The sequence below is a fragment of the Macaca fascicularis genome, chromosome 12, assembly GCF_037993035.2.
Source record: "Macaca fascicularis isolate 582-1 chromosome 12, T2T-MFA8v1.1".
In the NCBI taxonomy this organism is placed as follows: domain Eukaryota; kingdom Metazoa; phylum Chordata; class Mammalia; order Primates; family Cercopithecidae; genus Macaca; species Macaca fascicularis.
In genome coordinates this window covers 13,775,150-13,878,080 of record NC_088386.1, presented here as the reverse complement: position 1 = coordinate 13,878,080, position 102,931 = coordinate 13,775,150, and the positions used below count along the sequence as shown (strand labels likewise).

Sequence of the window (102,931 nt, the reverse complement as noted above, 5' to 3'; positions counted from 1 at the left end):
CTTTCTCCTTTGTGGAACAGCCCTCTCTACCTCTTTTATTCACCTTACTTAGCTTATCTTCCCCAGGCTCTTACGCTTCCCCAACAGGATAGTGTATGCCAATTTGTGAGAAGATGAGGATCCCTGAAGTTTTGCTTTAAAAAAAAGATGTTCAGTGCAAACCATACCTACTGCATCAGGCTCTCAAAGAAGAGGTCTGGTAATCCATCTCTTCAGTTGTCTAGATGACTTTCTTATCATCAGTGAGAGATACTTCTGGATATTCAGGTTGCTCTTTAGGCCAACTAAATTGGTATTTCTGGGAAGTGAAACCCCAGGCAACAGTGTTTTTTAAAGCTTGCCAGGTAATTCATTTCTAGACTCAGAATCATTCTTATGGTGGACACATACCTGCATATGACACCGAGATAGGAAAAATGATGCCTATTGTAGGATTCAAAACCAACAACCCCTCACCCCCACCCAAAACTGCCATAGTGACTCATGGCCTTCCAGAAAATGTTAAATGTGGCCCAGATGTATAGGAATCCAAGGCATGGACTACATCATCTTGGTCCCAGTTTACCTCATTTTGGAGGCAGAATAGCTGCCTATTGATTAGGCTTTTTAATTTGTACAAAGGATCTGCTCCACCAGTGGTTCATTTCATATCTGAGTTATACAGGTATTCTTCACCCTTACGCTAAATCGTACCAGTATTTTAAGGTTTATTAGAGAATACAGGTCCATAGTTCCTTTTCCAAAGTCTTTGGGACCAGATGTGTTTCAGAATCCAGAATTATTTTTTTGGGTTTTAGAAAGGCATATATAGTATATAAACATTTATGGTATAGTCCATACATTAGAAAACACCCCCGACTGGGTCTAGGACAGCAGCATGTAATCAATAATTGAGTATTTCTGCAGTAAGATGTATGAATATATACATTGTGAGAAAAGGACTAGAAATAGCCTCATATTAGTGCAGGTCATTTGAGTCAGATCAGTTGTGTTGTAAAATGAGTTACAAACACTTGTTTTCTCAACAATTTGTATTTTTGCAATTGTGGATCGTGCACCAGTATAACCTCAAGCCATATACAGTTCCAGTTCTCATAGGTACCAACCCTGTTAAATGAGGGAATTCTGAAGAGTCTGGGAAGAATACATGGTCCAACCATTCCATTGTTGCTAGAGACTGGGCATCAGGAAGGTAATTAGTGTGGTACCCTGGACAGCCTTCTTGGAGTTGTGTTTTGGAATTCTGTTCTTTTTCATTGGAAGATACAGGAAATATTCTTATAAAACTCATCAGTGCATTTCATATAAGGATGCAGTTAATCATCCTATTACATTCTTTGTGAAGTCATGTTTTCTTTTCATGACAATGAGGATTATTAATTGACTGTGTTTCCATTTTCATTTTGATGAAGAAGAAGCACAGAACCAAATTGTTGGCTTAACTCTGGAATTTATATAAAACCCAGTAGCCTACTTATTTGTGTATAATGTTTCCAGCCAGTCTATAATTCCAATTTTAGATTTCCCTATCCTAGTGTTTTATGTTCAGTTTATAGTTTACTGTTGTTCTGCTTGTTTCCTACAAGCCACCTCATATCTCGTGAATTAAGGCAGGGAAGAAATTAATAAGCAGGTGACTGACAACCTGGAGGAGGTGGAACAGGTATGTAGTTACCAAATGATACACTCAGTCATCCATCATTGTTGTCTTTTAAGAGTCAGAGCTCAATCTTGGGTCTACTGAGAATCTTCCCTCATTGACTGAAGGATAATAGGGGGTATTAATAATCTCCCCATCTCTCCCTTCATAAAATGCACATTCGGGAATAAATTTTAAAAGTACTGTTTATTGAGCACCCATCATGCATAGCTGTTGTACTGGGTTTTAAATACAAATGATCACTCACTCCTCCATTCACTCTATAAGGTAAATATAGTCCTCACTAACTATATTCTAAAAGGGTGAGTAGCTTGCCCATGGTCACAGAGTGAATACATAGCAGACAGGTATTTGGACTCAAGTCTGCTTGTTTCCAAACATGAGAAAGATGAAAGGAACCTAACAGAAACCTGACTAGACTCCATGTTTCAACTGTGGCTTGCATTTTGCAGCATGAGATCCACATGAGCGTTTGCAGACTACACCTAGTGAATCCTCTTGCATTATTCTAGTTGGATTCCAGGAATAAGGTTTCAAGGAGAGTCTGGGTGTGGTTGGGTAGGCACCTGTAGAATTTTTTGGTTTACTCTTGCTATTGGATAGTGTGCGTTTATTGTTTATTTGGCAGGGGCTTTGACTTAACGTACTCTCATTATGGAAGCATCCCGGGCAGAAGGAATCACATTTATGTTTAGATTTCCTTAACAGAAAACTATTTGCTTGCCAATTTGGTGGCAACTTCTGCTGGACATTTTAGACTTCAAACTTTTCTTCAGTTAGTAAACCTTCTTCAACTGCTCACAATAATTATAAAATGTTGAATTCCTGAAACGGATTAGTTGATGATTGACTTTATGCAATCATCATAAACTGACTTATGATGACTTATGATTGACTTATGATTCCTTTTAATTCAGAGTATATGAAATGGAATTCTAGTGACAAAAACACATCTGATTTCCAATTAACATTCTAGGAACATCCTTGGTAAGTGTAATGTCTCTGTTCTCCCTCCATCCCCTTTGCCTATAGAACATAACTAAGATGGAGTTGGGAGGCTGTTAGAGGAATTCATCTCCCCCCTGTGTGGATTTATTTTCTTTCTTTCCTTTATTTATTTATTTATTTATTTATTTGAAACGGAGTCTCGCTCTGTCGCCCAGGCTGCAGTGCAGTGGTGCGATCTGGGCTCACTGCAAGCTCCGCCTCCTGGGTTCACGCCATTCTCCTGCCTCAGCCTCCCCATTAGCTGGGACTACAGGCACCCGCCTCCATGCCCGGCTAATTTTTTTTTGTTTTTAGTAGAGGCAGCGTTTACACCGTGTTTGCCAGGATGGTCCTGATCTCCTGACCTCGTGATCCGCCCTCCTCGCCCTCCCAAAGTGCTGAGATTACAGGTTTGAGCCACTGCGCCCGGCCATGTGTGGATTTATTTTCTAAGTTATCACTAAGGTGTCACAATTTAATTGCACAAAGTTCCAGGTCTGTAGGATGGATGTGGCTAATGGAAGAGCTTTATTAATTTGGTCATCTATAACACATGAAGTATGCTACTTTTCTCCCTTTGAATATGGCCTCCATGTTTCTTCAGGCATATCTGAGGGATTTTTTTTTTTTTTTTTTAACTTTTTTGGTGTAGAAACAGGATCTTCCTATGTTGCCCAGGCTGGTCTTGAACTCCTGGCCTCAAGCAGTCCTCACACTTTGGCTTCCCAAAGTGCTGGGATTATAGGCATGAGCTACCGTGCCTGGCCTTGTCTGAGCAAACTTGGATTCTTACAATGGCTGTGCTCTGTGAGCATCTATTCCACATGTAGGTCCCATTCCCAGAAGGCTGCTCTTCTGGCCCCTCATCTGAGTGGTGTGGAGAGGTATCTTTTCAACTCCAGGTCACAACCTATCATAAAACCAGTTTGGGGTTTGCTCAATCAGCTGCATTCTCAATAGTCGTGTGCAATTACTATGAAGTCTCGGTGGTACACAGCAAATCTTTATTTCTTGCTTATATGCCTGAGTTGGCTGGGATTTCACTGATCTAAGGCAGGGCTCTTCTGGGCTTGGTTTCAAGCTGCAGGTTGTGTCTAGGCCTGCTCTATTTGTCCTTCATCCTGTCCTTGGGCCAACAGGGTACTTCTCAAGAGAGCAGGGCAAGAAGGTAAACCCATCTGTGCAAGCATACTTTCAAAACTTGTATCAAGTCAGCTAACAACCCATAGGACAAGCAAAAGCCCAAAGTCAAGGGGAAGTACATTTCACCTGCCATAAAATGGCATCTGCTACGACGGGATGATGGAAAGCAGCACTTCAATGCTCAGCATTTTCAAAACAGGAAAAAAAAAATCAGAGTGTTGTATTAAAAGGGGAAGTATTATCTCATAAAACTTTCATTTTAGTTATATTTAAATCTGGAGTATGCCCTGTATGCCCTGCCCTCCCCATAGTCAACACAGCCTCCAGAGGGATCCTTTTTTTTTTTTTTTTTTTTTTTTTTGACAGTCTTACTCTGTCGCCCAGGCCGGAGTGTAGTGGCGTGATCATGCCTCTCTGCAGCCTTGACTTCCCAGGCTCAACCCATCCTCCCACCTCTACCTCCTGAGTAGCTTGGACTACAGTTGTGCTCCACCACGCCTGGCTAATTTTTTGTATTTTTAGTAAAGATGGGGTTTTGCCATATTGCCCAGGCTAGTCTTGAACTCCTGGGCTCAAGCGATCTCCCCTTCTCGGCCTCCCAAAGTACTGGGATTACAGGCATGAGCCACCGCACTCAGTGTAGGGATGCCTATTAAAATGAAGAGATTGGTTGGGCACGGTGGCTCACGCCTATAATCCCAGCACTTTGGGAGGCTGAGGCGGATGGATCAGCTGAGGTCAGGAGTTCGAGACCAGCCTGACCAATGTGGAGAAACCCCATCTCTACTAAAAATATAAAAGTAGCCAGGTGTGGTGGCACATGCCTGTAATCCCAGCTACTCGGGAGGCTGAGGCAGGAGAATTGCTTGAACCCAGGAGGTGGAGGTTGTGGTGAGCCAAGATTGCGCCATTGCACTCCAGCCTGGGCAACGAGAGCGAAACACCATCTCAGAACAAACAAAAAAATGAACCCAGATCGCATTGATTTCCTTCTCCAAAACCCTCCAGTGGCTCCCCACACAGTTCCCCTTCATGTTTCTCAAACTCACCTGCTGGGTATGCTCCTACCTGAGGGCCTTTACACTTGCTATCCCCTGTGCCTGGAATGTTCTTTACACAGGTATCTATATACTCAGTCCCTCACTAGTCAGTGAGTGAGGCCTTCCTTCACTTCTCAATATAAAATTGCAACCGCCACCAAGCCAGACACTCCTGATACTCTTCCTTGCTTTAATCAGCACATTGAAGCACCACATGCCAATATTTACATAGTTATCTGGTTCGTATGTTTTTTCCGCTGGAGGGTAGCTCCAAGAAGGCAGGTTCTTTTGTCTGCTTTTTTTACTGCTGTATTCTCAGGGCCTGACACATAGAAGAAACTCAAGTATTTGTTGGTCGAATGCACAAGCTAACAGAGGTTCATTTTTCTCATGGAACAAGAATATGGAAGCAGGTGGGCCGCAGCGTGGCTGAGAGGCTTGTCATGCGTTCGGAGAGCCAGGCTCTTTCCACCTTTTCCCTCTGCCAACCTCAGTGCGTTGGGATGTCTCTTTTCATGGTCTCAAGATGGGTGAAATCTTTCCAAGAAGTTCAGCAGTCTCCCCTAAACTGGCCATAACTGGCTTAGACATCCATCCGCAAACCATCTGCAAACCAGCAGTTGGCCAACAGAAGTAAGATTCCCGACTGGAACGGCTGTCATGTTCCTCTCCTGGGGCTGACACACAGCCACCTCGGAGCTGGACAAAACCAGAGTTGTGTTGGTTTTTAAAAGAAGGCAGGGGTGGAGAAGGATCACCCACAGCAGGTTTCCACACAAGATGGGCACGGCTTCGGGAGGATGTTAACAGCCCCCCTGGAATCATGACTCAGAGGTATGCCTATCTTTTGTGCTCCAAAAGTCAGAGGGCCAGGGTTGCACTGTGATGTTTGTGAGATGGAGGGAACCCTGCAGCAGCCCATCTGTCCCAGGGATTAGTCATGTCACCATCTATTTCCCCGTCCCCATCCCTCCCTCTGCTTGACCCAACATGCTCCCAGAGTGTGAGGAGAGCCAGCCCCTGCTTCGCTGCCCCATTCTGTTCTACCGGAAAAGGACACCCCCCTTTGTATGGCCCACTGCCTCAAGACCCAAGAAAGAGTCTCACTACTTTTGAATCAAAGGCTTTATCTTTAAGAAAGCAGATTTAGTGAATCAGAATTTTCTTCCATTTTGGTTCTATTGTTTTAAGAAAAGTAAACCAAATTAAAAATTAAAAACTATTTTTTTAATAGATAATACATGTACATGGTACAAAATTCAAGAGGTACAAAAGGTGTACATTGAAAAGTCATTCCCACCCCTCTTCCCAGAGGCAATCAGGCTGCTGGATTGCTGGGTATCCTCCCAGAGAAATCCTAGGCGTATGCAGGCAGACATATGATATACATGTGTATATGTCTGTGTGAAAACATACGCACACACATACATCTACACATTTTTCTCCATTCCAAACATTAAGATACCATGGGCTTCTTTTTTCCCCCACTTAATCATGCATCTTGGGGACCATTCTATGGTAGTACACACACACAGGATCCACTGTTTTAAGTTTCTGCAAACTATTCCATTGTTTAAGCTGGTCATAATGTATTTAAGCATTCCCCTATACTGGTGGCACTCTCCAACTTTTTGCTATTACAGTGTTTCAACAAAAACCCTTGTACACAGGTACAATTCTTAGTTCAAAAAGCTGATGCATTTGCACTTCTGACAGACACTGTCTGGCTGTCCCCCATGGAGTGCCTACGTGTCACACTCCTGCCACCACTGTATCTAGTGCTGCCACCCACAGCCTTGCACTGTGCTCCCACTTCCTGGTTCACATGGCTGAGACCTTTCTACCCATCAAGTTACCTTTAGATTCATGACACATTTTGAGCCGAAACATACCTTATCTCTAACATTACTGTAGTTCTTCCCTCTCTTTTTCCCTTCTTGGGGAATTAAAAAAAAATAAATCTGTAAAAGGCAATTCCTTTGAAAGATTCAAAAGCTCTGACACCTTGTTTCATCTCAAACTTCAAGGTTACTGTATAACACACTCTAAGACCCTCTAAAGTTGTGAAAACTGTTTACCTGTCCTCAAACTAAGCATCAAGTAGAGGAGAGGTTCAATCTAAATTTTGCTAATAGAGATGCAAAGTTGCCATGTGGAAAAGCCATTTTATCCAACCGGAATTTCCCAGTCAGTCATCTACCCTGAGCTAGATGCTGGGGAGACTGTGGTAAGACAGGCCCTTCCTTTTGTTGCCCAGGGCCAGGCCCGGTGGCCCTGGGCAGGCATGAGTTCGGCACATTTGGGGGACGGATGTTAAGGCTGGTGTGGAGCATCCACGGTATTCCCCGTGTTGTCAAGTATGCTGTAGATCGGGCACCAAATCCTCCAGGAGTTTTGCACATTTATTGTGAGAAGTGGGAATACTACTATAGCACTACCTTTTACAATGCATCTTCAGCCTGTCATAGAAGGAATGCCCTGGACTTCATGAAAAGGATCAAGAGAGGGCGTGGGGGATTCTGAAGATGCACGGAACAAGGCACTTTCCTTGGGAATCCCAACCACGGGGACAGACGATGGCACCCATCCTATGGGGCACTTTGTTGTACTGTTCTGCATTAAGATGTTCTTTTACCTTGAGGCCAACACCAGCCATGAGTAAATCATAAAGTGCTTCCTTAAAGTGTTCTTCCTCAGTGCATGTGTCAACTCAGCATCTGCACTTCAGAGCAAGGGGTCAGGCTCAAAGTAACTGTGCTACTGTTAGATGCCTACCTCCCCTTTAGGGTGATCATCAGTCACCTACAGAGTGGACGAACAAGACCATCTGAGGCAGCAGAAATATGAGGGCACAGGTTATGGCCAGGGCTCACTGTTCAGAGTACCCTTTCAGGCAGGTCTGCTTCGGTCACTAGAGAAGTGACTTGGGCCTGACATCGACATCACAACCCTGATGTCTGAGGTCCCAGGCATGACACTTGGTGAGGTAGTGAAAGGACGGTCTGAAGGCTTCTCCAGCCTCTGCTCAAGGTTTCAGGAGGTCCCAAGGGCTCGGTGTTGTCAGAGAATGCTTCCCATGCCCGGGCCTTCTGGTTGTGCTGACAGACTCAGCGGACACTGGCAGGACCCAGCTATCCTGAAAATATGTAAGGGCTACGAGCTAGAACCATTAAAACGATGAACTTCAGACTCTAACAGAGATACGCTTGACAAACTGGGAATTTGTCCTCTGTTAAAAAACTCCTCAGCGTGACTCTGACGACTGTTTAACACTCTGCATCTCCCTCCAGTGGTGTTAGCTAACCCCAGTCATCCAGTAGAGACAGAGCACAGGTCAAAGATATCAAAATAGCATCTCCCCACGCACCTTGCGATCACCCAATCTTGTCCTGCTCACAACAGCTCTGATTGCGGCTTAAGCAGAGCAGTCCCAGGCACTCCTTAAGAAGCACGTAGTGGGAAGGAGCCCCCAACCCAGAGGCTGGCGGAGACTCCACAGCACTGTGCAGCCTGCCCGCTAGCAACTCCCTGTGCTGATTGAGCAGGGCGCCTGTCCCTCCTGGGGAAACATGGTTCCTCCTGAAGCGCACATTTTACAAAAGTAACTTAAGGATGTTCTTGCTTCCTTTTAACTCTGGAGAAGCCTGTGGGCTTAGAGCATAATGCCACACTATGTCTAGGCATACAGAGAGCCATGGCCCTGGGAAGACCCCTGCTGGCTCTCCAGGTGGTTTCTGAAATGATCAGGGGCCTTGGGGCATCTCCTTAGCCTGTATGGCTTCACTATAAAGTCATATCCTAATTACTCAGAAGACATGTCCACACTGAGGGTTGCCTGCAGCAAGTGTGAAATCTGAGCTCAAACTGGCTTCTGTAGCCTAATTCAAAGTGTATTCAGGCAACAGAAACTGATTCATCCGTAGTAGGCCCTGTGGATAAAAAAAAAAGGGAATAGAGATCTATGGACACCTCTCTATACCAAAACCAAACCAAATGAAACTCCTGTGAAACACAGCTCAAAATAAATGCCTGCACTTTCAAACAGAATTACTGGCTGCTTTGGATTAATCATGCTGTACTTTCCCCATGAGCACAGAGGTGGACTCCAGTAACCCCAAAATGTCATCTGCCTCCCTACCATCTGTGGACAAATATTCGAATAACTGCCCCAACTGCTCACAAAGTTCAGTTAGCCAGGGGTGGGCCTACAAGCTGCTTAACAAGATAACGCAGATGTTTCCCTGACTGAAATAATTTCAAACGCAGTCAAAATTCTGTCTCCTTCCCCTGCCCTCAAAGTGCCACCTGTTCTTTTGCAATTACTGCTTCAACTTCACCCAGCCCTTCAAAACCCCCACATGACTGCGGCTCAGGGCCCAGCTGAGGCGGAGCTGCACATGGCCCAAGAAGCGCCCTCACGTGGCAGTTTCTATTTGCAAGCTGCTGCTTCCCCCTGGCTCAGGCAGGCCTTGCTGGCCCTGGCACTGAAACCAGTGGCTGTTTTTAATCCAGCACGTGTGTGTGTTTTTGAATCTGTACATGTCGGCCCTGCTTAATCACATCCATTAGGGAACTAAAAATGAACACATTTCTGTGGCTGCTGAATGCTCCAGTTGCTTGACATGTTTAAGCTTTTGTGTCAAGCTTACTGTCCAAACCTGCCGCCTAGTATGTTTGCAAGATTTATGCAGAATGGAGCACAAACCTACTGAACATGACTGAGTTACCAGACTCCTGAGGACCAGGGCAGCAGGAGCTCCGTGTCTGATCTGCACTGGTTATTTCCAAGGATTAAAGTCAACCATCAGCTGCCCTTCCAAGGCCCTCCAAAGTCTAGTCTCAGCCCTACTTCCTAGATGGGTCTCTGAAGCCTCCTGAAGAGACCAGTTTATCCCCTCCTTTCCCAATACGCATGCCTTGCACTCCTCTGCATCCTCTTGGGTTTTTAATCATAGCGTATTTTCATTTAAAACAATCTTCCTGCCTGTCAACATCCAATTCTCCCTTTAGATTGGGCCCAAATGCTGCCTCTTCCAGGAAGTTTCCCTGGATCTCTGCAAACCCCACTGCTCTTCCTCCTGACACCCTACTTGCCTTGAGTGCAGGGAACAGTGTCTCTCTCTCTCTCCTGGCTCAGATCATGACCCATCTGCAGTGTAGCCTCATCGAATGTGCCTTCAATGAGGGGGATGCACAGCCCCTCTGCATGCTGTGACTCAAATGAACATTGGGGCAGGGGAAGGTGTAATTTTTATTGAAGTGTCCTCAGCACAAGGTCTGTTTTCAATTTTCTGAGAAATAAACCTGAGTAACGTATAAAAATGAAAATGATACTGAATTTTCATTCCAGTTGCTGTCACCAAGCCTGCTGGTTGGCACCTGGAGGAGCTGGGAACAAAAGGTACCATGGCAGGTGAAAGGCCCAAGTGACCAACACTACATGGGCTGATCATTTCAGCTACATGCCTTCTGTTTGCTGAAAAACATCTCAGATGGTCCAGTTCTGTGGTCAAGTGTGCTGTGTATCTGCCTCCCTGGGCCACCTGCTGGGTGCCTGTGCAGTAGGAACTCTGTTTTACATGTCTCTGAATCTTCCTCAGTGCTTATTTCTCAGTGGGTGCTCAATTAATACTTGCTAAACAAATGAATTCTTCTTTATTCAGAGTCCACACAAATACAGGTACCTTTGTAAGTGCAATGTTACTGGAGACATAAAAGTTGATCAACAGAGAAAAGTACTGCCGACATTCTTCACAGGATGACGGGTGTTATCCAAGCCACATGTTTACGGTCTGATTCCATCAACAGCAGCCAACAGAGATGAATGGAAGCAAAGAGGAGAAAGAAAACATCCAGGTTGTTGAAACCATTACACCTGCATCTCTCTACTGTCGCTTTCAGAACCATTTCATGATCTTGTAGTTGATACACGGTGCTTAAAAGTAAAATCAATGACATACAACCATGGCTGGGGATGTTCAGGAGGCCTTCGCTTTCACCTTGGACAGCAGCATCTCATTCTTGCGGCCCTCCTGGAGGAGAAGCAGAGTATAGAGAGAGTGGTGACTACATTAGCGCCCATGTGAGGCCAAGATGGTCTCAGTGCCCTTCCCATATCCCTATGGGAGACATCTCCTGGCCAACCCAGTCTCTTGGCATGCTGCCGCCAGCATGGTGAAGCTTCCTGATGACCTATGACATCAACACCAAAATAACTATAATGATGCTCCATTTCTGGGCTGTCAGACTGAAAACAGGATGAGAGGATAGGCACTGTCATTCCTAAAGACTTCATGAAGTCTATGAAACATCAAGAGGATAGAAGCAGAAAGCACACTTATCTGCCAGTCTTGGCATACTATGGTGAGTGAGTGGGGAAAGGCTTTGGAGACAGCAGCGTAAAAAGAGAGAAAAGGGAGCCCTAGTTTACACAGCAGGCAAAACACGTAGAGTTCTAACAACAGTGAAGGTTAAGAATATTCTTGTCTTTAAGAAACTCAGAAAATAGGATAAAAGATATTCATCAAGAGATAACGGGGCCGGGCGCGGTGGCTCACGCCTGTAATCCCAGCACTTTGGGAGGCCAAGGCGGGTGGATCACGAGGTCAGGAGATTGAGACCATCCTGGCTAACACAGTGAAACCCCGTCTCTACTAAAAATCCAAAAAATTAGCCGGGCGTGGTGGCGGGCGCCTGTAGTCCCAACTACTCTGGAGGCTGAGGCAGGAGAATGGCGTGAACCCGGGAGGCGGAGCTTGCAGTGAGCCAAGATCGTGCCACCGCACTCCAGCCTGGACGCCAGAGCGAGACTTCGTCTCAAAAAAAAAAAAAAAAAAAAAAAAAAAAAAAGATAACCCGCCCTTCCTTAAAACCAAGCTGTATGAAATCAATGGCGTGTGCTACAGGTTATCATTGAGGGAGGTCACTGCCCCAACCTCTGCCTGTAGAATCTGACATCCAGTGGCATAAGTCACCTCTGCATCATTTCATGTTCTGGGGTCATCTTCAAAAGCTTCTAACTGCGCCTCCTGCCCTCGTTCCACTGGCCTTAGTAGCTCAGGATGCCTCCATCTGCTAGCAAACCTCCAATAACTCCAACCCCATTCTCTGGGCAGGGTCACAAGGAGTCCTGCTTTTAAATTGGGAGATAAAAGTGGTAGCAGAAAGGGCCCGGAGAGGTAGAGCTCACAGGCTTGACAGTGGTCAGGCCTCCAGGGTCCGTGTTTTCCTGGAGGTGCATTTATTGTGGGAGAAAAACTTTCACTCTTGAACCTTCTGCACTCAAAACCCCCATGGTCAATTTTTCCACCTCCCTGGGCCAGGGTCAGCTGCTCTCAGCTCTCTGGAGGTCCTGATCTTTTGGCGGTGTGATGGCAGCATGACCACAACGACCTTGGTCTAGCTAAGGCTAGTGCTGGCTCATCTACAGGATTCAGACATATCTTTCACTCAGGGAACAAGGAAACAGGTGGGTGCTTGCCTTGGTGGTAAGGCTGAAGACTGTGAGGCTGTCAGAAGCAAGGCGCTCTGACACTTTTCAGCACCTTTTTGGGGGGAGAGAGGCAGTTCACGGGGAGGGCGGTGGGGGTGACAGAAATAAGGTGGTGCTGGGTCACATGTTATTTTCTTTTAGAAAATAACAAAGTTTTCCTTTTTAAAATGGATTGAGATGTACTTGAGGGAAAAAAGACTCCAGCTTAAAACAAATGGAGGGGAAGAGATGGAAGAAGAAGAGAGCGCTACACTATTATGTTGTTATACTACACTCTCTACTTGTGTATTTTTGAAGATTTCCATAACAAAAATATAAAACGGTAAATAAGTTTAAACTGTCACCCACCTCACCATTTAAATGAGGCAAAAACCACCCAGAAGCATCCGAACTCTACCGTGGGGAACGGTGTGTGTCACAGCGCACTAGGTGATGCTCATACTTTTCGGTAGAGACAGCCTACAATGTCACCTAGTATGTGAGCCTACAGAGTCATAGTCTCGTCTCTTCAAAGCAAATATAAAAGAGGCGCTTTGGCTGTTTGTTTCTAGAAGAAAAGGGAATGTCTCATCACCTCAGTCTCCTTCCTGCTGAAAACTCTATCCAGGCCCACTAGGTGCCAGACAGAGAGCTAAGTTCACTCAAGGTTATGTACCCAAAGCCAGCTTCACAAAAATGTAGGGTTTGAATTCATCAGTGCTATTGAATTTAAATCTTAGTTTCATGACCTGATGAAACTGTGGCTTAGAGACACTATTCACTTAATACTGTGATTAAGGTGATGTCAGAGTACATGTTGTTTCCTGGCAGACTTACAATTAATCAGCTCTCTCAGGGCAAGTCAACGGGATTTTAGAGAAAACCCAATGTCTCTAATGAAGAAGCTTCTGAAACCAGAGAAGCCTGGGAGTCAGGATGCAGGCATGACTTGGTACCTAAATGGTGCCCATGGCACATCACTGTTACCCATTTAACGTGGGGTAAACCAAACCCAACGAAGGCAACCGCTAAGCTGGCAAAAAAGCTGGCAAAAAACCATCTCGTAGACAATAATGTTGTGTTTTCCATGAAGAATAATTATGGCACACTACAAGTGCTTGGGCCCAGGATGCAGTGAGAATTTAGAATGTAAAAACCAGTGAGAGGATGGTGAGAAGGCAAAATAGAGGGTGCTGGGAGAAGGCTCCACCCTGGATGAAAGTCCAAATTAAACTGTAATGTATAAAACAGAAAAGCAGCAGAACTAGTCTGGCTGAAGATATGGGGTAGAGGCTGTGAAGTAGCAAGCAAGTCCCTATCATCACCTCCTCCTCAACACCTGTGGTGGCCCCAAATTACCTCGCAGGAGCTTGTGGGAGAAAGTTTAAGATGCTGGAACCCTGACATGTGGTTGCCAATTTTAAATTTTTGCCAAGTAAAATGTTAAAAAAAAAAAAAAAAAAAGGACTACCCACCATCACAATTATTTTCTAGGACAATTTTAACACCAAAAAATAAAAGGACATGCTAAATGCGTGGTGAAATATATTTAAATGAAATATGTAAGAACATATTTCATCCCCTCCCCCTCTTCTGACTTGCTTTGGACTCAGGGAAAGAGGCCCGGCAAGAATCTGGTCTAGGTGTCTTAGCTGGCTCTGGAGGAACCACCCTCTGTGTCTGGTGTGACAATGACTGCCAGCACAGGTGGGAACTCAGACCCAAGCCACTTAACACCTCTGAAGGAACTGGTGCTTCGGAGGTCATCCTAAGCTCTCACCTGAGAGCCTGCTGGGCGAGAATGAGCTTTTCCACTTCATTGTCAATTGCTTTGACAGCTTATACTTATCCTCCTCAACTTACTTGCTTTTTGTTTCTACACTGTCAAAAGGGTGTCTCCAAGCAAAATTTGAGATGCAGTTCTCCTTTTGTGAGTTTTGATTAAAGGGAAGGAGGAGCTCTGAGTAGGGCAGCAAATTCCTAATTGTTCCCTGCCAGTTCGCTCACCGGCCCTTCTGGGACCTCAGCTTCAGTCTGTGCTAGCCTCAAAGGAGTCCCAGACTGAGCCGCAGACCCTCTGCTCCCCATTCCTGCACTGCTATGGCTGAAGAACTCTTTCTTCCCATGGCTACGTCCTGCCCACCCTAGAGGGCCCTCCCGGACCACACCACCTAAACCAGTCTCCTCACACGGCAAAGTCTGGAATTGTTACTACTTATTTGTTATGACTTGTTCTTAGCTTGTTATCCGTCTCTCCCACCACAGTGTATGCTCCTTAAGGAGGGGGAGGTCTGCGTTACAACCTGGCATCTGTCCAGGGATATAGTAGGAGCTGGAACACTGGAAAAGATGAGATTTTGAAATGCCTATGGGATGTGGCTTCCAGAAGTTAAATCACAAAAAAGATGTAGAAGAGAAGGGAAAGATGAGGAAGGAAGAAAGAAAAGTCTTAAAATAAGAACAAAATTATGAGCATGGGAAGACTACATTTTTTATTCTGCAGACCAAACACCACGATACAACCTACCTTTAACTCTGCTGTATTTTCAGCAGTCTCTAAACTCACTGAAACCACATGGATTTAGGTTAGGGAGAAGGAATTCCTTAAAATAAAGCTGCTGAGACCCTAGCAAGGGACAAAATGAAGTCTTTGTGGAAAATCTCTTAAGGGCAGGCACTTTTCTTTCTGGAACAATGAAGAGTAACTGCCCAAATGCAGGAAGGAAAAACAGGGAAAACCAAAATTGACTTGAGTGTTGGGTGTTAGGAGATGCCAGACCTGGTGCTGGATGTTTCAAATTTCTCATCTGACCCAACGGAACCCACCAAATGAGGAAACTGAGGCTGTGAGGAATTAGGTCATTACCAAAGTACACAGCTGGTAAGTGGTAAATGTAGGATTCTAATCCAAACCTGTGACACTTCAAAGTTCTTTCTTCCCACACAGTTTCTTGAGGTCCCTCCCTACCCTAAGATTGGCAGGAGAGGAGATTCTATATCTGAATCCACAACAAATGCTGTTTCCAGGTGGCCCTTGATATGGACTGATGGAGTCATTTTGTGAGTTTAATGTGCTTACTAAGTGTTAGGAAAACTAAAATGATGTGATGTCTTGAAACATTTAATTAGACCTCAAGATGGGCCATAGAAAAATGCAATCTTCAGCTACCTAGACGCCACACTTCACTGCCAGATCACACTCTGTCTTGTTATTTCCCTTCACAGACCAAAGGAAAACCAAAACACTGCTGTTTTTTTAGTGGCTACTTTTGAGGTGAACATATATCTCACGTTAGCCTTAACGTGCTGCCCAGCCTTCCTCTTACCTCCTTGAACTCTTTCACAGTCTTAAAGTATAGCCTCTGCTTTTCTAACAGCTCCAAGTACTGGTCGTTCAACTGGTCTCTTCTCATTTTGTTCTCTTGCTTTTTCTTTTCCATCTGTTGAAACATTGTGGGAAATGGTGATGAAAAGACACGTTCTGCCCAAGGGCTGCTGGCAACATCCGAAAGGCAACAGTTGTTAACAGTTTCGTGGATTTCCTCCCAGCAAAGGAAGCTTCAATATATAATTTTTGAGGTTGGTTAATTTATTTGCATGATATTACATGGAGACTCTACAATTTATTCAGCAATTTTTCTAACACTGAGTATTAACTGTTTCCATTTTTTTTTCTCACTACAATTTCACAATGGACAGGTTGGTGATTCTCAACTGGGAGCTATTTTGACCCCCCACTCCCCACCTGGCAGTGTCTGGAGACAGTTTTGATTGTCACAACTGTGAGGAGTAGGTGCTACTGGTATCACTGGGTAGAGGCCAGCAACACTGCTAAATATCCTACAGTGCACAGGACACCCTACAGCAAAGAATTATCTGGCCCAAAATGTTAACTGTGCTGAGGCTGAGAAACCTTGATTTAAATAATTGTGCTCATATAATAAAACTGTGTATCCTCTTTTGATTTAATGTAAGTATTTCCATGTCATTACAAACTTTCTACAAATTATCATTTTAAAAACAACACAATGTTCCTGCTGATTGCTAACTTACCCATCTTTCTACTGGTAGACAATTTAGGATATTTTCAGGATTTAGATCTCATAAATAGATGCTAGGCTTTGATTTAAAGAGACTTTTCTAAGGTACCCAAAAGCTTATTCATTCAACAAATATTGACTTAGAATCTACTGAGTAGCTACACGTAGGGTGAACATGGCAAAGTCACTGCTCCCACAGAGCGTACATTGTAGAGATTCACATTAAGCAAGCACCCTGACAAATGGACGCACAAAATATTCCCAACACTGATCAGTCCTGTGAGGAAAATGACATGGGAGGAGGTGATGGAGAGGATGGTGGGTGCATGGCCTCCTCAGCCTGGAAGCTCAGGGAGGCTGAGGACACTAGAGCAAGGCTGGCAATGCTATGTGCTATATGTCCAGAAGGTAAACCCAGAGCATCAGCCAGGAAACGAGGGCAGAAAGAGTTACGGTACAGACCGGGTGCCTGACTCATGGCTGGTGCTCGAAAGCTTGTTGAATCAAATTCTGAAAGATGCTTTGCCATGGCTTTGCTGATGCCTGACCGTGATTTCTGTGTTACACTTTGGAAGGGTTTTGGTAAACACAAGCTACAGGTAAGCTGGCTGCATTTTATTCAGTAGTTCCCTCCACACTATAGGCCTCTGTTGACTGCATAGGACAAATGCAACTTGGTGTCCCCAAGGCCTACCCCAATGCTGTTCAGAGAAAGACCCATCACATATAGGGACTGATTTGCCTGGTCAAATCCTGACCTTGCATCTAGTTCCTGAGTCCCAAGACCCTGTGCCCTGCTCTTTTCACAGGTCTGCATATGGATGCCTGGTACACACCCATACTAGGTCTCCAGTTTGGTGCCCTCTTGTGCCCAGGTCTCCCAGAGTGGGCAGTGCCCTCTGGGGTCCTTGGCTGGTGTCTTACTATACTTGGAGCCCTGACTCAGCAGCAAGTCTTGATCCCTGCCGACGGAACCCCTAATGCTGCCTCCATGGGTCTCTCACACCCACTCACGATCCTGTCACAGTGACACACCAGCCCACCACAGCTCCCACTACTGTTCCTTTGTGGGCTCCAACTCTCAAAGCAGCAGACACCTTTTCCGCTGTGCTGGATAGGACCTCAGAGCTAGGTCCCTCTCTCTTATTAGGACAGCCAGCAGCTCTTATCTCAGGACTTTCCTCTCTGCTCTGTGCTTTAGCAAAACACTTCACCATAACTGATTATGTCCTAGTGAGGTAGCAATCCGTTTGAATTATGAATTTATCCAGGATCCACTGTGGGAGTTACTGTGGCAACCTAGAAATAATATGAGCTTGAGGCCAGAAAGGCTGGGTTCAAATCCTAGTTCTGCCACTCACTGTGTATCCTTGGACAGCTAATTTAACTTTTTTGAATGCCAGGTCCTTTAGCTAAAATAAGAATATCACCTAGATCACCAGTTTTGTTATGAGAAGCTTGTGACATTAAATGTTAAGTGAATGATCCATTATCTAGTCCATAGTAGCTGCTCAACAAAGACAGTTTTTCTTCTTAACATTTCACATCCTAGGATGCCAACTCACTCTGAGAAGCAGGAGTTGAATCTTTGATCTAAGCTTCATTTGCACACTCTTCTCAGTGTCCCCTTACCCAAACGTAACTTTGTTATTCCCTACTTATCACCTATTCACACCCTAGGTCTGTGAAGTGCTTGTGCCAAGCACTTGCTCACAGTATTCCAGAGATCCAGAGACCTTACCTCCTCTGAGTGAGGTCAAAATGCTGACTGATATGTGACCTCTTCTTTACTCAGAAACCCTTAGACGGGGCATAAACACCTATTCAATCATTGTTACCCAATGCTGGTCTGCTATGTAACACTCTGAACCTGCTGGTTCTGAGAAACTTGTGCTTGAGAGGACACAGACTCCTCCGCCACATCTATGAGAGCAGGACCCATTATGGCACTGTTACAGGGAAAGCTACATTTAAAACAAACACACACAATAAAACACATCCATGCAAGTGAGTGCTGTTCTATCCAGAGTGTCAATCAACATTCAACATTCAAAGTGTATCTGGAACCCTCTTTGACAACTGCTCTTTGACTCCATTGAAAGAATTCACCCATTCAACAAATAGTCCTTGAGGGCCTAACCATGGGTTAGGTGCTACATCAGCCACTGGGGATGCAGACCAGAGAAAGAGAGCCCACTCTGCCCTGGGTGCCATTGACCCATTTGGCACCCACCATGGAGGGGAGAGACAGATACAGCAGCACCTGGTTTCCACACTGGTCAGCCCTGAGGGGCCAAGAGCATGAAGCCTGGGGGAAAGTGAAGAGAGTGAAGGGGTGAGGCCCATTTCTTCTTCTGCTCTGGCTCATAGTCAACAACAGGAATTCATGGGGTTCTTTCCTTTGGTTTCCGCTTCCTGTTTACACTGCTCTCTGTAAACAGGAAGCAGAAGTCAAAGGAAAGAACCCACAAATTCCTGTTCTTCTTGACTATGAACCACAGCAGCTTCCTGAGGAGCAATAGAATGGAGGAAGCGTCTAACGCACTGACATCTGGGCTCTCACAGGCTTTTGGTCAGTCAGGTTCTCTGCCTTCCACCTACTCACATCCCAGGTCACTGAGAGGGGACTGCATTCGCTCTCTGCAAGACAGCCTATCCTGGCTTGGGTGAATGCGCATATACAGGCAAGCATTGACTTATGTCGTTCTAATTTTGATGGCTGAATAGTCCAAGAAATTGTGCTTGTTACTAGTGACACTTTTTTTCTCCTCCTTTGACATTGTTTTATTGAAGTCATTCACAGAGAGATTCATGGTATTTTTCTACAGGGAAAGGGACATGGAACACTTCTGCCCTTAGCTCATCTCTTGTGAGATGAGATTACAGGCAACCTGAACGTTTGTCTTCTGTAACAGGGTTTTTTTAGGATGACAGGACCTATGGACAATTCTTTTTCTTGTGTTTATATTCTGGCATCACTCACTGGAGCCCTTTGCCCCAAGATCATCAGAGGAGAAACCCGACATCCCTGGAAGATTTTACCGCCATGTCGGAGAACCACTCTGGTGTGATACATTTTTAAAACAGGGCCATAAGCAAGAGATATTTGGAAGTACGAGTCAGGATTCATCTGAGAATGGCGGTAGGAAACTGCAGCTGTCTCTGTAGGAAAACCCCATGCTGTACCCTGACTGAGTGGTGCCTCTCTGTTCTCTTCAGACTTCTGAGGCTCCACTGCCTCTCACTTTGGCAGAACTCAGTTCAGCAATGATTTCTCTTTTTTAGAGGGGGGTTCCTGAAAACTAAAATGCTCTCAAGATCTTAAGATTCCTAAGGAATGAATCTCTTGTGGCAGAATGTCAGGTACCGCAGATCCCCCGAGGAAGCGAATCCAGTCAAGAGCGGAAGCCTGCTGGTGAAAGGTGGTCTCCTCATCTGTAAAATGGGTGTGATACTGTTCACTTCCGAGGTCTTTCAGGAATGTCAGCACAATGCCTGGTACACAATAGGTGTTCAATACATGGGAGCTGCTGCTAACAGCAACTTCTGAACCCCTGGGTGTAGGCAGCTCATGGGACAGGCCCAGCCCACTACAGAGTGAGACGCATGGTGGGAATCCCTCTGTAGAAATGGGTCTTTTCAGGACTGAGGGCACACTCCCCAGCTACCAGAAGAGACCTGTTCTTCCCAGGACTTTCCCTGTCACCACTATAAAACCTGGGCTACATTACAGAAAAGAAGCCATCTGACCTTCATTCTACTTTGCTTAATTCCTTCCACAATCTGTTCCATCTGACGTAAAAACTGGTCCCGGGCAGCAGGGGAGGCCATGGCTCTGAAAGAAAAACCAGCAGAGTTATGACCAGCACACAGGACTCTGAGGTGGGGGGAAATGCCAAGCAGTCAGCTCTGTATCCAGATTATACCTCTTGAGAGAGGCAATCAGGCCTTTGCAATGCACAGTGGAGCCATGGGGGCCCCTGCGATCCCAGGCAATTAAGGATGCTAAACCTCTGAGAAGGCATGGAAATTAGCCTGGTCTTATAATTGCATATTAATCTTTTTGTCATACTTTCCCTGTAACTTTCATAACTAATACGTATTTCCTTAAAGTAAAACGTGACTAAAATTAACAAAAACAGTATTTATTTGAAATATGACATGTACTGCTTAAGTAATGGATTTCACTTGGTTTATAAAAAAATTTGAGGATTGGCAGATACTTGAAATTGGTAGACATATTCTGAGATTTCCTAAAACCAGGTCTGAGAAATCTGGTCCTATTTCTAGAAGCAGCAGCTAAACAAGTAGATTCCCTGATGTCCTAAAACATTCTTCTTCACCTCCAACTCTGCAGAGGGAAGGACACCAGGAGGATCAGAACATAAACACACAAACACGCACACCCCACCGCATGCACGCACTGAGAATTATCCTGAAGGATGGGCTGACGGAGCAGAACTCTTCACAAGACACTCAAACCACAGGCTCTCTCAATCATTGGGAAAGATGAAAATGGCATTTTTACAAATGTCACAAGGTATTTACACAGTGAATCTGAATCTTATTAGGAGGCTGTGGGCTTCTTCTTTTTTTTTTAGAAAAGAAGCTTAAAACCTAGAACCTGTAACTCATTAAGATCTCAGTCTCAATGTGTCCCCTGTCACCTGCCAGAGGACAGCAGAGATTTATGCCAGAGAGAAGGGAAGCATGCTCTCTAAGGAGCAAGTCCTGGGGCTGCTGGATGGTGGGTGGGCAAATGGACATGCTTGAGGGCTGCTTGATTTGGGAACAGGTGGGCCTTGACATCTAATTTATAGAGAACAATGTACACATTAACCAAAAAAACTACCGTGAGATTTTAAAAATCTAAAAAATTATATAAATTCCATTATGTAAATTTTAAAGCATTTCTGTGTGTTCATTAACAAATATTAATTTGATAATATACAGAGAGATTTTAGTAGGTAGGCACAGCCAAATTATTGGAAAGTTAACTTTTTTCCTAAGCTCTTCCTTCACTCGACTATCATTATAGTTTTGCAGGTACTCAAGGAGAGTGTAAACAAGATACCTAGCAGAAGGGCTAAAAGAGTAAGAATCACATACCCAGCGTTAAGTCTTGCATGTGCTTTTGTGAAGCACAGGATAGCAGTGTAAGGTGGGCTGAATTCAAAGTGTGCAGGGTGACAGGGTATTAGTGGGAAGGAGGACTGACAGTACTTACTGTGAGAAGTTCTCATGAATTGAGTTCAGCAGACTAATCTGGGGAAGTAAAAAAACAAACGAAATTATAAGACAGGCAAAAAGATTTCCACACTACTGCAACTGCTGCAAGCTTGCCTGTCTCCACATACTGCTTCTGCAAGGAACACAAGCCTTGTTTATGAAGATTAAAGTAACATATGGAAAAAAAAAAAAAAAGAGCCACATGTTCTGTCTCACAGTTTTCCTCAGGGAATCCACCTTCTTCTCACAGAAAATTCCCTCTTCCTACAGGGCATTCCCACAGGAATGTAGGGAGAGGGTGCTTTGAAGGGACCTGGATCCCAGCTGAGAGGACACTAAGCTAACATTAGGGCTCTCTAGGCAAGCTGCCACCACAGTCCTTTCTATCTTGCCAAACACTGCACTTTATTTTCAAGGATAACAGCTTAAGGGAGTCAGACAGTGTGGAGGGTGAGAGTCATTTACACTCTATTCCTTCCCACAGAATCTTCTTGCCAATGCAGCAAGCTAAGCTGCTGGGTGGCTGAGTGCCTCCGAGGGGACGCACTGTTCAAGGCCCGGTGGACACTGCCTTAGCCTCACAGCAAATCCTCTTATCTGCCCCAATGATACAGTCCTTGGAAGGGCTCTGAGGCAGGAGTAAGGAAACCTGGATCATCTTTCTGGCCATAAAACGACTCAACTTGGGAGCTCAGAACTAAGTAAATACCACGTGTGAACTTTAGGTTCACAGTCTGCAATGTAGACTATTTCTTGTCCTTACTACTCCACAGGAAGGTTTTTTTTTTTTTTTTTTTGGAGACGGAGTCTCGCTCTGTCGCCCAGGCTGGAGTGCAGTGGCCGGATCTCAGCTCACTACAAGCTCCGCCTCCCGGGTTCACACCATTCTCCTGCCTCAGCCTCCCAAATAGCTGGGACTACAGGCGCCCGTCACCTCGCCCGGCTAGTTTTTTTGTAGTTTTTAGTAGAGACGGGGTTTCACCGTGTTAGCCAGGATGGTCTCGATCTCCTGACCTCGTGATCCGCCCGTCTCGGCCTCCCAAAGTGCTGGGATTACAGGCTTGAGCCACCGCGCCCGGCCTCCACAGGAAGGTTTTAAAGTTAAAATATCACAGGCATAAATCCATTTAAGATAAAATACCACCTTTATTCAAATGTAACATTCTAAACTGGTAACATGCCTTGGAATTAAAAAGCCCAGCTCCCCACTCTGCCTCGCAAAATTCCTAGTTTTTAAACAGTGGAACAACTTTAAACACTGCTGATGAAGGAAGGTCAATGGGATTTAAGGCCTTTGGGAAGGGGCTGGCCTATCCCTAAGTCAGGGTTGGCAAATCTTTCCTTTTCCAGGTAGGAGGGCCTCAAGGCCAGGATGTGGGGCACAGCTATTCCCCAGTTCTGATGCAAATCCCATAAAAATGCATTCATCTATTCAAATGTTTATCGAATGTCTGTTATACGCCTACCACTGTGTAAGGCCTCGAATACAGAAAAAAATAAAAAACAACTTCTCAAGGAGGGCCCTCTAGGATGACAGAGATCTACCTGGTTTGTCTGACAGCAGGCAGTAAAGGTGACAGTAATTACAGATGCTTCAATTTGGGTTCAGGTAAAAGATACATTTGTAATATTATCCTTATTAAAGTGGTAATTAGTGTAGGCTACAAGGTGATAAAATGAAAACACATTCTGTTAACCTCAAGGTGAGGGGGAGGGTAGGAACAAGTATGTACTGAGAATCCATCATGTGTAAGGAACTTTACATTTTCTCATTCTGTCCTCATTATAATCATCATCAATGCAATTAGGTGTCATCCCCATTTTACAGGTGAGAAAAATGAGCCACACTAAAACCCAAACAAACCCACATCTGACTGACGCCAAAGCCCGTGTTCTCTTCAGGACACCTGCTGCCATGGTGAAGACCAGGACTTTTCTTTTCTAAATTAAGACATATCTGCATACTGTGCCCAAACCATTTGCCATCAACTTGGGAAAGCCCTGAGCCATTAATTTAACCTGAGTTTTTAAGCGTTAGAAAGATGAAGGAAGTGACAGTGACCCTTTCACCCCTGCTTTGAATTTTACAAACCTTTTAGTTCATGCCTATGTCGGCCACTGATTATTAAACAGGTATTTTCTCCCTGTAAACTATAACAAGCCCACCACCCCCATTCAGCTGGTTCCTCCCTTCCTTTAAAACTCAAACTAGTCTCACCAACTCCAGAGCTTCCACTGTGTTCCTTTTAACAATGGCATTTCCCCCACAGCACTCTAGAATGGCTGTCCGCCAGTCTCACTTCACAGCAGACAGTCTGGGCTCCCAAGGAATCTTGTACTTTCTGACTGGGTATGCCAGCACTTAGCACATAAAACAGGCACTCTTTCTGCTAATGCTGAACATATCCGTCCCAGACATCAAGTTCATTTGACTTCCTGGAGTCAACTGCACTGTTAGCTGCTTAGCCATTTTCTTTTCATAAATGTTCTTACCTCTTTTTCCAAATAAACCTTTTTATCGTCCAGTGTATTATATAAAGTGAAGAACTGCTTGGTTTCTTTGTGCACTGCTGAAACTGTAAAGGTAAAGCAATCAGCACATGAATAAAGAACAGGTATCAGAACACCCTACCTGCCCCTCTCCCCCATGTATGCACTGCCAGGACAGCTTTGTCAGGCCTGGGAGCTCACTCTGCAGAAACCCTACAGTGCGCAAACAGAATCTCCTGGGAAGCTTTTAACAAGTCTCAGGACCAATGAAAGAACGTCTGAAGGTGGGACCCGGGTGGTGACAGTGAGTACCCAAAGTTGAAAATTACTCCCACAAATGAACCAGCCACCCTTACCTCATCCAGCTAAAGAACTGGGTGGGGGTTGTAGATATTTGATAATAATACATGATACAGGTATTTTGATGTAACTGCTTGAAAATGTCCTTAGTGTAAACATGTCTTTATCAGATGATTTTAACCTATGTGAAATTTGTTCCGTGAAATAAATAGATGCAGGTATTATTATTACTAAAAGCTTTGAAACAAGCAGGAATAGAAAAGTAAAGGGAAAGATTTAACTTAAAGCAGAAACTACTTTCTGCTGAAAACTGTCACTGCTGATCCCCGCCTCTGATCATCTGAGTCCAGTGTGAGGACTGGATGAAACCCCAGCCTGGTGGGGCCAGGGCGTGAAGGAAGCATGTTCTGAACTCCTCCAATAGAGCCAGTGCTCTACCAGGAAGGATGCCGGAAAGATGAAGGCCTCAAGGCAAAATCTTAGGTGGAGTTTGAAATAGCAAGTGGGAATTGTAGGATAATGGCACTCTGGACTCCGGCACCAGCTCACAGGCCAAGATGCAGATGTGCAAAAGGGGTGAAGCTGGGTGAAGTGGGCCAAGACGATGCAGGACTTAGTACAGTGTATTTAGGATTCTAAAGATTACCTAAGAAGTTGCAGGGAGCTACTAAGTATTAAAGCTTTTAGAGTAAAATGATCAAATATATATTGAAAAAGATCTAATTAGACTCTGGGCAGCAAAGGAAAGTGGCTACAGCAGCAGTCCAGAAGAAACAGACAGAATTGGCAAGCAGCTTGAGTCAGAGAAGTAAGACGGGTCCAGTTTGCCTAAGAGGAATATGGGGTAGGGGGGCTGAATTCAGTTTTGTACCTGTTGAGTTTGAGGTATCATGGGGACATACAAGAGTAGGAGCATGGAGAAGAGGTGATCAGTTCTTGCCTGGGGTGAGCGACCTAGAATAGGTTTGCAGGATCTGAGTTTGGTATTGAAGAATTTAGCCTGACAGAAGAGAAGGGATCCAGGCACCAGGAACAGGAGGAGTCAAGGCTAAGACGTCAAAGCTTATGGTTTGCTCAGAGGCAGTGTGTGGACTGGCAAGGCCAGAGTGAGGGTTCAGATCAGGAAAGGGGCCTCCAGGCAGGCCACTCAGACTGGGGAGGAACCCAGACATGGTAAAGAAAGAGGCTCTGTTCAGTAAGGCCTGAGGAGTTCCTGAAGATTTGTTAGCAGAGAGAGAAGTGACAGAATCAGATGTGTGGCTAGGGGACTTGGAGGCACTGCAGCTAATGGTCATTTAGCTGAGATATGATGCAAGAGCAGATGTGGCAGGAGTGTTAGGAAGAGAAAGGCAATGGTAGCCTTGAGGGCCATTCTGAGCCTGATGAGACATGGTCTCTTATTCAGGCTGAGGGAACATGGTCCTGGGTTACTGGGTGAATATGATGCTGTTAAGGGTTAAGGACCACATCAGCAAGAAAGTCTGTAGAGAACAATGAGTGAGGGCTGATCTCTAGACACCAGGGTCACGATGTTCTGTGTGAAGTTGGAAAGTGGTGCAGGAGCTCAGGGGAAGGCTATGTGGCTGACCAGGATAAGGGCTGCTTTGAAGCTTTACTCTAAGAGCTCAACTGGTTCAACCATCCGTCCATGGAGAGGGCAGTGAGAGCACCAGTACTGCTCCCGGGACTGCCAAGCGGACCTGTTGATGAAACGGAGCTTTCTGGTGGTGGCCTTTGTGGACTGCGCTCTGGTGCATGCTCCCCCACGCTAAAGTGGAACAGACCCCTCGCCTGTCCCTCCCCAGCCTGGAGAGCTTGTCTGTGGTCGATGCACCTACTCTGGCGGTAGAGTTCAATAAATCTCTTCTGGTACTGTATTAGCTCGGCACGGCTAGGGACTTCATCAATCTTGCGGTGCAAAATTGCTATTTCTCGATTTCTTCGAGCCTAAATGCAAAAGGAAGGTAGAGACAGTACTATTTGGTAAAAGGCCTTACATATTCTCTAGGGAGCCAAAATATTGCCTGCACCCCGACCTGAGCCCAACCACAAGCCCTACAATGTAGGCACAAACTTCTGTCATCGGCATAAAGGTCCCCGTCTCAGATTCGGATTGACTTTCCCACTTTCCTAGGTGTGGGAGGAGGCGACTGTGAACTGAACCACAGAAGGCACCAAATAAATGGACCAGGAGGGAAGACACTGAATGGGAAGGGCTGCTATGGACAGAGCCTGCAGCTAGCCCCCCAGGCCCCCAAGGAGTCCAGAGTAGCCAGCTGCACCACTGCCAGGTGGCGACAGGCAACAAGAGGAATGCTTCAGATGATGGGAAGCTACGCCACCTTGCTGCCTCCAGATACATCCCAAATTCCTCATCCTGGTTGAAAAGCTCCTACAACCGACTCCTCAAATACTTTCCAGCATTTTCTCCCTTCCACGGACTCAGGAAACTGCCCTACTGACCAGGTCTGGGAGGCATGGCACTGCTGTGTGGTGTAGCATGGTGCAAGGGCAGCTGCAGGGGGAACAAGCCGCTCATTTGTGCATGGCTCCCACTGAACATGTGTAGACTCTGGACCACGTAGGCTCTGAGTGCTGCCTTTCTTCTGTGCCTGCATCCCTCTGTCCACCACATCCTCCCACTCTCCTGCCTGCTTCACCTGCAGCAGCAGATGTGAATCTCTAATTCACTGGTAAATAGGAGACTCCTGGTGGGAAACCCATATTCATGTCTGGTGACCTAATCCAAAACTGGGTCTCTGCAGCTCTAGGGAGAGGGAAGGATGTATTTCTCCCTTAGGCCAAGGCTATGCTCCCCATGGGTGCTCAGGCGCTCACTCCTGGTTTCCTTTCAGGAGTCTTAAGATACAACTCTTCAGTCTTCTACTGCATCTGTAACTTTTCTCTAGCTACTGACCCTTCTCATCAGCATTAAATACATTCCTATGTCCTCACTTCTTAAAAAGCCCTTCTTTAATCGCCATCACCTTTCAGCTACCAGTCTCTCTCTTCCCTTTTATAGGGAAGAGAAATGTACTGAGAGCCACGCATATGGGAGCCTCTGTCCACGCCAATCCTCCTTCAACCCACTGCGACTGGGCTCTCCCCAGTGCCCCACTGAACTGCTTTTGCCAAAGTCACTGCACACCTTCTCAGGGACACACCTAATGGACAATTCTCAGCTCCTAGCCTTGATTTCTAGTGGCACTTCCCCTCCTTTCAGCTGAGCTCTCTGCTCGGCTCCCACGAGCCTCATGCACTTGTTTTCCCTTCTGGCTGCTCAGGCGCATCCTCACTGGAGATCCCTCCTTTTGCTCTGCCTATCCTCACATGCGCTCACCAGGGTGTAGTCTCAGGGCCTCGTCCACATTCCACAGCCCCAGTCCTCATCAACACTGCAGACACCCAAATCTCCAGCCCATACTATTCTGGGAGTCAGATCTGACAACCAAGTACTCCTTGGACATTTCAGTGTGGTTGAGTACCCCAACTTTGAAAAGCCCCAAACAGATCTCATTAACACTCCTATTTATACTCCTCCTCTCACCCTTAACCCTAGTCCACTGCTTCTCTTTTATGCTTCTTCTCTATGAATTACACAAATATTATCCACCCTTGTGTTAGAAATTCCAGCATCATCCTTGACTCCTCTTTTTATCTCAATTGATACTAAGTTCCATCAGCTACAGCCCTGCAATCTGTCCCATCAGTTCATTTCCATGCATTCTACAGCCACTGCCTAACTCAGGCCCTTGCCCTCAGCAAGCCACTGGCTTTACTGAAGGTTTCCTCTGGCCAGTCTGAAGCTGCCCTTAGTAAGCAATTTGCACATAAACTCCCTTGAACTTGATGTATATAGAGACATGTCTTGGTTCTCAAATAGCCAGCATTTCCAGGAGATGGGTCATCCTATTAGTTCTGGGACCTGATGCAATGCTGAATACATACAAAGCACTCAGTCAAAAAGTTTCCAAATATGCAGCCGTACTGTTCCGATTTTATTTAATTCTATGCCTCTTTAAAGATTAGCAGAGACTGTAACAAGGACAAATTTGGCTCACCCAAATTTAGCCATCTCAGCTCAGCAAAGTGAGCAGGTGCCAGAGAGAGGGGAAAGGCGATCTCACTGGCCTCTGCAGCCCTTTGGCCATTCCTACCAGAGCTCGGCCTTTCCCTCCCAGAGAACAGAAGGTTGGCTTGAACCAAAGTGTGACAGAAGGAACTTCTGGCTTTTGATCTTCCATGAGCCAGACCCCAGCAATGTAGGGGATTTTAAATGTAATTTTCACTCTGCATGAATTAAACTTTAGAGCTAATTTTGAAACCTATCTCCCCCATATTTGATGTCACTCTCACAAACCACCAGTTATCCAAACAAACAACAACAAAAAAAACCCAGCTGAAATGGCACTTAATTTCAGAGAAACAGTAGCACAATTCTTGTTTAGTACTTGATGAGTACTGGGGAACTGGAATCCAGACTCTGGCACCTACCAGCTGCTTGACTCTGGGAAAGTCAATTTCTTCATAAAGAAAATGGGATGTAATATCCACTCTCCACCTGGGGTAAGGATTAACTCAAAGGAGTGGTTATGAAAGTAACATACCAATGTGAGATGTTAATACCAACATCTTAAATCACTGAGTTACACTCCAGATAGAAAGAAGACTGGTGAACAGCAGCCTCATTACTCATCTTTTCTAATTCTTAGATATTGAGACTTTCTAGTTATGTCATAGGACATCTAAACCTAGTTAGAAGAATTTATGCATATTTTTGTCCTTTTACTCACCTGTAGTAAACGTATCTTGTAAAGTTTCTCTTTCTCCATATTATACCGTCTGTCTAGGTCGTCCTAAAAATTGGAAAAGGCTGCAATTATCTGAGAATAGAAAACTTTCACTCTTTAATGGAGTCTTTGAAAGTGGAATATGTTTTTATCATATCTCCCCCATCCCAAGGCCTTAAATTTCTCTTCTTAAATGCCTAAATTTACTGTCTGGGTCCTATCTCATATGAGACCCTTGATACCCTCTCATATCATGTTATAACAACTCCTCCTTCTGGGACCCAGGACGAATCCAGTATTCTTAAGTGAAGTAACCTCTAAACGTATATGCCCTTCCCCTGCAAAAACCTATGATGATGTAGAGACAAATCACTAGTTAAAGAATGTGTTGTTCTATGCCTGTGTTTGGAGATGACGCTAGTTTTCTATGTTTCTACTTAGAGCTGTGTTATCCAATGTGATAGCCCCTAGCCACAGTGGACAGTGCAGAACAGAATATTTCCATTACTGCGAAAAATTATCTTGGACAGCATTGATATAGAAAATAGAAAGAAACTAGTCCCTCATTGAACCCCGCAAGGTAAGAGACATGGCTGGTTTGTCGTCTCAGAGAAAGTTACAAAAGGGGTCAAAGGAGCCCCTCCTTCTTCATCATAGGGAATATAAACACACACATACACACACACCCGCACCCACCCACCCAAGGGACTCAGCTGCAGGCAAAATGCAACAAACTTCACTGGAAGAGTGCTGAAGCTCATTCTCCTGGGAGATTATGAGGGTACAAAGGGAAGAGGAACCCTTAAAGAAGACAGATGCTTACAGTTTTCATGCTTTTCCTTTCCTCCACTTCCTTTCCTATCTCTTTCTTCTGGAGGGTTTTGGAATGCGGGTAGCACTGGTTTAACTCAGAAGAGGGTGGCAAACTACAGCCTGTGAGCTAAATCCTACAGGCTTTGGGCCAAATATACCTTGTGGCACATTTTTGTAAACAAAGTTTTATTGGAACACAGCCATGTCCATTCATTTACAGATCAACTATGGTCACTACAGCAGAGCTGGCTCACAAAGCCGAAAAGAGTTACTATGCGGACCTTTACAGAAACAGTTCGCTGAGTCTGGTATACAGTACAACAGAGAGAGAAGGTTTTCCCCTCTGTGCCACCCAACCCCTCAGAGCCGGAGTGGTGACCAGTATATGCGGCCAACGCAGGCCTCTCCCCTTCCCAGCTGAGATGCCAGCATGAAAACAAGATGCTTGTACACAGGACTGGGAGAAAACCCACCAGAAGGGTCACCTTCAGGGCCACTGCTGGGGAGACGCTGTCTCTATCTGAGGGCCAGCTGTATCAAACAGGACAATGCCCTGGAAAGCCTAGATGCAGAGTCTGCCGTAGAGCACATTAAAGTAGGCATGAGAAACCATCACAGGACAGTGGAAAGCTGGCCGCCTGCCCTCAGGAGACAATGCCAATCCCGAGCAGGCAGGTACTTACGTCATGAGTCATTGCAGAGGTCAAGGTACCAGGCGGCTCTCCACTGGAGAGGGTCTGAAACAATGAAAACATAATAAACACCTCTCCTGAGCATTTGGGAATAGGACAGAAGCCAAGGATCTAGATGTAGGAAGGGGCCAGGCAGGGGCATAAGGGTGCAGCCGAGAAATGCGTTGATGTCCCCCGAGCATGTCTGAAGAGAGCAGAAAGGGAACTGCCCTTAGATGAGCCCCAGATTTTAAATTGTCCTTAGGTGTCTGTCAGTTACACACTAACACGGTAAACTGTACAGCTCTTTTGAATGTAAGAATCTCGCTAACAAGATGTGCTGAGAAAAGAAATGAGATCCTAAGAGTCTAATTCGTGCAAACTCAGAGGCTCAAAACTCAAGCTGATGATTTGAGCTTTAAAGGTTTAAAGTTTTAGAAACAACAGGAGAAGTGGGCTGTGTGACGATGAACCTGGGATACCACTGCCTCCTAGGCTCTCCCATTCACCCATGCCGCTCCCCTCACAGATGTGAAGAGTTGTATGGCTCGGATGAAATAATGCAACCACTCAGGAGAGTGAAAAGGGCCCTGCAAGACCTTCGTCTGCCCGCTGGGCATGGCAGTGTCCTGTACAGCCATGGGCACAGTCCAGAGCAGAGTGCTGGGCCAGGCAGCAGGGCATGCGGTCTGGCGCTGGGTGGCTGAACACTCTTGTTCTCCCTAAGCTTCAAGTTCCCTGTTCCTTACAATTTAAGGTTTAATTGTAAATTAAAAATTCATGTGAGCTCCTTGGAAGATCAAGTCCTCTGTTCCAAGAACCAGCTGTGCAGGTGTGTTCCCTAAACCTAGACTTCTCCTGCAAGCTTAGGGTTCTTCCGTGAAATCCAACACTGCCCTCTCCTTCTTCATGTTTGCTGCTGCCTTTTGGGAGTGGAGCATTATCCTTGAGCAGGAAAGGAGGAAGGTGAAATGAGTAAACTGGCAGAAAATGTAAAGAATGGGTGAGCAGGAAATAGAGCTCAGACTTTTCCCAGAAACATCTCCCTAAACAGAGGGAGGCCAGAAGTATGTAATCTGGTAATTCATGTCTGGGTTGCTGCCTTCTACATCCTCTGCTGCCTTTTACTCCCAGAGGAAAGAGAGAAGAGATGGATGCAAATCTTAGAAGGTCACAGAAGGAAAACAGTTGAGAAATGTGTATTTACAGGATGAGTTAGCACCAGCTGTCTGCTCGTTGGTCCTCTAGAACTATCTTTTCCCTGTGTAAGTCATAATAACACCTGACAGTCTCAAGGACTAATTCAGAGCCTTTACCTTTTCATCTCCATGTGGTGCTCTCTTAGCTTTCAGGTTTTCAATTTCTTGCTGTAGCCGTGTCATCTCCTCCTTTAAAAGCGACATGAACGTTTAAAAAATTCAGACAGGCCAGTAATTAGATGCAATTATTCAACTATTTGGTCCACAAGTCTTATTTTCACATTTCATGAGTTTATTCTGTGACGAAAAGCTAATGGGGTAGCTGCCCCCATCTCCAATTATCAGCCTGGGAAAGTTCTTTTCAGGAGGCTACAGGCAGCTCTTCCTCCATCGAAAGAGGCCTTTCTTTCTGAAGGGCTGGTGAGTAGGTAGTAATCACTGGGCATTGAAATGAACAAGTGATCTAGAGCCTAGTTCCAATTAGTCTTGTCTGTTTCCTGTCTCCAGCAGGCCTCAATCTTATTCACCTGTCCATCTTCCAGCCTGGTGCTCTGCCTCATCAAGTACCTCTTCCACTTGCCGTCCTCCTTGGCCCTTAAGTAAGATCTAGCTTTTAATGGCTCCTGTGCTGAAGTGTCTTTTCCTCCCCTGGAGCTCACACAGAACTTGCCGGGCCTCATTTCCTCTCTCACACTAGAGTCCCCTGAGCACACATCACCCCCACGACCAGACTACAGATTTCCAGATGGTGGCAGCCAGGACTTATACATAGGACATAGATATCCCAGGTTTTCAGGACAGCCCTGGTTTTGTATGATGTTACTCTTTTCACAAAGGCCATCTGTCAACAAAATACATTTTTTCAAAAACTTCATACAGCTTTTCTTTCAAATACCAAAGTTAGGTGGCATTGTTTGTTTTGGGGTTTGGCACAAAGTTACTTATTTGACTTACTTCTGGTGTCGTTGTAGGGTACCAACCATGGTGCTCTATTCGGCTTGTACAACTGACAACTGCTGGATGAATCTGCTTTTTTTTTTTATTTTTTTTATTTTTATGAATCTGCTTTTTAAACTGCACTGGATAGGATATCACAACAGGACAATGGAGGTAAACCAAGAGATTCAGTAAGAGTCCTGGTTTATTTGCTAACACCAAACAACACTTACTCGACAATGTGCTTTAAATTCCTGTTCTTGACTTTTCAGATTTTCATTCATGGCTACAAGTGCTCTCAGGTTCTGTAGGATACTGAAGAGAAAAGACAAGAAAATGACATATGGCAGGCCATTATGATTTTATGAATCACAGCTAAAAGCAGGTCCGCAGCTAAAAAAGGACTCTTTTCAATTTCCTTTCTCAGCTCTAAGAGTGTCTCACGGATTCTGCACAAATGATAACGACTTCCATCTAACTGACATTATTTCTCATTTATAAACCCAAGACCATCATGCCGGATCCAAGAAAACATTACAGATTCCAGAATTAAAATGCCAACTATAGAAACATCAATGAGTTTCAACAGCACCAGATATATTTAATGATACCAATTATTCAACTGTATTCAGGGCACATACAGTATTGAAAACTATTTTTAAAATCCATTCTGAAGAGGATAACAAGTTACTTAAGGTCATTAAAAGCACAAATTTGACAATAAAAATATCAAATATCTGACACTGCTTTGCTCCATTTCATGAAACAAAGGTTTATAATTATAGAGTCAAATTACCTGTGGGGACTTTTTGGTAAGAATGTTCATCAAACAAGAACTGCTCATTCTGTGCCTCAAACTTTTTGATTTCAGTCTCATTCAAATAACCAGCTCCTGGGAGACCTTATACCACCCAAACAGTCTGAAGCTAAAAAGGTCAAATGTTAAGTGCTTTCTCTCCTCTAATGCTCTAATGACAATTCATTCTACATGGAAGAACAAACAACTACAGCAGCTGCGTCTTGACAGAAAAGACTGCACCTTTTCTACCAAGGAGGCATGAGCTGTTTAAAAACTTGTAACAACAGTGAACTCTAGGGAAGAGAACTGGGTGGCTGGGGACAGGAGTGTGATTTTTCACCACATGCCCTTTTTTGTACTAGGAAGGTATGACTATTTTGAAAAACAGAAAAACAAAAAACTATGCTGCTTCTGCACACAAGGGGTATTGGGAGAAAGGTGACTAACACAGGGCAGCCCAAGCACATCTCAGCATGACACAGTCACCACTTTTTGGATGAACAGTAAAATGATCTGACCTGCAGCAGCCAGACCAATAGCCTTTGGCTGCTTTGTTCTGTGTTTAAACAAATCCAGCCAACAAGTATCAGCAAAGTTACTTTCATCAAAGCAAAAATAAGTGCATGCTGAAACCTCTTACCTTGGATCAGCTTTGGATTCTATCTTCTCGAGGGCTGCTTGCTCTTTGTCCAGTTTCTCACTGTAAGTCTTAAGCTGCAAGAGAGAATGGAGACATGGTTGCTGGAGCCTTGGTAGTATAGGTGAACAACTTCACCTTCTTTTTGTGAGGCAGATAATGACATTTTTTAAACAAGAAACTTAAACTCGGATTTTAATGCATAAAGTAGGTAATTACATCATACAACAGAATACTAAGCCAATATTTTTTAAAAAATGAAGTAGCTCTTTTACAATGATATCTAGTATCTACTGTTTGGTGAAGAAAATACCGACTGTTTCTCCAAACCTACACCCTTTGTACTTTTTGAATTTTGTACCATGTGAATGTGTTACTTATTCAAAAATTAAAAAAAAAAAGAAGTTTAAAAAAAGTTCCAAGATTTCTAGTTGAAAATAGTAGACTAAGCACAACTTGCAGCCACTCCTTCTTTTTTATTTTATTTATTTATTTATTTTTGAGACGGAGTCTCGCTGTCACCCAGGCTGCAGTGCGGTGGTGCGATATCGGCTCACTGCAAGCTCCGCCTCCTGGGTTCACGCCATTCTCCTGCCTCAGCCTCCTGAGTAGCTGGGATTACAGGCGCCCGCCACCACACCCGGCTCATTCTTTGTATTTTTAGTAGAGATGGGGTTTCACCATGTTAGCCAGGATGGTCTCGATCTCCTGACCTCGTGATCCACCTGCCTCAGCCTCCCAAAGTGCTGGGATTACAGGCATGAGCCACAGCGCCCGGCCGCAGCCACCCCTTCTTGCCCTAAGACTCCCAACCATCCAGACTATTACATTAGAACACAAGAGTTTAACCTCACAGGTCAAAAAAGATGGTTAACAGACAGGAATGGCCTGAGGAGGAAGCTATGTGGAGTTAGCAGATGTAGGAAGGACTGGCGTGCAGTGTTGGGGATCTGCATTAGGAACAGCCACATAGGCTAGGCAATGAAACCTGACTATCTTAAACCCAAGAGCTGGTGCTTAACTCTCAGAGGCAGGGCGGGGTCCCGCATAGTTGGTGATACCCAGCAGAAATGGGGAGTTCCCTGACCCAGAACATCAGTTACTACCCGCTGACCCCAGCCAACAGTAGGTAGATCCCTTCCAGAATAAACACAGGAAGTGGGCTGCATAAAATGGATGGATCTGCAGAGGTGGTAATCCGAAATTTTAAAATTAAAGATGAGCATATAACCAAGGATCATCAAACAGCTGCAGACAGACATAACCTTAAAAAAGATGTATCAATTCAACAAGCCAATTCGGATCTTAAGTAATAGTTATAGAGCACGCAAAACCAGATACAATTAATGTACTTAGACATAAAAGAATACTGCATGAAAACAATCACACACAGGAAATTAGAACTGTGATGGCTGAAATTACAGAGCGGAGGGGACAGCCAGTCTCCTGGCCTTCCTGAAGCAGTCATGAAGCCTCCCCCACGGGTGTCAGGCACCACTGCTGTCTGCGACCTTCCATGCCCTGCTCTGCTGTCCCCAGACTCACTGGAGAGACACAAGTCCTCCCTGCTTTTCAGTGCCACCAGGTTATCCTGGAAGCGCAGGTTTTGCTAAAGAGGTAAAATCTGGGAAGCCTGGAGTGAAAGGGTTCAGAGCGTTCATTCTGCTCACTACTCACCTTGATAGGTAAGGAGAACCAGGCCCAGAGGCGAAAGACATTACTTACAGGCTGACCAAATCAAGCTTCTTCAGAAGTTGCTCAGTACTAGGTTTTATATAGCTTTCCCATTTTTCCAGATGGGAATTAGTCTGATTGTCCTATTAGACAGTAAACTACCAAAGAGCGCTCTGATGCCAGGCTGCCTGTATTTGAATCCTGACCCCCGCTGCATGGCCTTTGGCAAGTTATTTAGCCTCTCTGCCTTAGCTTTCCCATCTGCAAAAAAGAATGATGACTGCAGGAATGATAGGCCCAGAGCAATGTTGGCTGCTGTTTTCATTTGAGGACAGTCTTATTACTGACTTAAATCACACCCTCCACCTTTCTATAACATGAAAAGGGCTCAACAAATACTTGATTTAGTGTTTAGTATAAAAAGCCCCTTTGTAAGTCACTGATAGTTGATATCCTAAGGCATATAAATGTCTTAGAAAATTTATATCAAGATATTTTCCCTTTAATCTCTTCCAGATTGTTATACAAAGACAGATCCAAGAACTAGCAAACTTCATGCCAGGGGCTCTGCAGCATTAAAAGTAATATCACAGAGGGTTCCCAACCCGCAGAGCTTGCCATCGAATCCATAAGGAACGCAGTCACAGAGCAGTGTAAAGGAAGCTGATCTGTCCAAAGGCAAGGCAGGCGTCTTTATGAACAATGAGAAAAAAATTATTCTAATTGCCATTCATGTGCCTGCTCTTTTGAAACATTCTGACAATAACTGAAGAGGTTAGTCCAGACCAGAATTGAAAAGCTTTGTCACGTTGACATCAAGGTGGAAAATTAAGTGCTACATATTGCTACAGAAATAAGAATTTTAAATTGGTAAATGTCATGTGAATTGTAGAAAAGTAGGGAGACTGGGTTGGTTTCAGAGACCTCTTTGAAGATCCTAGCTTCCAAATCATCCAGGAAGTACTAGGTAGGGACCTTGCAGCGAGGTCCTTCCATAGTACAGCTATAGTCCAAGCACCAAACTCAGAAGGAAGAGAGCTTTTCAAGTCTGGATGAGGATAGTTCTCTGTGGAAACCAAGCGACAGAAATATCTACACACTGCTCATGATAGAGGTGGCAGCAGAGGTGTCTGTTCAGCAATCAGAAGTGGGAAGTGAGCAGCGACAATGCTGATGTGAAGTAGCAGCACACTTGCAACCTAGACTACAGACTGAATCGCAGGGTTCAAACGCACTCCCAGTCCTCCTTCTCCTCCTGCAGCCCCTGCTCCATTCTGCCTAGGAGATTACTGGAAATTCTGAACAACAATTATATCACTCTGAGGTTCTCTCATCTCTCAAAAGACATCTCACTCTCAAGGAATTCAGGATCTTACAGCTGCTGTTTGAGAGGCAAGGGCTATTTACTGTGAGTGACATTCTGAGTTCCCGCCTGTGCCCCACCCAGCCTATCAGGCTCGCCTTCCTAGGAAGCCTTTACTGACCCTCACAGCCCACAGAGACCTCTCCCACCAGGACCGCTAAGGGTCTAGAATGTGGCAGTGTGAGCAAACTGATGGCATGGGTCACACACTACCACGTAACTGTCCCATGTCTCAAACTGACTGCCGTCTCTGAGAACAGGATTGTGTCTCCCATACACAGAATGATGAAACACGGCATTCCATTAGTGGTGCAGGTCAAAAACGATTCTTGACAAGGGCCCACGGAAGAAGGAAAATCTATCTGCTCACCTCTGTCAGCGTTTTCTTGGCTTCATTATATCTGGCTTGTAGGCTGGTGTGATTTGCTCGCAGCTGTAAATGAAAGATAAAAGACATATGCTCTCATTTGATCCTCATGACAACACAGATGTCAATTTCACAGATGAGAAAATGAAAGCTCAGAAAGATTTAAACTGAGCAAATGTGAAAATTTTAGAAGGGTTGCCAACAACAAATCAAGAAAAAAGCCTCATATTTAATTACCACCAAGTACACGTCAGCCAATGTACTACGAATTTTGCATAAATTATATCACTGAATCTTTACATTTAGTGAAAAAAGGCATTTTTGTTACTTTACAGACGAGGAAATAAATACTCATAGGGGTTAAGTTATTTGACTAAAGTCCCATAGCTGATAACTGATGAGGCCCAGATCCAAATTCAAGTCCCTCTGACTTTTCAGTGGGGCTACAATCAATGCAGTTCACCAACTTGCCTGTTAGCAGAATACAAACAGCATTTCAGCACTTGAGATTCTAGCATAAGACTGGTTGGCAAATGATGACACATAAAAAATAGGATTCAGGACTTCAACACTAAGAGAATGAAAATAAATTACTTTACCGTTCCAACTTACATAACTGTGAACTCACATCTTGAAAAAGTCGATTCCCTTTCTCTTGCTAAAACAATATATCCTAGTGTCTATCAACTTTTAGAAATTTGAAAACATTCCTTTAAATGCTCAAAAGGATTGTGTATTTTCACTTTTAAGAAGGATAAGAAGCCGGGCACGGTGGCTCAAGCCTGTAATCCCAGCACTTTGGGAGGCTGAGACGGGCGGATCACAAGGTCAGGAGATCGAGACCATCCTGGCTAACACGGTGAAACCCCGTCTCTACTAAAAAATACAAAAAACTAGCCGGGCGAGGTGGCGGGCGCCTGTGGTCCCAGCTACTCCGGAGGCTGAGGCAGGAGAATGGCGTAAACCCGGGAGGCGGAGCTTGCAGTGAGCTGAGATCCGGCCACTGCACTCCAGCCTGGGCGACAGAGCCAGACTCAGTCTCAAAAAAAAAAAAAAAAAAAAAAAAAAAAAAAAAAAAAAAAGAAGGATAAGAGGTACCATATGACCTAGCCATCTCATTACTGGGTATATACCCAAAGGATTATAAATCATGCTGCTATAAAGACACATGCACACGTATGTTCATTGCGGCACTATTCACAATAGCAAAGACTTGGAATCAACCCAAATGTCCATCAGTGACAGACTGGATTAAGAAAATGTGGCACATATACACCATGGAATACTATGCAGCCATAAAAAAGGATGAGTTTGTGTCCTTTGTAGGGACACGGATGCAGCTGGAAACCATCATTCTCAGCAAACTATCGCAAGAACAGAAAACCAAACACCACATGTTCTCACTTATAGGTGGGAACTGAACAATGAGATCACTTGGACTCAGGAAGGGGGACGTCACACACCAGGGCCTATTATGGGGGGGGGGGAGGGATTGCATTGGGAGTTATACCTGATGTAAAGGACGAGTTGATGGATGCAGCACACCAACATAGCACAAGTATACATATGTAACAAACCTGCACGTTATGCACATGTACCCTAGAACTTAAAATATAATAATAATAATAATAATAATAATAATAAAGAAAAAAAAAAGAAGGATAAGAGGCAGAAAACCACCTTCAAACTAGTTACTAACTGGGTTCAAGTTAACAATGAGAAATTTTAACCTATATCTCAATGCTTATTTCAAAGTAACATGCCCCATCCTTGGGCCTGTAAGCAGCTTATTAAGAATTATGTCACCATCAGAAATCATTACTCCCATCTAGTTACTAGTCTTCATGACTGATATATGGTTATAATTCCAATAAGGCCTATCAAGAAGCCAACTCAAGCTGAGAGCAAAGTGATAAAGGAGAGAGAAGCAGGTGGGTTCTGGTGCCTCCCTTTTCAAAGACAGCCATCTGTGCAACAACAACTTTTATTAATAACCTGTTTGTGTAACTGGTAGATAAGGGTACTTTGGGAAAAAGTTTAGTTGTCTCTTGAAATCCCAGCGTTTTAACTCTTGATGCTTTCTATGGTCTAAATGTCAGTGTCTGCCCCAAATTTGCATCTTAGAACCTAATACCCAATATGACAGTTTCAAGAGGTGGGATCTTTGGGAAGTGATTAAGTCATGAGGGCTCCAGCCTTGTGAATGAGAAGAGTGCCCTTACAAAAGAGGCTCAGCCTGGGCAACAGAGTCAGACTCTGCTGACTCAACAAAAAAAATAAAAGAAATTAGTCAGGCATGGTGGTGTTCCTGTGGTCCCGACTATGTGGGAGATTGAGGCAGAAGGATTGCTTCATCCCAGGAGGTTGAGGCTGCAGTGAGTTATGATCATGCCACTGGACTCTAGCTTGGATGATGGAGTGAGACCCTGTCTCAAAAAAATGAAAATATAAGAGGCTTGAGTGGGCTCCCTTGCCTCCTTCCACCATGTGAGGAAGCAGCAACAAGGCATCATCTATGGACATCAGACATCAGATCTGTTGGTGCCTCGATCTTGGACTTCCCAACCTTCACAACTATAAGCAACAAATTTCTGTAGTTTATAAATTATCATGTCTAAGGTATTTTGATAGAGCAGCCCAAATGGACTAAGACAAGGCTCTAGGAAAGGTCCCCGGGATCTTCTCACCTGCTTCACCCACCTTCTTGTGTAGCCTCTCACCCCTGCACCCACCTACTCATCTGACAGTTACCCAATGCTCGGCTCAAATGAGGTGTATGTGAAAAAGAAAAGAACATGACATTGTAACTGTGAGATCAAAATATGAGAAGAGATGGGGCAGAGATAGGCCCAAGGAAAGAGTCAGCTCCCTCACCAGGGGGTTCAGGAAACCTTCACTGACAAAGACTTACCTTAGATGGATCATGGCAGGGAAGTAAGAGCTTTCTAAGAAGAAAAGGCTCATCTCTTTTCTTTAATTAATTTAACTAACAAGAGCTCTCTTTAATTCTTCATCTGACCATCCTTTCTTACATAGGAAGTGTCCCAGTAGCTTAGCTTGGTTTTTATCTTGCTGAAGTCCTCCAGGATTCTCTTACCTCTATTTTCTTCTTCATCACTAATCCCTACACTTACCCTAAAAATTCAGCTGCTGGTTACCACCACCTCTCTGGATTTCTCTTTCTTTCATCACTCTCAGGTTTCTTCTTAGCTACCTACCAGCTTCACTCCATTTTAATTCCTTTGTAGCATATTCCCTTATTGGACCATGATACAGTTTGGCTGAGTCCCCACCCAAATCTCATCTTGAATTGTAGTTCCCATAATCCCCACATGTCACGGGACGGATAAGGTGGAGATAACTGGATGATGGGGACGGTTTACCCCATGGTGTTCTCGTGACAGTGAGTTCTCATGAGAACTGATGGTTTTGTAAGCATCTGGCATTTCCCCTGCTTGTACTTCTCCTTCAAGCCATCATGTGAAGAAGGACATGTTTGTTTCCCCTTCCGCCATGATCGTAAGTTTCCTGAGGTCTCCCCACCCATGCAGAACTGTGAGTCAATTAAACCTCTTTCCTTTATAAATTACCCAGTCTCAGGTATGTCTTTATTAGCAGGGTGAGAATAGACTAGTATTTCCTTATTTGTAAAGTGAGGATAATAACAGTACCTCCCCTTCATAAGGATGTTGTGTGAACTGAGTTAATTTTGCAAAGCGCTTAGTAATTAGTAAGCAATAACAAAGCACTTATTAGGCATTACTGTTACTGACAGAGAGATGTCTGTGATAGAATACATGAAATAAAAACTCAATTTTGTAACCATACAACTCACTCTCAAGGTGAGGGCATACATGTTTGTAAAAGCCTAAAAAAGGATGCATCTCAGATGCTTTCTGCCTGTATGACTTTGTAAAAGAGGTTGTGGGGTTTAGAGTTTGGAATCCCTCACATACCACAGGTAGAAGTATAAATTGATAAAATAATTGATGAATAACTTGATAGTTTCTAGCAAAATAAAAAATGCATTTTTTGACAACTTAGGGGAAAAGTTAAATAATGTTATATATATACTATGTCACACTATCCAGTCAGTAAAAAGAATGAGGTAGATTCATATGCTTACATTTTGGTTCTACCACTAACAAGCTATGTGACTACAGACAGCCTGCTTAATTTCTCTGTGTCTCAGTATCCTTATTTGTAAAGTGAGGAAAAAACAGTACCTCCCCTTCATAAGGATGCTGTGAGAACTGAGTGAGTTAATTTTGTAAAGCACATAATAATTACTAAGCAATAACAAAGCACTTATTAGCAATTACTATTACTGACAGAGAGATGTCTGTGATAGAATAAGTGAAATAAAATCCCCCATTCTGTAACCATACAACTCACTCTCCCCAGGTGAAGGGGCATACATGTTTGCAAAGGCAACACAGCAGACACAAATAGTAGCTTGCTGTATTTATTCTTATCTTTATATACTTCTATACTATTTAATTTATATTGAGCTTATCCCTGTAATTTTAAAAAAGCACTTGAAACATTTGAAAACTGACAGAAACAAAAGGAAAATGTGTTTAGTATATCTGCACACACACAAAAACATGGAACACAAACTGAGCAAGTCTCTTCCCTTCCTACCTCATTTTCCTCATCCAGTTGGGATAGCTACATGGCCAGGGATTATTGCATGTGCTGGTCATCATCTTTAATTACATTAAACGTAGCAATAATGATTGTTGTCTTTTAATGACAGCCTGCTATATGTTAAGCAGTATGCATGGAAAGTAACAGGCTCTGGGTAAGAGTGTTTTGAATCAACTGCAAAACAGACTCAAGAGTCAGGGAGGATTGCCCTGTCAGCTGGACCAAGAATGTGCCAAGACTGCCCTTTGTGTTGAGGCTTAGCATTGCTTCTCCCCAGGTTTAGACAGAAGGTAGAAGCAAATATTCATTCCTGCTGGGATACTCTGGCTCCTGGAGTTCACAGTAACCTGACAACTATCTTCTCTCAGAGATATACTATAATAAGGAAGCCTCATCCTTGACTCCTTCTGATTCTGTGATGAGTTCTTTTTGAACTATTCTTATCACTAGCAGGGGTCAGGAGTAGAAATGATACTGAGTTGAGAACTCATTAAGATGTCTAAACAAATAACTGAACAGAAACCAAATCGTAGGCTCTCTTTTCATCCTTCTTTGATCCAGAGCATCTAGCAAAACCAACCTATTGTTTGTTCAGCTATGGGAGAACAAATTCTAACAGAACAGATTCAAACAAAGAAATGATTGAGCAGGACCATTTGATAAGTTCATAACTTTTAAATATGTGGGACTTGAAAGAATAAAAACAAGCTCAAAATGCAACTTGTACCCAGTTTTTTTTTTTTTTTTTGAGATGGAGTTTTGCTCTTGTTGTCCAGGCTGGAGTGCAACGGCATGATCTCAGCTCACCACAACCTTCACCTCTCGGTTTCAAGCGATTCTCCTGCCTCAGCCTTCTGAGTAGCTGGGATTATAAGCAGGCCCACCATGCCGAGCTAATTTTGTATTTTTAGTAGAGACAGGTATTCTCCATGTTGGTTAGGCTGGTCTTGAACTCCCGACCTCAGGTGAACTTCCCTTCCTCAGCCTTCGAAAGTGCTGGGATTACAGGTGTGAGCCACCGCGCCCGGCTCATATTCATTCTCTTAATCTTCTACTACGTATATTCTTCTAATCTAATCTATTGCTAATGCGACTGAAGTACATAACTTTTTATTGTCCAATGACTGTTCCTGAGTCAAACTTCCCAGCTTCCTCTTAGGTCTACTTTTCAGGGCAAATATATGAAGGTCTTTCCAAAACAGTCTCATATCACCAGGTATTACAGAACACCATCTCCTACAGTTCTTTTAAAAATGATCAAGTTTCCTCCATTTCCCTGCCATCAATAGTAGCAGTCCATGTCTGGACTACTGCATCAGCCTCCTATCTGTTCTCCCTGAATTCCTTCTCACCCAAGTCCAGTTAATTCATGCTCCTGCAGCAAACAGAATGGTCTTTACAATATGCAATTCTGATCATGCCACTCCCCTATTTAAACCCTTCGATGGCTTCCGTTGTCCTTAACATGGCCTGGATGGTCCTCTTGATCAGACACTGCCAACCAACTGTCTCATTCATGACTCTCTGGCCACAAAACAGACTGGCCAAGACCCTTCCTCCTCTGGTCGTTGTTCATGTTGTTCTATACGTCGATATAGCCCATACAGACTTCCTGCCTGGAAATGCCCACTCATCTTTCCAGTCTCAGAACTCTGTGACCTGAGGCTAGGTCAGGTCTCCCTATCAGTCACTCTCCCAGCTTCCTAGATTTCTCCTTCAAGCACTTAACACACCTGTAATTAAATGACGATGAGTGTGATGACTTCTCATTAGACCTTAAGATCCTTGACAGCAAGGATCATAACTTGGTCTTCATTCATCCCAATAGCTTAGTTCAGTGCCTAGCACATAGTAGTGCTCGGGAAATATTTGTGAACTAATGCTATTTATTCTTGCCCTGTGATCTTTTCCTATGATAGAAGTTAGCAAATTTTTTCTGCAAAGGGCTGGTAGTAAATATTTTAGGTTTTGTAGGTCTTATGGTCTTCTGCAACTACTCAACTCTGCCACCGTAGCCTGAAAGCAGCCACAGAAAATATGTAAACAAATGGATGTGCATATGTTGTAATAAAGCTTTATTTACAAAAACAGGTGGCAACTGGATTGGCCCAAGCACCACAGTATGCCAACCCCCATTCTGGAATCTCCTTTAAGTAATCTACTATGAAGATCTTGAATAAACTTATGAAAAGAAAACACTGACCTCTTCAAGATGTTTGGTCTTTTGTACAATCTGCTTGTTCAAGGAAATGACTTTCCGACGATGTAGCTGGGAGGTTCCTAATTTTTCTGGACTTTCTTCAGTTGATAGCTCAGACTGCTGTGGAAAAAAAGGGATGGCAAATCCAAAGGATTTAATTCGTTCACCTTGGTTCACGTAATCAAGCTCTGTTGAATGTGGGCAAAGCACTGTTGGGCAGCCAGTCACACAAAGCCAGGGCATTTACAGGGGCCTGTTCAAAATCTGGTGTAGAGAAGAGATTCTGACACAATGTCCAAAATCCCTATCAACAGAACCTGCATTCTGGGCCAAGGGAACAGCATGTGTAAAAAAGTACAGGGACGTAACTGTGGTTATATCAATATCATACAGGCAATAGGTATTATCAAAAAGTCTTAAATAGGGGAATAACACGGCCAAGGTAATATCTTCACAGGACCATTCTGGAGTTATTAAGAATAATGAATTGATTCACTGTGAGTGAAGCATTATAAGCATATGGTTAAAAAGTCTAGTCATTCAGCAGCACTTATAATGAAGAGTCTCCCAACACATTTTCCATCAGTTGGCCCACCCCAATTTAATCATTTCCTATTTCTGATGTTCTGGAGTTGACAGGGGATTGACTGGAAAGGGATTAAAGGTGCTGACAGAGGTCATGTAGGAAAAGTTCTGCAACTATATAAGGGAGGAGGCGGGTGGAGAAGGATCCTCAGGACCAGGAGTGAGTGGAGAGAGATCTCTAAACAAGATGATGAGGTGAATGTGACAACATTTTCCAGGAGGGCAAATGGCCATTCCTCAAAAACCACACAAAGAAGCAAGCAGCTTAGTATAGATACTGAATAGAAACACCTGCCTCAAGACTCCTGCGAGCAGCCCTAGGAAAAAGAAATTAAAAGGTAGACCTTTTTGCGAAAAGTGCAATTATAATACTTCTTGGGTGATTATAGATAGTTTTATTAAACAGTCAAGCACCAACGATAAAACATCTCCTTTCTTATAGTAAGTACCCCAATTCCAAGCTAATCATTGATTACATATTAGCATCAGAGCAATGATATCACAAGTCATATAACATCTGGAAGATTTCACTGTATAATCATGAGAATGAGAGTGAAAAGGCAAATAACATCTTAGTATTATTACGAAAAGGTATTTGGCCTCTGAGACCTTCTGACAGGGTTTTGAGGGAGCAACAAAAACTATCTGGATATTCAACTTTCCCTGCATGTTTTAACAGTGATTCTAGGCTTGAAAGTTTGAGATATTTACCCACAGGAAAAAGAAATGGGAAAGTGAAAAGGAGGAGAAATTGGATGGCCATAACCATTTATTCTGGTTAAGGATTTCTCTGAATAATTCAGCAGTATTATTAATGGAAGATGAGCTCTTCTGCTACTTAACAACTTTGGAGTTACAAAACAACCAGCAGGATATAGCTGCATAAAATGGTAAGAAACATCATTTTCTATCTCATGGGCTGGTAGGTCATTAAGGAAACGGAAAAACTGAGCATTTAGTATTACAACACATTTAGCCTTGAAACCTGGGACTATGTAAAATGTCAATATTATTTTAGCTTTCAGGATTTCTGGGAATTGGAATTAACTTTTTAAAATTAATTTTGGACACAACAAGATATTCACAACTTGTAGTACAGACAAGGACAAACTATTTCTGAAAATCATTTGAGAGTATTAAAAAAGCGTGGCAGAAGAGACCACCCCTACTCTAAATCACTTACCAGAAACAGAATTACAATAAACTGTATCTCCTCTACTTTGACTGGATGACCTGAACTATGCTATTAATTTGGCCACTTTTGTATGTTATGTATTTAATAGCTTTTTATATAGCTAATTTTAGATTTGAGTTTTAATATCCAGGTTAGATTCCTTGACTGTAACTTCCAAAGTGTTGTAAGCATATTCTCAGAGCATTGTGCTTTACTAGCCAAATTACATAAGCCTTCTGTTCGTGCTTTTCTGATATCGGAAACAGAACTAATTTCCCATACAGTATGTCTCTAGGTGTGATGTCAGGATTATGCTTGAGTATCCTGACCTCCTCCAGATGCCTGTCAGGCTTCGAGACAGACTTGGGCAGGCAGGCTCCAGTGGACTCACGTAGCACTCACCTTCCAGACTTCCTCCGCTGTGAGGGGGCTGAGTAAACTCATTCAATTCTGTTCTGCAGCTTTGACATGGATTGGGTAATGCCTGACTCTTAGCAAGCTTTCTTGCTCATAAACTGCTTTTATGGCCAAAGTCCTAAGAAAATAAAAATTGCATTCCCCCACCCAGCTTCCATGCTCTCGTATTCGTGTATGGGGCACACATACAGCTTTGTTTTAAAACTATGACCTTCAAACTTCACTCACAAGAGTTCTTCTTGCAGGAAAACCAGCAGCTATCTTGATATGTGGAAAGATTATTTCCAAGATAGCTATCTATCTAAGTCTCAATTTTGAGCCATATGCTCTCTCAAAACCCTGTCAGAAGGTCTCAGAGGCTAAATACCTTTTCATAATAATGCTAAGATGTTATTTGCCTTTTCACTCTCATTCTCATGATTATACAGTGAAATCTTCCAGATGTTATATGACATGTGATATCATTGCTCTGATGCTAATATGTAATGTGCTCATTATTATTTGTAAGTGAATACATAAGCTATTGGATATGAATACATCAATTATTATAAATGAATATATAAGCTACTGTAAATGAATTAAAATACATAAGCTATTGAGTCCTTAGTTGTTTTTAAGAGTCTTTAACTGGGTCCTGAAAGTATTATAAAATGTTGAGAGCTGCTACCTTAATCTAAGGAGCCTGGTTCACTTGGAATCCAACCATGGACTGGGACAGTCAATGGAGTGGGCTCACCAAGTGGCCAGCCATCATTTATACAACACTGAGAGGGAAAAGTTCTTTCTGATTCTACTCTTTTACTAGACCCGTGATTCAGACAAGCATACAAACAGAGAGAAAATGCTGGTAATGCACAGAAAAAAATCTTGAAGTCTCTACATGTACCTCTATCATGTTATAATAGTACATGTTCCAAGGAAACATGGGCTTTCAAAAATGCTCTCCCTTATTGGTAGGTAATAATTCTTAGTGCTGTGTGGAGTCCTGTAAATGTGCATTTACTGGTGCACAGTACATATAAACTTGTAAGTTCCTGTGTTTGCCTTTGAGTCTAGAGACAGTGCTATGGGAAGCTGCTTAATGTTTAATGGGAAGTTAATTTTAGTCAGATAAAACAGTTATTATTGAGCTGGAATAAGAGTTCCTGACCTAGTAAATAGAAAGCTGACTGCTCTGTTTTTCAAACACACTTTTTATCAAGCAATCTAAATTTTTTGTTTCTCAAAGCCAAGAGAACTCAGACTGATGAAGACAGGAAAAGGCCCACAAACCAGCAGGTCTCATCTAATGGTTCATTCACTGAGAGACACGATGAGGAAGAAAACTAGATGACCAAGGTGGATTTTGAATGATGAGACAAAGTCAGATAGAAGAAGAGGAAAACGGGCTTTATACTAAGTCCTTGACAGAAAAAATTTAAATCCTAGAGCATCTTAACAGATTTCTGCTTCCAAAATGCAACATCTGTCAAAGAACATCAACCATCTACAAATATTCCATTTGTGTTTACATTGCAGTGAGGGCTAAAGTGCCAATCTAATTTGTTCAACATGTTCAGATTAAGAACGTGCTTTCAAAGCCACATGGTGGATTAAGATGACTTCTAGTGTAAATTCAGTGTTTTCTAATAACTGACAGATATTCACAACTTCTGTTTTTAGAGGAAACAGATTTAAATGTCACTGAATAATATTAGTCTAGTTCAAAATGGTAAATTCCCAAGAGAAGCAAAAAATGATTACTTTAGCTAAAACTATATACTTTTATAATTGAAAGAGACCCAAAAGGTTATTTACACATCAACCTTCTAATACAGGGTTCTCTCCTATATCATCTCCCTACCCCACCAAAAGATGGTCACTAAGCTGACAACAATAAAGTATTCCTATCTTACAAGGTACCAGGAGTTCTCTACACTAAATAGATGGAATTCAGTTTTTGGCACCCTGACTGACCAATTAAAGACAAGTAGGCTGGGTGCAATGGCTCACACCTGTAATCCCAGCACCTCTGGAGGCCAAGGTGAGTGGATCACTTGGGTCAGGAGTTCAAGACCAGCCTAGCCAACATGGGGAAACCCCATCTCTACTAAAAATACAAAAATTAGCCGGGCATAGTGGCATGCACCTGTAATCCCAGCTACTTGGGAGGCTGAGACATGAGAATTGCTTGAACCCAGGAAGGGGAGGTTGCAGTGAGCCGAGGTCACACCACTACACTCCAGCCTGGGCGGCAAAGTGAGACTCTGTCTCAAATAAATAAATAAAGACAAGTAAACAGACTATGTGAAATATTTATTTTAAAATGTTTTTAAATCTAAGAACTAGCAAGAATGTTAAATTTCAGAAGGCCAAAAAGTAACTGAAAGTGGGAATCCAGGAATGTATGTGTACCTACTGAAGTTGGCTTTTTTCCCTAAGGGTATGTGCCCAAACCTGATGATCACAAGCTTTGATTTTTACAATTCAGTAACAACTTTTTACCACATAAATCTTGATACAGCTATAAGAGGGAAAAAATCCACAATGAGATTCTGTAACAACAGATTGGATCTCCTGCAGTTCTGTAATCCTAATTCACACAATACTTTGGTCCAAAAATCCCACAAGTAAGGACAAGGTATAAAATGGACTTGGGCTGACGTATCCCCAGGTGGTTGGCAGAAGCAAAAGCAGATCTTCCCTGAAAGAACAGAGCTTCAATCCTAGGCCTCAAATAGTTCCTACAGATAAATTTCCACGGAATATGGGGCTCACAGTCAAATATCAAAAGCACACAAGAAGTCAAACTACCATAAACAAATGCCAGCAAAAACAGACAGCACAACTGTATCTGTAAAGACTTATTCAAATACCCCCTTCCAATGCACACACAACATATACATAAAAGCATGGCCATTCCCCACTAAAGCAACAGATTAAATCTAATCACTCTTTCAGATAACAGTTCAACTAAGTGTCCACAGCTCTTCCACCTGTCCTTTCTATAACAAGATGCTGACACCTCTCACCACATTGGCTGTTATCCTAGTTTGTAAGTGAACTTCTGAAGCACTCCTGATGACGTGTGACCACTGCAGACAGGAGGGGATCATCCACTTTCCTTGATCTACATTCAGCTTCCAAAAATGAAACTCAATACATGAAGGCTCTTTTCAATATTTTTAAAACCCACTAATGAAATTCCATGAATTTCAAAAACCCATAGTTATGTAACCTTGCTGAGTCTAAGGTTTTGCTTTGGGTCCCACGGTGAGTAATGCAGTGTGCCTGCTCAGAATGCACTTAACATTTAGGAGGTGTGAACAAAAATCCAAAACCTCCCCTTTAATCCCCGTACACTACTGTCAGGTCAGATGGCATCCTCACCAAATTGTGAATTGGTACAACTCACTTTTCTGAAATTCAACAGTTTACATTTTTCTTAAGTGATGTTCCAGTTATCTTTGCAAGTGATGCTCAAATCTGGCAAGGCTAAAGCCCAAGTCCTTATGCAAATTAATAAGGACTCTGAAATGTACAAGTTGTGCTGTGTGGCTTGAGACCATTTTACCAGGTTGACAATTCATTAGTTGATACCATTCTCTTTGCAGTTAGGTATTGTATACTAACTATGCAACAGTCACTCCGAATTCAGGAAATCTTAGAGCTGTTCGTAAACACAAACATATTTAGCATTGTTCTCTCCAGATTTACAGGGTTCCTTACTCTCTTAACTCTGATTAAAATTTTACATCTCTCTCCCCACCTTCCTTGGCTTATTTCAGCTAATCTTTACTCAGATCTTACCGTGTGGGGGCACGGTGCTATGCTCTGGGGAAGGGGGAAAAGACAAAGACGGTACCTCTGGCCCTTCATAATCTAGCCAGACAAAACTGGCTAATTCATAAGTAAAGGTGTTGCATCCTCTGCATTCTCCTCAATGCGTAACTTGTGTCACAGAGGAAAAGAGTTTTGAAAGCTGCTGTTGTTCCTTCCTCTCCCTCTCTTCCTTTCTTCCTTCCTTCGGCAAATGTCTGTGAAAACCCAACTGTGTTGGGCACTGAGAGTACACTACAATCCCAGCCCTCCTGGAAAGCAAACATTCTAGGCCTGGGAGATGGGCAAACAGACAAATGAAACAGTGCTTGAGGGAAGTGCTATGAAGGAGATAAAGAGTTGATCTCTACAACATCACAGAAGAGCCTCTTTTAATAAGTAGAATCTGATTTTTTTTTTTTTTTTTTTTTTTTTTTTAGAGACAGGATCTCACTCTGTTGCCCAGGCTCGAATGCAGTAGCATGATCATAGCTCACTGCAACCTCAAACTCCTGAGCTCAAGCAATCCTCCTCCCTCTGCTTCCCAAGGAGCTGGGACTGGAGGTACATGCCACTACACCCAGGTAATTTTAAAAAAATATTTTGTAGAGATAGGAGTCTCACTATGTTGCCCAGTCTGGTCTCAAACTCCTGGCCTCAAGCTATCCTCTCACGTCAGGTTCCTAAAATGCCTGGATTACAGGCGTGAGCCTCTGTGCCTGACCCAGAATCATGGCTAATGGCTATGAGGTGAGTCTCCCCAAAGTCTTTAAGTGATTCATTATCTTCTACTGAGTATTTATTATGAATGAGGCAACAGGAATACAAAGATAAAAAATGAAATATTGGCCTTCTAATACTTTAGAGGTTAGGAATATGATTTATGCAACACCTATTATGTTATGTGAAGAAAGAGTATCCAGAATGAAGGGGTTTAAAAATCTACCTAGGCCCCTACCCCTCCTGATTCCAACCTGGGTTTTTATATCTGTTGCCACAATAGGAGGTTTCCAAGAGAGCAACACCCTCACCCCTTTCCTGCCCCATACTACACTTCTCCCCAACTCCACAAACCAATGGTGCTAGCAAGTGGTAACATTTTTTGAGTTGGGGCAGGATGATAGGATTGGAAACACTCATATCTAAGGGTATCAGAAATCACACAGGTGCCAGATCAGGTGTGATTTTCTAACAAAGCAGTCAGGGTCCCCTGGCTGCTGAGCTTACTGTGACTTTCTGGCCCAGGCAATGTCCCTGGGCTGTGGTATCTTCACTCAGTCCTAAGCCCTTCCCTTTTCCATTTCTCACCCCGTGGTATGATTTTAAAAGTCACCCATTCTGCCTGGTTATTATCAGGCAAAAACAGTTCAATATCAACTATGCCAACCACTTTTCTTTGGGCAGATACTGTCACTTCAAATGATAACACAAACTAAGTAGCATCTGGCAGCCTCTTTATAGGCACACGAATTGTATCATTCTGTAATTTATGTTTTCACAGGTTGACTGACTCCTTACTGGAAGCCCCTCAGGGCTGCAACCCTGACTCACGCGTAACGCAATCCCTGCCCCCTACACCTGACACTGCCTGGATGTAGGATCTACTCAATAGTTGTTTGCTGAAAGAAGAAATATATCTAATCACTCTTTCACATGACAGTGATTATGAGGTCAATTCCATCAGTTCTCTGGCAGAAAAAAAAACAAGCTGAAGACTTAAAATATAAAAAAACTGTGCTAATTTAAAAATATATTTTCGTAAGACTTCATACATTTGGAAAAAGTGTAAGGGTTACAAACCCAGGGTAGATAAATAACAACATGAAGGAAGGCAACTACTAAGAGGACAGAGGATATATTAACAACAGATACTTTAGGGGCAATTCCTTCCAACTTTGTTAAATATATTTCCTAAGGGACTAGTGGAAACGAAGGCCTTATGGGGATGCTAGCCACTGTGTGCAGCCCCCCATCTGTTGGTAGAAAAGCAATCCCTGTCTCCTACTCTCTCTAGTTCAGAGGGGCTGCCAATCACACCCAACTCCTGGCAATGATGGGCCTGGGGAGAAATCTGTGACCTAAGCCATGACCAACAGAGGAGAGTCCTTCCTTAGGATTTTATATACTGATGGAGGGAGGGGGCAGTAAGACAGAAACTGTCTATAGCCAGGCCTCCAAGGTGATGAGGCCGAGAGAGAGACAAAGTGAAGCAAAGGTAAAGGGATATGGCAGGGCCACTTGAGTCCCTCTAAAGACTTCCAGTTCTGAGAGCTAATAAAGGTTCCCTTTTGCTTACAGCAGCATGCTGGGTAGAATTCCTATTACTTGCACCCAAAAGGCTTACAAGGCACAGGGTCCAAGTGAGTGAGTGACAGAACTAAAGAGGCAGTCTTCTCTGCTGACTGCATCATAAAGTGGAATAAGAGTCATCATGATAGATGGGGACAAGATCTGCTCTAATCAAATGTGGCTGTCTGCTTTTTCTAGAAGAGACCCTTTCCTTGTGTTTTTTCATAAGTACATCCTTGACCATACCCAAGCTCTAATTATCTGGCGAGATTCCCCAGCTGCTCTGGAAAGATATGACTTCAAGACAGAACAAAGGCTTCTGACTAACTGCCAGAGAATGATCCTCAGAATCAAAAGGTCAGAGGCAATGGTGCCAGAATTTCTTAATTGCTGGACAGGAAAATTTCCAAAACCCATTAAGGAAAAAAAATTCCTTTCTTCCAAGTAAGTCCCTTGATGATCTAAAATACACCTTGCTATGGAAATGAGATCAAGATGTTGACATTCTTTGGGCTAGGATATTACCTCCCCCTGCCTTGTTTTTCTGAAACAAAGTCTCTCTCTGTTGCCCAGGCTGGAGTGCAGTGGCGCGATCTCTGCTCACTGCAACCTCCGCCTCCCAGGTTCAAGCTACCAATCCCACCTCAGCCTCCCAAGTAGCTGGGATTACAAGCACGTGCCACCACACCCAGCTAATTTTTTTATTTCAGTAGAGATGGGGTTTCACCATGTTGGCCAGGCTGGTCTCAAACTCCTGACCTCAAGTGATCTGCCCACCTGAGCCTTCCAAAGTTCTGGGATTACAGGCATAAGCCACCATGCCTAGCTGGATATTACCCTTCAAAGAACTGGATGAGAACATATTAATGTGGCATTCTCCAGAAACATGAAGAGTCACTTAGATACTCCAAACAGAAACTTCCACAGTTTTCAGCAACTTAGATTTATGGTGTGTGAGTGAATGGGCTGAGCTGTACCATTTTCACTTTTTCTTGTTTCCGTGGTTAGTTCCCAGTATGCCAGTTGAATATGCCTTCCCAGTAGGCAGTTGAATAATGGGACAGTCTAAGGAAGCACAGTCACAGCCACGCCTGGAAGGCAGACACTAAGGATGGTAAAGGAGGCTGTCCCTGCTTTTCCCTAAGGATGCTCCACCTAGCCAAGGAGAAAGGTTGCAAAGTCAAACAGTCCTGTACTCAAACCTGGAACTTACTAGCTGTATGGCACTGGACAAGTCACATAATCTCGTTACTTTGCCTGAAAAATGGATATAATATCACGTACTCATTTACTGAGCACCAACACTGGCGGGCCCTTGGCGAGACTCTCAGATTACAAACAAGAACAAAGGTGGCCCACAGCCATATAAACAGATAGTTTCAACTGCATATAAGTATAATGATGGAGGAAGGCAGAGGATTATAAGCAAGAAGGCAGTCTATACGAATTAAATGAGATAATTTTGTAGAATTAAAAAATAATAAAAATTTGAGAACTAAATGAGATAATGGTACACAAAGAATCTGCATGGAGAAGGCACTCAGGGTAGATTCTGATTCCCCAAGACCGATCTGTGCCTCTAGAGCTATAAAATATTCAGATGCTCTAGAGCTACAAAACGTCCCAAGATTCTGTCTTAGGGAGAAGTTGACCAATGAATGATTTAGTTGGCAGACTAAATATTACAGTGGTCAAAATGGTGTATGGTTAGTTAGTGTGCAGCATTAGGGAAAGTCCCTTCCTGCCCTTCCAGGGACATTGCACCTTCCCTGGCCCAGCTTCCTTTTCTTTCTTCTGGCTCCTACAGAAGCTTAGGGGGTTGTAGGGTGGAAGCATTTTTTGGACAGTCAGGCATTTTAGTTTTCTGTAAGTCACAGTAATAGAGTCTTCTTCCCTGTAAAAATAAATGCTATGATGCAGTGAGAATATTAGACATCAACACCAAAATCACAGTGGTACTTCTTCCAGCACATTCAGGGAAGGGTGTTACCCTTTGGAAACAATGGCAGATGGAGGTACTCAGCCTAGAGTCTATGGACACTCATGAATTATGTATCTGGAAGCTTCTTCACATTCCTCTTTCTGCTGCTTTACAAGAACCATATTAAATTGAGTTACATACCTCAGGAACTCTGAGACACATGTTACGTTACACTCTTATAAGAAACTTGTGAACTTTACCAGTGAAAGAGAAGTCTGCACATGTTTTTTTTAACCTCGTTTTTATATCCCAGTGCCTGTCAAGTTTCCAAGCACTCATACAAGGCAGGCTATTCGATTTATTCCTTGGTCACAAAATCATTTTTGCGCTTGCTCCTCCCCACAAATTATCCTGTCCCCTTTCTTCACAAAGCAAAAAAAAAAAAAAAAAAAAAAAAAATCCTGATCTCAGCCTAAGTGAGTTTTTCTCAGATACTACCAACAGCTTCCCTCCTGGGCATTCCTCAATCCCATCTCTACTTCCAAAGTATATTACTGAGACCCTGAAGGTGGCAGCATTGCCAGTGTCCAGTTTCAGCCCAATCTGTGGCAGTATGATTAAAAGACCAATAAGCAAACCATGGTGGACAACTCTAGAACGGCCCCATGATTCCCATCTGCTGATGTACACTCCTGCCTTTGTGTAACCCCTTTCCCTTGGGTATGGATGAAAGCTGTGCCTTAGAATATGCCACAGAGGGGCCAGGCGCGGTGGCTCAAGCCTGTAATCCCAGCACTTTGGGAGGCCGAGACGGGCGGATCACGAGGTCAGGAGATCGAGACCATCCTGGCTAACACGGTGAAATCCCGTCTCTACTAAAAAATACAAAAAACTAGCCAGGCGAGGTGGCAGGCGCCTGTAATCCCAGCTACTCAGGAGGCTGAGGCAGGAGAATGGCGTGAACCCAGGAGGCGGAGCTTGCAGTGAGCTGAGATCCGGCCATTGCACTCCAGCCTGGGCGACAGAGAGAGACTCCGTCTCAAAAAAAAAAAAAGAAGAATATGCCACAGAGAAGGGGCAGTCTTTTGATTACATATATATAATTATGTTAAATAAGTCTATAATGCCTGCCCTCAGGGAGAAGCCCTCCCTTGCTAGCTTTGATGAAGTAAGTGGCAATGTAGGGGAGGCTCATGTAACAAAGAACTATAGGTAGCCTCTAGCTAACGGCCAACAAAACTGGTGACCTCAGTGAGCCGGTTGCAGGGAACTGAAAGCTGCCAACAATCATGTAAGCCTGGAAGCAAATCCTTCCCCAGTAGAGCCTCAGATGAGACTGCAGCATTGTAAGAGTCACAGAGGGTGTTGCTAAGCTGTGCCCAACTGCTGCCCCACAGAAACAGTGAGATAATAAATATGTGTTATTTTAAGTGTCTACATTTGTGGCAGTATTGCCACACAATAGCAGATAACCACACAAACAACGTGAGAATGAGAAAAGCAGCCCCTGACATCTGAAAGCTAGCCTTGTACTATTAGCAAAGCATTGATGTTGCTGGGAGGCTGGCTTGCACTCATAACCAGGCCTCGTTACAAAACATGAACAATTTCAAAGAACACCAATACCAGACAAGGTCACCCTATGACTATGAGTATGTCTGATGATGGATGAAAACATAAACATTGTCCGAATCACAAAAATGACCAAATATTCCCTATACTGGCTATCATGCATACATAGCTTTAACCTTGATTCATTTTCCCCATGTCTTAGAGATAAGATTTATTAAGATGCTCATTGACAGACTCACCCCTCCTTACAGCATCGAACACAAAGCAAAGCCCACTTCCTTGAACCCTCCTTCAAGTCACCTTATGTAAGTCCAAATCCTATACTAAGTCCTTTCTGACACCCTCTTACTGAAAGGCCCCATGATTCCCACTGGTATGTGTTCTCCCTCACTACAAGCAGCAATACACCCAATTTGTTCAACCAGATATGTTCCTGTTGAACACAACTAGGTCTTTGACTGGACAGTACTGACAAAACAAAAACAAAACAAGCAAATAACAAAAACACCATGCATAACTTTACCACAGAACTTGCACAAAATAGAAGTATAAACCAATAAAACAAGAAAGAGGCTATACTCAGTTTAGCTATAAGACATAAAAATAGAATTGAGTATCTCAAAATGAGTAGAAAGAAACTATCTGACAAACAGTAGTAGGATAAGTGGATATGAACAGGAAAACTAGGACAGATCCCCACTTTAGGCTAAAGAAGAAGAATAAATTCTACATAGGTTAAATAATTAAACATAATTAATAAAAGATCAGCTGACATGCATTAACTATTTTACCAGATCCATGGAAAAACAATGAACCTCTCATTTGGAAACAAGAACAACAACAACAACAAAAAGACTGACCAACTTAGGCACAAATTCCTTGTATATAATGAAAAACAATACAAAAGTAAAATAAAGTGCCTGAGGAATACTTGTATCACAGTGACAATATATTTAAATCTGAAATATAGACTTTATTTAAATTCACCAGGAACACATTACTCGAGTATAGTCTATAACAGACAATTGAGAGAAGAAAACAGAGTAAACAGTCCTGTATTTAAACCTAGAACTTATTAGTTAGATGGTACTGGATGAGTTCTCTGTGACCTGTACTTACACAGACGTATCTTCAATCCTCTCAGTGATCTACGGAGATGCCACTTTATAGTTAACTGCAGTAACAATTTAGACAAACCCAAAATCAAAGCTGGAAATATTGGAGGCATATGCTGGGAAGTCCCTTCACCACTGATAGTATTCTATGTAGTTATAACACATAGAGGGAGTCATAACCCGATTATCCAACACCTAGAAACTCTCTCAGCAGAAACTATCTGCTCACATTTCACACTATTATCCACAATGGCAAACAGAAACAGCTTAAAATTGTGTCTAACAAAAAAAGTTTAATGAATTGTGCTGTATTAACACATAAATTATGTAATTATTAAAATAAATAGGAACTGCCAGCTGCAGCAGCTGAGACCTGTAATCCCAGCACTTTGGGAGGCTGAGGTGGGAGGATGGCTTGAGTCTAGGAGTTCAACACCAGCCTGGGCAACATGACAAAACACCATCTCTACAAAAAATATAAGACTTAGCCAGGCATGGTGGTGTGCGCCTGTAGTCCCAGCTACTTGGGGGGCTGAGGTGGAAGGATCACCTGAGCCTGGGAGGCCAAGGCTAAAGTGATCGTACTACTGCACTCTGCCTGGGCAACAGAGTGAGATCCTATCTCAGGAAACACACACACACACACCCACCCCCACACACACACACTTAAAAAAATAAAAATAAACGGGAAGGCTAGAAAATATTTAGGATGTGATGTGACAAAACAAAAAAGAATGAAGACTACAAAAATGAAAATAAAGCTATCGATAGCTGAAGAGTTATAATGTGCCAGGCACTGTTTGAGGCATTTTGGTCATGTTTCATTTAATCTTCCCAATACCTGTCAGAAAAATATTATTTTCATTTTATAAAGCAGATACTAGGGCAAAGAGAGGTTAAATATATGGCCAAGGTCACACAGCTGGGAAATGGAAGAGGCAGATACGAACCAAGATATGACTTCAAATGGTGTGTTTTTAATCACTGCACTCACTCACTGTCCTACTTCTTTTAGACATATATGATGACTGCAACCAAGCACAACTATGAAGATCTGGGAACAAACACTGTAAAATAATATGCAAATGTAAAATAACTGCAATATGGGAATAGGATAAAAGGCAATGTAATTTTTAAAAACCATCAGCTTTAATGCTATATTACCTATCCAAAGAAAACGCAATTAACTAATGTTTGACACCTCCAGTTCTCCAACAGAAGTTTAACTACAGTCATCTCTCAGTATACGTGGGGGATTGGTTCAAAAACCACCTGCATAGGCCAAAATCTGTGCATACTCAGCAGTCGGCTCTACAGAACCCACATATATGAAAAGTTGGCCCTCCATATACGCCAGTTTTGCATCCCATGAATACTGTAGTTTCCATACACATCTGGTTGGGAAAAACTCCACATGTAAGTGGACCCACACAGTCCAAACCTGTGTTGATCAGGAATCAACTGCATATATGTCCTCGGAAAAAATCTTGGCATTGCTTCCTGTCCAAATTACTCCTAATTTCACTCTTTTCTAGAAGAATGGAATGGAGGTAGAGAATGGTCCAAGATAAACAGATAAACCAGAATGTATCCATCAGAGTAGGACAGAGATCACTGGTCAAGGGTGAGGAAGAAAAAGCTTAGGAGATAAAGACACAGAGAGATCCAGAAGGAGACGTGCAAAATGCAGAGTAACTGGGGAAGTCAGGTGAGCTTCAGGAGTCCTAGGCAGGGGAGTGGGTGGAAAGAGAGATGCACTGCCAACCACAGGGGGCTCTGCCTGCCTGCTTTTGCTCTTACAATCATCAGAGCCCCTACGTGCTCCCTGTAGAAACAGCAGTGGGTGCTCTATCCAGTTGCTTTTTTTTTTTTTTCCCGAAAAACTGGGTTCAGCAATGCTATGTGGCAACATAAGGGTGGGTATAAACGCACACTCTTGCCATTCAGGTGTGTGTGCTGACAGGAAACCAAGACATTTTCTTCTCAGACAGTGAATTAATACTCTTTCCACAATTACATCTTCATTTGTACTTTTTGGATAACAAATACCCTTTTCTGGTCAAATTTCAGATGACACTTTGAGCAGTGTCATCCTTCCTAGATGGTAAATAGAAAGACAGGATACTGGATTCTATGAGATTGGACTGGAAAGCCCATGTTAAGAAGGACTTACTTGGGGGAGTGGGGAAAACAAACGAATCTCACCCCGAGACATTCCAAGCTGTTTTACTCACTCATATTCTGCTTGCACGAGGCTCCTTCAAGTCTCCTTCCCAGAGGTTCCCATGGATGGCAGCACTAGGCATTTAAAACAGTTTTCCAGAAGTCTTGGGGGTGTTATAGCTGATAACACCTCCAGATTACTGGGGGACACTTTTTCCCTGACTATAAAAATTTTATTTATTTTTTTTGAGACAGAGTCTCCCTCTGTCACCCAGGCTGGAGTGCAGTGGCACAATCTCGGCTCACTGCAACCTCTGCCTCCTGGGTTCAAGCGATTCTCTTGCCTCAGCCTCCTAAGCAGCTGGAATTACAGGCACCCACCACCATGCCCAGCTAATTTTTGTATTTTTAGTAGAGACGGGGTTTCACCATGTTGGGCAGGCTGGTCTTGAACTCCTGACCTCAGGTGATCCACCCGCCTAGGATTATAGGCATGAGCCACCATGTCCAGCCAGAAAGATTTTAGACATATTAAAGTTAACAGAGTTTAACTGAGCAAAGAATGATTCATGAATCCGGTAACTCCCCGAACCAGAGGGATTCTGGTGCTGTCATGTGGTCAGAGAGGAATTTATGGACAGGAAAAGGAAAATGGTCTGGGTGTGGTGACTCTCGCCTCTAATCCCAGCACTTTGGGAGGCCAAGGAGAGTGGATCATTTGAGCCCAGGAGTTCAAGATCAGCCTGGGCAATATGTTGAAACCCTGTCTCTACAAAAAAATACAAAAATTAGCCGGGTGTGGTGGTGTGCACCTATAGTTCTGGCTATATATCACCTGTGCAATCACTTCAGAAGAATATGTCGCAGAGAGTCAGGGCAGAGCTAATTTGTAGTAAAAGATTCTGAGAAAAGGAAAGCAAAGCTGGATGCTTCAACAGCCATCAACATTTTAGGACAGGGCTGGGGAAGGAGGGATGTGCAACAGTGTCCTGTAAATCTGATTTTACTGATACTACATCTCAGCCAGACCAGAATCAGTTATGTGCAAAATGATTAATCACCGTCTCCCTGAAATATTCAAGGTCCTCCTGCCTTTTCTTAGGATGGAAAAAATAAAAAAGGAAACTCTGAAATATGATTTCAGGCTTTTCTTCATTCTATACTCTTTTAATAAAAGTAGAAGAAAAAATTTTGCCTTGGATTTGGCTGAGTTATGGGGTTTATCTCCTAAGAGGCAAAGCTTCATTCCTCAGCCAAATCATCAAACTGAGCCCAAGTTATAAGAGGCCTGATAGAGAAGAAAAAATGCTCATCCCATACCCTCAGGCATGAATTTATCAAATGTGATAACTGCTCTGTGAGACAGGTTTTCTCTTTAAATTTACAGAAAAGTGGGCACTGCAGAACAAAATTAATTGAACTAACGGGTAAGTGCTGATAACCGGTTGTGCATGGTAAAGCCCAGTGCGTTTCTGACAATCGTGGCTGGTGAGTTACAAGAGAACACAGGGCACTGCTGGGCAGTGGGGTAGGGAAGTGGGAGAACAAAGCCATGGAGCACTATCTGGGGCACAGACTCCAGCTGGGCCCCAACCTACCTTCTCTGCATACTCGGACACAATCTGCTTGATCTCGGCAGAGCAGAGTCCCACGATCTGGCCCACGGAGCTTGCGGTGAGACGGCTCTGCAAGCACACGGAGGGGATGTTCTCAAGGCCAAGCCTTGTCTTCCACAGCAGTGGAAAATCTGAACACTCTATTATGGTAAAACGGATAATATTCCCAGGGGAAAAAATAATTTGGCTTTGCCACATATTACCACCAGGAAGGGAGGAAAGCAGCCTCAGGACAAACACGCAGCTACCTCCTGAATCACTGAGCAGACGGTGCTAGATCCTCCTCTGACCCTGGGCACCCCTGGAAAATGGTTCTTCCCTTCTATGTCCCACCCCAAGGTCTCACCTCCTGAGGGCCACCAAACAGCCTGCAGGGGATTTGGCAGGCTTAGGACATAGGGAATAGAGAAGAGCATGGGAAAGGACAAAGAATCTCAGAACTTTAAAATATCTCTTTATTACCACAGGTCTTCCCAGGCCTCAAAAAGAATGATCCTTTCAGGCAAGGCGCGGTGGCTCACGCCTGTAATCCCAGCACTTTGGGAGGCGAGGTGGGTGGATCACAAGGTCAGGAGATTGAGACCATCCTAGCTAACACGGTGAAACCCCATGTTTCACATACAAATACAAAAAATTAGCCGGGCGTGGTGGCGGGCGCCTGTAGTCCCAGCTACTCGGGAGGCTGAGGCAGGAGAATGGCATGAACCTGGGAGGCAGAGCTGGCAGTAGGCCGAGATCGTGCCACTGCACTCCAGCCTGGCCAACAGAGCAAGACTCCGTCTCAAAAAAAAAAAAAAAAGAATGGTTCTTCCACACTTGGCTATACCTTCTGGACAGGCTCTGGAAAGACCAACTATAATCTCAAAATCCTGCTTCCTACCTAGACAGTGGAGGAAGAAAGCAGAAGACAAGAGCTGCCTCAGCATGAGGCATAACTCGCAGGCCAGCTCCAGCTCTTCCACAGGGGCCCTGTGAACCTCCCAGCAGGAATATTCTGCTTTCACAAGGGTCCTTCAAGTCTCCCTCCTAGAGGTTCCCATGGATGACACACAAGACATTAAAAACTGATTACCAAAAGGAACTCCCCGGGGAGGAGGTACTGTGTGATGGTGACAGGGGGTTCTGGAGAAGGTGGGCTCTCTGGGAGAAGACCCCAGCAGAGCAGGCTGGTGCCAAGTCCCCATCCCCACACCTCCCCGACTCCCACTCACCTCCTCATTTGCCATGGCGGTCATCTTGGTCATCAGCGACTGAATACGCTGCTGAAAGAAGAATGGATGGGAGCAGCAGTGAGCGGTTCTGAACATGTAAGACAGAAGCAATATGCCTACGTGGATCTTTGTGGTGATATCCAAGGGTGTCTTCCTTGATCTCGTCTTATGTGAGCCTCAAAGGCAGGTGATAAAAGGAAACTGGAAGGTGTGAAAGGCCTGCTCGCAGCAGCTGGCTGTGGGAGGTGCTGGCCATTTGGGAACGCTAGGGATAAGAGTACAATTTCTCCCAAAATGACTTACACAGAAACCTCAGAGGGCCTACATAGACCACACACCTCTTCAGCTGCTCGAAGCTCATCTTCCTCGTGGGCATCAGCTTTTTCTGTAGCTGACAGCCCTGCTGCAAGCGCCGTTTTCTTGTCCTCAGCCTGCAAGGGAAGATGTGAAAACAGCTGAGCACGGGAGTTGGAGACTTAGCAGAGAAAGCACAATACTGCCTAGAGGCATGAGTCTGTGAAAGAAACAAACCTGCAGAGCAGCACCACCCTGATAGAGTGGATACTCCAAAGGCCTGAACCTCCACTCAAGTACAGGGAGGGCAGGTTAAGCTTCAGGAACTGGTAAATGCCTGTTTCCATGTCCCAACTGCTCACCGATTAAATTCAGGCCACACACATTTGCCTGACCTGCCCTTCCACTTTGACTTGGCCTTCCCCATCCTTTAACACTTTCAAGCACAGATCACTACTAAAGGAGTGTTTCTTCAAACTGCCTGTTAAGACCAATTAGTGGGACATAAAAGTAATTTGGCAGGTACGACTAGCATCTGTATAAATTAACATAATGGAACATGCCAGAGTGCTTTGTAGTGAGGGGTTAAGTACTGCTTAGTGAAATTTTTGTTTTGGTGGTATTAGTGTGTGTGTTACTGAATCATGATGAAAAATTACACGTTTACTGCTCAGAGTAATCAAAACTGTTTGAATACCACTGGTCTGAAGGATGAAAACTGCCTTATCTAATGATCAAGCAGCATGCTCTGGACTCAGCCCCAGGCCTTAAATGAAGCACATGAAACTCAAGGCTGGATTAAGTGCTGCCTCCTCAATTACAGGCTATAGGTTTTAATTCTATCTCTGCCATTCACCAGCTGGGTGACCTCAGGCTTACCTCTGATCTCTGCATGTTAAGGACTTCTAGGGTCAAAAGAGAGGTGTGGTCTCAAATGCCCTTCTTGGACCATCCCAACTCTAGGATGCTTTTCTATAACGAGTCTATCACTGCCCATGGGAACACTCTGAGCTCCTAACTGCTTGGACACATCTACAGGGGATGAGACTTCTAATTCAAATGTGCCGTCTGACATAAAAATGACAGGACAAGCACAATTTGAATCCTATTTCAGGGACATTTCATGATTTTTCCAATCATAACCAAATCGCCCAGTCATATACAAAGACAATCTTTTCAGACTTAAATTACATATCAAATTAAATATACACATCAAACCCTTATTATATACCAGATAAAACATGATATACTGAAATCCAGAAAACACGCTGCTTTGCAGGAAATCATTACTCAGTTGGGTAAAAAAACACAAATGGGGACAAAATAAATAATGAGAAAACGAAAAAAGAAGATATCATTATCAGTACATGACTAAGTACCAATAACTAACCCTGATAATAATAATAGTTAATGTTTATTAAATGTTTACTATGTGTTGGCTCATTCTAAGCCCTTTACATTTCAATCTTCACAGTAATGCTGTGAGATAGGTACAATGATTATTATCCAAAGTCACTCCGTGAATGGAGGAGCTGGGGTCCTAAGTCAGCCAGTCTGGCTTTAGAACAGTGCTCTTAGCCACTGCTGGTGCCTGCAGTGACTGAGACAACAGTCACCACAGGAAGCAGAGGGGGAGCCTGGGGGAGATGTACAGTGGAGTGGGTGACAGGGGAATAGCAGGGGGAGTGTGTCCTGTTCAAGAAATCTGGGGATCAGGTGGAGAATGAAAAGAGGTTAATAACAGATCTTTTTAAGAGGCCACTGACCACTTTAGCTGACACTTTCTTATTTAGAAAGCAGTGGCTATGAGCTCAGGTTTGATGTCAGATCTCTGGGTTCGGATTCTTATTTATTCACTTTAGAGTTATGTGATCTTGGACAAATCACCGAGCCTCTCTGAGCATTAGCTTTCTGACCTAAAAAGCAGAAATAAGTATTCTCCTCATACACCTGTTCAACGGAGTAAGTGAAAACATACAGAGTCCTTAACATAGAGCCTGGAACACAGAAAGGGTTTAGCAACATAACATCTATGTACCTGCCCTGCTGCTGACAATGAAGCATCATTAATAAACACATAAATTAACAGAAATCTTCGGGCAACCTTTGTGAAGTTAGAAAAGCCATCCTGACTTACCTGGCTCTTCCATGACTAGCTGTTTCCACAGAGGGCAGGCCTGTAATTCACAGCTGTGCTCTACCTAACATCCTGTTCACATCTGTCCAGAGTCTCTCACCTCAGATGAGGAGTGCTCTGGGAGCCCTGGCAGTGGACTTCATCTTCATAGTGTAAAGCTACTAGACCCCAGGTGACTGACCCTGGGCCACAACTTTCAATCACCCCTCATTTCCAGCCCCAGGATGAGACTGCTGCTTTGCTCCCCAATCTGCAGAGGTGGCAAGCTAGAAAAGCCACGACGGAGATGCAGGGGCCCAAGGCAGCTCACACATCCCTGCTATCCCAGCCTGTCCGGGGATCAGAGCCTGGGCAGCAGCAGCCCTGCCACATCCCCTTCCTGGGCTTCCCAGGAAGCTGCCCATCCTGTGAGTGTTAGAGGTGAAGGGAGTCACTTCCATCTCTCAAATATTCTCTCCTATTATCAATGTTTTTCTTACCTTCTCCGTTTTGCTCTGGCGGCTAAATCCGTATCTCCTGAAGACCACAAAAAAGGAGTTTAATTACTACTCAAAACATTACAATAAATCCAGTCAAATGCATTTTGGTTGACTTTTTACATGAAAAGCATCAACAGAATTTATGCCATTTGGTGACTAGAGAAAATGTTACAAGTGCCTAAATTACAAACATATTCCACTGTCTTTTGAATACAAGGCCAGCCACCCTACTTGCTATGCAAATACTATAATGTAAATTGGAACTCTCAGACAGTATAGAGTGCAACATTTTCCTTAAGTGCAATCATGACTTTTTGAATCAGGAACTGCATTTCAGAGCCACAGTTTAAGCTAAAAGCCTTAAAAATATCTATATAAACAAATGTAAATGTGTTTCCTTAAGCCAAACATGCGCTTTAATGGCTACTTCTGTAACTTAGAGTCTACCACACTTTTTATTCTCAAACATAATCCAAGCATGATGCCAATAATGTATACTCACTTCACACAACCTTAAATTCAAACAAACACACAAACCCAATTCAGTTTCAAGTAGTTTATTTTCTGGCTCTAATTAATCTATATTTTTTTTAAATGCAAGAATAACAATGCAAAAACCATTCAACCCCCAACAAAAGCAAAATGCAAACCACCCAGCCTCAGACACCTTTAAGTGATTTGTAAGAAAATAAAGTTAATACAAACATTTAAGGAGAACAAATTGAGCTGGGCGTGGTTGCTCACACCGGTAATCCCAGCACTTTGGGAAGCTGAGGCCGGCCTATCACCTGACCTCAGGAATTCGAGACCGGACTGGCCAACATGGTAAAACCCCATCTCTACTGAAAATACAAAAACTAGCCAGGCATAGTGGCACATGCCTGTCATCCCAGCTACTCGGGAGGCTGAAGCACCAGAATTGCTCAAACCCACGAGGCGGAGGTTGCAGTGAGCCGAGATCACACCACCGGACTCCAGCCTGGGTGACAGAGCAAGACTCTGTCTCAAAAACAAATAAATAAAAATAAAGAACAAACTAAAGGCTGCTCTCTGCCTCGCTTCTGCATGCCTCACTTCTGGGGTGTGTGCTCACCTGGTCTTGGTCCTCCAGCTTCACTCTCCACACTATTCCTGCCCATTCCTTGTCCAACTTCTGCATTGGCCTGATGTACATTTATCAATGGCAGGCCTCTTCCCTCAGGAGAAAACAGAACCTCCTCAGGAGCCTCATAAAGCCTCTCTTCCATGGCTCCGCCTAACAACTGTTTCACCTCACCACCAGCAGCACCTTCTGTGTTCCTATTACACTTACTACCTGAACAGAGAGCTCTGCACACACTAAGCTGCTCCCTTCTCTCCCCCGCTTCCCTGTTCAGCCTTCACCCCTCAGTTCTAAAGCCTCCTCCCCTGTGAAGCATCCCCCATGCACATGTGCTCAGCCTGGCCTGCCCATCCCTGCATCTGTTCATGCTCCTCTCACTTCCCAGATGGTGATTACGTGCAACTGCTACATATCTGTATCATTCTCCTGAGGGCAAAGATTCTACCTTCACATTTGGTTTTTCCAATATTCGCTGAACAAACTAAACATAAGTGAAAAAAATGTGAAAATCAAGAAGCAAAAAGTATCATCTAGCCTTGCAACAGATTGTCATATAACTGGGGAGACCAAAAACTCACTGCTGGGCAGTGTGCCCACCCTTTAGAAATAAACCTATAGGTCCAAAGTGTAGCAGACCAAGGTTAAATTCTGGCTATCCACACAAATTCTGTAAAGGACCTTATGGCAGATTCCGTGGACTGGCTTAATATCCAGTGCATCTTCCAGTACTGCAGAGGCTGGAAAAGAGACTATTTTCCATACTCCCTTGCACCTAGAGTTCTGAATACTATTAAGGTTCCACCAATCAGATGCATCTGCTAGAGTTTTGAATATGGAACAGTTAAAGGAGGAAAGAGGGAAGCATAAGGGATCCATTGTGTTGGTGTGGATCACAGTAGAAACAACCAGGTTCTGGGGCTAGCAGCTATCACAGTGGCTTCTTGGTTTTTCAGAACCCCCTAATTTGACAGAAGCAGCATGGTTTCCTTCCTTGTCAAACCGCTATAGCACCAGCTTCCTAATCCTACAGAGTGCGAGCTAGCTTCCTGATTTTGGAGGCAGAAGCAGCGTCCTGGAGTTCCAGTTCTAATGTGAAGCTTGAGAGCTGACCCTGGATCAGCCTAGTTCTCATCCGGCCCTGTAACCAATCCCTTCTGCTGAAACTAGTGGGAGAGTACTGTTTTCTCAACCAGGGAACCCTGAATAATACAAGGTCTTGCCCAAGTTTCCCACTCCTATAGAAGTGTCCTTGCATCTTGAGTATTCATCCTTCCTGTTTTATGCCTTTGGTCTGTGGAGACTTTTAGGGCAGAAGACATAAGGTCCTTATCTAAGGCCCAGGGACTTCACAGATTTTCCAAATAAGGCAGTAAACAACCAAATCTGAGTGACTTGATTCCCAGGACAAATCTACTCCTTCTTAAAGACAGATTCTCTGGGAAGACTCTTCTAAGTAATCAAAACTACGTTAGCTCCACAGATGTGAGCTTCTGTGAGTGCGCTCATTGTATGGTGAACATAATTATCGGTCATGAGTAATCCTCTAAGCCTTTCTGTTGAGCTCCTGGAGAGGAAGAAATCTGCTTCATTCACTTTTTAAAAATATTTTAAAAACTGACTTATAATTCATATAATATAAAATTCACCATTTTAAAGTGTATTGCTCACTGGATTTTAGTATATTCACTATGTTGTGCAATCATCGCCATTATGGAAATCAAGAGAAGTTCCATCACCTCAAAAAGAAACTCTGTTACTATTGGCAGTTAATCCCAAATATTCCCTATTCCCAGCCCTTGTCTACCACTGATCTACCTTCTGTAGATTTACCATAGGTAGATTTACCTACCTATGGATTTACCAATTCGGGAGATTTCATAGAAATGAAATCACATAGTATGTGGCCTTTTGTGTCTGGCTTCTTTGACTCATGAGAATATTTTCAAAGTTCATCTAGGTTGAAGCATGAATCACTACTTAATTCCATTTTATGGCTGAATAATATCCCATTATATGGGTAAGCCGCATTTTGTTTCATCAGCTGATAGATATCTGGGTTGTTTCTACTTTTTAGCAATTATGAATTGCTAAATTCATAATTGTGCAATATATTATGCAATATATTTATAGTGCTACTATAAATATTCATGTACAGTTTCATTCACTTCAGTATCCCCATTGCCTGGCAGTTCAGTGTCTGCCACACAGTAGGCGCTCAATCAATAGTTGCTGCATGAATGAAGAGTCCATGTGATTTTTCTAAAGGCCTCATCTACCTCACAAAGTAGTGAGGTTTCCATGACAGAGCTCTGTCCTTAACTGCCTATTAACTACTGCCTCCCTTTCCTCTTTTCCTGTCAGCCCTGCCCATTTCCCCCAAGTGCCAGCTCTGATCTGCAGTCCCACATGCTTCAATTTGCTCCTGCATTCCTCTTCTTTGGCTCTGACTCATCGATTCTTGCTATCTACACTGTTGGCACCAAAGAGCCCCTCCCATCATCCAGTTCACTTCTTCATACCTTAGACATAGGATCTGGTCTTTAAATCAAGGATGTACATTTAGAACAGCACAGTACAAAAGAAATATAAAGAGGGATATGCATACAATTTTTAAATTAGTAGGTTAGTAGGTTCACATGCCCAAGTTATTCCAAAGATAAACATTTTCCATTAACGAAATCAAGCACGAACCTTAAAATTTAAATTTAACTTAATTAAAATCAAAATTCTGTTTCTGAGCCACACTTGTTGAATTTCGATTGCTCAATAGCCACATATAGTTAGTGGCTACCATATGGGACACCACAATTCTAGAAAACAAACTAACTTTTAAGAACAATTACCTCAGGCCAAACAAAGACATTATCTGTTTGGAATACAAAACAAAATAGGGACATAAAAGGTCCTAAATACTAAGGACTGTGAATTCTGTTCTTTATTCATTTGACAACTTACTAAATACCTTTTATGAGCATGTCATAGGCCTTATCGTCATGGGAGATACAAACAGGTTGGGAGAGATACAACATATTTTATTTACTAACTACAGAATGAGTTGCCTTCTAGGCAACTCAAAGTTAGGCCTTGAATACCGAGGAACAGGCTAACTCCAGCATTCTGGAGGCTGTGCTCCAAACCTCCTCTTCCAAGTCAAATATACAGCACATAAAATGCATTTCCCCAGAGTAGCAGTTTCATAGCACGGTTAGGTGCTTAAGTTAGCCTCTCAAAATTGACTGAATCCATAATAAAATTGAAATATTACAGGTATGCAATTTTGTTTACATTCAAAATCAAAACTATGAGTCTTGTTTTCCTAACACCATTAACACTTAGAAAAATATACCCAAACATGCTTTTTAACATATAAACAGTCCTTAAGGCTTTCAGCATAGTTGAGGAGGCTCATAATTCACCTTTATTTAGGCAACTGAGAGTCAAAATAGGGGGAAGGAGATGGAATGCGGATCTAAAAGCCAAAAGGCACTGTGGTACATGTGTAAGGCTGATGAGTGACCTTCAACCCCAAGGAAGAAACACTGATTTCAGACCTTCTTGCTCTGGAAGTCAAAATACTTGCCCTCTGACAAGACATAAGATAAGGTAGAAAACAGAAACACTGGCAGGGGGATCTGGACTCCTAAAGCAGTGATGCCACACTGTAATGGGGGGTGGGTGAGGAAGTCAGGAATGCCGCAGTGTTAAAGGAAAAGGGAAAATGGAGCAAATTGAGTCCTGGGGCCAGCAGGGGGCCAACCTTGTTTGACAGGGACTGGGGAGAAAAGGGCCAGAGGGTGAGACTTCCCATACATGTGCTAGAGGGAGGGCTAGTGTGAGGGGTAATAGGTGAAGGAGTCCAAGGGCTGTTGCCCCCAAATATGGCACCCTAATATGCTGAATAATTTGAATTAAAGGCACTTGAAGGTCAAATGTTAGAACACGGTTTTTTCTCTCATCTATATAAAGACTGGATCCATTAAAGAAAACACAAGTGTCTTCCATCCACTCCCTGAAATCTCATTATCTACCACAGAGCAAGAGACTGAAAATTAAATACCATACCTAGAACCCAAACCATGGTCTGTTTCCCGTCCCATTCAATTTCTAGACAGTCATTTATTAACCATCGTCTGATTCATTTCCCCAAAACATCATTTACTACCCCCCAAATTGGCATATTTCCCCACCTGCCTTTCCCCTGTGAAGAAGGATATATATGCATCTGGACATCACTGGGTTACTGGGTAGTCACACTTCTGTGGTTTTCTTCCATACAATAATAAATTATGTGTGCCATTTTCTCCTGTTAATCTGCCTTTTGTCAGTTCATTTTCGGTGAACCTTCAGAGGGTCAAGGGGACGCTCCCTCTTCACTCATACACAAACACACAAACACAAGGAGAATTGGAAGGGGAAATGGTCATATCTGAGGGCATTTGAAAACTGAAAACTGTTGCTGCTAATAATGATGATTACAATAAGGAGAATGATGACAGCGGCTAGTGGTTAACATTTACTGAGTGTTTTCTACATTGAACAAACTGCTCAAAATTATATATATATATATATAGTCATACAATCCTCATTTAATGGGAAAGAGCTCCATGCAGTGGAGTGCTGAACAGAACCTAGAGGAAACAGACTGCCAGAAACGAAGGGAGAAGCCTTCCCAGGGAGGTGGAATAGAACACACACTTGCTGGGGCCTGTACATTTTATCTGATTTGCTCTGTGAGGTTTAATAACTGTTCTCTTCTTATTTAGTTTCAGACCAAAGAACAGACATGGCCAGTCTTTCTAAAACTCAGAGCCTAAAAATACGCTCTCACTGAAGGCTCAAACAGTATTTGCAGACAACGAAAATGACATGCTTTTGGAGTTCAAGGAACTTTAGCTGAAGTACCAGTCTGAGCCTCTTACTAGTTTATGACCTTAAGCAAGTCATTTTTTAACCTTTCTGAATATTGTCATTATTAGTCTCAAAGAGGAGAATGAGCTAAATATACTATCAGAATGTACTAAGTACCCACTACTCTACCTGCCACAAACTTACCTTCTCCTTGCCAAAAAAGCTAAAAAAAACAAAGTAACATCTCTCTCCCACCCAAGAAAACCCCAAAAACCTAAAACCTTCAGGAAATGCCCACCCTAGCCTTAGAAATTAGCAGAAGTCAGCATGACCATACCAACAGGAACCAGGATTGGTATCAAGACACTGCTCTTTCTCACTCTCAGAGTTTGGGAAGAGTCAAGCAAAACCTGTCTTGCTTCCTTTTCTAAAGAGAGCCAAGCCAGATTCTCACCTCAAACTGCATCAATCACTCCTGAGGACAGGCAGGGAGGTTCTGAACTTTCCCAGCCTTCAGATGGTGATACTAGCTACCATCTACAACGTATATGCAAAAGATCCCATTTGAACCTGAGAATTTCAGAACAAGAATATGTTCTGAAATTTTGTCAACATGGTCTCAGCGAGGAGGACAATTTACTGAATTTCTATCTCCTTTTCATCCTCATGGAAAATCCAATTTTCCATGATGATGGAAAAAATGGACACATAATAATACAAACTCACAAAATCCACTACATTCTCCCAAGAACTTCTTCATTCTGGGACACGTGACACCGACAGAGATTGTCTCTCCAGCTTTGGCTCTCCCAGAGCTGTGCAGCCTCACCTGCTCAGTTGCAGGTGGGCATGGCTAGAGAGACTCTGTCATGATTCCCAGGGCTGGCTTCCTGAGCACACAACCCGTCCATTAGCATAGTGCCCCATGCTTAGAAGGGTCCTCACTTGGCTGTTGTTGCTATCTTTAAATTCTTAATAATTAATCATCATTAATAATTGCTAACAAGTTACTTGGCATTTTTACTACATAGCTAGGCCGGGTGATGCCTGACTTGGAGGAGGCATTCAATTCACAGCAGCAACTAGTGAACTGTGGGGGCAGCCATCACACGCAGCCTAGGGCCAGAACTACTTCAATTTCCTTTGAAACAGACTAGTTTTTATTCTAAGGAAAAAAAAAAACAAAAAAACCCACAAGCAATTGCATACACTTCCATTCGGAAACTAGAATAATTAAGCCTAATTTCCCACTGGTTCTCTCCAGTACCCTAGAGGGCAGGCAAAGCCATCAGATGCTCTTAGGGAAATGCCAGTGGCAGTGCAGTTAGTTCCAGCCACCCCACAAGGGTTGGGCTGTGAGGCAGAGCAGCACACAGGAGCGTCTGGCAACACAAAGGAAGCACAAGGAGACTTACTCACATCAAGGAATCAGTTACCCTAAAAAGAGAATGCATGACATAAAATAAGGTTAACACCCAGTGACAACCAAAAAATTCAATGCGGAGAAGCATGTCCTTGCATTTTTTTTAAGTAAAAACTAAGGACACAAAATAAGATTTTTTTTTTTTTTTTAACTAGAGATGTTTTTAAGAAGTGACAAAACTACTTCTAAATTCTTCATTTTCCTAGTTAAGACAATATTCACAGGAAATTGAAATTATTATTCTAATACTTAAAGTGAAATCACTGAAACTGCTTTCATTGCTTTCATTTACCTGAAGATTTTAACAAATAGCAGCGGCATGAAGGACAGAGTACCTCAGCCTCTGTAAATTCCTGGAACACCCTAACGCCCAAAGGAGGGCAGAGCCAGGTGCACGTTTCCAGAGAGGAATTACAAAGGATGCCCACAGAAACAGGTAATTCATTACCAGAGAAAAGTCCCTGATGTTGGAAATCTCACGACTGAAAGCAGAAACTTAATCAGGTAGAAGCCAGTCAAGTTAATCCAAATGAAGCAACTTAAATGAGCTTTACTTTTAAAAGAGACACCTAGACTGCGTCCCACTCATTACCTGCCATATTCCAAAAGCGTAGCATGGATTCGAGATTCTTCATCAAGCAGCTCCTCTGCTCCCTGGTGGCGTTTGTATTTCCGACGGGGCTTGTACACTTCCTAAGTGGATGAGACAGCCAAGTTACTGAGTGTGAGAAGGCTCTCCTCCTGAATTGGTTGCCGGATGCCTCCAGCCATGGGGTATATTCTTTTTTTTTTTTTTTTTGAGACAGAGTCTCGCTCTGTCACTCAGGCTGGAGTGCAGTGGCACGATCTCGGCTCACTGTAAGCTCTTCCTCTACCATGGGGTATATTCTAAAATTATATATATGCACACATATATATCCTAAACAAAATACGTGGCATGTAGTAAATGATCAATAAATGCCGGTCTTCAGCCCCAGATGACGTGGTTTGCCATTCTACCCCAAATGAATGTACTTCTTGACCACTAAGCTGGCTGTCAAATAATATGCTAGTAATATCTGCTCAGGGCTCTGGGTGCAGGTAGGCAGCTGCTATGCCAGCAAGGTATTCGGGCTGCTCACCCCCACATCTCTCTTCTTCCCTACTACCCAGGTTTATTGCATCTAATCATTACCTAGACATCACCACAAAAAGCACTACTATCAGGTTTTTCCAGACACTGCATTTTATGTTAACTGGAATTGTTCCCCATGGATAATTCTAGTTAACTTTATTATTTTACTTTAGTATACAGTTTCGAGCATACAGAAAAACATTCTTTCTGTAACACATACTATATAATCTCAAACAATTTTGTGGAAAAGGAAATGGATCAGGGCCTGAGATCCATCTAAGGTTGTTCTTAAAAATTCCTGCCACAAATATTCCCCAGTTTACTGCCGGTGCCTACATGAATAGGAAGCTATAAATAACATAAAACAGACTTACAGGGAGATGCAAAATAGAATCAACTTACATGGTGTCAGTTACTGTGCCTGGTTTGGCTTCCACTGAGCTCTACTATTACAGCTTGAGCTTAACTGCTATTATCCTTAGTTACAACTGAAAGAGTCAATAACTAAAGGCAAGAAATTGGATTCTTCTGAAAAAAAAAAAAAAAGGATTGACTCCAAAACAAGAGCATACTGACACCAACAGCTAAAAGGACCTTTTATTCTGCCAAACAATGACAATGTTGGCTTTGTGAATTACTCCTTACATGTTAAAGTATAAAACTTCATATACATCTCACCTTTCTTTTACACTTTATAAACCACACTGTGAAGCAGAGACAGGGCACATACCACTAACTTCACTTTACTATTGAGGAAGCAGACATTGAAAAATTTGTCCAAGATCCCTGGGACACTATGAGGCCTGGCCCTAGGTAACCTGGTTTCTCATTTCAAGGCTTGTCCCTGACACTAACTTGCCCCAGACTGCCACTCTAGCCACCCACCAGTCATTTCAGCTAGCCCTCTCACAAGACTCATTCCACAATATGAAGCTGCCACATGGATCACAACAATGGTCTGCTGAAGTAATACAACCTAAATGTCAGGGCCTCACAGGCCAACTATAAAGAGCTATTGCTAAGTCATCCTTTAAAGCAACAGGGGTCAGGAATGTTGATGTCCAGTCCTATCTCTGCCACTAATCAGCTGCATGACCTTGAGAAAGGCAATTCCCCTCAATGGGCCTCAGTTTCTGCATCTGCAAAATGAAGCTAACAGATCTTGAAGGATGCTCCCAGGGTCTCTTCCTTTGTGTCCTTTTAATCCTGTAAAGATACTGACTTGGTAACATAATTCCATAAAAAATTTAAAGTCTGAGATTAATAAAAAGTATAACATGCTTTACATGATGTGCTCTTAAAAAGGAATATAAAATCAATTTATCCTTCTGTCATTAATAGTGGTAGCAACAGTAATAGTTACCACTTATTGAATAGTAGGTACGTGCCAGGCACGTTCTGCTATATCTGTGCTGCCCATTTGATCCCCACATCTATGAGTGTAGTTATCCTTGTTATCTTCTGTAGACGAACTTAGGCATACAGAGGTTAAAAAACTTGCTGATGGTGAAAAAGGCAGTAAGTGATAAAAACAGGATGACTCCAGAACTGAGACACTTAAGCACTTTGCAAAATGTCTCATACCTCTACTTTCATCACCCTTTATCTAGGTTCTGATATATATATAAAATTTATATATATAACATATATATAATTTATATATACATACATAACATATATATAATTTATATATACATATATATATAACATATATAGATATTTGCAGATGGTAAAAGGCACACACACAGGGTTAAAAAAAATTAAGGTGACCCTTTTGTAAAGCAGAGAACTCTTGCACTGTGAGAGTCAGAGCTCTACTTTGCAGGTCTGCTTACAAGTCAGGTTCAGCTGTCAGAGTAATTACTCTGAGTTCACAGTCCTCAAGACAGGGAAGGGAGGTAGAACGGCACAGCACCATGGCAGTGTCTGCAGCAAATCCCTGATTGCTTCCCTCACGATTACCACAGACAACTTTTTTACTGAAATAATGGAACAGGCAGCGAAACAGCCACCACCAATGTGGCATTCTACACTCAAAACCTCCAGTGGGCCAGCCCACGCCCAACTCAACAGGAAGCAATACTTTCCACTGACCTTAACAGCTCATCCACGCAGCCCAAACCCAATTCTAACAGATCCATCTTACTTAGCCTATGTGTCCTGTCAGTAATTCTGCCTTTCACCTAAAGGGATCCCATAGATGTTTTCACTGCCAAGTGCAATGTCCTGAACGATTTCATAAGAAAAAGTTACTATAAATGGGACAAATAAATGTTTCTCCAAAATTCTCACATTAATAAAACAACAACAAAAATGAAATGCTTGGGTATTGACTGAAAGAAACGATGAAAGACAGAGGGATGGCAATCATTTCTGTAGAATCTTCTCCAGTGACACCCCTCACCCTTGTTCTTCCATTCTCTTTTACCTGAGCTCTGCTATGTAAGTATTTATCTTCTGCTCTCTGAGGTACAGCACCAGCCCCAACTCAGGTCTCCTTGAGTCTGCACTGAACAGTATGACTTGGTGGGTAAGAATAAGATTGCTATATTATATAAATGAGCTAAAGATGGTTCCTGCGTTGTTTACTTCTTCACAGAAGACTGATACCCATTGGCTCAAAAGCTGACCAGCACAAACTCAAATTTTTACATATCAAAATGTTTTATACACAGCCTAAATAATCAGACTTTTTGTCATTTAGAGCCTGCCTACTTGGCAAACCCTTCAAAAGTGTTGGCATTTTCTCACCATAGATAGGATAAACCCTGTGGCTAGGTAGACCTCAAGCCACTGGGGCTCTTCATAGGTCTCTGACCACAGACTCACTGTGTGATGCTGAGCAACATCGCCAAGACACATGAGCCTCCTCTGTGATCTTGGGGAGTTCCTTTCCTCACCTCCCACTCTGGATGTGGCCCTTGCATCCAAGCTTCTGGATGGTCTCATGGTGTAAGGGACTCCTCTACCCTGCAAGCAAACCTGTCAAAGCATCACCCAAAGAAAGCTTACATATGCTACTGCCACCTCGCAGTCAGGTAGTTGTTCTTGATCAGCCCTCAAACTCCTCACTAGCTGGAATGTCACTACTATTGCCTCAGCTCCTAGAACATGGTCTGGCATGCAGTAAGTGTTCAATTAATATTACTGAATGAATACATGGAGTCAAACAAGCTAGAGTTTTAATGCTTGCTCCATTGCTTACTATACCTCTCTGACTTGAGGCAAGTTACTTTAACCTCTGTGGTTTTCCATCTGTATATTAGGTATAAGTAGAGTTGTTATGAAAAGAAACTAATCAGTATATTTAATAGTACCTGACACACAGTAAGGGCTAAGATATATACATATTCACATACATATGGATGTGTATTATTACTAAGATTGCTTTACTTAGGTCACTACATTTATATTTTACAAGCTGAATGAAAAGGACTTCCTCACAGCATTCCCTATGGAAGAACACACTGGACTGGTAACTTTAAATGGCAGTCTCTTAGATGATCCAGTAAGTTCCACAGAGCACTTCCTTCCAACTAGTCTGGAAGCTCTAAGAAGCCTTTTCTCTGTTCCCTCTATTCTCATACAAAAGTCTACACTACCAAAAAAAAATGCTCCCAAATAGTAAACGAATATATCTTTTGGGCCTGGGTAAAACAGTGTGGGCACCGTTATTCAAGGTTAAGAGGGAGTAAAAGACCTCACTGCACAGGACAGACACTTCACGGCTGTGGAGGGCTGACAGCTCAGAGGAGGAAGCTGTGTCACAGCACACTGCGTGAGACAGAGGAGCTGATTATGATTATGATGTGAAAGTGGAAGGTGGTAGTTTCCATTCCTTACGTCCTTTGAAAAATACCACCTCCTATTGGGCAGGCTTTCTACAAAGCAGCCAGCTATTCTGTGCAAAGAAGATAGGGAGAAGAAAGTCATATACTTCAAAGAAGAAAGCAGGTACTGGCAATAATCTCCCAAAGGAAGAAGAATGAAGCCAAGACAAAAAAAGAACGCGCCCATCATAAGTTCGGATGATAAAGTTCACAGCAGCCTTTCTGCCTGGCAATCTGGCAAGAAGTACTAAAAGCCTTAGGTATAATCTTGACCAATTCCACTTCATGGAATAAATCCTAAGTTAATAATTAGAGATAAAAGAATAAATTTAGCTACAAGGATGTCCTACGTAATGGTCAAGTGAAAAAAAAGAAAAAGAAAAAGAAACAAACTGTATGTAGCCGAACTAGTTCCACACAATGAATAATCTACAGCCACTAAAAATGCTATGCAGGTACCTTCATTGGCATGGAAAGATATCATCAATATATCACTGAGCAAAATGAGCAAGCAACAAAATAGAATACATAGTACAGTGCCTTTTTTTTTTTTCTATCTCTAATTCTTCATACAGATATTCACAACTCTGAATCTCCTGCTTGCAATATCAGTAGCTATCCCTGGCTGGTGATATCATGAGTGATTTAGTTTTTGCTTTTCTCCATTTCCTAATTTTTCATTCTTATTACAACAGTATTAGTACAAAAGAAAAATAACTTTGAAAAAAAAATCATGCACCAAAAAAATGAATGGGCTATATAACCAAGGATGAATGCAAAAAATTCAAACAGTCTCCTAAGGATGGCTAAAGACAATAAGCTAAAGATTTAATATTTAAATACTTTTATGTTATGTCTAAGCAAGAATAAGTAAAAGCCTGTTAGTTAAGACATAAAGGCATCATGCTGACCAAAAAGATAACAACAGGACAGCCCCCACCTGACATCTATTCTTTGGCTGGGCAAAGGGTCTTCAAATGAGAAGTCACAGTCAATGTTCCTATAAGGGAATGAAGAGATGGTGGGAGAGGACCCAACCACTCTGCATGCATTTGAGTCTCTCAGACCCACGTAAGTAATATCCCAGAGCCCTGAAGTAAGTCAGCAATAGTACTGCAAAATTGGTGCCAGGAATATGTGGGAAAGCAGAGACCCGGTGAAAAGCCAGAAAAGTGGAGGAGTGCCGACACCTGCTTTGCTAGAGTCAGGTGTCATATCAAAATCTGGCTCCCTCTTCCTAGCTTTGAAGCTACAGAGGGAATTTATTAACCTTGCTGAGCTTCAATTTCCTGATTTGTAAAAAGGAAATAATAATATATAACTCCTTGAGTGTTAATGAGGGATAAAGGAGCTAATGTTTGTTAAATGCCTATTGAGATGCCAGGCACGTGGTAGGAACTTAATAAATACACAGCAGCTCCACACCTATTTTACAAAAGGCTGGGTCTAAAAATTAGCCATCTATGTGTCTGACCTTATTTCATTCCTTAATTTTCCATTTGTGACTTAAAATTAAGGATTTCCTGTCCTTTATTAAAGGAGGGATTTTCCTTGAGGAGCATGACAATAAATACAATTTTGAGCTATTTAATTTTTTGTACTGACTCACAAGAATAGGTTAGGGATATGCACCACAGCCCTAGAGTCTCTGCGAGCTTTTGGGGCTCTCATTTCAAGTCAGTTGAGGAAGGGCTTGCAGAAGTGGCCGAAGAGAGGGAGGAAAGTGAACGGTGACGGAGCTCAGCTAAGAAACCTACGCAGACAGCTCCTGGAAGTCAGGGCTGTTCTCAGTAGATGAGAAAAGGAAAACCCAAAGGCGAGCTTGAGCTTTAGCCATCCATGAAGACTCTTTATCATTCCTGCTGAAAACTGCCGAACAACTGAAGATCAAGTTCACTCACAAAAAAAGGAAATAAACGAAACAATACAAATTATAACCAGGGAATCACAGTTTTTTTATATTTCCCTTTATTTTTATTTATTTTTTTGAGACAGGGTCTCACTCTGCCACCCAGGGTGGAGTACAGTGGCACAATCACAGCTCACTGCAGCCTCAACCTCCCCAGGCTCAGGTGATCCTCCCACCTCAGCCTCCTGAGAAGCTGAGACTACAGGTACATGCCACCATGCCTGGCTAATTTTAGTATTTTTTGTAGAGATGGGGTTTCATCATGTTGGCCAGGCTGGTCTCGAACTCCTGGGCTCAAGCGATCTGCCCACCTCGGCCTCCCAAAGTGCTAGGATTACAGGCATGAGCCACCAGGCTGGGCTCATTTTCCTTTATTCTGATACTATTTTCTCATCAGCTGCAAACAGCATTTTATCTAGAGGCTCACAGCAGCACAGTTACAAGACTGGGTTTGAGTCCTGCCTCTACCATCACCATTGTGACATTGGGCAACTTATATATAACCTACCTGTGTTTCAGTTTCCTCATTTGTTAAAAAGCAACAACAACAAACTACTGCTTCATGGGATTGTTATGAGGACTCAGAACAATGTTTGGGCACTATGTAAATATTTGTCATTATCACATATTCCCTAATTCTCTGCAATCACATTGCCAAGCAGAAGTGGATTAAAAACAAACAAACAAAAAACTCCATTAAAAATGAGAAGAAAAAATAATGTGCCTCTAGGGGCTTTAACTAATCTATGGGCATAGAGATGCCAGGCCCAGTTTCATTACTAGGATGATTAACAGCTATGCTGGCCTTTGCTCTGTGGCCGAAAACTACTATTGTCTCATTCTCTACCCAGGGCTCAGAGCGAGATTTACACATGAAGATATTCAATTAAGCATTAAAACTTTTTAACGTTTGTATGTAGCTTTTGTTACAAAAAAATTAAAAAAAAACAAAAACCCTTAATATGTACTGTTTTGAATAAGTAATGCACACTTAGAATAAAATTCAAATAGTACAGAGTTTATAGGGAAAAGAAAATTTCCCCTTCTCTCCTACTGCTAGCCTAGCAATTTCCTGCCTCAGAGGTAACATGATTATCACCTGGTTTTCATATCGTTCCTGAGACGAAGTAACATTTAAAACAGGGGAAAGCAATTATCATATCGAACTACTTGGTTACCATTTGTCATGAGAAATGTCATTAGCAGGAATCTTTTTTTTTTTTTTTTTTTTTGGAGATGGAGTTTTGCTCCGTCACCCAGTCTGGAGTGCAACGGCATGATCTTGATTCACTCCAACCTCTGCCTTCTGGGGTCAAGCGATTCTCCTGCCTCAGCCTCCCAAGTAGCTGAGATTACAGGTGTGCACCACCACACCCGGCTATTTTTGTACTTTTAGTAGAGATGGGGTTTCACCACGTTGGCCAGGCTAGTCTTGAACTCCTGACCTCGTGATTCACCCATCTCAGCCTTCCAAAGTGCTAGGATTACAGGCATGAGCCACTGTGCCCGGCCAGCAGGAATCTTTTAACAGCATACAAAAGGCCCTACATTGGTAAGTGAAAAAAACACAAAATTATCTTTAAAGTATGATTCCAGTTCAGTTTAAAAAAAGAAATATGTCCAAAAATTAGAAGTGGTTGCTTCTGTGTTGTGAAATTAAGGTGAAAACCAACCTTAATTTAATTCCCCTACATCTATCAATCTTTTTAAAAACTTCTGAGGATGCTGTAAACTGAACACCTATTTCACAACCAGGAAAGAAAATTACTCTGAGGTCACATCATTTTTTCTTATTATTGTTTAATACTGCCACCAAATCTGAAAACAGTATCTGGCTTTTGAGTGTCACCTTCTTAAAAATTTTCCAACCCTTCCATTTCCAAAATGGAATTGAGAAAAAAAGAAATTACAATCATAAAGTGATCAAGATTGTTTCATAGGAGATTTTCATGTCTTTCATTACCAAACAATTGTTCTTTTCAGAGTAATCACCCTGGTAGACCACACATTTATTTTTAAGATAAGCCAGCTTGGAATTCTTTTTCTGGAAAGACTCTGTAGCCAGTTCACAAAGCCACAAACACCAGACAATGTCAATCTTCACAATGACACAAGGTATGTAACCCATGCCATCTGCGCAAGAAGTATATCTGCTATTTCATTTGGGTGGCATATTAATATAAGAATCTATGCAACTATGAAAACCAACTAGATGTATGATATAATTTAGATGAAGTAAAAAGCACGCAAAACAACAGGATACATTATTTTCAGAAGAGAGAGACTGTGCACACAGGCACCTAGGCTTCGTTCCCCTCAGCTCAGGTTGGAAGATTGGGGGTGAAGGGTGCAGTTGACAAGGTTCCACAGCTCTGGCCCAGAGTGTTTTGTAAAGGGTCAAAGGCTCCACTAACCCTCATGCTGGCGAAGTGGGGACACATGTGCAGACTCACTGTGATTAAGATGTACTATGAATGGGGACAAAGGCCATCCCAGAGCTTCCCGCACACAGCTCAGAGGCTAGTCTGTCTATGCAAAGTCACCATGGGTGTGGGGGACAGAAACCTCAAGTTATCATCCCCATTCATCATCTGCTCTTCAGAGCTACTCAAAGTTTACACCTGCCACTGGGACAAACTAGGAAGGGCTCTGTGTTTGGCTATTTCTTCCCTAAAACTGGAAGTGAGGAGAGAGAGCAGTAGTGTGGCAGGTTCTACCTGTGCATACTGCTGCCCTGGCCCTGAGCAGTGAAGCAGGCAGGGCTTCCCTCACACAGTCATCTGAGTCTAGCTCCTAAGCGATCCCTGCAGAGGGAAACCTCAGGAGAAGCACTTTTGTGATTTAAATCAAAGGACTATCTGAGGCTACGCAGGGCTCTGACAGAAGAACACGGCCAGGGAACTTACTGAGAGGTCCACAACTGTCTTGATGGCCTTTTCTTTTCTCTTTATGAAGTCATCATCCTACAAGACAAAACAGAGAGATTAAACAAATCCCATGGGAAAATTAAAACTCAAGTGGACCACTCAGAAATCTGCCTTATAAATTGATTTCTCATCATTACTTTGCCTGAAGAAGTCCCAATTTTCTAACAAATTGAAATATATTCTCCATGGGAAAAGGCTAGGAACCCTGCAGATAGCTCCAACATAAATCCCTACACAGCCAGTAAGAAAAAGGGGGTCATAAGGAGTAGTGCTTAAGACAAGAGTTCTCATTTCATATCCTCTTAAGCATCGAAACCTCAGGTAAGTTACTTAACCTCTAAGCCTCAGTTTCTCTGTCTGTAAAACAGGGATAAAAACACCTATCTCAGGGGGCAGTAGGGATTAAAGAATAAAAGCCATAAGATGTGCTGAGACTGGCATGTAGTAAATACATGATGGCTATTAGCTATGATTGTTGTTATTATTATTATTATTAAATTGTTAATATAGGGATGTTCTGGGCAAGCAGCCTCTTAAAAAACTTTATACAAAAATCAATGATTGCTCTTATAAATTAATAAAAGCCCTAGATCAAACACTAAAATTCAGAGAAAATGACAAAATTACAGAGCTTTGCACTCAGTGGCTATGTAAAGAGGCACTAATGATGCCAAGTAGGGGGTGGGAATGTAGGAGAGCCTGAGCTTACTTTGCTCCTTGGTGGGGAGTCTCTAAGTGTGCACTCTGGTTCTCAGCGGGACAAGAAAATCCCAATACTGACCTCAGGGAGACTGTAAGTCTTCTGGAACTGGGATACAGAGTAGGAGCGGATATAGTCACCCATCTCTTCTTTCGTTTCTATAGCTCGTTTCACCAGCCACTGGGGAAGAAAGTGAAAACACATGAGTTGCTAAGGACAAAATCCCACTGCATGAAGGCCAGTTCAGACATGGCACAACTCATGAACTCAAACCAGCATAGCTGAACTGACCAGGTGATAAGAAGCTATCAACACATGCTGTCCTACAGGAAAAGCAACCAGCTGGGCATCTGACATGTTAAGATCCAATGGGACCTAGTACTGAGTAGCCATACAGGAGCTTTAAAGCCTTACTTCATATCATCGAGCCTCAGTTTTCCTTTCTGTAAAAGTATATCAGTTCCCTTCACCTCACAGAGCTAACATAGGAGTAAATGAAATCACAAGTAGTAGAGTGATTTGTAAATACCTGAAGCACAAAACGAACAGAGCTATCTCCCAACTTCCTGGTCCTACTGGCAGATCTTCATATAAATCTTTTTCTTATGCTCCTTACCCCACAGACCAGGGAAAGGGAGAGAGCCACAGAGAATGCTAGTGTAACTCCCCATTTGACAGATGAAAAATTGTCCAACATACTCAAGATTCGAGAGTGGTGCATACTGAGTACACAGCTGAAGGCACTGGTTTATCCTGACATTCACAACATTCTCTCTTAACCCTCACAACTTTGGATAGTACTGGCTGAGTTTCACAGAACCTGAAGTGCCGGGAGGCTATATAACTTACTCATGGATCCATAGCTAGCAAGCTGCAAAGCTGGGAGTCACAACTCAAGAGACTATTCTACAGCGAAGGCTGGACAAATGGTTTTATGAAATGTTTCCCAGGTTTGTTAGGCTGATATCCAGAAACAGCTGCTCTTCACTTCTCCCAACTGAAAACTCCAGTTATTATCATTAAAACACCACCCCACTAAAACCTGCAGAAGATCCAGCCACTCTGAGGGTAAAGGTGTAAAGTGTAAAAAGAGCCTTTGCTTCTCCTCCCCGGTTCTTCATTCATTCCCTTAATTACTGATGAACATCACAGAGGGGGTGCCACTCCCCCTCCAGAGAGAGCTACTACATCTCAAAAGCAGTTTTTGGATAGCAGCTGTGTTTCGCCAACAGCGTATCACACTTGGTGAGGGTCAGCTACCTAGGAAAGCAGGCACATGGCACATAACATGGTGCTGCACGATGCTCCTGCAGGGATGGGAAGAGATGCTTGTTCAAAAAGCGCAGCCAACTCAAGTAAGCACATGTTTAGGAAACAGCTGCTCAGAACAGAGCAAAAAACTCTATGAGGAATATTCCTTGCTGTTAGTATCATCCACATATTTCTACCACTTCACCCCCAAACAGTGACCTCAGACAAAGACTAAAATCCAGAAGCAGAGAGAGAAGATCAGAGAGCACTCAGAACGATTGTAGCCCCTCACCTGTACCCATCCCAGTACAACTAAGTGGCCCAGGACAACTAAGAGCCAACTAAGGCAGTTGACTCATTGCTCAACTCAATTTAGCTCTGCTTTCTTTTGAATTGGGAGACACAGTTTCTGGCTTTTCAATCTGCTTCCCTTTCAGAGCTGCTTCCACTAATCCCAGACCTACCCTGAGTTACCGCCTGGCTGGATCCTGGAGAGCACGATCCCATTAGGAAGGGAAAGCTTGTTGAGTCCTGACAGACGTTTTGGAGTTTCTAGCATGAAAGGCTATAGAGGGAAACTCTTGGACAGCCTATCTCTGCCACAGGTTCCCTCGCACTCAAGAAAAATATCGACCTTCACAGGAGTCACATGTCCGACACAGGAGAAAAAGATATGATCTAGAACCACCAGGGGCCAGAAATTAGATCTGTTTTTTCTTGGCTGGCATCCAGACAGTGTTACTACAGCTTTGCTAAAATGGTGTGAACACAGGTGATGGGCTTCTAGAATCACATAAGAGAAGTAGGTCAACGGCTTACAACTGCTGGTCTGTGATTATTCTTTCACTGGTGCCCACGGGGGACAAACAAACAAACAAACAAACAAAAACAGGCAAAAGCTACAGGCATATGGTAGGTTTCATCATTGTTAAATGCATTTAATTTGAAGGATTGCTTTTTTCTGAGTTTGAGAATTAAATGGCCATTATTTTATGAAATGATAAAGCAAGATTGTAGTCATTTTTTAAAGTGTCCTTGCCTGGCAAACTACAGGTGGCAACCCTAGGCCAACCTCCATTTTTGCTTTAAAATTTTACAGGTCCATGAAATTAAGAAATCGTAACCACTAGCCTGGGCCCTCCCATCCAGACAAACCCTCTAGCATTCCACTCACAATGGAGAACATTTAGACCTTCAAAACACCCAGCTGACTGCAGATCACTTCCCATTCTTCTCACAGCCTGACTAGATTTTTTGCCTCCAAAGTCCTAGCGTAGGGTTAAAAAAGGTCTAATCTCTAGAGATCCATATTTTGGGGGAAAGATAACAACTTCACAGTTTGACGATGTTGGAGGTTTCAATAACAATCAACACAGGGCCCCAACTTCCTATTTTCATAAAAATGATCAGGTAGTGTCCCCTTGTATCAGAAAGACAGAAGGGCTAACAAACATACTAATCAATTTTAAGGTAAAGTCTTGGCTTCAAATTTACAAATTTCATGGCATTCAACTTGAAGTCTAGCGGAGGGGAAGATTCAATACTTACCAATAACAGAAACTACATAACACAGAGCACTTGCCAAAATGTTCAGTCTTTCATCTAAGTGCTTTAGACATACAACTAACTTAATTCTCATCCTATCAGGTAGGTGCTATTACTTATTTCAATTTAACAGAGAGAAAGTTATTTACCCAAGGTCACACAGCTAGAAAGTGGCAGATTTGAACTCAGGAGGTCTCCAGGGTCTTGACCCCTATATTTCATAATCTTAACACAGAACTAGCAAACTTGTAGCTTCTAGGGCTGTGTAGCTTCCTTCTCGGAGGCTGCATGAAGGGTGGAGTGGGAAAAGCACAGGCTTGGAGACACAGTTTAGACTGGAACCTTTGCTTAACCACTCACTAGCTCTCGGCCCTTAAGCAAATCAATCACCTTCTCTCAGTCTCATTTTTCCCAAATGTAAGGAAATTACATTTCTCACTTTCCTCAAATGTAAGGGATTAAAATAAATGCTTCAAACAACTCTATTAGGGTCAGATGGGAAGTAGTGTTCACACAGCGGGCAACACACCTGAGTCCCTTTGCTCCTCCTCTTTCTAAGATGCCTAGGGGAAACCCATAGAGAAGAACTGCATAGAACGCAGTTGATCCAAGGAATCTGTGGCAGATGGGTTCCAGGACGCTCTAGATACTAATCCACAGGTGCTCAAGTCCCTGATATAAAATGGCACAGTATTTGCATACAAACTAAACACATTCCCCCCCCCATAGTTTAAATCATCTCTAGTTTATAATACCTAATACAATGTAAATGTTATGTAAATAGTTGTTATACTGTATTTTTAAATTTGTATTATTTTTCCAGCTTGCTAAATTTGTATTACTTTCTATTGTTGTATTGTTATTTTTATTGTTTCCCCCCAACACCCCCAAACTTTTTTGATGCATGGTTCATTGAATTTATAAATGTGGAACTGTGAATATGGAGGGCCAGCTGTTGGGAGCTGTATGGCATGAGCCACTTAATCATAGGGGTTTGGGAAATAGCTGGAGGCAAAGAGAAGTCTCCCCTTTAGGCATTTACCCACACGAACTGAATATCTATAAACTGTAAGACATTCTGGTAGGTACTGGAAACAAAACAATAAGCAAGACAGCCACACAGACTTGCTCTCATGCAGCTTAGAGTCTAATGGGAGAAGCAGATAAACAATCACACACACGGATATACATGATTACAAACTGTAGTAAGAAAGATTCTGGTGAAGGAAGGGAATGTGGCCATAGGAGTGCATACCACGAAGGAACATGCTGTGGATTAGGGGATGAGGGAAAGCTTTCTTGAAGAGGTTTGGTGGAGCTGAGATCTGAAGGGTTGAAGCAAGCCATATGAATTAAACAGGTAAGGAGAGAATGGAAGAGCATTCCAGCCCAAGGAACCAGCAATGCAAACGCACTGTGGCAGGCGGAAGCATAATAAACCTGGGGAAATTGGAATGAATATCAGAGAGTGACAGAACAAAAAGAACAAAAAGCAAGGAATGAAATCAAGCTGAATAGGTCAAAAGGGAACAGAGCATACCAGGCTATAGAGTTCTGTCTTTACCAAACAGGCAATGCAAAGTCAGATGAGAACATTCAAAGATCTTATCAGGTGACAGCATGAAACTAGGGTACATGCGGGACCGGCAATCTTCTGAAGATGACAAGGAACACCACCATGTTCTGCTGTACCAAATCATTATCACACCCATTACATTCAGGATCCAGGACAGACAGACCAATTACAGGACAAGCCAGGCCCATTACAGGAATTCTGATGTTAAGAGGACAAGAAACCACTCAGAAGCTCTCACCTGAACAACCGGAAATATGTGAATAAAATCCATCCCCTGGATCTGGTGGGGCTCCAACTGGTGTGGGCATTTCATCCTTGGCAGGACCGAGACAATTTTTTCTGATAGAGCTCTGTTCAGAAAAAGCAACAAGCAAAGAGTGAGGCACACTAAGTAGCCTTTATAGCATCTCTAAAGTCTGGGCAGCATCACAGAAGGATCTGGGACTTCTCCATGCCAGGCTAGTCCAGACCATGACAAGTTTCTCCTAGATGACTGCAAAATGAGAAAAATAAGCACAATTTAGTGGTGTGTATGTGCGTGTGTGTGTGTGTGGCCACAAAACTGCCTTCATCCTTTATTCTATCATGTTTTTCTTCCTACTATTTCGATGCAAAATATTTTACTAAATGATGGTGATGTTAGAGGTAGTAGTTGCTATTTTTTAACATCCTTATGTAGTAAGATAAAAAGTTATTAGTGCCCCGTATTCTTTTTACATTTCATTTTACTGATCTACTCTTTCTAAAAGTTTAAAAATAATATTCTAAATATCATTCAGGCAACAATTACCAGATCTTACACCAGGTACCCAGAATATTAACATGAAACATGGAGCCCCATTTCCAAAAGAGATTTGGAGTCCTCTCCAAAATATTTTTAAAATAAACAGTGGCCTTTAATCTTTTGATACTCTAAAATAAATCCTAGCGTTGAGGGAACTGTCTCTCCTCACTCTTATTTCCATACAGAAGAGAGATTTTCCGCGTCTCATGAGGGACACTGGCCTCTCTCCAACACCTCGCCTCAGTCTTCCTCCTATAGGAGACCACGAGGTGGGACTGAGAAGAGAGGAACCAGGCTTCCTGGGGCCTCAGAGTTTTCTTCTCTGTAGGTCAGGAGGTAAGCATCCTCTCCTGCTAGGGAGGTTTCTCAGCTCAGTCTGAGCTGGGGCAGGACAGTTTATGGCAGCAGTGGCGGAGGGATTTGTATGCAAGTCTGTTTTATTGCAGTTTGAAACCTCCTTCTTGAATCAGTAGGCATTTCATCTCTAGCTATGTGATTCCTGTTTCTTACACTATCTTAATTGAATCAGACTCAAGGGGAGAGAAAAGATACTATTCAGTGGTGTGCCTGACCCCAAAGCCATGGTATGTAGCCTGGGAACACTGAGAAGCAGTCACCAGGCATGGTCTTGTGGCCATTTGGAGAAATAGGAGCTTCTGGATCAGCCTACATGAATAGGTTATATTGCCACACAAGACCCTTGAAAAAAATCTTAGCCAGTCACAGCAGCTACTGGGGCCTTATAAACAAATATAGTACTATGCTCTAATAGACAAAGGTCCAGGTAAACAAGGGTCACTTAGTACTAGGTGCTTCAAATCCAACAAGTTTTGGGTCTCCCAAAAGTGTTTCTTGTTCAAAGAAGTCTTGTCCACCTTTATCTTTCTACAGTTCAATAATCCTTCCCAGGAGACAGATACCCTCAAGATGAACATCCGACTCAGGGCTGGGTGAGAGTTATTACTGTCTTATCTGTGATTCATTTAGTAGGTTTCATCCCTCAGTCCTAGTATTAACAGTAACTAGGTGACCTAGGAGCTAAAGTTAAGCAGTCCCCCAGGGAATAATCACTAAGAACACATAAAAAACAGTGTCCGGTATCTGGAAAATAGCTTCACAAGTTGGGACCAAGGTTAAAACTGCTGAGGACAACGGTAACACCCCACTGATCATAAGACCAAATGTCAGGTCCAATTTGTTAACAGAAAAAAATATGGAAGGGGGATTAATCCCTCACTGCACACATTCATAGAAGAAAGGGAGTATCTACCTCCTAGGAGGGAAGCACATAGGAGAATATTTGCTGCCCCCTCATCCTTCCTCCCCAACAGAAGCAGAGGTGAGGAGTGATTTATTCAAAAGTCCTCAGAGGGGCGGGGCATGGTAGCTCACGCATGTAATCCTAGTGCTTTGGAAGGCCAAGGCAGAAGGTCACTTGAGGCCAGGAGTTTGAGACCAGCCTGGGCAACATAGTGAGACCTTGTCTGCATAAAAAAATTTAAAAATTAGCTAGGCATAATGGTGCATTCCTACAGTCCCAGCTACTCAAAAGGCTGAGGAAGATCACTTGAGCTTAGGAGTTTGAGGGTGCAGAGAGCACTCTAGCCTGGGCAACAGAGTGAAACTCTGTCTCTTAAAACAAAAGTCCTGAGAGGATGAAGAAAATTATCATGCAGCTCTCAGCCACTCCTGGTGCCCTTCCCTTCTAGGCAGCCTGTCTTTGGGACACATGCATCTTTTGTGCCATAAGATGTGCTGCCTGCCCTAGCCTGTGGTTGTCCAGGTCTGCTTGGGACTCGCATGGGATAGCTTGGTAGTGAAACACTAACAAATCCATTTGGCAACATATCTGAGGCTCTCTCTCTGATAAACTTTTTTTAAATTTTGATCTCCATCAGATTTTTATAGCTTATTTAATTTCCTTGAAACTTGTAAGAAGAGATGAGTGTTCAACTGGTTCTGCTGCCTAAACTCCAAGCTTAGCACATGTAAATGAGTATCAGTCCTGGTTTTGCTCAATGCAGGTCCTAACTATCTATACAGGGGCATGTGATCAATACAGCCTTTCCTTAGTTACATTTTGGTTCAGCAGGAGGAGAGCTCCCTCTTGTGGTTTCAGATACATTGGTTTGCATAGAGTTACCAATTGCCTAGCACCACAGTAGCTTAAAAACAAGAGGCTGGGATCCACACCACCATCCAGCCTAACTCCCTGCCTTCAGACACGGCTCTTCCTGGCCACTCTTCAGAGCCAGCCTACTCACCCAGTTCATAAAGGCCCAGAGAGAAGGTTATCACGGGTCATCCTAGGATTTACAACCCTCTTAAACCCACCTCTCAGAAATTACTGCCAAGTCTGGGCAGTCCTGGCAGCCAAGGTGAGGACATGGAGGAAAATGCAGGCAGGCTGGGGGCAGGGAAAGAAAGTAAGAAAGACTTCCAGAAATCTAACAATTCCTTTTCAGCTTCTCCCTGTGGCTCAAGGTGGAGCCCTCAGATTTCCTAAAAATCATAGAAAGTGACAATTACAGAGGTCACCAGGCAGGTTTCCTAGACTAAGACTTTAACACGCCCAGCTGTGATTAGTTTGACTCCTTTAGTTTTTAAGAGTGTTCAGTGCACTGTTTTCTTCACCCCTGCAAACAGTCTGAAAGAGAATGAATTAAGCCTGGGTGTAAATTCAAGCTCCACCACCAACTCTGAAACTTTTGTCAAGTAACTCGGTCCAGGTCCAATACTCCTATCATAAAACTAGGGATAACCCCTACCCAAAGGCGGCAGTGAAGGTAAAATAATAAAATACACATCCAAGTGCTTGGAACACAGATGCCCAATACAATGTCTGTTGTTGAAATGAACTCAGTTATAAATGTAAAATCTCATTTACGGGCCTCTGGCCATAGGACTCTCTGTTAATGGGGCTTCAGAAGAGGACAGAAGTAGAGGATAGAAGCTTATGGAACTCTCAGCAAAGAAGGATGACAGGGAACAAGGACTTCAATTGGGCACATAAAGAAGACAGCTTGAGAGGCAACCATGCCCTCAACAGGCAAGTGTGCTCCTTGGACATATGTCCAGCCCACCCATTAAATTGACTAGATATACTGGAAAACTGCAAACATAGGACGGTTTTAGTCTAAACTGTACCTAACCAGAAACTCTATGGTGCGGGGAGAACTCCAAACAGAACACATTCCAAAACCAAACAGACATGATTTTTAGATGACTCAGTACCCTGTGGCTATAATGTCTTCTACAGATAATAAAGAATGAGCTACCTGATGCACTGCTGAGTCTGGTGGGTCCTTAGTCACGTAAACCCGTCTCCAGCTTTGCCCACAGTTACAGTTCATGGCTCTGCACTTAAGAGACACACATCAAGCACTTACCAGAGAATATAACACATCCTCAATCCCTTATCCAAACCCTTTGAGTCAGATGTGTTTCAGAATTCTGAAATTTTTAGATTTAGCTCCTTAGAATACCTAAGGGGTATATATTATATATTATGTAAGAACCCAGGAAAATCTAGAGTCACACTCTATAATAAAAAAAAATTTATTCAGCAAAACTTATGAATAGTCACATAAGTGGATCAATAAAGCTATAAATTCAGTCAATTCAGGTCATGTTTTGCTTCCAAATAAGCTTTGTATCCAAACTCTAAAAGAAGAAAAAACAGTTCTCAGTGTCTTTTAGATTTCAGAAATATGAAGGAATTGAGACGACATAGAAAAATACTGTGTTCCCCTATCTATTAAAAGTATAATGGAATGCTGCCACTGGAGTCTATCATATCCCCTAAGGATATCGAAATGAAAATGGGGCCTAACAACCACTGGAAAACTCAAGGGGAATTTAGGAAGAAAGCACATGTGGAATCAAAGAAATGGCAAAACTAGACAATGCAATGAAAAGAAATACCAGCACATCAAGGGTGCCACAGGTATAGGAAGCAATGAGGTCAAAGATAGAAGCTTCCAAGAAGAGCATCCTCAAGAAGACAATGAATTCATGCTAGTAAACAGCCTGATTAAGAAGCATAGACCAGGCATGGTGGCTCACACCTCTAATCCCAGGAGGCCAAGGCGAGAGGACCGTTTGAGCCCAGGAGTTTTAAGACCAGCCTGGACAAGATGGTGAGACCCCATCCCTACAAAAAATTTAAAAATTAGCTGGGCATGGTGGTGTATGCCTGGGCTCTAGCTACACAGGAGGCTGAGATAAGAGGATCACTGGAGCCCAGGAAGTCGAGGCTGCACTGAGTGCTGTTCACAGCACTGCACTCCAGCATGGGTGATAGAGCAAGACCCTGTCTCCAAAAAAAAAAAAAAAAAAAAAAAAAAAAAGCTGGCTGATCTGAGCTACAGCTAAAGGCATATGCTTCTTTTGTCAACCAGGAAAAAAAAAAAGGCAATTAGAAACTTAAGGTGAAAATGCTGTATAAAGTAAATTACAACATTCCTGATGCTCAGTAACTCACAGATACCACCTCCACTTGGCTGCCAGAAACACAGGAGCAAATCTTTGGCCAATTGTAGGAAAACAAAGCATTTTGTGATCCATCACTGTGGTTGTCTTGTCCCCAACTCTGCCTTTTGTCCCCATTTTTTTCCCCCTTTTGCTTCATTTTCTCACCATTATTGCTTCATATGTTATTTATAAGACATCTTTGTTCCTTTTGGAAGTGTTTTCTCTTGGAAGAGGGTAATACTTCAGAGAAATGAATAAACAGACTGTCACAGAATCATGCATATCTGAGGTCAGGAATCTCTCCTGACGGGTCAGAGAACTGAGGCCCACAGAAGGAGTGGCTGTCCGAAGGTCACACAGAGGCCCACTGGAGGGCTGGGAGAAGAACCAGGTATCCCAAATGGTGTAATGAAATGGCCAGGCCCCTGGTGAGCCGGTGCACTACAAAAGACTGGGCAGGGTATGCTCAGGTGAGATCTCTAGCAAGGAGCCCATGCTGCTTTCTCTCGAAGACAAGGCAAAGTGAGGCTCTGCCTTACACAGAGGCAATGGGGAAGGAAAGCATCTCCTTTCCTCCGACTAACCAGCTGCCACCCGTATTAGCTGTCTTTGGAAAGATAAACTAAGTAGTCACTACAAACTTTGATCTAGCTGTATGGCCTTGGCGTCTTTCAGTCTCAGTTTCATTTGTAAAGCAGGGATAATCCCTATTGTAACAAAAGCTAAACTATGCCAAGTGTCCAACCAACTTCTGGCACACAGTGGACACTCAAAAGTTAGTTCCCTTCTCCCCACCTTTACGTTTTCCATAGAAAAACTTACATTTTTTGACCTATCGTAGAGTTTTCTTGAAAGAGCAAATCAACATCTACATCAAAGTTGCAAGTGGTGATACACCAAGTCATTCCTCCTACTACCTGCAAGACATAAAGAAAATATGTTTTCTCTTTCTCGTTTGGGGAGAATGGAAGAAGTGAAAGGTAGGTGAATTATAAATAGCTCTAACAGACTCAGTAAACATACAAAATTATGTATCTTGAGAGAGAGAGAATGTGTCCTCCTTACCCCATCAACTATAATTAATCTAAAATGGCACTGTTACGGAAAACTTCCTGCAGTGACAGAAATATTCTGTTATCTGCAAGGACCAGTACGGTAGCTACTAGCCACATGTGGCTGCTGAGCAGTTGAAATGTGGCTTGCATGACTGAGGAGCTGACTTTTATTATTAAATGAACATACTGTACATAGATCCTCTTTATAGTCAAAAGGACAGACATTCATTCTGTGTTTTATAGACCAGACACATGGGCAGCAAGGCTGACATTTTGTTTCCATACATCTTACTTTTCTTATCTACCTGAGATGATTATCTACCTACTTTTCCCTTAGGAATTCTCTGAGATGCAAATGAGAGTAAGACTAAAAACCCATTGTGAAACAAAATCCTTTTCAGACACAGTCTGATATTAGAAAAAAACAATAGTAAATCTTACCCCTGGCTGTTTAAGACACCTATGAGTTGCCCAATAAAAATGCAGATTCCAGGACCCAAGCCCAGACCTAGCTAACCAGAATTTCCATGAGTGAATCATGGGTTCTGTATTATAAAATAACCCAGAGTGATTCTGCTATGCACAGCCGGGACTGTGACCCCATGGAGCACTCAGCACTGTCTTCCATAGCCTGCCCTGTCTGATTTGAATGCGTCCTTTCTGAGCACAGTCCACTGTGGCACTTTTCTGCATCATGCCATTTATTCTGTGCATGTTGATTTACTTGTCTCTCATCCCTACTCTACAGAAATTGGGCTCTTTGAGAACTGTGCCTTTGTTTTTTCTTTGTGTCTTCAACACCTATTACTATGATTTGTGCATCATCATTCAATGTTCTGCTGAATTAAAAGGTTTCTTCACACAGTGATCTCTCTCTCGTCCTAAATCAGAGCATTCACCATCCACAGAATATCTGGCAACTGTCTGTGAGCACACTGACTTGGGATAGCTCATTATTAACTCTGATTATTTTATTTTCCATAAGTTTGATAATCCCCACACGAACTTTAAATTCCTTGAAAGAAGGAACTATTAATTTTGCTTCTCTGCATTTCCTAAAGCTTTGTGCACAGAAAAGGAACTGACATATTCACTGATGCATCATTTCTGTCTTTGAAAAGAAGTCTGAACACTTCCATAATGAATCTGAATTAGGAAGAAGTGGAAACACAGACATGGAGGAAGTTAAAACATCATCTCTTCCTCCTTTCTTTGCCATGATTAACCATGTCATTCTGACAAAAGATAGTCTAATGGTTAGAAAGATTTCCCCTTACCTTGTCAAAGGGTGACAAGCCTTTAATTCTTGCCCTGAAATACCCAGCTGCAACCAAGAGCTCCAGAATTTCAGTCAACTTGACATTTTGTTCTTCATCTTCTCTTGTTTCCACCTAAAACAAAAGGTAAAAGTGTGGCTGGTAAAAGCTATCCTGAATAAAGGAACACTAGGTATATCCCCTGATGCCACAATCTCATTGCCAAGGAGCAGATTACATTGGCTACATCACCGCAATGGATTCTCTGAAAATTCAGCAAGTGTCACACAGAAGCATGTGGACAGTGTTGCCGGAGTCACAAATGGGCCCCAGTCCTCAACAGGCTGTTAATCTTCATAGCTGAGGGAGACACATGCCAGGTATACACTAGCATACACTACTAGTAGTAGTATACACTACTCATCACATGCTGAAGGAATCCAGGAAAAAGGAAGGTTAGAACACAATACTTCCTTTTTCTCTAACCCATGGTTTACTTTGACAGTCTTCTCAAATAGATTATGACTCCTCACACACAGGAACAAGGTTTTATGGTGTTTTCTAAAAAAAACTTTACACTTAGGACTCAGGGCCGGCGTGGTGGTTCATACCTGTAATCCCAGTATTTTGGGAGGCTGAGGCGGGTGGATCACTTGAGGTCAGGAGTTCAAGACCAGCCTGGCCAACATGGTAAAACGCCATCTCTACTAAAAATACAAAACTTAGCCAGGTTTAGTGGCCCATGCCTGCAGTCCCAGCTACTCAGGAGGCTGAGGCACAAGAATTGCTTGAACCCAAGAGTCAGAGGTTGCAGTGTGCCAAGATTGCACCACCGCACTCCAGCCTGGGCGACAAAGCAAGACTCTATCTCAAAAACTTTATACTTAGCGGGGCATGGTGGCTAATGCTTCTAATCCTACCAATTTAGGAGGCCAAGGGGGGGCCAATCACTTGAGGTCAGGAGTTTGAGACCAGCCTGGCCAACATAGCAAAACCCCACCTCTACTAAAAATACAAAAAATTAGCTGAGCATGGTGGTACACACCTGTAACCCCAGCTACTCGGGAGGCTGAGGCACGAGAATCACTTGAACCCAGGAGGCGTGGGTTGCAGTAAGGCAAGACTGTGCCCTTGCACTCCAGCCTTGGCAACAGAGCAAGACTCTGTCTCCAAAAAACAAACAAACAAACAAAAAAAACGTTATATTCATCCAGAAGTTACTGACAAGAGGCATAGAAACAAAGAAGAGAATTCAAACGTGTATCCCTCTCTGTATTTCCCTTTTTGAACTCGAAAACAAATATATGAAAGTCTTCCAACCGAGATATATTAAAGGGTGATTATTGCCACATAATAGGATTGCCTTAAAAATAATAAATTCATCTAATATACGTATATCAGTATTTTGTTTTTGTTTTTTGTTTTTTGAGACAGAGTCTCACTCTTTCGCCCTGGTTGGAGTGCAGTGGCATGATCTCGGCTCACTGCACTCAGTTCCGGGAGGGAACCTCCACCTCCAGGGTTCAAGCGATTCTCCTGCCTCAGCCTCCTGAGTAGCTGGAACTACAGGCATGTGCCATCACACCTGGTTAATTTTTTTTTTTCTTATTTTTGTATTTTTAGTAGAGATGGGGCTTCACTGTGTTAGCCAGGCTGGTCTTGATCTTCTGACCTCATGATCAGCCCGCCTCGGCCTCCTAAAGTGCTGGGATTATAGGCATGAGCCATCGCGCCTGGCCCTATATCAGTATTTTGATTGAAAATTTTTAATTTATATCCTCCTTTTACCCCAGATCTTTATTTAATACTGAAATCCATCTAAATATTCTAATACTCCTTCATCTATTTATTATCATGAACTACCTTTCCTCTCTTCTATTGCTGCAGAAAATAACAAACCATCTCTCTATATAAAACACCAATAAGATACCCTGGTTCACATGCTCATACTCATCTCTGAGTCCTCCCTTACCCAACAATGCCTGTTAAGTCTTCCTTTACTATGCATCTCACATTTATCTTCCCTTCCCTTTTATTCATACTTCATTCCAGGACTCCTGCAAATGCTTCTTCATCTTTCTTCCTTTGTTTTGTTCACCCCTTCCTAAATCACAGCTTTCATGTTATCCCTCTTTAGCTCACCCTCCCAGCCCTTATCAACAATGCGCCACACACACTGCCTGTAAGATAAACTCCAGATGTCTGGTTTCACATTCAGATCTTTGGCCACCAACCTATCTTTTCAGGTTCATCCTTTACCCCGAAAACAATCAAGACATGGCCATGGCTGATATTCTCTAACCATTGAGAAATCACTTTCAAATTCTAGCTCCCATTCAACGCCATCCCTCACAAGTCTGTCTTGAAATGGCCACTCCCTTCTGCATTTCTACTTTACTTATAGTCTATGCTGTACATATAACTAAGTATCAACATCTTCTAAGTGAGATATCTAGTGTTATGTACCTGCTTGACTTTCCAACTGGACTATTGATGGGTTAAGGACAGGAGTATATATTATATACTTGGGTTTACTACTCTGTATCAAAACAGCATTAAGTTCAAAGGACACACTTATTAAATAAAGAATGATCTACTAATGCTTACAAAAAGTAAATGAACCTAAACTAGTCATGCATTAATAAAATGTTTCGGTGGTCACATCCCTGACAATGGAAACAAGTTTATTTTAATGTATACACTGCCAGGAAAGGGAGTATACATATTAAAATACAGTTAATACAGAATTATTAAAGTGACTGATAATCCCCTGCAATAGAGTAGGAGTGGTGTGGGGGAGGTGACATCACTGAGCTACATCCGTCTCTGAAATGACCCTGGTCCAGTCCATTAAGGATCCTGAAGATCAGCATTCACTAGTTCCTAGTGGACATAAAAATTTTAAGTAATATAAATTATTCACACCTTTTCTCCCTTCTGCAAAAAATCTGGGATGGTTGAGAAACATCTACAAGTGAAAACACTCTAAGAAAAGAGAAGCTAAATAGTAGTTGTAGTTCAAGAAGACAGAGCAGAAAAAGAAAATGAGATAATATAAGTACTTTCTTAAAATTTCTGGGGTGTAAAATAGGAACACTTCATTTGTTCAATCATTTATTGTGAAAACACTTACAAGAAGAAGACAAAAAAATAACAAATGAAAAAATGGGATCATCACTGCCTCAACACCTATCTAATGGGCACCCACTGGCCACCCCACTACAGATGCAGGGCCCATGCTTCCATCCACTCACCCCTAGAATGGAGAAGTTTACTTTTGCAATACAATTTGTGAAGTAATTGTGGCACGAGACACTAAATGGGAATGTATGACTCCAAATTCACTTAACAGATTAACACTGAAATGAAATGGAAAAGAGCCATTGCCTGATCCACAGGGAATGAAAGACCCTCACTTGAAGCAATGAAAATCCACCAGGCTGGTTAATACATCCAGTTGTTAAAACTAAATTTCTGACAAAGATGAACAACAATGAGCTCTTACACCAAGCCCAATAAATTTTCAATTTCCGTCCCCTATAGTTGTTGTAAGCTGGAAGGCAGGGCCCAGTCTAGCTATCTTTGCAAAGGGTTAAAAAGAATGAATTTGAGCCGGGCAGTGGCTCACATCTGTAATCCCAGCTACTGGGGAGGCTGAGGCACAAGAATTGCTTGAACCTGGGAGACAGAGGTTGCAATGAACCGAGCTCACGCCATTGCACTCCAGCCTCAGTGACAGAGTGAGGCTCTGTCTAAAAATAAAAAAAGAACGAAGTTAATGAATTAACTGGTCTAGTGACAGCCTAATAACACAGACTATCCATATTTATATTTACTAGCTTCTGAACTGTATGATAATAATTTGATTATATTCACCCTGACCTCTTAATTGCCCGGAACTGTATCAGGGTCTTGGAAAACAATGATGAATCAGACCTGGCCTCCTAGCAGTCAGTGAAAGTTTAAACGAAGGACATACAGCGGCAGGTTGCTTTTTATTTATTTATTCATTTTTCCCTAGAAAGACCTCCACTGATAGTACTGCGGAACATTGGGCTGGAGGGATTTAAACTAGAACGTGGGAGACCACATAGGAGTCAACAACAAAAGGCCAGGCAAAAACTTGATGAGACCCTACAATAAAGAAGTGGCAAAAAAGAAAACTGCAAATGTCACAGTACAAATCCTATTGTTCACTATCCTGGGTCCCATCAAAGCAACGTGCATGTAAGGTTTTACCTAATACAGCGGTTCTGACAACATTATGCTTGTTAGGTTTTCTTAAGACAACAAAATGGACTTGCATTCTGGGAGCACACACTGACAGACAAATCTGTCCTCTCATCACTATATTCCCAGCTTCTGGACACAGAACACAGTGATCCCTCAATTAGTGGATACTTGTGATAAGAAAGAATTGAGGATTTGGGAGGAGTGCAGAGGAGAAAGATTGGTCACAGGCAGGTAAGCGTGAAGGGACCAGACTCACCAGGTCAAGCAAACAGTCACTGCCCAATGCCTGCTCCAGAACCTTAGGAAAAAGGCAGAGGTGCGGCGTGGATTCCATTTCTCTCCAGAATCCAGTAAACTAGACTAGCCTTTGAGTAAAATCAACTGAAAGGGACGACAGATGCAAACTACCTATGAGATGCTAAGTGATATTTGTAGCCAAAAGAAAATGAATACACTTTCCCTGTATTCCCAGCAAACGTGGAAATCCGCAAACCACTCCTGAGTCTCCCTAGCACTAAGTGAGTACTCAACAAACACCTCTGGAAAAGAACCCCGCCCTCTTCTGGAGAAGCTGCAATGTTTCCGCCCAGAGCTCGGTCCCCACCAACACAGCACCCCAGGCATGCGTCCCACCCCGAACGCCCAGGCGCGCTGACCCAGCGGGACACCTCCCTGGTGCGCGCAAGTCTCCCCAACTTCCTCCCGCCGCCCCGGTCCGGGTCAATTCAAGGAGGGTAGCATTCCCTCCCGACAGCAAGGCGGGTGGGGCTGGCCGCCGGGACCCTGCGGGGTGGCGGTAGGCGTCCCAAGGTCACCGCCCTTCGCACCACCCGAGCCCGGACCGCCTCGGACAGCGGTCTCGTGACTCCAGCGCCCAGCAGCCTGGGCTAGCCCTGCAGTTTGTGGTTGGGGAGCCTGTCCCGGGCAGGGGGAAAGGTGGGAGCCCAGGGACCCCCGGCGCGTGGGGCTGCGTCAGGGCAGGTGTCGGGCTGGGAAGGCCACCTCCGCCCCAAGAGACCCGGGGAGCGGCTTAAGTTTGTCCCTACCCGCCCGCTGCTCCCTGCCCATGCAGAGGCACCCGCTCCCCGCCTCCAAGAAGAGGGTCGGCGCTTCCCCGAGGTGGATACACCTGAGGAAGGGGGCGGGGCGCCCCTATCGTACCCAGGGCCCGCTCAGTCAGCCGCCCCGCGGCTTGGCCCTCTCTTAGCAGGAACCCCGACGTGTCAGGGAAGGAGGAGGCGTTCTTACCTCCGGGAGACCCTGGCCCTCCGGCCCCTTGGGCAACCCCATGATCCGACCGGGCTGTCGTAAGGCGAGAGCGAAGCCCGCCAAGCGTCCGGAGGAAGCTGTCCCTGTCGCGGAGCTGCTACCGGGGTAAGTGCAAAGCGGAAACTTCCTCCGCCACCGCCGCCGCCGCTGCTGCTGCCGCTGGCCGGGAGCGCCGCGGCCGGGCAGAGCATGCGCGCTGGGGCCTGAGCGCGGCGCCACTGCGCCTGCGCCACAACAGCCCGGGGAGCAGTGGGCAGGGCTGCGGGTTTTGGGGTTGTGCTGGATCTTCGCGCCGATTCTCTGAAGTTTTCTCCCAGGCGCTGCTTGAGAGGTGCTCCTCCTGCATCTTGAGGACATTTTGCATTTCAGCTCCCTTCCCATCTCGCTGGCATCGGATACCCCAAGTGGGTCCTGTCTCCTCCGTGAATCAGACTTCGGAAACTCCCTCGCTTCAGGGTCAGAGTCCAAGTACACATGAGCTTGAGGATTCTGAATGCATGCCCAGCTCTAGCCCTTAGAAACGCACGCTTGGACAGATTTCTCCATATACATCCCAGGAACGGACCCCTTGAGAAGGAATTCTTCATGCCGGCTGCCCTCTCCAGCGTCCTGGCCAGTGGCATCGCGATCCCAGGAAACCTCGCTTTAGATATTGCCCACCACCCCGCCCCATTCACGGTTTCTGGGTCTTCCTGGAGGAATGACATCTCAGAGACTGCGGACTCCTGTGTTCACGTCATTTTAGCCGCCGCGTCCCTTATTTGGTGTACCCCTTGTCGGTCCCGGAGGATGGCAACTAGACAAGAGGTCGCAGGCCCCCACACCCGCTCCAAAACGGCTCTTGGCTTTTTGTTTCTTTTAAGCGATGAGGAAAGAGATGACTTCCGTGAAAACTTTTGCTGTAGAAGAGATCCTTCCCTCTGTATATGTGTGTGGGATGGGAAGTGTCAGACACTTAGCTCCTTGAGATCAAAAAGGTTTTGTGTTTGCTTTCCTCCCTTCTTTGCATCCCTAGCATCTTTAAAAGAGTAGGCAGGCGCGGTGACACATGCGTGTAATCCCAGCACTTTGGCGGTCGAGGCAGGAGGATCGCTTGAACCCAGGAGTTGGAGACCAACCTGGGCAACATAGTGAGACCTTCATCTCTACAAAAAAATAAGAAAATTAGCCGGGTGCCAGTGGTCCCAGCCAGCCGGTAGGCTGAGGTGGGAGAATTGCTTGAGCCGGGAAGGTTGAGGTTGCAATGAGCTATGATAACACCACTGCACTCCAGCCTGGGTGACAGAGCAAGACCCTGTCTAAAAATTATATATATGTATGTGTGTATATGTATATATGTGTATATATATGTGTGTGTGTATATATATGTGTGTATATATATATGCAGTGATGTTTTCTATTTTATTTTTATTTTATTTTTGCACCTTTTGTACTCCTCCTGGAGTTTATCCTGATAGACAGTGGTTTGTCTGGAGCCAGAGCTCACAAGTAGTTGGAAGTGCCCTAAGGACGCCATTTTGTTCTTAAATATAACTAGCAAATATTACTCAAAACTGTGCACCATCCCCAACCCCTGGTCCCCAATAATTTGAATAATGTGAATATGCAAGTTAAGGTATTGAGATGGGAACCCTCCTGTGTGGTATATCTTGCTCTTATGCTTTGTAAAGCCAATAAACCTCAATTTCTACTCTCATAACTTCCCAAATGTGTTGTTTTTGTAGTTTTAAAACTGTCCTTCACTGAAATGGTATAGGTTGATGGGGCATGGAGAGTGACAATCATTTGTGGCCACTGTTGAGTGACCAGACAGGTACTGATGCCTAGGAACAGGTAGTAAGATCTCATATAGCAGGCAAGCCTAAACAGCTGTATATAATAGCAGCCTGGAGACTAAGACCTGGAGAATAACAGGACTCAGGCCACACCCTGAGTTTCCTGTTATAATACTTCTGCAATGTTTTAAATAAGGACAAGTAGCTAATTTCCTCAGTAAAAAACTGTCCTTCCCAAGTGTGGTGGCTCATGCCTGTAATCCCAGCACTTTGAAAGGCCGAGGCGGGCGGATCACCTGAGGTTGGGAGTTCGAGACCAGCCTGACCAACATGGAGAAATGCTGTCTCTACTAAAAATACAAAATTAGCTGGGTGTGGTGGTACGTGCCTGTAATCCCAGCTACTCGGGAGGCTGAGGCAAGAGAATCACTTGAACCTGGGGGGCGGAGGTTGCGGTGAGCTGAGATTGTGCCACTGCACTCCAGCCTGGGCAACAAGAGCGAAACTCCGTCTCAAAAAAAAAGAAAGAAAAGAAACTGTCCTATGTTGTTACGACAGGTATAGGGTGACAGCAACAGAGTTGAGGGGCATGGGGCATGCTTAAAAAAAATAAATAAATAAAAATAAAAAA

The 102,931-nt window shown here is 43.2% G+C and overlaps 1 protein-coding gene across 14 annotated transcripts; it reads right to left on the bottom strand.

The window, feature by feature from the left end:
• Positions 1-6,035: 6,035 nt before the first annotated feature.
• CCDC93 (CCC complex scaffolding subunit CCDC93) lies at positions 6,036-100,699 on the bottom strand. Of its 14 annotated transcripts, XM_074008890.1 has the most exons (26): positions 100,505-100,699; positions 95,045-95,158; positions 93,535-93,629; positions 91,518-91,601; positions 87,694-87,805; positions 83,165-83,263; positions 82,363-82,419; positions 73,196-73,296; positions 72,600-72,617; positions 65,231-65,267; positions 62,659-62,751; positions 62,321-62,371; positions 61,092-61,178; positions 44,463-44,579; positions 37,613-37,675; positions 34,209-34,282; positions 33,003-33,084; positions 31,951-32,022; positions 30,647-30,700; positions 29,154-29,216; positions 26,199-26,307; positions 24,064-24,146; positions 21,569-21,606; positions 20,092-20,176; positions 15,628-15,741; positions 6,036-10,862 (listed from the first exon to the last, which is right to left on the bottom strand). In XM_074008890.1, exons 5-26 carry the CDS (start codon positions 87,766-87,768, stop codon positions 10,809-10,811), a joined length of 1,626 nt encoding a protein of 541 aa, XP_073864991.1. In that variant the 5' UTR covers positions 87,769-87,805; positions 91,518-91,601; positions 93,535-93,629; positions 95,045-95,158; positions 100,505-100,699; the 3' UTR covers positions 6,036-10,808. The 14 variants fall into 14 exon arrangements, 12 of the variants coding, with proteins under 12 accessions (XP_073864991.1, XP_073864992.1, XP_005573018.1 ...); XM_074008891.1 differs by lacking the exon at positions 72,600-72,617; XM_005572961.5 differs by lacking the exon at positions 91,518-91,601.
• Positions 100,700-102,931: the final 2,232 nt, after the last annotated feature.

Coding starts and splice junctions, on each gene's coding strand:
- CCDC93 (XM_005572961.5), bottom strand. CDS start 100,546: ATGGGGTTGCCCAAGGGGCCGGAGGGCCAGGGTCTCCCGGAG. Junction 44,580..61,091: donor TGTCCGAGTATGCAGAGAAG/GTAGGTTGGGGC, acceptor TTTTTTCCACAG/CAGTCTGAGCTATCAACTGA. Junction 21,607..24,063: donor AGGTTTATTTGGAAAAAGAG/GTAAGAACATTT, acceptor TTACTTCCCCAG/ATTAGTCTGCTGAACTCAAT.